At 42.9% G+C, this 121896-nt stretch overlaps 1 protein-coding gene across 1 annotated transcript; it reads left to right on the top strand.

Moving 5' to 3' along the window:
- The first annotated feature begins 46111 nt into the window (after positions 1 to 46111).
- On the top strand, positions 46112 to 121673 carry ALK (ALK receptor tyrosine kinase). The gene is given in 12 exon segments (XM_030196122.1): positions 46112 to 46191; positions 47200 to 47286; positions 47289 to 47385; positions 73584 to 73674; positions 77695 to 77759; positions 80359 to 80488; positions 91150 to 91247; positions 94221 to 94313; positions 95794 to 95895; positions 100187 to 100321; positions 103904 to 103994; positions 120978 to 121673. Coding segments are annotated over 12 exon segments (1692 nt in total). The 5' UTR covers positions 46112 to 46184.
- The last annotated feature ends 223 nt before the right edge of the window (positions 121674 to 121896 follow it).

Genomic DNA, 121896 nt, shown 5'->3' on the forward strand with positions numbered 1-121896 from the left:
TTTATTTTAGGGTGGGAGGAGGTTAGTGACCACTGGGGGAGTAAGGGGAGGTCATCCCTGATTCCCTCCGGTGGTCATCTGGTCAGTTTGGGTACCTTTTTGTGGCTTGGTCGTAAGAAAAAAAGGACCAAGTAAAGTCATCCAAGTGTTCGTCAGGGATGCCCTTTTTTTCCATTATGGGTCGAGGATGCCCCTGTGTTAGGCACATCAAAGTCCCGCCTTCGCTAAGCCTCTTACATGCCCCCGGGAACTTTGGTCGTCCCCGCGATGGAAAGCAGTTGGGGATGCCCAAAATCGGCTTTCCATTATACCGATTTGGGCGACCCTGTGAGAAGGATGCCCATCTTGTGATTTGTGTCGAATGATGGGCGTCCTTCTCTTTCGAAAATAAGCCTGTTAGTGGAACATTGGCAGGCTTTTAATCGCACTATCACTGATCTCAGGTTTTTTTGTTTTTAAAGTAATGAAAATCTCCCTGAGAGGTAGTGACAGGAGATTTTCATTACTTTAAAAACAAAAAAACAAGAAGATCAAAGATGTATTTTTCATTTAAGATCCTTGATACCTGATGGACTGAATTCAGAGATAGAGTATAATCATTTTTTATAAACTACTGTATTGAGCAGTTTCTTCTTTGTATTGCCATTGCTCTTCTTTTAATAAGTCAAGATGGAACTTTTGAATCAGTGGCGTAGCCAAGGGTGGGCTCGCCCATTTTGGGCTCAGGCCCACCCAGTAATAGCACATCTATGATGTGACTGGCAGGGATTCCCCAAGCCCTAGCAGCCAAAAACTCCCAACAACTGTCTCTCCTGCATACCTTGTAAATAGCAGATCATCACCTGCAGTGAGCAGCGACTGATACATACTGTTCACACAGCCTTTTCTCTGATGTATTCTCGCCTATGCGGAAACAGGAAGTTGCATCAGAGGGAAGGGTGTGGGGCCAACATGAGCAGTGTATATTAATTGCTGCTCGATACCAGTGAAAATCTGTTATTTAAAAAGTATGCTGGGGGGGGGGGCAGGGTGAGAGACCATATGGCATGCAGGTGAGAGAGGGAGAGACCAAATCACTTGCGGAGTACTTCTGCCCACCCATCTTGGGCCCAGGCCCACCCAAACTTGGGTGTCTGGCTACACCCTTGTTTTGAATGCACCTTTTTTGCAATTACATTTTTTTGTGATGTACAGTTTGCCTTTTTATGGGGTCCAACTCTGGTGCTTTCATTAAAGGATTCTGATCCTTTTACAGAGGCTGGGTGTGGTTTGTGTCATCCTCTACTCCTGCTGTTTCCTCTCTTCCACCCCCATAAACATCCATGTTGGGTCTTCAAGTATCCTGATCCCTCACTTCTACCCCGGCACCCCCAGACATCCAAGTGGGCCCCCAGGCCCATGATTCCTCCCCATCCCTCCCAACAACATTTATGGCCTCCAAATCCTACCTTTTCTATTTCTCTTATGATCTACATTAATGTGAGCCTTTGGGTCTGAAATGTATCCCACCAGCACACTCAAGTCTGCATTGGCAAGATTCATCCCTCCCACCCTTCCTTTGCAGACACTGATGCTGAATTCAAAATTGTGCTGCCCAGTAGACCTTCACAGTGCATGAGCAGTTTGTACCACACTTTGTGTATTTGTATAAGGCGTGTAATCAAATCAAATAAATAAATAGAATCTACTACTGGAAGGAAACAGAGGAAAGGCTTACCATGGCATTATATACCCTAATGTGTTAGACAGGCCCCTTTTCATTCAGCAAGAAGTAGACTTCTCACTGTGTTGACAATGTTGTCACAGTTTCTAGCACCCTTATAGTGACTGTGAAAGATACTGCTGTGATTGTAGAACAGATATAATGACTTATGGCAGCCCTACAGCCTTTTTGTTTGGCTTGAGCCAACATGATAATAAGGGCAAGCACTGAACAGGTTGACTGAATGTCTGATGAATGATGTCCTGAAAAATGATGTTTTTGTCCTCTAGCAGTACACCTCTCTGAAACAGCTAAAGCCTTTTCATTCTTGAGCCTAATTCTTAGAGCAGCAGCCGGAAAACCAGAGTTCAAGTCCTGCTAATGCTCCTTCTGACCTTAGGCAAGTCACTTCAGCCTCTATCTTCTTTAGTTATGGTTTATTAAAACTTGAAATATGCTCAACTTACACAGATCTAAGTGATTTATACTAAAAATAAATAAATGCAGTGTAAAAGAACTCTATTAAATTTGATAGGAAAGCCTAAAAAACACTCATGAAAGAAATCAATCTCTCAAAAAAAAACAAAAACATATTCATTTTGTTCGGCAGGAATGCTAATGTATCTTCTCACCTTCATTTACCTCAGTGGTAAATGCTTGTTTTTTTAAAAAATTGTAATTAAAATCTTAAATTTTTAAAACTTTGCTTCAGCTCTAATTTCCTTTGGAAGAGTATTCCAAAAAAACGATGCCAACAAAAAAAAAACACGTTTTGGGCCTCTTTTACTAAACCGCATGGCAAATGCGGCTCAGCCTATTCAAAATGAATGGGCTGTGGCGCATTTGTCACACTGAGAATCACTAGAGCCGTTCATTAAAAGAGACCCTTTATTACGAGTTGACTTCCATCTTACCCTTGATAATCAAGGCAAAACCAATCTGTTGTCTTGTAGTGATCGTAACACCCTTGAGAGTGTGTATGGTATAATTAAAGAATATAAATAGTTACAAGCTTAAGGTTTCATTTACTAATCTGTATTAAAGTTTTAATTAATGTGAGTTATGTACTTAGGGTCCTATTTACTAACCAAGTTAGGTGGGTTTTAAGGTGCATTAATAGTTAAAGAGGAGCTCAAAAACGAATTAATGTGTCACATTTTTCAATTATCATCAACTAACAGATAAAACTTCAAATGCAGAATTGTATCTTTTGCTGCAATAACTGTTTTCTATTGGTATTTAGTCTTTAATTGGTTTGTGTCTTTTCTACATAACCAGTCATTTAGAGTTCTCTTCGGTTCTACCCAATCTGATTTATACTACTACTACTACTACTACTACTATTTAGCATTTCTATAGCGCTACAAGGCATACGCAGCGCTGCACAAACATAGAAGAAAGACAGTCCCTGCTCAAAGAGCTTACAATCTAATAGACAAAAAATAAATAAAGTAAGCAAATCAAATCAATTAATGTGAACGGGAAGGAAGAGAGGAGGGTAGGTGGAGGCGAGTGGTTACAAGTGGTTACGAGTCAAAAGCAATGTTAAAGAGGTGGGCTTTCAGTCTAGATTTAAAGGTGGCCAAGGATGGGGCAAGACGTAGGGGCTCAGGAAGTTTATTCCAGGCGTAGGGTGCAGCGAGACAGAAGGCGCAAAGTCTGGAGTTGGCAGTAGTGGAGAAGGGAACAGATAAGAAGGATTTATCCATGGAGCGGAGTGCACGGGAAGGGGTGTAGGGAAGGACGAGTGTGGAGAGATACTGGGGAGCAGCAGAGTGAATACATTTATAGGTTAGTAGAAGAAGTTTGAACAGGATGCGAAAACGGATAGGGAGCCAGTGAAGGGTCTTGAGGAGAGGGGTAGTATGAGTAAAGCGACCCTGGCGGAAGATGAGACGGGCAGCAGAGTTTTGAACCGACTGGAGAGGGGAGAGGTGACTAAGTGGGAGGCCAGCAAGAAGCAGATTGCAGTAGTCTAAACGAGAGGTGACAAGGGTGTGGATGAGGGTTTTGGTAGAGTGCTCGGAAAGAAAGGGGCGGATTTTACGGATGTTGTAAAGAAAGAAACGACAGGTCTTGGCGGTCTGCTGGATATGAGCAGAGAAGGAGAGAGAAGAGTCAAAGATGACCCCAAGGTTTCGAGCTGAGGAGACAGGGAGAATGAGAGAGCCATCAACAGAAATAGAAAACGGGGGGAGCGGAATTCCACAGGGCTCGATACTTTCTCCCCTTCTGTTTAATATCTTTTTAAGCCCTTTAGCTACACTGATATCACGAATCAGCCTAAGCACTTTAATGCTAATGACATTTTGATTTTTCATCACGCATCCAACATTAGACCTAATCTGTTCCTTCTCCAAAAATGTCTGGGTAAAGCAGCATTTTGGTTACATGAACATCATATGTTTCTCAATCTACAGAAAACCACTGCATATTGGCTTACGGTTTAAGCCTCTCCTGCTTCTCTTTGTTTGGTTCCTCATTTCAGCCAGTCAATCAATTTTAATATTCTCGATTCTAAGTTGAATTTTTCTGCTCAATTTTCCACTGTAGTACGTGCTGGTTTTTTTACTCTCTGTTAGATCAGTACAGAGTTTTAAAAAAATTACAAACTTTGTTGAATACGGCAGTGTGAATTCTTTGCCATGTTCAATGGAGGGACCATGCCTCTCCTTTACTTCATAGGCTGCACTGGTTACCGGTAGAATATAAGATTCAGTTTAACTTACTTTCTTTGACACATTGTCACCGTCAAAAGAGATGAACTGACCAACGATAACAAAATTAAAAAGTTCCAACCTAATGCTGTTTTAAACAGACAGCAAGTGATTAAAATCAAGATCAGGTACCACATCATACGTTATGCTTATGAGTTTATCTTGTTGGGCAGACTGGAAGGACCCTACAGGTCTTTATCTGCCATCATCTACTATGTTACTATGTTGTGCTAATAAACATAAACATAGTATGGTGTTCAAGCGCATACCCACTCCTTTGGTCCGATCCCTCAAGCACATAGCCACCCTCCCCCAATCTGATCTCCTATCATAGATCCCCCTTAGCAGACTCCTTCAACACAGACCTTGACCCTTCCTATACCCCCTGACCCCCAGGACTTACCTGTGGGTCTCCCTAGTAGTCTACTGTCCAGTCAGGAGCAGGCCCCTTTCACTTCCACCCCAGGTTTGTGACAGGCTCATAATGGCACTGATAATCCCTATTACTAGTCTCAGATGGGGGCTCTGCTTTGGGAGGGGGGTCTTTGAGAAGGGAATCGGACTACAGGGTAAGTATATACTGGGAGGGAGAGTTATGTGCTGGAGAGGAGAACCAGATCGGGGATCTTGATTCAGGGGAGGGGGGGCAAACAAAGCTTGGACTAAATAGTATGAGTAATCACAGTACATTTATTTATGAGGCAACTACATTATAAATGCTCCAGTGACGTGGAAATAGGGTTCTTTTACTAAGCAGTGGTAAAAAATGGCCTTAGTACACCCTTACATGGGTCTTTCCCACACATTAAGGCCATTTTTACTGCCGCCAGAAGAATGGCCAATTTTTCTATATTTCAAATTAATGGCATGTGCTAATTTTGCCATTAGGGGAAAGGGAAGGGAAATGGGACTTGATATACCGTCTTTCTGAGGTTTCTTGCAACTACATTCAAAGCAGTTTACATATATTCAGGTGCTTATTTTGTATCAGGAGCAATGGAGGGTTAAGTGACTTGCCCAGAGTCACAAGGAGCTGCAGTGGGAATTGACCCCAGTTCCCCAGAATCAGAGTCCGCTGCACTAACCACTAGGCTACTCCTCCACTAGCAACATTCTATGTAGAAGCCTGCCCTTGCAGATCAGCAATGCAGTCGCGCAGGCTTCTGTTTCTGTGAGTCTGACGTCCTGCACATACGTGCAGGAAGTCAGACTCACAGAAACAGAAGCCTGCGCAGCCGCATTGCTGATCTTCAAGGGCAGGCTTCTATATGGAATGTTGCTAATGGAATAGCAACATTAACATTCCATGTAGAATCTCAAATAGTAGCAACAGAATCTCAATAGTAGCAACATTCCATCTAGAATCTCCAATAGTAGCAACACTCCATGTAGAATTTCAAATATGGAAAGGGAAATGGGACTTGATATACCGCCTTTCTGAGGTTTTTGCAACTACATTCAAAGCAATTTACATATATTCAGGTACTTATTTTGTACCAGGGGCAACGGAGGGTTAAGTGACTTGCCCAGAGTCACAAGGAGCTGCAGTGGGAATTAAACTGAGTTCCCCAGGATCAAAGTCCACTGCACTAACCACTAGGCTACTCCTTCACTGCAAAAATTGGTACATGAGCACTTACCGACACCTATTTTGAAGGCAGTAAGAGCTCACGTGCTAATCCTGTGATAATCAGTTAGCACACGGTAATATAAATGTGCTGATTAGCATAGTAACGCCCACTCTCCCTCCCTCAGACATGCCGCCACCCAGAAAAATTAAAACATTTTTGTAGCTTGTGATTTGCACGCTCAGATCCAAAATTTACCACAGGTTGCCTGAGCACATCCCGCGGTAAGCCATGTTAACCAGCAGTAAGCATATGCTAGCACTTACCGCAGTTTAGTAAAAGGACCCCCATAGTATTATGGGGAGGGGGGTTCTTGTTCCTGTTTAGTTAAGAGGATCTTGACGTATGTGTTCGAAAAGATCTCGGATGTACTTCATAGTTATGTGTATTCTTGATCTCAGTAAAGATTATTTCCAAAAAGATGTGAGATAAATCCAAATAAATAATGATATTAATAACTGATATTTCCCAGTTAAGCATGTGCTGGCAAAACAACATGTTAATAGCAGTGTATTCCCTCAGTGATTCCAACTGAAACATTTTAAAAACAGACTGTTGAAAACCAGAAAATACCCAGACCTGTTGCTGGTTACACTTGCCCTTCCCTGATTTGGAAGACTTATCAGAAAGAAGTTTGCATTGTAGAGCATTATGCTTACAACAGGATTGTAGCACTAAAAAGACTCTGAAAACAATTACAAGCTATATTCAGACATAACATTCTTATCTCAGGTGACCTCAGTGACATTTTGCACAAAAAGAAGTGCTTCTTCAAGGTGCCAGGGGTTAGGACACACTCAGTCCTGAAGCTAGAACTGATAGTGGTCAGTAGTCCAAGAGAGAGAGGAAAACAATTCATGGATAATTAAACTATTAAATACAATTACTGAAAAATGCTTCTTAAGGAGTTTGAAGATCATATTTCAAAACATTTAGAAAGATAAATTAATTGTGAAATCCTTATATTTAAAGCTTACAGTACAATGTATGATAATATGGCAAATTTCCAAACCAATTGAAATTGTATTTCTGCTCACAGGACAGCCCCGTTATACGAAGGGTGTGTGCTGGAGAGACAAATGAGATTGAAGAGGAAATTCAAGTTAATGGGAGTGTGACTGAATGGGCTGGAGGAGGAGGTGGTGGTGGAGGAGCTACATATGTATTTAAGGTAAGAAAGCGGGATGACTGCGCTCTGCATGTGTGTCATTTCCTGAATTCTGGGACTCTGGAATGTTTAGCAACAAGGAAGCAGGGCAGTACCCAAATATTCACCATAGTTATACCCTTCTTTTAAACTATGGAGAAATGAACTTAAAACTTTGAGGGGCGTTGGAGTCGATATTCAGCCCATTGTCATAAGCGGCAGGTAAGCTGCTTCCAGCCACGGGCTGACCTTACCCAAGTATTCAATGCTAGGCTAAGCACGGCTCCCCACACTGAATATCTGGGTATGACTAACCAGCTAAGTTACCGCTGTGCCCTAACTCTGTCCCCAGCCCTCCCCTAACCAATGCAAAACAAAAATGAGGACATTCTCAGGCTTATTTTCGAAAGGTCGCCAGCGATCTCCTGATCCCGGCCAAATCAGTATTATCGAAAGCAGATTTTGGCCGGCTTCAACTGCTGTTTCGTCGCAGCGCCAGCCAACCTTCAAGGAGGCGTGTTGGTAGGGTAGTGAAGGCGGGACGGGGGCGTGGGTACGAGATGGCCGGCTTCGCCTTATAATAGAAAAAAAGAGGCCGGCTCGAACAAGCATTTCGCTGGCCGGACTTGGTCCATTTATTTTTAGGACCAAGTCTGAAAAAAGTGCCCCAACTGACCAGATGGCCAACGGAGGGAAGCGGGGATCACCTCCCCTCACTCCCCCAGTGGTCACCAACCCCCTCCCACCCAAAAAATAAAAAATAAAAAAATTTTTGCCAGCCTGTATGCCAGCCTGAAATGTCATACCCAGCTCCTTGACAGCAGTATGCAGGTCCCTGGAGCTGTTTTTAGTGGGTGCAGTGCACTTCAGGCAGGTGGACCCAGGCCCATCCCCCCTATCTGTTCCACTTGTGGTGGTTAATGTAGAGCCCTCCCAAACCCCCCAAAACCCACTGTACCCACATGTAGGTGCCCCCCTTCACCCCTTAGGGCTATGGTAATGGTGTGGTGAGTGGGTTTTGGGGGGGATTTGGGGGGCTCAGCACACAAGGTAAGGGTGCTATGCACCTGGAAGCTATTTTTGTTTTTGTTTTTTGACTTTTTAAGTGCCCCCTAGGGTGCCCGGTTGGTGTCCTGGCATGTGAGGGGGGCCAGTGCACTACAAATGCTGACTCCTCCTACGGCCAAATGCCTTGCATTTTGCCGGGTTTGAGATGGCCGGGCCCAGTTTCCATTATGGCTGAAAAACAAAGCCGGCCATCTCATGTAAACCCGGCGAGCGATTTGGCCGGTGCCAAGCATATTTCGAAAATACACTTGGCTCCGCCCGCTTACGGCACCGGCCCCGAAGATGGCCGGCCATCGATTTGGCCGGCGCCATTCGATTATGCCCCTCTCTAATGCCTTTGTATCGCTCCATGGTGCGACCGCACCTTGAATATTGTGTCACCACATCTCAAAAAAGATATAGTGGAATTAAAAAAGGTACAGAGAAGGGCAGCAAAAATGATAAAGCGGATGGGACAACTGCCCTTTGAGGAAAGGCAAAAGTGGCTACGACTCTTCAGCTTGGAGAAAAGACGGCTGAGGGGAGATATGATAGATGTCTATAAAACAGTGAGTGGAGTGCAATGAATAGACATGAATCACTTGTTTACTCTTTCCAAAAATACTAGGACTAAGGGGCACACAATGAAGCTACAAAGTAGTAAATTTAAAACGAATCGGAGAAAATATTTCTTCACTCAACGTGTAATTAAACTCTGGAATCCATTGCCAGAGAACGTAGTGAAAGTAGTTAGCTTAGCAGGGTTTAAAAAAGGTTTGGGTGGCTTCCTAAAGCAAAAGTTCATAGACCATTATTCAAATGGACTTGGGGAAAATTCACTGCTTATTGCTAGAATAAGCAGCATAAAATGTATTGTACTTTTTTGGGATCTTGCCAGGTACTTGTGACCTGGATTGGCGAGTTTTGGAAACAGGATGCTGGGCTCGATGGACCTTTAGTCTGTCCCACTATGGCAATACTTGTGTACTTATGACTGTTGACCTGAAAGTTAGCCAGGTGCTGGTGCCCAGTTAACTCACTGCATAGTGGACCAAAAATCACCACTAAGCTAAGTTGCCACTCCACCTAACTCTGCCCCCAGTCCACCCCCTAACCTATCCGGTTAGGAAATGGCCAGTTAGATGTGAGATTCAGTAGCACTAACTGATTAACTGCCACTGAATATTGGATGTTGGCTCACTCAGTGGCGTTTAACCAGGCAGGAGAGGCTCCTGCCTGGATACACCTTTTCGAATATTGACCCCATAGTGTTCATGTGAAAACCAAGTTCTCACTTTGATCCAGGGATAATTATTTCCTTCTGGATGACTACTTCACCCGTGTTAGATACTCTTGTGTTCAGCAGTAGATATTATAGTGGCTCAGTGACAACACTGTGCACTGTCCTATAACCGGCCGATATTCAGCCTGTGGGAGGCAGGCCGGCTAAGTGCCGTGACCAGCTCTGAGCCGGATATTCAATGCCGGGCTGTTTCCGAAGGAATATCTGGATTTTTTTTTTTTTTTGGCCAGCGTAACCAGCCAAGTTAATATTCAGCGCTGACCGGTTAAGTTTATAGTGGCCAAAGATAGGACTTCTATTTAGGCGGTCTGATTTGGCCGCTAAATTTAGCTGGCGAGTGCTGAATATTCACTGCTAGCCGGTTATATGGCACGATATAGCTGGTTAGCCGCTATGCACTAAGCACTAATATTCAGTGGAGATAACCGGCTATCCCATTCTGAATATTAGTGCTTAGCCGGCTAAATGCTATTTAATCGGCCAGGAGCTGTTCCTTTCTGGTTAAATAGCGCTGAATATCGGCTGGTATGAGATCAGAGTTTTATCCCAAACCCATCTTATGCCCCTCGGGCCATTTGGAGCTGGAGTTGCTGTAGGGGCAGTATTCACAGTATTCCCCTTTTCTTCTGTTCCTTACCTGACATTAGTGCTTGATTCTTATGACATGAATGACTTCCAGCCTCCCCTGAAAGCCACGTAGTCTTATGCTGTATTTCTAAGTGGGACCGATTATTTTTCCGTGGCTCACATGCTTTTTACAATGCAAACATTCTACCAAGCATTGATCTTCCAGAGCACCAAAGTGCCTCAAAGCATCTGAATTTTTTCTTGAACCCCTCATCCCTATATACTTAGCTGGTCCTATAATATCCTTTGATGTCACTGGGGCATTGATGGTTAGTATGTCAGAAGATACCAGTGTGCTGCTAATTTGACCAGTACTATGGCTAGCAGTTTCATGTGCAGGAGTAGGAGTCTCCTCCTCATCAGATACCTGGCAGCTAATAATCTCCTCAGGTACCACAGCTGAGATATCACCAGAACTTTCCATTTCTTCTTAAGAAGATAAGAATAGCCATACTGGGTCAGACCAGTGGTCCATCTATAGCCCAGTATCCTGCTTCCAACAGTGGCCAGCCCAGGTCACAAGTACCTGGCAGGAACCCAGATAGTATCAACATTCCATGCTACGTTTCTCAGAGTAAGCAGTGGCTTCCATGTCTGATTTTATATAACACAGCCATAGACTGTGTAACTAAGAAAAGAGAGTGTTCCACTGGCTTTGGCTGCTGCTGTTCTTGTACTCCTCTACTACTGCCCAGCTGAACCTTCAACCTTCTTCCAACCTCTCCATTGGAAAACATATGGTTACTTCTCTTTTTGGTGTCATCTCATACAGCCATAGTTTGCCTTCCCTCCTTTTCTCACCCTCTCTCATCTGTACATATCCTCCCTCTTTAAAAGGACACGATTATGTTCAAGATAAGGATAGGAAAAAGAATCTCTCCCTTTACACCCACACTGAGTGGATTGCTTCACTGCCTGCCCCAGACTAATGCTGGGCTAGCAAAACTGGGCATTGCCATTGGCTTAAGACCACAGTAAGAAAGAGACAAGTCACAAGCAGACATACCAAATCACATGCATTTGGCATGTGGCATACGCTTTCAGCCCCATTCTCCAGATCACGTGCTAAAACCCTCCTCTCAGACATTTCAGGGAGGGCCCCCTTAGGGCCGTTGAGACGGTGGGTAAAATTCTCCAGGCCCAGCCTCCAAGTGGGGGCCTGGCACCGTCAAGCTTCTTCTTTCCTGACTGCCTCCCTACTTCCAGGTCTGTCTCTCTCCTGCTCCTGTGTGCCGGGACCCAGATGACTGTATTAATGCAGTAACCCAGGTGACTCTGGTTATCATGTTAATGCAATCATCCGGGTCCCGGCACACAGAAGCAAGAGATGAAAGACCGAAGGAGGAGCAGTCAGGCACAGGAAGGTAAAGGGGCAAGCAGCCCAAATGTGGGGAGCGGCCCGAGTGGAGGGGGCACAGCAACCTAGGTGGGGGGTCGGTCAGCCATCCTGCCCTGGGCCCAGCTATGTCTCTTGGCAGCCCTGGGCCCCCTAAAAGAAACCCCTCCCTTCCAGACCCTACCGCAAAAGCTAGCCAACCTCCTACTACCCCCCCCCCCCCCACCTCAGACCTACCTGAATGATGCCCTGGTGGTCTAGGGTAAGGCAGGCAGCAGCAACCCCAGCCAATGCTGACCGTTCTGGCTCTGTAGTTCAAAATGATGACAGCAACCTCTTGCAAGACTACCATGAGAGTTCACAGCCACCACTTTGAACTGTGGAGCTGGCACGGCTTACCTTAGATCACCAGGGCATTGTTCAGGTAAATCTGGGGGAGGGACAGGGTTCTCCACTTGTGTAAAGCATCAGAGAAGGAGGGAGTGAGGAGCAATGAATGGAACAAGTCAGGCAGTGCTGTTGGAGGGCAGGTGCATGCTAGTGATGGAGTGAGAGAGAGGATGAAAATGGCAAGCTGAGGAGGGGGTGCCACAGGAGACGTATGTATGGATGGGAGAAGGAGGGCAAGCCAGGGGTGGTAGGGGTGAAACATGTGAGTGCAGTACCATGGCTGAATTTTGGGATTCCGCAGGGAGGGGAGGAGGTGGTTGTGGGTGTATGTATGTGTCGAAGGACAGAGGGAGACAGAGAGCAGGAGAGATGTATTGGTGGAGGGGAGGGTCATTGGCAGGGACCCTCCATTATCCTCATGCTGGGGGGAGCTTTGGGAAGAGGGTGGAACAAGGAAATTTAATAGACAGGAGACAAAGTGAGCCTATCTGGTCCACTGTAAGAGCTGAAGCCAGTAAGCGGAGCTTGCCGGCAGTAGATGGAGCTTGCCGTGGTTTTAGTACAACCAAAACAATAGCAAAAGCTTATTAGAAATCAGGGACTGCCTATGCGGGATAGGCAGTGCCTTAAAAGGTGGAAGACAAAAGATTTTTTTTTACTTATTGAACAGGTTTTTAATTTATTTGAAAGCTTCCCATATCTAGATATAAATATCATGAAATAACAATTGAATATCAGTACAACAGCTTCAAAAATGTTTGTAGCTGGTAGAAACAGCAATTATGAACGCTGTAGTTTGTGCTCATTTTTCTTGACTGTTCTTCTATACAATACAGATGGCCAGATTTCAGTGAGGATATCCTGTTTCCTGATGGGTTCATCTTAACTGTTGTTGTAATCTGCCTTGGGAAGCCTGGTGTTGTAAAGATGTTGGAATATATTGAAATTAAACTCTCCTTTCATTGGGGCACATGAAATCACATCTTCATCTGTTTTGTAGAAGTTTACCTTTTAGATACTCAAATGGATTATTCTGTTTTGAACATATTTCATGGACAAGTGGTTTTATAAGTCAAAATAAAAATAAATATTTTGTTTCATGCAGATCTCTTTTGTTTAAACATAACTAAATGGGCTATAAGCCTCTAATGCAGTCCATTGGTTTTCTTATATTTTGTTCTTGTGATGACTTATACTGTGCCAAAACTGAAAACTCCTTTGGTTGATAATAAAAGGAACTCATTGTGAACACTATCCACCCTAAAAGGTTGTTTTCAGGCTGTATATGAGGAATTGTGATACCGAATAAATAAGTGTATGTTTATGTTCTTAGTCAGGCATCCAAAGGTTATATAATCCTTTCAAGATAGCCAGTTAATAATTTAACTTATTAGTGGAACATAACCACAGAGGCATGGTATGGTTGCATTTTCAATATGGTAATTCTAGGGCCCATCTAAGGAACAGGTTATTTTGAGTTAGCCTTCACTGGACACCAAACTTGCTTGCATTGTGCCATTACCATCCAGCTGGATATACAGTGTCTTAAAAGGTGGAGGATAAAGGACTTTTTTTTTTTACATTTATATCCCGCATTATCCCAAGCAAACTTGGCTTCAATATGGCTTACTTTTGAAAATACAGTGAGACAAAATAATAGGATTCAGTTATACCATGGGAGCAAGTACATGGATATATCTGAAACATTTAACAAAGATGAGATTACTAGAATTCCAAACAGCAGATATACAGATCAGCAGGACCCAAAGCAGTCCAAAACAAGTAAAGTTAAAAAAAAAACCACAAACAGCAACACAGTTTATGCCTAATTGTTCAATCACCCTTAGGATTCACCTTTGGGTTTAAAAAGCAAAACTATGTGCATGTAAGGACTGGATAAATGAATTAAAACGAAGTTTACAGCAAAGGCCCTTAATATATAATACGTGGTATCAATAATAAACAATGATGAAATATTCACATAGCAAGCAGCCTGAGCCAACAGATTTATTTTCTATTGAACATAATTAGCTTTGTATGAACTTGGTTAGAACCCAACCAAAACCAGGATCTTTGTTTCTACCAAAGCCGAATCTGCAATGGAAATGAAATGCACAGCACACCGCTTGGAAAATGCTGCCTCGTGTCCTTTAGCAGGAGTCTTAAAGAGTCCCAGTCCAACTAACAGAATCCCAAATAAAGAGACTACAATTGCGCTCAGAATTCCTGAGTTTCACTATGGTTGCGTGCAAAATGTAAATGATAACCAACTTGAAAGTTGAACTGATAATAACCTGGAAGAAAGGAATAAATAATCCTATCTATTCTTTGCAGAGGTATTAAGAAGGAGGAGAACTGTATTTAACCCCTACCACCCCTATGATAGGTCTTGGGAGTAAGGAAGGTACAGCCTTTTTTGATTTACAAGAAGGTGATATAGTTGATAAACTTCATAAATATATTTGGCATGCAGTTGCAAGTTGTCTTTGTTGAAGCCTTTGCTACACCAGTCTGTTTGAATAACTTTACGAATGTTAGTTAAGAGCAGCTCATTTCTTGCCTCAGGCAGCAGATTGTCTTGGACCACCCCTAATGATACAGGATGAGTTTTGGGGTTCCTCATAGTCGTTTTCAGGTTTTGACAACATGAAATGACATGAGCTATATCTTTGAGATATCTTATATCATTGCAAAGGACAGCCCAGCCCTACCACGTGTTAGTGGCCCAATGCCGCTCAGGAAAAACAATAGCACCTACTTTGAGCTGGTATTATCTTTCCTAGTACAACGCAGCTTGCAAAGTTCAACACAAGCTGTATTATTCGGTTTACATAATAATGAAGTGTTTTTGCATGTTTTACATCTCATTATTATGTAGCCAGCAGTACTTTATTGAACTTGCATTATGATAAAATAATATATGATTTTGGCATTTACTGCCAGATTCTACATAGCGCACCTAGAGAGCCATGCCAAACTCCAGGTGTATTCTATAACAATGTGCATTACTTAATTTGTCTTAAAAAGTTAATCAGCATTGATAACAGCACTTAAAAGGCAATAATGAGGACTAATAGGCAATAATTAGAATTTACGTGTACAAGTTGCTAAGCGCATTCTGTAATGAACTTCGCCTAAATCTTAATGCGTGCAGTTCAAAAGGGGATGTGACTATGGGTGAGGAAATGGGAATTTCATGGGTGTTCCAAAATTTACACATGAAGTTATAGAATATGGCTCAGCACAGGGATTTACGCCACGTTTTCACTGGTGTAAGTGGAGACATGTAGTTTTTGGTGGTGGGATATCAACTAAGCATATTTTATATACCATACCTAAATCTACTTATAGAATATGCTTAAGTGGAAATGTTTACTGTGTGGATTTTTTAGGCAGCTTATATAGAATCTGACCCATAGCGTGCTTTAAGGAGCAAAAATCTATTTACATTATTCCCTTAATGTACATTAGTAACTACCTCCCTTGTTGATAAAAATGAGGTATCATATCCAATGAGCTTTCTTTACATAGCATGAACCAAGCCCTCCGTGCTGATCATTTATTTCATGTCTGCTATATTAGCTGATACTCAGTGAGACATATCTTAGTAAGGGAGACTCCTACTTGGATAAAGAGTGTCTGATCAGACCATATCCAGATTTTCAGCAGCACTTACCCAAATAGTGCTGGTGAATATCAAGACAGACCACCACAGTACAATCCAGTTAATGCCTTGGTGGTCAGAGGGCAAAGCTGAGGCAGAAGTTATCTTGATACTGCCAATATTCAATGCTGGTGCCCAGGTAACTAGCCAGGCAAGAAGGACTGCATATAGGGCCAGATTCTATACATGAAAATTTGGTGCCAATAAAATTCGGCGCTCAGTGCTGTTCTATAAAGGGTGCTTTGGGATGAACACTCTTTATAGAATAGTGTTGAGTGCCAAAATTGGCACTCAGCTTTGGGCATGAGGACTTATGCCAGCTGAAACCTGGTGTAAATCCTGGCATGTAAATCAGGTGCAGAGCCTCATTATTCTGAAACACTGTGAGCATGCCCCCTTTTGAGTTGCACTCGATCCAATTTAGGCACCCATTGTTACAGAATAATGTGTAGCCAGATCGGTACCCAAATCATAATTAAATTATTGGAGCCCATTAATTATTTTGAGTGCTGATCTATGATCCTTGCCCAAATTTGGGCACCTCTTTATAGAATCTGGGGGTATAATGCTGTCCTAACTATGTCCAGTTAGTTATCCAGGTATAGGACTGAACATTGGCCATTTCTAGATAAATTCCAGACACAGCCAGTACCAAGGAGGTTTTATGTCAGGAGACAGCATGAGCCTATGTGGACCATATTATGTGCTGAAGCCAGTGGGAAGAGCTTGCCATCATATTGTGTGACCCTAAATATTCACAGACGCTATTGAAAACAATAGCAAACTTGTGAGATTTATGACTGCCTATGTGTGTGAGGTTTTTTTTTTTAATTTTACAGCTTTTTATTTATTTGAAAGCTTCCCATTCATAACCCAACGTGTTTTTTTTAACCTCTGAGAGGTCCTGAGGCGTGAGCCACTGTCCACGGGAGGCTCAATTGTTGTAGGAGGTAGCTTTAAGAAAGGCCCCGGCTTTTTTACCCCCAGAGGTTTTAAAAAAAACCCTCAGGTTATATATGGGAAGCTTTCGAATAAATAAAAAAGGTGTCAAATAAAAAAAAAAAAGCACACACACGTGGAGGGGCATAATCGAACAGAAACGCCTATCTCCATGGGCGTTTATCTCCGAGAACGGGTCCGTGAAGGGGCGGACCGAATCGTATTTTCGAAAAAACATGGACGTTTATCTTTTTTTGAGCTGGGCGTTTTTGTTTTTCAGCGATCATGGAAACCGAAAACGCCCAGTTCAAAAACGAATAACTCCAAGACATTTATTCGTGGGAGGGGCCAGGATTCGTACTGCACCGGTCCACCTCACATGCCAAGTCACCAACCGGGCACCCTAGGGGGCACTTTTACAAAAAAAAAAAAAAGGTAAAACAGCTCCCAGGTGCATAGCACCCTTCCCTTGGGTGTTGAGCCCCCCAAATCCCCCTCAAAACCCACTGCCCACAAGTCTACACCATTACTATAGCCCTAAGGGGTGAAGGGGGGCACCTACACGTGGGTACAGTGGGTTTGGGGGGCGGTTTGGAGGGCTCCCATTTACCAGCACAAGTGTAACAGGTGGGGGGGGGATGGGACTGGGTCCACCTGCCTGAAGTCCACTGCACCCCCTAATAACTGCTCCAGTGACCTGCATACTGCTGCCAGGGAGGTGGGTATGACATTTGAGGGTGAAAATAAAAAGTTGTGAAACGGCATATTTTGTGGTGGGAGGGGGTTTGTGACCACTGGGGGAGTCAGGGGAGTCAGGGGAGGTCATCCCCGATTCCCTCCAGTGGTCATCTGGTCATTTAGGGCACTTTTTGGGGCCTTATTCGTGGAAAAACAGGGTCCAGGAAAAGTGCCCTAAATTCTCGCTAAAAATGCATATTTTTTTTCCATTATCGGCGAAAGGCGCCCATCTCTGATCGGCAGATAACCACGCCCCAGTTCCGCCTTCACCACGCCTTCGACACGCCCCCATCAATGTTGTCCGCATCCGCGACGGAGTGCAGTTGAAAACGTCCAAATTCGGCTTTTGATTATACCGCTTTATTCGTTTTTGGGAGATAAACGTCTATCTCCCGATTTGGGTCACAATATAGGCGTTTTTCTCTTTCGATTATAAGCAGGATAGACAGTCATAAACCTCACAAGTTTTCTATTGTTTTCATTAACACCTGTGAATGTCTGGGGTCACACAATATGGCTGCTCAAGGGAGATAGCTTCAACTTTTTGATGTCATGCCATCTCCTGTCATAAAACCTTCTTGGCCAGTATATGTCTAAGGATTGGTATTGAAAGTCTGGATCTAATCCAGCCTGCAGCGCCCATCATTCAAAAAAAAAAAACACTGACTGCTACAGGCTGAGTATCAACCCCTCTTTATTAAAGTCAATAGTATACAAATAATATCTATATTTGATTGGCATATCTTATGAATGCTATATTAAGGATGTCAATTTTCTTGGTGTAGGTGAGTATCGACACTCTACAGCTCATATTTCTTCTCATGATGGCATATTTGTAGTCATCAGAATCTTCTGTTTAAATCTTCTCTGCAAGGGTAATTCTCAAAAATTAAATCTTGACATCAGCCATTATTTTGGCATCAGGCAAACAATTGTAAGCAGTACAAAATGCCTTCAGATTTAACATATGTAACTACTCCAGTTAACTTTGTGAAACATTATTTCAACAACAAAACAATGCAGACATTTTCGCCTGCACCATGGCAGGCTCAGGAAATCTAAGACTTCTGCATTCAATACTTTCAAGGCCATTAATTGTTCTACCCTCGCAGATTCATGTTTGTGATGATTAATGTCTTCCCATTAAGCAAAACACAAATATAAGTTTACAAGAGACAGCCTACACCTCACCAAACAACACAGATAAAATCTTGACATTGTAATCTATAATGATATGTCAGAGCTAACAATTATCTTAAAATCACTGATATCACCAATAAAATATTACCCTCATTAAATTTTTAATTTGAAACCAAGTATATATCTTAAAACAGATAAAATTTTAAAAAATTGGAAAAGGTGCTCAATTTAGAACTGAAGTTAAGCAATCAAAAAAATACTGAATAATATTCAATTTATCCCACAAATGAAGACAATTTTCAAATCTTTCCAACAGTATATGCAGGCTCATAGAATCAGCATGCATATACTCTCCCTTTGAGAACTGCCCAAGGAGAAAGTACCTGCACATATGTGTACCTCCTTTAATGCTATACTTTTCCCAGCTGAAGTGCATTTGAAAATATAGGGCCCTATTTACTAAGCTTCGCTAGCATTTTTAGTGCATGCACAAAATTAGCACTCGCTAACTGTATAGGTGTCAATAGGAATATTGTGGGCACCTACACAGTTAGCATGCACTAATAGCACACGCTAAAAACGCTAACACGCCTCTAACGCGGCTTAGTAAACAGGGCCCCATAAAGTGCACGTATTGGGGCAATCTCCATTCTGACCTGTTCATTAGATACATTTGGGTGCAAATTCCATAACACATGTACGTTTAGATGCATACAGGGTGGGAATGGCTTTAACAGTTGTCCTTGCTATTAAATAAATCAAAATAAGGAAGAAAAAGAATATACAGATGAAAATCAACCCATAAAAAGTTTTAGCAATATATAATTTAAGTGCAAACATAACAATATAAGTTGGCCTATGCTCCCTTCCTTAAGAGAAAAGCAACCAGTCACCATTAAAGAAGAAATGAAACATAGCATAAGCACATGTACCCCCTAATTCTATACAACCGGGCAAAAATCGGGCACACAATTTAGGTACGTGCCCAATTGTGCATGCAATTTAATTGAATAACAAGTTAATTAGCACCAATAATTGGCCTTTTCACAAGCAATTATTGGCACTAATTAAATTTAATTGGCATTTGCGCATAATCTGAAAAGGAAGTGTAGAAATGGGAGGGGAATGGACGTAATGGAGGGTGTTCCTAAAATTCATGCACATTGTTATAGAATAACAGGGATATGTGCTTAATGTAGGCATGTACATTTGCATCATGTTTCGGTTGGTGCTAATGGCCATGCCTAAAGCTAGGCGTGATTCCCAGGCGTATGCGCTATTCTATCAACCACTCTTAACTTTAAGCGCAGCATGTCCTGCCTAGACTCTGCCCATGTGTATGGCCACCTACAAAATATGCACAGTGTAGCATACACACATATTTACAGAATACAGAACTTAGATGGAATTTTGTCATATTTGTGTGTAAGTGCACATATACACACATATATGCCATTATTCTAAATATTTATGCCTGTAACTGATGTGTAAATGTTAGCACCTGCTTTATTTAATTACTCCCTTTATGACAACCACACTTCCTATAAGAGGCAATAAAAGCAACTAGACCTAGGAAGAAACCAAAATTAGTCAATTTCCATCACCACAATAATAAAAAGTTGTTGGTTTCTTGTATGGTGGTGTATCATATAACCTTCTGGATGGTTAACTGCTTGTAGAGTCTTTGACCGTTGGTACAGCTGCATTCCAAGAGCGGTGCAAGTGTGTTTGTTTAATAAACACAGGCTTTTGGTCCATCCTTATTTCTCTATTTGTTCAAATTATTAGATGGAAAATGGAGAACCTGTTCCATTGCTCATTGCAGCAGGAGGTGGAGGGAGAGCTTACAGGGCCAAAAAAACCACCCCATTGTCAGAGAGACTGGAAATTGATTTCTCTGTTCCAGGACTGAATGGGAAATCAGGAGCCGCAGGTACGGAAGATTTGATAATCTCCCAATAGCTGAAATGGGACTTGAACAGGGTGGGATTCAAAAAGCACTTTCAGATGAGACAACCTGGTCTGGGTTCAAGTTGAACCGCCTCCAAATCAAGGGAGTCTGAGTTGACTTGAATATCTGAACTACAGCCTATTCGTCCCCTACATGACGTAAATAAACTTTGGCTTCACCTAGTTTCCCAAATCTTACTACTAATGCTAGGACTTAGGATCCTGTTTTGCTATGAACAGACACACAGTGCTGTACACATTCATATAAGAGACAGTCCTTTCTCTAAGGAGCTTATAATCTAAACAAGAAACAGAGATAAAACAAATAAGAGACTTCAAGAAATGCATAAGTGTCTGTACTCTTTTTGTACCTGTAGCTCATTATAAAGGATAGTTTAGAAATATCTAGACATGTAAATAACAGCATATACACATCTAGCATTTTGGGGGCACTCTGGATTGGAGTCAGCACATGACTGGTCAAGTGCCGATATACAGCAGTCAATCAGCCTTGTTAACCGTGTAAATGGAATTGCATAGAAGTCAGTCCTATCTTTATGTGGTTCACCATAGCCGGTTCAGTGCTGGATATTTCACTTAACTGGCTTTGTTTTTGCCAGCTCTGTAAACATGGAAATTCAATGCCACAACCTGGACCCGGCCCTTTCCAGGAATAACTCCAGAAATGGTCAGCAAAACACTGATCGCTGACAGCTGAATATTGGGCCCCTAAATTTTATATATATATATATATATATATATATATATATATATATATATATATATATATATATATACATATTGCATTTGTATCCCACATTTTCCCACCTCTTTGCAGGCCCAATGTGGCTCAGTGTCGTGTAGATATCTACATCCCATTTTCAGTGGTAAACCACATCTAATTAAGAAACGTCTATATTGGTTTTGCACCTGCTAAGAGTCATTGGTAATTACAAGCTCCCAGGATAGACCTGCGGTCTACATGGAGGAACAGATGCAAAGAGCAACAGAGCTCCCCTCCACCCTTCCTTGGACCCAACCTACTCTCTCCTGCACCCTTTGAGAAGAGCCATAACCCCAGAACCGCACAGCAGAGCCCCCCCCCCCCCACCACCACCACCAAGAGCTATATCTTCCCAACATCCCACACACACACACAAGCAAATTGGGATCACTCCTGCCCTCCACCAGACATCTGTAAAATGGGCATTCACATTTTAGAGAGATTGTGCAATATACACTTTCTGAGTTTTTTTAAAAGTGATGATGAGTTGATAAACTTCAGTTGCATGGGAACTATATATGTATTGGGTGGGTAAAGCTTCATATTAATGGAGATTTTTGTTATACAGTGGTATATACATTCCCCAAATAGTTATGGTTTATTCGATTGTCTAAGGGGAATACATTATTCTTTGGGGTATGAGTTGTATTACATATGTTCCAAGTTACTAAACAGCCTGGAAGTTGGGCAGATGTGTATGATGGGAGTGTTGGATGCTAAGATTATTCTGATATTGTGGAGCACTGATAGTGTTAAAAATGTGAAAAATAAAGTTTACAAAATAAGTAAATAGCCTGTTTACGGTCAATGACAAGGTGGTATTTGAATTTATATTCTAGGCTCAGAGTGTTGTAACCATTACATGATATGTCTTCCATTTATCCCTACATACACATCAGATTAGTCATTTGAAGAAACAGCATCCACAATGACATGAGTTATCAAAGCATTCAGCATCACTGGATAAGCAGGCAGTTAAGAAAAATTTCTGTTTCTTTCCTTTCGAGCAATTGATAATTGGAAAGGCATCATTCATTTGACATTGTAGAGGCATTTGAGAATGATTCCTCTGCATTCATAGATTTTACATGCAATGTGTGTTTTCTTGTTCTTAACCCAGAGAATTTTTTTGTTTTGTTTTTTGCTGCAGGTGGTGGAGGGGGCTGGCATGATAACACTTCCTACCAGTGGTCAGGAAAATCCTTGCTGGAGGGTTCCATTGGAGGAGAATCCTGCCCCCAGGCCACGAAGAAGTGGGGATGGGAGACAAGAGGGGGTTTCGGAGGGGGTGGAGGGGGGTGCTCCTCAGGTGGAGGAGGCGGAGGATACATAGGTAAACATGTTTCCTGTCTGAAGTAACAGTTATCCTCCTCTAGTTTTAATGAACTTTGGCAGTTCTTGCTAACCACATGCCACTGTTAACCATGATTCCATTGTGGTAGCTAATCTGTTTAGCATCAGTCCAGATATCTTGAGTCTTGAATGGTGTAATAGTCATCCAAAAGTCTTACTTCAAGCAAATCCAGAGGATCTCAAAATGTGTTAAATTAATGTCCACTATTGGTCAAGGTGAAGGTATTATCCATCCTGTGCTTTCATAGTATTCAGGGGTCCTTTTACTAAGGTGCACCGAAAAAATGGCCTGCACTGTTGTAGGCGTGTGTATTGGATGCGAGCAGGTCCATTTTTCAGCACGCCTGCAAAAAAGGCCTTTTTTTGGCTGAAAATGGACATACAGCAAAATAAAAATTGACACGCATCCATTTTGGGCCTGAGACCTTACCGTCACCTATTGACTTAGCGGAAAGGTCTCACGCGTTAACCAAGCGGTAATCATCAGCATACATACACTGCCGATTACTGCACGGTTAGCACCACGTGGTAGAAAATAAAAAATATTTTCTGCCGCGCTTATCGGACGCACATAAAAAAATGGAATTACTGCCTGGGGCACATGGTAGCTGGGTGGTAGTTCCAAATTGAAGCGTGTTGGATGTGCGTAGGGCACCTACGCGCCTTAGTAAAGGGCTCCTCAATTAATAATGTATTGTTGGAACTCCTAGAAGTTGGCTAATGAGAGACCACATTTTTTTCATTTTTATAATTTTTATCTAATAGTTGTTAATCAAAAGAATGCATGCAAGACTACTCTAATAAAATTTAGAGGTTTTTGTAGAACACTGTAAATAAATAGCACAAAGTAATAATTTCATGCTATATAACAGAGAGAACCAATAGATGTACGAAAAAGATACTAACTCATTCTTGGTCATCTCATCAGATACAGATGAGCATAATGGGCTAACTGTAAAAATAATTGTTGCACAGTTTGGTAACATTAAAGACCAACAACAATCATTTAATGCTGCAGTCCATCTTCAACCAACGATTCTGGAGATTATACAATTGTACATATTATACAGTAGAAAATTAGGGTTACTAATTACCATTGAGATGTTTGATTGGTATTGATGCATTAATGCACTAGAGGTGGTCAACACCTTTTCAGGAAGGGTCACTGTGTATGTTCCTACTGATCAGACTAACCCAGACTGGATCTTCAGTTGCAATTTGTAATCATATTAGCTGCCATTTTCTTCAGCTCCTTTGGGTTTCTGGTACATAATTGTGTGGGAGAGAGTACACCATGATTTCTGACCATGATGTGTGAGTTATAAAGCAAAATAGTGCTACCACGGAGGATCATTTTTGAAGCAATTTAGTTGAATTAAAATGGATTAGCACACCCAAATTACCCTGTCTACAAAATGCCTTCCAAAACCTTTCACTCATTTTACCAGATTACAAGAGAGCAGTCCCGAGGGCCATTTTAGGTCACTGGAGGAAAATAATATTCATTACTTCTACCACATTGTGAATAAATTCATACTTACTCAACTTTATTCACATATCAAAATAATGATAAGTACATTGGTGTAATTTATATCAACATGTGGAATTTGGATGTATGGACAACTGGGGAGGTCACAGCAATTATCTCAACATAACAGATGGTTTTGTTTGTATTATTTGAACAAATGTATATATCTGGATTTTATAATTAGTGTTATTTTGATATGTGAATAAAGAAAATTGAATAAGCATGAATTTAGTCACAATGTAGTAGAAGTAATATTTATGAGGACAGATTACAAATTAGACATCCCATGTATGTAATCATGAATATTCATTAGGGATATCCTGAAAACCCAACTGGCTCATGGTCCCTCAGGACAGGTTTGAGAAGTGCTTGCATATATGCTATTTTTGAAAATACATGTGCTACATAACCCCTCTTCCACCCACAAAAAATAATAGGTTCTCTTTGAAAATTAGCTTAAAGTATGCATGCTAAAACCATTCATGCACTTTAGACTTAATTTCACAAAGTTTTCTCTTACATAAAGCTGGTTTTACACACACAGAAAAGGCCTTTTGTGAAATTCCATGACCAACTATGCTTTCCGTTGTGGAGCCAGCCAAACTTCAAGGGGGCATTTTGGTAGGGTAGCGAAGACAGGACGGGGGCGTGCTTTGAGATGGCTGGCTTCGCTCGATAATGGAAAAAAGAAAGCCGGCCTTGACGAGCATTTCGCCGGCTTCACTTGGTCCCTTTTTTTTCAGGACCAAGCTTCAAAAAGGTGCCCCAACTGACCAAATGACCACCAGAGGGAATCGGGGATGACCTCCCCTTACTCCCCCCAGTGGTCACTAACTCCCTCCCACCCAAAAAAAATATATATATTTTTTGCCAGCCTCTATGCCAGCCTCAAATGTCATACCAAGCTCCCTGACAGCAGTATGCAGGTCCCTGGAGCAGTATTTAGTGGGTGCAGTGCACTTCAGGCAGGTGGACCCAGGCCCGTGCCCCCCTTCACCCCTAAGGGCTATGGTAATGGTATACAATTGTGGGGGTGGGTTTTGGGGGGATTTAGGGCAGGGGTGTAGCCAGACAACAGATTTTGAGTGGGCCTAGGCAAGAAGTGGGTGGGCACCAAGTGTTTCCCCCCTTCACCACCACCCAACAAATATCTCAGCTGGCAGAAAAACGCTTCTTTCCATCTTGGCAGTCTGCAGCAGGCATGTACTGAAAACTGAGCATGTGCAGCTGCCAGTATCGTGGAGAGTAGCATGGAGAGTACAGTTAACATCAGGGGGAAGTCTTCAGCTGCAGGAGCTTGGCATCCTCACCAGCTACCACTAAACATATGCTATTGTTGGGTGGGCCTGAAGCCTACGTGGGTGGGCCCTGGCCCATCCAGGCCCACCTGTGGCTACGCCATTGATTTGGGGGGCTCAGCACCCAAGGTAAGGGAGGTATGCATCTGGGAGCAATTTTTGAAGTCCACTGCAGTGCCCCCTAGGGTGCACGGTTGGTGTCCTGGCATGTGAGGGGGACCAGTGCACTACAAATGCTGGTCCCTCCCATGACCAAATGCCTTGGATTTGGCCAGGTTTGAGATCGCCGGCCTCGGTTTCCATTATCGGCGAAAACCGATGCTGGCCATCTCAAACCCGGCCATCTCTGACATTTGGCCGGCCCCAACCATATTATTGAAATGAAAGATGGCCGGCCATCATTTTCGATAATACGGTTCAGGACTGCTCTTTGCAGCGCCGGCCATCTATTTGGCCGGCACCGTTCGATTATGCCCCTCCATGTTGCTTTGATAGAATAGGCTTAAAAGTGCCCTTTCTAATGGGCTGTTTGAAAATTGCCCCCACAATAGATATTTACCTCTTGAATTCTTTTCTATAGCCCCTTGAATTCTTTCCTATAGCTTGTAATTTCTGCAGAGAAAGTTTTCAGTCCAAAGGTAGAGCTGGAATTGTCATGATCTTTTTTGAAATGAGCAATTGGGTACTATGAATGAAAGAACAATGCAGGCAAAGAATCACAGCAGGTAAAAGTAGATGCTGACTGAAGACGAATTCACCACTGGAGATATAATTCAATAGCCTTTTATTGATGAAAATAAAAAAAAGACCAGACACGGGCCGTGTTTTGACTCATACAAGCACCTACATCAGGGTCAAACAATGAGTTCTAAAGTCGTTGCAAGTGTTTGTCCACTCGCTTTCAGTGCTCAGATTTATTTAAGTTCTACAGTTTTGTACAGGCGCTGAGCCGAGGTCCTACGCCTCCATCTAGAACTTATTGTTTGAACCCTGATGTAGGCGCTTGTATGTGCCGAAACATGGCCCATGTCAGGTCTTTTCTTTATTTCATCAATAAAAGACTGTTGGACTATATCTCCAGTGTGAATTCGTCTTCAGTCAGCATCTACTTTTGCCTGCTGCAATTAGGTACTATACCTCTTAACCCCAAAGCAGTGATGGGATAATACTGAGGAAACTATAACATTGATTGAAATAAATGAAAATCACTAACTGGCGATTGCTGAGCTTATGCTTGGTTTGGGTTACAAAATCAGCACAAAAAAAAGAAAATTTGCATTTTATTGTTTGTCGATGGCTGCAGTTGTCAAAAGGTTGTGTTGGAATCTATTCAGTGATTTTGACCAGTAGACCATATCAACACTGTTAACACAGGGAGACAATTCTGTCACACAGACACTAACATTTACATGTCTATTAAATGCACAAATATTTAGAATAATGGCATATATGTATATATTTGAGCACATAGAAAAATTGCAAAATTCCACCTAGCTACTGTTCTGCAACTACCCACTTAACTTTCATAGCGTGTATATGTAAGGGGGGGGAATACCCAGAAGCAGAGTCTGGGCAGGACTCACACTTATGCATCTAACTTATATTTCTGTAAGCTATGCGTGTATATGCGGCATTTAAGTGCAAACACTTACACCAGCTCTGTGGCTGGCATAAGTGATCACATCTGTTATACGTTTTGCCCCATCCTTGGCCACCTTTAAATCTAGACTGAAAGCCCACCTCTTTAACATTGCTTTTGACTCGTAACCACTTGTAACCACTCGCCTCCACCTACCCTCCTCTCTTCCTTCCCGTTCACATTAATTGATTTGATTTGCTTACTTTATTTATTTTTTGTCTATTAGATTGTAAGCTCTTTGAGCAGGGACTGTCTTTCTTCTATGTTTGTGCAGCGTTGCGTATGCCTTGTAGCGCTATAGAAATGCTAAATAGTAGTAGTAGTAGGTACACAGGTATTCTGTAAAGGAATGAAGGTGCTTACGTTCCTTTATAAAATGATATCTTGTTATAGAGTTGCCCTTAGTGGAGCTGATATTCACACCATGGGATTTAGCCAGGCTGCCTCCCACAGTCGTCGTAAACCCAGAAATTCAATGCTGGGCCATATCCGGCGATCGGCATTGAATTTCTGGGGTTTGTTTTTGGGGTGGGGGTGCTCTGCACATAGTTGGTTAAGCTGATATTCATCAACTAATTGGCTAAGTTATAGTGGCCAAAGATACACCTGCTATTTATGCGGGTCTACCTGGCCGCTAAACTTAGCCGGCCAGCCAATGAATATTGGTGCTAATCAGCTATATCGCATGATATAGCCAGTGAATGGGCTAGCTGCTAAGCACTAATATTCAGCCAAGATAGCCGGCTATCTCACACTGAACATTAGCGTTTAGCTGGCTTTAGGCTATTTAACTGGCCAGGAGCTATTCCTGGCCGGTTAAATAGCGCTGAACTTCAGTTGGAGTATGTCTATTAAATCCCAAAATCTTAAAAAAGAACAGCATGCACAGAAGTTGGTTGCAAATGTCCTTATTTTTTAAATTGGGGTATTCATAATATTCTCAGATTTCTAGAGCAAGAAATTAAGTCCATATAAAGATAGATGGGAATTTTTGACTTTGAAAAGTTAATGTTTCTTAAACCCTAGGCAGGTTTATTTGGCTCACTGGAGACTGGTTTGTATGAAGTTCAGAGTCTCAAAGATTGCAAAGATGGCTGGAAGGCTAACCCCACATATGTTTCAAAAATGAACATTTCCTACTAGTTACTGCAAAAAAAAATAAAATCCCTCATCATTTGATCATCTCAGTAAGGGGGGAATTTTTGAAGCTGCATTAAGGCTTTATATCACATAACTTGCCCCTTAGTGCAACTTAAATGGAATTAATACAGCTTATCCTGCCAAACGTAACGATATATAAGTCACCATGGGTTACATAGTAATGAGATACATAATATGTAAATGCATGCAAAGCAGATTATTACTATGTAAATTCAAAAACATGACTTGCAGTGAACACTGGTACTCACCACAAGTCACATAATGGCCCTTAAATTACAGTAAAATAACCCCAGCTTTTAGTTGGGGATTATTTTACCGCCCAGGAGCAAAGGACTCCCAAGCCAAGGTCCAATGTTTCTAGGCCATCTCTTAAAGGAGCAGCACCTGTAGTAATAGTCCTCTGTGTGGGACTCCATCAAGGTCCCCTCTAATAGTGCTCTCAATACATACCCCCCCCCCCCCCAGGTGTGCTGTCTACCTTGAAGTGCAACCCGAAGCTCAGAAAGATCCCCACACCCCCCATGACCTTCCCTCATGTGTACTTTAAAACATTCATAGTGGTCTAGAGGTGCAGGCAGGCAGTAACTCCAATTTGGCGCCCGTTGGGCATGCATAGGCGTCTACACAGCTTAGTAAAAGGGGCCCCAAAATAGCTTGGAGTAATGGCCAATCTCAATCAAACTGAAGGTTTCAGGGTCAATAATTGATTTCTCCTGATTCTGCTTACAGTAGCTGCTTTCTGTTGTTCCTATTGAATTACATTTTCTTAAGGTATGTTCCCATTTTGCCTTAGGTGGCAGTGCTGCAGAGGACAATGACCCAGAAATGGATGGAATGGATGGTGTGTCCTTCCTTAGTCAAGCCGGCATTTTGTACACACCACCACTGCAAGGTACATGTAACACTCCAACCTCCCATTCAAGTTCAGGACAAAATGTGAGTCAATAGGAGAGCAGTATAATTGATTATTTTTATCAATGTTTCTTAAACCTATCCTTGGGACACACACACCCTGCAAGTTAGATTTCCAGAATATGCACCAATGAATGTGAATTAGATATATTTGCATAAAATGGAGACAGGGGATGCAAACTTATCTTGTGCATATTCATTGTGGGTATCTTAAAAATCAGATTGGTTTTGTGTGTCCCAAGGACTGGGTAAAGAACCTCTGGCCTAAATTCTCATGTCTTGTTTTTCATCCAGCACATGTAGCACTAGTAATAATTGTGCATAGGTCATATGCACAATTATTACCTCTCTACCCTCATCTCCCCTTACGTTCCTACCCGTAACCTCCGCTCACAGGACAAATCCCTCCTCTCAGTACCCTTCTCCACCACCGCCAACTCCAGGCTCCGCCCTTTCTGCCTCGCCTCACCCTATGCTTGGAATAAACTCCCTGAGCCCATACGCCAAGCCCCCTTCCTGCCCATCTTCAAATCCTTGCTCAAAGCCCACCTCTTCAATGTCGCTTTCGGCTCCTAACCATTGTACCTCTATCCAGGAAATCTAGACTGCCCCAATTTGATTGACTGCACTTTTTTGTCCTTTAGATTGTAAGCTCCTTTGAGCAGGGACTGTCCTTCTTTGTTAGATTGTACAGCGCTGCGTAACCCTGGTAGCGCTTTAGAAATGTTAAATAGTAGTAGTGGTAGTAGTATATGGTTTGGTATCCATGTCGATGGTAGAATAACTCCTTTATATAGCAACTCCTTGCCAGATATAATCATAGCTCTATAAAATAATTCTTGCCCAACTAGAGATGATATCGTTTTTAAAATTAATCCAACTCTTTCTCAAGGAATCAGTCAGAGATCTCACTTTACATCCTCCTCTGTCCAGACAGAAAGTAGAGGAAGCAGAGAGATTGCTTAGGGCAGCGCTTTCTAAACTTGTCCTGGGGACCCTACAGCCAGTCAGGTTTTCAGGATATCCAAAATGAATATGCATTAGATACATTTACATATTCTTGAGTCCTCAATACAGGAAATATGTCAACCATATACTTGTAGATATCTGGAAAATCTGACTGGCTGTGAGATCCTTGAGACAGATTTTGGAAATCCTGGCCTAGGACTTCATTGCCTTTCTTTCTTCTGGATTGTTTTATTGTGAGTGGCTTGGTGAAAAGAGGTCAACCTTTTAAACAGTACTTTTTCTCTATCAGAAAAGGCACTGGTACTCGCATGCAGGGTCATCCTTAAGGGGAATGGTGACCACTTAGAGACCCGCCCCATGATAATCATGCCCCCACAATCAGTCACAGAGTCTATGAAAAGGCAGCACTGCAAATATTACACCAGTCATCAGAACACATCTCTTTCTGGGAAAAGAGAACAAGTTGGAAACTATGGGGTAAATATTCAGCCATCAGCCAACAATAGTTTTTTTGGCCACAGCTAGCTTTATGCCTAGATATCCAATGATGAGCCATGTCCAGGCACCAGCAGTGAATATCCAGTTACGTGTGGCCAGCTATTCCTTATCTGGAGAATGTAGTGTTATAGAAGTGACAAGCAGTAGTAGTAGTAGCAACAGCAGTAGTAGTAGTAGCAGCAGCAGTAGCATCAGTATTAGTAGTAGTGGCAGTAGTAGTAGTAGCAGCAGTAGTAGTAGCAGTAGTAGTAGCAACAACAGCAGTAGTAGTAGCAGTAGTAGTAGTAGACATTCACCAAGGGAATGTTCTGTATTCTGGAGAATTGCCCATGACCATTCTTTAGGAGATGGACTCTTCATGGCTTGTATATAAGAACATAAGAATAGCCATAGTAGGTCACACCAATGATCCACCTAGCCCAGTATCCTGCTTCCAGCAGTGGCCAATCCAGGTCACAAGTACCTGGCAGAAACCCAGTTAGTAGCGCCATTCCATGCTACCAATTCCAAGTGAAGTAGTGTCCATCTCAATAACAGACTATGGACGTTTCCTCCAGAAACGTGTCCAAACCTTTTTTAAACCCAGATACGCTATCCGCCATTACCACATCCTCTGGCAATGAGTTCCAAAGCTTACTTATTCTTTGAGTGAAAAAATATTTCCTCCTATTTGTTTTAAAAGTATTCCCATGCAATTTCATTGCATGTCTCCTGGTCTTTGTACACCCTCATGTCTCATCCCCCTCCCCCATGATCTCAATGAAATGACCTGCAAACCATGGTCCATAACCGGAGTACATTTGAGGGACCAAAGTAGCAACTGATCTCTGGTCAAGAGATTCATGAGTCATGATCAGCTGTTCAGTAATTTTGCATTAAGCCACTTGTTAATTCTTGTAAACTCCATGTATCATGTGTAAAGTAATGGCTGATGTTAATGAAATGCGAATGAGGTTCACATTTCTGCACATAGTAAAGAACAGGTGTAAATGCATACAATAATGAAAAATTTAATTAGATATCTCTGTATTGCGCTTTGCATGTTTTAACATGCATACCTTTTCACTATATACTGATGGTTGATGAACTATTCTGCTTGGTTAGTTCCTATCATTCATTAGCATAAATAGATTTTGTGCTAACACTAACAATCCTGTTTATACATGTTAACCATTTGCAATAGATAATGTAGGAGGCGTGTTAGTGCCCTGGCCCCTAGGTGACCTATTACCAATCTCCTAGCAAGGGGCTCTCATTTCAAAATAATTGTGCATCACAATTGAATGTGTTAACCACTGTCACAAAAGTTTTCCAATATCTTCTGAATGAAAGGATGAGAGAAATACTGTAGAAAAGAAGTAAGAATTTGAATGAAAGACAAATGTGAGTAAGGACTGTATGCCAGGAGTGAAACTCAATCCACCTGATGAACAGTCCAGAGCATTCCTGGCTCCATGGATGTAGCATCAACAAAAGGAGCATCTCAAAATTCTTGTTTTTCTGCTACATAGCAGCAGAAAAATCTTTGGTGCACCATTAATTTTTGTAGTCACCCTACGCCTGTGCCTGGCTACACACTATGTACTTGTTTCTAGGATATTCCTTTTGGGGTTTTTACTTTTTAACTCTTCAATTTAGTGATAGAGAGCCACGGGGAAGTGGAGATTAAACTGCAGCCAAATTGCAGTCATTGTGAACTGGAGGAGTGCCATGTTGACACAAAAACGCATGAAGTTGTTTGCCTTTGCGGTCATGGGACAACGCTGGCTGCTGATGGTGTGTCCTGCCTAGGTAAGGGTCTATGAGGGTGACCTGGGTGTGCACGGTTTGGAATCAGGATATTGAAACTTTTTCCTTGATGTCCTACTGTAGGTGCTTTGGAAGTGACTAGATATCCTTCCTATCCTGCTGTTCTAGAGATATCAGCATTGTATGGAGGTCAGATAAGATCTCAATAAAGTGTTTGTTCTATATGATTAAAAAAAATGCATGCTGCATTTCAACACATTCATTTTTTTTCTTTATTTGCTATTATTTGACACAAAATAAATGCATGATTTAAAGTTAAGAAAAAACATAGCTTTGTATCTCTCTGAGAAAGAATAAAATCAAACAAATGAAACATTTCTGGAAGAATTATTCTACATTCAGGGACAATTTGAGGACAACAATTTTTTCCTCTAAATTCTAGTACAGTGATACCTAGACAGTTTCACTATGGAACATGAGGTTGTTGGGTTGGGGGGGAGGGGGTGAGTAGGGGCAGCGAAAGAACTTGCCTCTGGGGAAATGTTTCAAATAATTTTTTTTAAATTTTATTTTACAAAACAATCACTAATGTAAACGTCATAGGTGCTTTATGGTAACTTTGGAAATGCTTATATGCAATGCAGGGTAATTTAACATTTTAGTCAACTAAAAAGTCTAACTGTCTGAATACCAACCAAATTATGAAAGAGGGGAGCAGAATGGTATTGCATCCTTTTTGAAAGCCCATGTACAGTGGGGGAAATAAGTATTTGATCCCTTGCTGATTTTGTAAGTTTGCCCACTGACAAAGACATGAGCAGCCCATAATTGAAGGGTAGGTTATTGGTAACAGTGAGAGATAGCACATCACAAATTAAATCCGGAAAATCACATTGTGGAAAGTATATGAATTTATTTGCATTCTGCAGAGGGAAATAAGTATTTGATCCCCCACCAACCAGTAAGAGATCTGGCCCCTATAGACCAGGTAGATGCTCCAAATCAACTCGTTACCTGCATGACAGACAGCTGTCGGCAATGGTCACCTGTATGAAAGACACCTGTCCACAGACTCAGTGAATCAGTCAGACTCTAACCTCTACAAAATGGCCAAGAGCAAGGAGCTGTCTAAGGATGTCAGGGACAAGATCATACACCTGCACAAGGCTGGAATGGGCTACAAAACCATCAGTAAGACGCTGGGCGAGAAGGAGACAACTGTTGGTGCCATAGTAAGAAAATGGAAGAAGTACAAAATGACTGTCAATCGACAAAGATCTGGGGCTCCACGCAAAATCTCACCTCGTGGGGTATCCTTGATCATGAGGAAGGTTAGAAATCAGCCTACAACTACAAGGGGGGAACTTGTCAATGATCTCAAGGCAGCTGGGACCACTGTCACCACGAAAACCATTGGTAACACATTACGACATAACGGATTGCAATCCTGCAGTGCCCGCAAGGTCCCCCTGCTCCGGAAGGCACATGTGACGGCCCGTCTGAAGTTTGCCAGTGAACACCTGGATGATGCCGAGAGTGATTGGGAGAAGGTGCTGTGGTCAGATGAGACAAAAATTGAGCTCTTTGGCATGAACTCAACTCGCCGTGTTTGGAGGAAGAGAAATGCTGCCTATGACCCAAAGAACACCGTCCCCACTGTCAAGCATGGAGGTGGAAATGTTATGTTTTGGGGGTGGTTTTCTCTGCTAAGGGCACAGGACTACTTCACCGCATCAATGGGAGAATGGATGGGGCCATGTACCGTACAATTCTGAGTGACAACCTCCTTCCCTCCGCCAGGGCCTTAAAAATGGGTCGTGGCTGGGTCTTCCAGCACGACAATGACCCAAAACATACAGCCAAGGCAACAAAGGAGTGGCTCAGGAAGAAGCACATTAGGGTCATGGAGTGGCCTAGCCAGTCACCAGACCTTAATCCCATTGAAAACTTATGGAGGGAGCTGAAGCTGCGAGTTGCCAAGCGACAGCCCAGAACTCTTAATGATTTAGAGATGATCTGCAAAGAGGAGTGGACCAAAATTCCTCCTGACATGTGTGGCAAACCTCATCATCAACTACAGAAGACGTCTGACCGCTGTGCTTGCCAACAAGGGTTTTGCCACCAAGTATTAGGTCTTGTTTGCCAGAGGGATTAAATACTTATTTCCCTCTGCAGAATGCAAATAAATTCATATACTTTCCACATGTGATTTTCCGGATTTAATTTGTGATGTGCTATCTCTCACTGTTACCAATAACCTACCCTTCAATTATGGGCTGCTCATGTCTTTGTCAGTGGGCAAACTTACAAAATCAGCAAGGGATCAAATACTTATTTCCCCCACTGTATGTATTCTATTTTTTTCCCTTCAGGAAAACCTCCTTTTAAAGCAGCTAAAAGTACACATTGCTATGAAGACATACATAATTTAAAATTACCGTTTATTTTTGCTCACACCTTTTTTAGCAGCAGCTCAAGGTGAGTGGCATGCAGGTACACAAAGGGGCTTATTTTCAAAGCATTTAGACTTACAAAGTTCCATAGGTTACTATTGAACTTTGTAATTCTAAGTGCTTTGAAAATACGCCTCCACGTATTTCCCTGTCCCTGTAGGGCCCACAATCTAATTTTGTACCTGAGGCGATGGAGGATTAAGTGACTTACCCAAGGAGCAAAAGTGGGATTCAATTCAAACCAGGCAGCTTTGACCGACAAGGCCAGTACACTCACCACCAGGCTACGTCTCCACTCTGATAAAGCCATGCAGATCCATGGGATGACCTTGGTAAAAGACAAAAAATGAGCTATAACAACTAAAACGCTTTATAACAACAGCCTGGCACTTTATGTATGCATCATGTAAAACTTTGCATTGCATAAGGGCCCTACTTGGGTGTGAATGAGGGTGATTTTTCCCTGGCCCCTCAATCTTCATGGTACCCTGACTCCAGCAGGCAATGTTCCACCATATAACAGGAGGTATAAGAGAGGGCCTCTTAACTGCCCTGTCTCTTCTGGCCAGCCCCATTGGTATGTGAAACATGCAATTTACTAGGGTTCCACACTTCCAGATGTCAGATGGAAGCCAGTAGAGGAGATAGCAATGGGTAAGAAGTACTAACTGCTCCTTGTTGCCTACTAGTGGAAAGGAGAGAGAAGGTCATGGGAGGGAAAAAAATGAGAGGAAAGAAGAATTGATGGGTGTAGGTATTGGTGGGGGTGGGGGGGAAGAGGCACCAGGGGATGTGGGAAAGGACAGAAAAACATGATTTATTTGGAGAGAAGGAAAGAGATTCACTTGTGTTGCATGCAGAGTGAACATAGTAACATAGTAAATGATAGCAGATGAAGACCTATATGGTCCATCCAGTCTGCCTAACAAGGTGGCCAGAATTGTACCTGTCTCGGTGCAGGGTGCACTCTTCTGTGCCCCATTTAAAATGTATTTATTATTAGGATTTATTTGCTGCCTTTTGAAGGAGTTCACTCAAGGCGGTGTACAGTAAGAATAGATCAAACATGAGCAATACGCAATTACAGCAGTAAAAATATTCGAAAACAATACAAAGTATGGCATGGTATACTACTTGCAATGACAACACAATACGTAATAGAACATTATAATTGGTAGTGAAGGGTAAGGCAAAGTTGTAACATATAGATGGGTAAGAAAGTAGGATGAATTAGAAAGTAAGGTGACTGATTTGAAGAAAGTTGCACATGGAGGAGTGGATAAACATGTCCTGCTGCAGTATGTGCAACCCGAGTCACTCCTTGTGTGTGTGAGACTAACAAGTTAGTTACTTCTTCCATTAAAGGCTTGGTTGAAGAGCCAAGCTTTCACCTGTTTCCTGAAGTAGAGATAGTCTTGTGTTAAGCGGAGCCTTTCAGGCAATGCATTCCAGAATGTGGGGGCTACTCCAGAGAAGGCTCGCTTGTGGGTATCACATCGTGTAATGTCTTTTGGAGAGGGTGTAGTTAGTGAAAGTCCTTGGGAGGACCTTAGTGTCCTTGGTGGTGTGTGGATGATCATCCTATTCTTTAGATATTCAGGGCCATTTCCTTTCAGGGCCTTGAAGATCAGACATAGAGTTTTAAATTTAGCCCTGTATTGTACTAGTAGCCAATGAAGTCTTTGCAAAAATGGAGTGATGTGGTCACGTCGCTTGCAACCTTCTAGAGTCTTGCTGCTGCATTCTGAATCAACTGGAGTTGGTGCAGGCCCTTTGTAGTCAGATCATTGTATAGTGCATTGCAGTAATCCATTTACATTTTGCTTTCATTCCATCCTCTTTCTATATAGGAAGCCTTTGTATTTATCCAATGAGGTTTTGAATTCTGTCACTACCTCACCCAGGAGGGTATTCCAGACATCCAGCACTCTTTCCATGAAAAAGTATTTCTTGATGTTACTCCTACGTCTATCTCCCTGTAAACTCAATACTTGTCCTCTAGTTCTACCATTTCCCCATCTCTGAAAAAGATTTGTTTGTATATTGATACTATATTAAAGGGCCCTGCATCCACTTTGGATCAAGCCTGCATATGGGCCATCTGCAAGGGTGATCGTTCCTGTGAAACTCTTTCAGCTTTGCTACCTTTTAACATACTTTTTCCCTCCCTCCTCTGTCCTATCAATTATTGTACTTCTTCCCCTTCCCTAATAGTCATGTCTGTGGTTTTTGACCTTGTTGCTTATTCTCCACTATTTTTAGATTGTAAGCCACCCTGAAGGTCCCCCAACAGGGCGGGATAGAAATACTATAATAAACTTGAAACTTGTACAACCTGATGTAAAGCAGTGCTAATTCAGTTATCAGCACTTGCTAACCAGATAAATTCAGAGACACTGTCTGGAGAGTGCTGCTGAATATCATTACAGACCACCTTGACATCATCTGGATAGCTTCAGGGTGATCCATGGATAGAGTTGGGGCGGAGTCAACAATTATTTGGATAGCAATGATATTCAGCGCTGCTATTTGGATAATGCCAGCACTGACTGCTGAATCTAGATATTTAGTGTCAGCTAGTAGCTGGATACTGATATTGAATATCTGGATTTTATTTAAACACTGTAGCTGCAGAGTTTAAATATTCACTGGATAATTTCTATTTAAATGAATAATATTCTAAGGTGACAGTAATAGACCATCCTGGTGTATTGTTTAGTTGTGATACTATATCCTTTAAAAAGATGAGACAGTTTAATAAATGGAAACCATTTTTTATTATAAATTGCCAGCCATGTACTTTCTACAGAAACATCTTCCTATTGGACCTGCTGAAACCCAGTGAAATTCTCTGTATCCTAAACTGCCATTTGATTGAGCCCAATGGGAAAGCAAAGAGCAATTAATATGTGAAAAATGCAGGATTAAAAAAAAATCTAGAGGTTATTTTTAGTACTGATGCCATTCTGTTGCCTTTTTTCCCATTACTGATTAAACATGCAGAGACAGAGTTATGGCCATGCAGATTTTAAACTGCACTACTCTGTGGAACTCTTGTATTAACAGAGCAAATAGTTTGCCTCTTATTCGTAGATAGAGTGCATTCTACTGGAAGTGACTCACTAACCCCCCCCCCCCCCCACCCCTTTTACAAAGCAGCGCAGCAATGCTGATACAGCCCATTCAATAGCGACCCACAGATCAATCCAGAGATGGTGAGTTATGTCCTCTACCAGCAGGTGGAGATAGAGAGAACCTCAGAGATTTACTATATGTGGACAGACACAACCACCTCCAACCTCAGTATTTTCTCTGTCTCAGCAGGTGGATGGACAGCTCCAGCTCTGGTTCGATCCCCTAGCCTGTCCTCAGGCTTAGTTGAGATTGGGGTTTTGAGAACAGCTTGGTGCATCTCTTGGGGTACACTTGGTGGTGCCAGGTCCCTCCCCAACCCCCCCACACCTGCCCAACTCTGTGGATGTCTTGGGGCCAATGATCTCTCTGAAGAATAACTGAAATCCCTCCTGCCTCAAAAAAAAAAATGTTTTTCTACAGTAGGGCGTCTTTGGGCTCTTTGTATTCTGAATCTGCTGACCAGCTCAGCCTCACTGCCTTTGTTTTCTCCCACTGCCTGCTCAGTTTGCCGCTTCTTGCATTGTATGGACTCTCAGCTGGCTGTGTTTGGGTCCATGGGGATTGCAGCGTATAGCGGGGTACTCTTAGGCAATGGTTCTTTGTCTTGAGTTGCGCCAGGCACGTGCTTGCAGCGCCATCTTGCAGCTACCTCGTGGTGCACTGTTCTCGGCTTTGTCTCAGCGCGGCTGCCAGTTGGGTCGGCATGCTGCAGGTCACTTTGGGGGTGTTTCCCTTTCTCGGTTTCTCAGTCGCAGAGGGCTAGGCAGATTGCGGCTGTAGCCGGCTCACCTTTCCTGCACTTTCAGGTTTCGCGCTCTGACTGAGGCATTCACAGTTCTTGAGCCTTTTTCTCTGGCTCTACCTGTAGATGGTACTTTTCAGTGCTGCAACAGGAAGTCCTTAGTGGAGCGCATGATCTAGTGCGGGAGGTAATGGTGCTGGGGCTGCATGATAACAGTTATCATAATATGATCAGATTTGATATTAGCGTTTGAGTAACTATACACAGGAAATCCAATATGTTAGCATTTAACTTTCAATAGGATACTATGATAAAATGAGAAGAACGGTGAAAAAAAACTTAGAGGAGTGGCTGCGAGGGTCAAAAATTTACATCAGGCATGGATACTGTTCAAAAATACCATCCTGAAAGCCCAGGCCAAATATATTACGTGTATTAAAAAAGGAGGAAGGAAAACCAAACAACAGCTGGCATGGTTAAAAAGTGAGATGAAGGGAGCTAATAGAGCTAAAAGAAAAGCCTTCAGAAAATGGAAAAAGGAACCGACTAAAAATAATAAGAAACAGCATAAGGAATGTCAAGTCAAATACAAAGCTCTGATAAGGAAGGCAAAGAGGAACTTTGAAAAAAAAGATTGCATTGGAGGCAAAAACACATAGAAATTTTTTTTTAGGTATATTAAAAGCAGGAAGCTGGCAAAAGAATCAGTTGGGCCACTAGATTACTAAGGGGTAAAAGGGGCAATCAGGGAAGACAGAGCCATAGCAGAAAGATTAAATGAATTCTTTGCTTTGGTCTTCATCGTGGAAGATTTGGGAGAGATACCAGTGCCAGAAATGGTATTCAAAGCTGACAAGTTGGAGAAACTGAATGAAATCTCTATAAACCTGGAGGATGTAATGGGGCAATTTGACAAACTGAAGAGTAGCAAATCTCCTGGACCAGATGGTATTCATCCCAGAGTACTGATAGATTTGAAAAATGAACTATTGATCTTTAAAATCAAGTGTGGTACCGGAAGATTGGAGGGTAGCCAATGTAACGTCAATTTTTACAAAAAGGCTCCAGAGGAGATCCGGGAAATTATAGACCAGTGAGCCTGACGTTGGTGCCAGGCAAAATGGTAGAGACTATTATAAAGAATAAAATTACAGAGCATATTCAAAAGCATAGATTAATGAGACAAAGCCAACATGGATTTAGTGAAGGGAAAGCTTGCTTCACCAATCTGTTACATTTCTTTGAAGGGGTGAACAAACATGTGGATAAAGGTGAACTGGTTGATATTGTGTATCTGGATTTTCAAAAGGCATTTGACAAAGTACCTCATGAAAGAGTCCAGAGGAATTTGGAGGGTCATGGGAAAGGAGGTAGTGTCCTATTGTGGATTAAGAACTGGTTAAAAGACAGAAAACAGAGTAGGGTAAAATGGTCAGTATTCTCAATGGAGAAGGGTAGATAGTGGAGTTCCCCAAGGGCTGTGCTGGGACAGCTGCTCTTTAACATATTTATAAATGATCCAGAGATGGGAGCAGAGCCGTGCCTAGGGTCTCTGGCGCCCCCCTGCAGACTATCAGTTGGCGCCACCCCCCTGCAGACTGTCAGTTGGCGGCGACGCCCCTCCCCCTCCCCCCCCCCCTTGAAAATGATCGCTCACCACTTGCCACACTGACAGGAATTGTCAGCAATATTCTTAGAAACAAATTGCTATACATTGCAAAATAAGATAGCAGATGTAAATTCTCAAAGTGGACATATCCCAAACACTAAAATGAAAATAAAATGATTTTTTTCTACCTTTGTTGTCTGGTGACTTTCTTTTTCTGATCATGCTGACCCAGTATCTGATTCTGCTCCTATCTGTCCTCTTAACTCCGTTTCCAGGGATTCACTTCCATTTATTTCTTTCCTTTCCTCCTTGTCTTCTTCATTTCTGGTCCTCAGCTTCTGCCTATTTTCTTCATCCATGTGCAGTTTTTCTCCTCTCTTCCTTTTCCCTCATTTCATCTCCTTCATCTCTTTTCCCTCCCCTCTATGTCCAGCAATTTCTCCTCTCTCCCTGAGCCCTGCCCTCCCATCCATGCTCCTCTGTCCCCTGCCCCCTCCATTAATCCCTATCCAGCAATTCCCCTCTCTCCCTGAGCCCTGCCCTCCCATCCATGCTCCTCTGTCCCCTCCATTCATCCCTAATTCCCTATCCAGCAATTCCCCTCTATCCCTGAGCCCTGCCCCTCCCATCCATGCTCCTCTGTCACCCTCCATTAATCCCTATCCAGCAATTCCCCTCTCTCCCTTCCATGACCCCCCCTCGCATCCATGCTCCTCTCTCCCCTGTCCTCCCGCTCCCATGTCCCAGTTGGCCTGGCCCGCCCTCTTCTCCCCCCCCCTTCGCATCCATGCTCCTCTCTCCCCTGCCCTTCCGCTCCCATTGTTCAACTGCCCGCCCTCTTCTGTCCCCCCAACATCCCTTTTCTTTTTTTCTTTTTAAATTTACCTCCGTGGCGGTCCAGCAGTGCAGCGTCAGTGATGGAGGTGGTGCTCCTGACGTCTCTAGCCTTCCTTTCGCTGTGTTCCGCCTTCTTCTGACGTCATTTCCTTGACATCAGAAGAAGGCGGAACACAGCAAAGGGAAGGCTAGAGATGTCGGGAGCGCCGCCTCCTTCACTGACGCTGCGCTGCTGGACCGCCATGGAGGTAAATTTAAAAAGAAAAAAAAGAAAAGGGATGTTGGGGGGGAGAGAAGAGGGCGGGCAGTTGAACAATGGGAGCGGGAGGGCGAGCATGGTGCGGCGGTGCCCCCCAGAGGGGGGCGCCCCCCTGCTATGCTTACCCCGCTTACCGTGTTGGCACAGCCCTGGATGGGAGTAACTACTGAGGTAATTACATTTGCTGATGACACAAAGTTATTCAAAGTTGTTAAATCGCAAGAGGATTATGAAAAATTACAAGAGGACATTACCAGACTAGGAGACTGGGTGTCTAAATGGCAGATGACGTCTAATGTGAGCAAGTGCAAAGAGATGCATGTGGGAAAGAGGAACCCGAATTATAGCTACATCATGCAAGGTTCCACGTTAGGAGTCACTGACCCAGAAAGGGATCTAGGCATTGTCATTGATGATACATTGAAACCCTCTGTACAGTGTGCTGCAGCAGCTAAGAAAGCAAATAGAATGTTAGGTATTATTAGGAAAGGAATGGAAAACAAAAATGAGGACATTATAATGCCTTTGTATCACTCCATGGTGCGACTGCACCTCGAATATTGTGTTCAATTCTGGTCACCGCATCTCAAAAAAATATATAGTGGAATTTAAAAAGGTACAGAGAAGGGTGACAAAAATGATAAATGGGATGGGACGACTTCCCTATGAGGAAAGGCTGAACAACTTGGAGAAAAGGCAGCTGAGGGAAGATATGATAGATGTCTATAAAATAATGAGTGGAGTGGAACGGGTAGACGTGAATCGTTTGTTTACTTTTTCAAAAAATACTAGGACTAGGGGGCATGCGATGAAGCTACAATGTAGTAAATTTAAAACAAATCAGAGAAAAGTTTTCTTCACTCATCATGTAATTAAACTCTGGAATTCATTTGCAGAGAATGTGGTACAGGCGGTTAGCTTAGCACAGTTTAAAAAAGGTTTGGACATCTTCCTACAGGAAAGGTCCATAGACCATTATTAAAATGGACTTGGGGAAAGTCCACTGCTTATTTCTAGGATAAGCAGCATAAAATGTATTGTACTTTTTTGGGATCTTGCCAAGTACTTGTGATCTGGATTGGCCACTGTTGGAAACAGGATGCTAGGCTTGATGTACCTTTGGTCTGTCTCAGTATGGCAATACTTATGTACTTATGTAAGTGTGTTCCAGTGTATGTTCCATCCAGATCTGGTCTAAATTGCTTCACCTACTCTTGTCATGGGTTTAGGAAGTTATTTCCCGAAATGCCTCGTTCTCAAGTTTAGGCTAAATACAAGTCAGGTGACTTATGAGGTTTTTCTGTGGCCTTCTCATCCTCTGCTTAAGCTAATGTGGCTGTGCTGGCCCAGACTAAGGTCTCACTAGCCCAGCGTTCTGTTCTGTAGCTGACTATCAGCAGGCCTGTAGGTCTAGGTAAACCAAGAGGTTTCAGTGGATCCTTCCTTAAGGGCTAGCTGACCCACTATCGGATGGCATTCTGATAAATTCTTTACCCCATCCCCTTCAGCAAGGGCACTGTAAGCCTTTCTAGATCATAAGGCTTAATGCTTTTATCACCTGCTGTACTCTCAGTTGCAGTTATTGTGTCTGGGAGCTCAGCAAGGTGACTAGCGAGCTTTGTTTTCCCTACTTGCTCCTATGGTTGGTGGGGATTCCAGGACTGGGATCTCCTGGCTGACAGGGTGCAGCTATTGCCATTCCACATTCCCAAGTCCATGGTAGTCCGGGGCATGTTTGCAGTTTTTGGTCCACATCTGTGGCCAGTTGTTTCCTTCCAAGACTGTCTAGTAGCAGAACTCTTAGGAGTCCCATTCAAAGTTCATCTGGACAGGGAAGATGCGCCCTGCGCCTCGAGTTCTGCCATTAGTCCGGCTTTCGCTAGCTCATACCAGGGTATGCAGCTAGGAGTGGACACTTCCTTTTCCCTGGTAGCAATTGGGACCATGAAGACGGGTCTTTTGGGAATGCTGGTGCTGAATACACTGAGCCTTCCCTTCTCAGACCTGGGTCAGTCTCTGGATGAGGACCCTTGCTCAGTTTTGTGGGAGTCGCAAGGTGGCGGGACCTGCTCCACTTTGGACACCACCCAATATATTGAGCATAACATAGTTTCTAGTGGTTGAGTCTTGCTCCATCTCTGGACATCGTGCTTCGTTTCAGCTTTTGGTATAGAGCCTTGTTCCATTACTGGATGTTGAGTCTTCTTCCTGCTTGGTAGTCTTCTGGTGACGTGGGCTTGCTCCGTCTCTGGAGGTCTAGCTTTGCTACAGCAAGGGGGAGTCTAGTCTTACTCCATCTCTGGAGGGTGGGTCTTGCTCAGCCTCCAGACATTGACCATCGTTCAGCCCCTGGTCGCCGAACATTGTTCCATCCCTGGATGTCGAGCCTTGTTCCACCTCTGGAAGTCAAGTGTTCCTCCTTCTTTGGAGGTCTAGCCTGGCTCCATCTCCCGGAGCCTGGTCTAGCTCCAGTTCTGGAAGTCTGGTATTGTTAAGGCACAGGGGGGGGTTCTACCTTATTCCGTCTCCGAAGGGCGAATCCTAACCAGTCTCCAGACGTCGACCTTTGCTCAGTATCTGGACGTCCAGCCTTGCTCCGTCTCTGAGCATCAAGCCTTGCTCCTTCTCCGAGCATGAGCCTTGCCCCATCTGCAGGCATCGAGCCTTGCTCCATCTCTGGACATTGAGACTTTCTCCGTCTCCAGACAGCGAACTTTGAATCCATCTCCGGACATCAAGCTGTGGCTCTGTCTCCGGATGTTGAGCCTTATTATGTCTCTCAGTGTTGAGCCTTGCCTGCCTACGGCTTTGCCCATAGAGCTTGGCCTTCCTAGGGTTTGTTTTTAACTACAGCAGTCCTAGCCCTGGCTACGTCCGGAAAGGGGAGGGAACTTGCCCAGCCTCAGTCCCATCCATGGAGTTCTTTCTAGCTCCCGTTCCATCCGTGGAGTCTTCCCTCCTTCTAGTTTTCTGCTTTGACTTTGCTGTGGTGTCAGCCATCGAGCGTTTGCCTGACTCTGGTTTTGACCATCAGGCTTTTGCCTAGCTCCACCTCTAGCAGTCGTGATGGGCCTTGCTGGGAATTAGATCCTTCAGTTTGGCCTTCCGCCAACCTTGGTACTGGAAGCCTTCATTCTGACATTAGCCGTTGAGCTGTGTCTGGTTCCATCTTCGGCCATAGGGTCTTCCCTGACTGCACAGTATGCGGCTGTAGTGAGTGTTTCCTCCCCTGTCTCTGGCTGCATGGCCAGCTGTTGGGAATCACTTCCCTGGTTCCGGTTCTGCCAACGTGTCCACCCTGGGAGGTTCACTCCGTCCATCTGCTGTCCTTTGCTTGGATGTGGTATGCCATGTTGGCGGACTTTACAGTAGCTTGCTGGGGAGGCCTGGCTCAGGCTCTTGTAGGGGATGCAGCTGCAGTGCTGAATTCTGGCCCTGCATGTTGCCTAATGGGGTGGACAGTGAGGTCTTGTCTGTCTCAGGAGTCTTTTCCTCTCCCGAGGGCGGTTCTAGACCTGAGTGTTTTCTGGTGCTCCTGATGGCTTCTCAGTCATGGATTAGGATTCAGGCTTCCTAGGGGGAGCTCTGTTCTATTTAGGGCTGCTCTTTCAAGCTCTTCATGCCGGGCTGTCTGCTCAGGCCTCGCTCTTCTCTCACATTCTTAGAGATCTTTGAGGAACTTTCCTTGTGTGCCACCATGGCGAATGGATACATTCCATGGCCTGGCAACTTTGCTTTGGCACCTTTGCTGTGGGGTCTGGTCCTGTGCGTCTTTCCTATGCCAGTGGTGGTTTATTGTGTATGGTATGTGGGGGATTTGTGAGGATCTCTTGGCCACGGAAGTTGCTTCCTGCGATTGGTTTACAGCTAGCCTGACCAGTGGGTCTCTGGCCGCAGTACTCTCCTTCTCATGACCCTGTTCTGGTTTGGGTATACGTATATCCACTGTTCCTGGTGCTTTCAGGATGCACATGTCCTTCTTCAGGTCTGGTCAAATATCTGTTGCTCTTCCTTCCCAGGGTCGGTCCTTTCTTCTAATAGCTCTGGGGCATTCAGGGATGGCCACTGAATTTTTTGCCTCCTGAGTTAGCTCCTGTCGTTGTTGATCTGGACTATCAGACCATGGGGTGCCTGTCTTCAGGGGTTGGAGTGTCCCACCCTGGTTGTGGACTTCTTTGATACATTCCACTCATCTCTGGATTGATCTGTGGGACTCTATGGAAGGTAAAATTATTCCTTACCTGATCATTTTCTTTCCATTAGTCCCAACAGATCAATCCAGAGGCCCATCCTTGGTTTAATTTGCGAGGTTCTTTTTCTTTCCGGTTGTTTCAGTTCTTCAAAAATTAAATTAAATTAAAAACAAAACAATCAGCATCAACAACAACCAAAAACGCGAGGTCAACCTATAAGCTACAGTTTATCACTGCAGATGTCTTCCTCCTGCAGGAGCAGTGAAAGAGGAGCCTAACTGAGGCTTTTTAGAGGCAAGAGAGGATTTTTAATGCTGGATTTATTCTTCTTCTTCTTCCATTGCTTTGATATTGACAATACTGAGGTTGAGGTGGCTGTGCATGTCCACATATAGCAAACCTCTGAGGTTCTCTCTATCTCCACCTGCTGTTAGAGGGACATAACCCACTTGTCTCTGGATTGATCTATTGGGACTAATGGAAAGAAAATGATCAGGTAAGGACTAATTTTACCTTCATTTTAAATGGGCTGTGTCGACATTACCGCACCAGCAGCCACTAGCATGGGTTGTAAAAGGGGAGGGTGAGGGTAAATGTGTAAGTATTTTTTTTCTTATTTTTTCCTCCAGGTAACCAAGTGGCCAGCATTCCAGAGTCTCATCTCCCTCTTTTCTGTGATCTTGTCCGTGGTAACCTCAGCACTTGTGGCAGCCCTTATCCTGACCTTTTCGGGGATTATGTTTGGTAAGTGTTGGAATATGATAGGAGGCACTGCAGCATGCAGACCTGTGCATTGGACTGAAGTGCACTGCAAGCATTGAGTTATCTAAATGTATCATATTTTCCAGGGATACAAGCTAACTAGTGCACCTTAAAAATGTACCCCCCTGTTTACTAAGCTGCATGGCTTAGTAAACGGGGGGGGGGGGGGGGCGTAATGTATGTTAAATCAATTTAACACCCATTAATCTGTGAATTAATGCATTAAAGTGAATTAGCCTGGATTAAAAATTTTATTCAAATAAATTTGGAACAACTGAAAAGTAGCCAAAAATCTGGAAAAAACTAAAACAAATCTAAAATGAACAAACATGTTCCCTAGGTATTTTCATTTTTCATTTTGTCAAATGCTGCAAAGATTATTCAGTTACGTATATAGCACATAAAAATAAAATGCTTGAAAGAAATCATAATGAATTAGTACTCACTTTGATTTATCTAACTCAGCACCAGAGCACTATCCTGTCATTGTCTTAAGCATTTTGTTTCCTTTCCCTTAATAACTGCATTCTGGGTCACCCACCCAACTACCCAGGTCAGTATTCAAAAGCACATACCCAGATAACAACACCCGCTATCCGGAATAAATGCTGCCAACTATGATATTTAGCAGCACTAATCCGATTAGTGCCGCTGAATAGTGCATCAGCACTATTCGGAACATAGGCGGGAGGCAGGGTGGTCCTGGAACTTAGCAGACTGAATAGCCCATTATCCGGATATCTAGAAACTTAGAACAGCTAAAAAGCTGTCCTAAGTTACCTGGATAAGTTTCCAGATAGGAAACTGAACACCTGCCACTATCTGGATAGTTACATCGCTGACCATCTTTTCCAGATATCCCAGTACCAGCTACTATCTGGATAGAGGTGATGAGTATCCGGAATGTTTTTTGACCACTGCAGCGGTGTTTTAAAGAAGGATCCATGGTGGCTGAACATTGACCTCACTGTTTCCATATTCCGTATGTAGTGTACCGCCGGAAGCATCAGGAGTTACAGACCATGCAGATGGAACTACAGAGCCCTGACTACAAACTGAGCAAGCTGCGGACCTCCACCTTATGACTGACTACAACCCCAATTACTGCTTTGCAGGCAAAGTGACTTCCATTGGTGATCTCAAAGAAGTGCCCCGCAAAAACATCTCTCTTATCAGGTAAATTATTGTCTTAGCCCCTACCGACCCTGTACAAACAAGTGAATTTATTGCTGTGACAATAGCTGATGTTCTTCGATGGGAAAACAGGAAACAGCCTATCTCCTTCAGCAGAGAGCTGAGAGGGTTAGCTCACAATAGGTCACCTTAAATGAAAGGCAAGAAGGCACCAATTTGTAACCTAGTGTATAAAGACGTATAGTGCCTTTCCAGCTTATAATTGAACGAGGGGAAACGCCTATATTGCGACCCAAATCAGGAGATGGGCGTTCTTTCTCCCGTGGGCGCCCAAAATCGGTATAATCGAAAGCCGATTTTGGGCGTTTCCAACTGCAATCCGTCGTGGAAACGGGTAAAGTTGATGGGGGCATGTTGGAGGCATGGGAAGGCGGAACTGGGGCGTGGTAATGCGGCCGAGGAGAGATGGGCGTCTTTAGCTGATAATCGAAAAAAAAGGCGTTTTTACCGCAATTTTGGGTCACTTTTTTTTACCCTTTTTTTTCATGAACAGGTCCCAAAAAAGTGCCCCAACTGACCAGATGACCACTGGAGGGAAGCGGGATGACCTCCCCGGAACTCCCCCAGTGGTCACTAACCCCCTCCCACCAAAAAAACCCCACTTTAAAAACTTTTTTTTCCAGCCCTCTATGCCAGCCTCAAATGCCGTACCCACCTCCATGACAGCAGAATGTGTTCTATCCTGTGACAGCCTTTCCCTGATTCTGATGTGGCTCTCGGGTGAGGTGTGACACCTGTTCTGTTAAAAGCACTGCAGAGTCACATCAGCAATGCATTGTGGTGGGTGTAGGATATTGGGCTCCGTGATTCCACTAGCTTGGGCAAATGCTCACGATGTTGGTAGTTGGTAGGCTCTACTCCCATGGTGCTTTTTCCCCCTGCTTACTGGGTCAGAGTGTGCCCTGTTTTGTTTTGGTAGTCCATAAGGTAGTGGCCATTTTTGTAAGCCAGTTTTAGATCCCTTTCACTTGTTAGCCACGTTACAGAACTTAGTTCTTGCCTTGAATGTGGCTGAAAGAGGGCATTGTACACCATTCTGCCAGCTCTGACCTACTGCTCATCTCAGTACCAGGGAGACTCGTTGCCAGTGAGGCACAACCTCTGATCTGCAGTTAACTGTGAGTAAGCATGCTTATTCCAATAAAGGACATTTTTCGGAGAGATTAGTCTTCAGGTGTCAACTGGTGTGCCAATGTTATATAGCAGCAAACAAGTCCTAGAGGCCTGCGTGTATGCATGTCCCTGGAGCACTTTTAGTGGGTACCGCAGTGCACTTCAGCCAGGTGGACCCAGGCCCATCCCCCCTACCTGTCACACTTGTGCTGGTAAATGGGAGATCTGCAAAACCCACTGTACCCACATGTAGGTGCCCCCTTCACCCCTAAGAGCTATGGTAGTGTTGTACATTTGTGGGTAGTAGGTTTTGGGGAGGGGGATGGGGGCTCAGCACCCGTGGTAAGGGAGCTATGCATGTGGGAGCGTTGTCTGAAGTCCACCGCACTGACCTCTAGGGTGCCCAATTGGTGTCCTGGCATGTCAGGGGGGGCGAGTGTACTACGAATCGTGGCCCCTCCCACAACCAAATGGCTCAGATTAGGACGTTTTTGAGCTGGGCGTTTTTAGTTTCCATTATCGCTAAAAAAACACAAACGCCCAGCTGAAAAACGTCCATTTTTTTAAATACGGTCTGTCCCGCCTCTTCACGTACCCGTTTTCGGACATAGACCCCATGGAGATAGGCGTTCGCGTTCGATTATTCCCCTCCACGTGTTTTAAAATTACTCCACCAAACCTAATGAAATCACAGTTAAAGAAGCTGTGGGTATTTCTGTCTGCTTGAAAGCTGTGTAAATATTCGCATATAAAATACATGTGAATGCACACATTTTATAAACAACATGCATTAAGCCACAGCTCTGTGTAAATTCTACTCCCTGAACATGCCTACATCTGAGTTATTTAAACGTGCATGCATTCTTGTCACCGTGTAAACTTTACAAATGTTCCCCATGGAGTAATTTTATGGAGCCTATAAAATATAGTACATGTGCAAAAAAAAAATCTTATAAATTTACCCCATTAGAGATCATGAATAGTTGATGTCCTAGGATAATCTATCCCTTAATATGTCAAAAAACAGAAATGTTGCCAGTGACCATGAACCAACAGCGTCTTTTCCAGCCGAGGTTGTAATATCTATGTTGTGATTCCTGTATTTCTGTTGTAAAAAAATTGGGTGTATTGGATGATACTACACTGTCCTTTTCCTCTCAGATACGTTCTGTGGTAAAAAGGTAACATAAGTACATAAGTAATGCCACATTGGGAAAAGACCAAGGGTCCATTGAGCCCAGCATCCTGCCACAACAGCAGCCAATCCAGGTCAAGGGCACCTGGCAAGCTTCCCAAACGTACAAACAGTCTATACATGTTATTCCTGGAATTGTGGATTTTTCCCATTTAGTAGTGGTTTATGGATGTGTCCTTAGGAAATTGTCTAACCCCTTTTTAAACTCTGCCAAGCTAACTGCCTTCACCACGTTCTCCAGCAACAAATTCCAGAGTTTAAATTATGCGTTGGGTGAAGAAACATTTTCTCCGATTGTTTTAAATTTACTACACTGTAGTTCATCGCGTGCCCCCTAGTCCTAGTATTTTTGGAAAGCGTGAGCAGGACGCTTCACATCCACCTGTTCCACTCCACTCATTATTTTATATACCTCTAGTCATGTCTCCCCTCAGCCGTCTCTTCTCCAGCTGAAAAGTCCTAGCCTCCTTAGTCTTTCTTCATAGGGAAGTTGTCCCATCCCGCTATCATTTTAGTCACCCTTCGCTGCACCTTTTCCAATTCTACTACATCTTTCTTGAGATACGGTGACCAGAACTGACACAATACTCAAGGTGCGGTCGCAGCATGGAGCGATACAACGGCATTATAACATCCTCACACCTGTTTTCCATACCTTTCCTAATAATACCCAACATTCTATTCGCTTTCCTAGCCGCAGCAGCACACTGAGCAGAAGGTTTCAGTGTATTATCGACGACGACACCCAGATCCCTTTCTTTGTCCGTAACTCCTAACGTGGAACCTTGCATGACGTAGCTATAATTCGGGTTCTTTTTTCCCACATGCATCACCTTGTACTTGCTCACATTAAACATCATCTGCCATTTAGCCGCCCCGTCTCCCAGTCTCATGAGGTCCTTCTGCAATTTTTCACAATCCTGTCGCTTACTTAGCAAATGACACCTGTTTATATCGCAGAATGACTTTTGTAGGGTGTTGCAGAGTTTGATTTTGACTGGTCTGGACTACTGTAGTATTTGTTATGTGGGACTGCCTGCTGTATTTATACAGGCATTGCAGGTAGTGCTGAATTTGACAGTACGTTTGTTATGTGGACTGTCAAAATACAAACATGCTACTCCCTGTTATCAGAAATTAAACTGGTTACCCATGCAAGATAGAATAAATACAAGTTGCTGATAGTGGTTCATTATTGTGTGCATCATGATTCATCCCAGTATTTATCAGACTGTCTTCATCTATATTGCCTGAAGCGGGTGCTTCAATCGGACAATACTTGTTATGTTTGAGTTTTTCACCACTCTGGATAAGGGCAGTATAGAAATGGTAATAAATGAAATGAAAAATAATATGGGTAGATTGAAAATACAATTTATGTATGGATCATCTGCTAGAAGCTCTGATCACCTTCTTGCATTATCACTCAACACCCAGAACCTGATAGAAAGAGAGTGAGAAAAACCAGTCTTGCGTCCTGGCAGTTGGCAACCATGTGCATACTGTATTATGAACTTTTGTTGCTTAATTCACCTGCAAAAGGCCATAGAAGCATTTGTTGGAAACTCCAACAACTTCACTGCATCATACTGAACCACCTGTAAGTCCTAAACCCTAGTAACATATTGCCATAGGTGGACACCAAAGGATGTTGCTCCTTTGCATTCTCCTTCTTGGCTGATAAGTGCATGTTTGGTAATATCATTGTAGGTGTATAGGTGAATTTCAATATTATGTCATCAGTCATAGAATATATTATTTGTAGTATGCACAGTAACTGAGTATGCTGTGAAGGTAATCTGGGGAAGAAGCCATATTGGGCTAAAGATGGTCATCACCCAATTTTCTAGACTGGTGTCTCTGATTAAGGGAGGTTTGGATTCCTGTGTGAAAAGATGTGAATCAAAGTTTGATTGGTTAATGATCGGCTATTACAGTTTCATTTATTCTTTGTTATTTATTAGATTGTGTAAGGGACTTACTTTTCCCAGCCCTGGTTTGACTTATGTTTTATTATATACTAGTAAAAGAGGCCGGTTTCTGAGCAAATGAAACGGGCGCTAGCAAGGTTTTCGTCGGCAACACCCCCCCCCCCCCGCCAACCCCTTCGTTGTGGCATTGCTCCGCCCTCAACGTCATGACATTTGACGCGAGGGCGGGGCCCGTAGCGATTTCCCACCCCCCGCCTCCCTCCCCTCCCTCCCTTCCTGCCACCCCTTCGTTGTTCTGCCCTTGCTCCGCCCTCGAGGGCGGGGCCCCGTAGCGATTTCCCACCCACACCCCCACCTCCCTGCCTCCTCCCTGCCAACCCATTCGTTGTTCTGCCATTGCTCCACCCTCGAGGGCGGGGCCCGGAGCGATTTTGGTGGCTTCACCACCACGAACCTTCAAACCTTTTTGAGGGAAGTCAGGGCTTGGCTTCACTGACGTCACTGTCTTCAGAACGTTGAGGGTGAGTTTATATATAGATAATTTTTTCTTTTTGTATATCAGACCAAAACGTAAAGAGGATGCATGCTACTTGTTTATCAGTTTTATCCATAACAATTATACAATCATTAACTTTAGAACCTTTTGAATATCTGGCATTTATCAGTAGAACTTTCTTTCAATTTATAGATCTCCAACTTCTTAGATTCAAAAGCTGGAAGTATTAGCCAGTTGGATATTAGATAAAATGTTATTTTATTGTCCTTTAATTTTGTTGGTGGACTTTAATATCCATAAGTACATAAGTAATGCCATACTGGGAAAAGACCAAGGGTCCATCGAGCCCAGCATCCTGTCCACGACAGCGGCCGATCCAGGCCAAGGGCACCTGGCAAGCTTCCCAAACGTACAAACATTCTATACATGTTATTCCTGGAATTTTGGAGTTTTCCAAGTCCGTTTAGTAGCGGTTTATGGACTTGTCCTTTAGGAAACCGTCCAACCCCTTTTTAAACTCTGCTAAGCTAACCGCCTTCACCACTTTCTCCGGCAACGAATTCCAGAGTTTAATTACACAGTGGGTGAAGAAAAATTTCTCTCCGATTTGTTTTAAATTTACTACACTGTAGTTTCATCGCATGCCCCCTAGTCCTAGTATTTTTGGAAAGCGTGAACAGACGCTTCACATCACCTGTTCCACTCCACTCATTATTTTATATACCTCTATCATGTCTCCCTCAGCCGTCTCTCTTCTACAAGCTGTATAGCCTAGCCTCCTTAGTCTTTCTTCATAGGGAAGTCGTCCCATACCCGCTATCATTTTAGTCGCCCTTCGCTGCACCTTTTCCAATTCTACTATATCTTTCTTGAATAGTTCTGTGATGAATTTTGCTGACCAACCTAACTATATAGGATTAATCCAGACAATTGAACGTCATGGTCAGATCATTTTGTGGTCCATAATTTAGGGGTGTATTATCAATGTGGGTTACTGTTAAGATGGGTTATTTTATCACAAGTCACATTTTATGCAATGAGACCTAGTTATTAATAATTCAGGTTCACTGTAATATAACACATCTTAATGGTAGCCCATGTTGATAACTTCCCCCCTTAAGATCTTTTGACCAAAACTGTATTGGTGGAAAGTTAAAACAAAACTCACTAGAGTATGAGTCCTGTTGGTGTAAATCTAAGGGCCCCGTTTACTAAGGTCATTAGTGTTTTTAGCACGTACTAACCATGTAGACATCCTTAGGAATATTATGGGTATCTACACAATTACTGCACGCTAAAACTAGTGCGGCTTAGTAAACAGGGGCCCCAAGTCTGTATAGAATTGACACTGATGTAATATTCATAGAAAAATATTGCAGCGCTGAGATTGGAAGCAAAGAAGGCATGTCAACTGGCACTTGCTGTGAATCTGTCACAGGGGGGGGTGCGGCCACCAGTGGCATACAGTAACCCTTTATGGGACAAAGTACGGGATCAGGTACTGAAAGGCAAGAGATATTCACAGCTTTTTACTGGGAACCTACACCCCTGTTATAAGTGTGGAAAACTATACAGGCTCATTTTCAAAGCACGTAGCCTCCCAAAGTTCATAGAACCTATGGAACTTAGCCTCCCAAAGTGCTTTGAAAATATGCCTCATGCATAGGACCTTATAAGTTGAGCCAGTTCTTACGAGGGGATGGGACCAAAATGCCATTGGAAGAGCTGTGGGAACAGTATCAATTAGAAGCTAATGACAAGTATTACTATTGTTAGATTCAACACTATTTGGTGGGGAAACAGCAGCGGGAGGACTTGAGGAGTCTGCCTCTCCTATTGAAGATTTTGGGGAAAATTAAATGGAATGTTGGGGGGGGGAGGGGAGCTCTTGGGGTCCTCTACATTGTGTATACGACGCAGGGATAAGGGAGAGGAATTTCCAGAGAAAGTGGAAGTAGGATTTGAGAGCACATATTTCGGCAGAATAATGAAAGATTATTTTTAAAACACTAAGACGTCTGAATCCTGCCCAACTGAAGAATTAGAATATAAGATTTTAGTACCAGATATATTTTACTCCCTAAACAACTTCTACAATAGCTCAACAAAGGAGAGGGGCACTATTGGAGGGGTTGTTAGGGGGAAGTTAGATTTTACCATTTATGGTGGGACTGTTTTGAGAGCCAAAAGTTTTAGGACATGATAGGGGAGCTCATCAGAGAAACTACTAGGTAACATCTTGATATGCATCCATAAAATGTGTTTTTTAAATGCCTGGGACCAGGGAAAGGAAATCTAAAGCAGAGAGGCTAGTATGATTCTCTCTCGTAGCAGCAAGAAAACAGTGTTGCAAGAAATTGGAAAATGTCTGGTATGTCAGGTAAAGATGAAGTCCTGCGGAAATTATGGGACTGTGAAGGAGTCTATAGGACGCTGCCCCTCTTCCTTAATAGCACTCTCTTACAATGTCAGAGCTACCTTAAAACCCATAGTTCCACCCAAGGGGGAAGTGACGAGGGAGGGGTGGAGCCAAGAGGACAATGGTCCAGGAAGTATATAAGCTGAGGTCATAGCTAGGTTAAGGAGGCCCAGAGGGAAGCAGCGACACAGCAATGCGCAACTGCATTTGCCTCCACCAGCTACATGTGAACTGCAACTACTACAGTCAGGTAGGCCAAGTTCAACTTGGACCCTTGCAATTTTGGACTTTGACTCAAGTATCTACTTGAGACTATATTGGTAACTCTGGGGAACCAAGCCAGAGACAAGTACAGTGTATTGTCATGCTGAGAAACAGTAATGTACATTGTGGCCCTTCAGGAGCAGGCCACTGGAGAGCCTTGCTACATTTAAGAACCTTTTGTGCTTTACATTTAAATAACATTTTTTGTGTTTATTTTCCTCCTCCTACCTGTCAATGGAACAGGATCCCTACTGTTGCAGGAATTGATGCATGAATTACCCCTATTGTTAGCAGAACTTGTGGTACTTCAGGAGTCAAACAGCACACACCAGAATGAGGGAGAAATCTTCTTTATTTGCCAGCAAACAAAGTAGGACATCAGCATTAAGTCTCTTCTTCTCTTTCTCAGCTCTCTGTGTCTTTGTGGCTTCTGTCTCAGCTCCTTCTCTTTTTCTGCTGTCTGTCTTCCTTCAGCTCTCCTTCTTCTGTCTGTTCCTTCTGACGTAAGCTGCTTCTACTCCCACTTATATACCGTTCTATCTCCCTCCTAGCCCCCCTTACTCTCCAGATGGTAAAGAATAGATTAATTACCTTGTCTCAACCAATCATCTTTATACATATGTTCAAAATATCAGTTACATAGGTTCCAGACATATCCTAAACTGACCTATGACCTGGGGCCTCTCACACTAGACATTGTGGCTCCCATCTCTTACATTTTTATTATGATTAATTTCTCAGCTATAGCTTAAACTGAGTTCATTTAGGGGCTAAGGGACATTCTCATATTCCTAGTCAACTTCATACTAACTGCTAACTGAACTCTGGCATTCATTAAGGGGTCAAGGGCCAGTCTTACTTAATAGCATACAGATATAGTCTGTTATTACTTTCAGGACCATTCCTATACTTAGCTAATCAATCAAGGAGAAGAGAGTTGACTTTTCTGACCTCTTTCACTTATTAGCTTCACACACTGAACTAGCTAGGACTGTGGCTAAGTCAAACCATATGCTGACCTTTTCACTGCAGTCCTACTCAGAACGTAAGGCAAAGAGTTGAACAAACATTAGATTTAAAAAGGTATTCTACATATTAACTACACAGAATAAACATATTCTAAAATAAGCATCCTTATAAGACATATTCTAAAATACACAGAATCAGTATTCCTTATAACAAAATCTACATATCAAGAATATCTAGAATTATTTAACCAGCTTTAAACTACAGTATGTCTGGCTCATGCCTTGTTCATAATAGTATACAGATGTATGTGCTAGCATTAGCAATCCATCCTCACAAGGTGTCAAAGAAGTTTCTGTCTCTGACCTTTTTACCTTTAGCTTAGCCAAAAGCTAGACTTTCTAAGGTAATTAATCCAGCTGGCATTCCTTCACTTGCAGGGTGAAAAAAGTTGATTCAAACACCAAGCTTTTAAACCCCAGATTTTTAACAGAATTAACACTTAATATAATTTCTTATATATGTATAATTATGCCCCATGCTGTCTCACTAACTCATACTTGTATAAACTGTATTTCCTTTCACCTGCAACCGCTGTGTAGGTGCTGTCCTTACCTGGGCTCTGGGCCCACCCTTCTTCACTTTACCACAGAGACATTTACAGAATGGGCTATTTGTTTGCTTACAGACTAGAAAAGATAGCTGTGCAGCCAGAAAGTTTGGAACCCTTCACTAATGATGGGAAGTCAGTAATGTTGGTGTGCACAAACTGCTAGGATAGATTGAATATGCCCGCATTTTTGGATGCAGTTGCCAACTCACCTGGATGAGGGGAGAGAGGACGTCGGTGAGTGGGAGGTAATTTCTAATTCCTAGTTAAAAAATTGGGGGGGACACTTGAGATTACAAGTTATGGCTCGTGTCTATACAAGATGCCACTTTGCTTTCTTGAGTTGTATACTTTATTCAATACGATGGCACGATTCCTTGACCTCCTCATGATGTGTATACGATATTTTTCAAATACTTTAAATTTAAAAAACAGCAACCCAGAGTTACTGCAAATCTCATAATTATCAGGAGCCTTAAGCAGATTCTGCTGATACATGTGAAGAATTAAAAATGTAAAGGAATAAAATAAATACAAGCCAATATTCAGCCTATGGCAGTCAGCGTTTTTATAAACGCTGCTCATGGGCTGATTTAGATGCAGATTTTCAGATATCTGGCGCTTCAGCAGCTGTTGGAAGTTATGTACCTGGTACTGCCAATATTCATGCTGATACCTGGATATAGGATAGGACTGGGATTTATGTGTCCTACTTACCTGGAGAACTTTGTCCCACCCATGGGCCACTCCAGCACTTCCAGATAATGCTGCAGCAGTCTGTGCAGATATTCAGAGGCGCTCTCTGATTAAAAGGGAAAGGGGATAGGATTTGATATACTGTAGTTGCAATTAAAGCAGTTTACATATTATAAATAGGTACTTATTTGTACCTGGGGCAATGGGAGATTAAGGGATTCTTTTATGTAGGCTTGCTGGCATTTTTAGCACATGTTAAAAATAGGCACGTACTGAACGTTAAAGATCAATGTATTCTTATGGGGCGTCTTTAGCATTTAGCGCATACCTATTGTTAATGTGCACTAAAAATGCCAGCTCGCCTAAGTTAAAGACCCCCTAAGTGACTAGCCCAGAGTCACAGGTTGCTGCAGTGGGAGTCTTACTGGCTCAAACCAGCTAAGGCTGACTGTGGCTAGCTTGCTAGAAGACTGGATTAGGGGGTTTAGAATGGGGAGAAATGGTGGGGAAGAGGATGAGGGTTGAGAGAGAGAAGGAGATTAGTGAGACAATGGTGAAAAGATGACTTCCTATGGGGAGATTTGATAGGTGACTGGTTAGAGGGGGGAGGACAGAGAAAGGGGAGACTGCTAGGGACAGGTGGGAGGATTAGAGAGATTGGGTGAAGGTAAGGAGGAGGACTGAGGGAAAGGGAGGAGCACTAACACATATTTTACATAGAACATTTTCAGGAGAGTTCTATAACTGGGTGAGTGCAGTTATGCATGTCATTCATGTGTCAGTGGTGCCCAGTGTACTTTTTCTAGCGAAAAAGGGTGCTGGTTCTCAAATGACAGGCCAGCCTTCAGGGGTGGGGTGATCACTGAGGGACCCACCCCACAATAGCCAGGCCCCCTGCAACCAGTCACAGAATCTATCACAAGGCAGAATTGGCGTGTAGGGCCTGAGCTCTTGCAATTAAAACTTGGGGACCATGGGTCAATTTTAGAAGACAATGGAAAAGGTTGCCGGTATTTAGTACCCCAGTACCCCCTCAAAAAAAGCCCTGTGGTGCCTTAATTGGCACTTTAAAAAATGGAAGCAGTACAAAGAAAAGCTACGAGGATGGTATGGGAGTTGCGTTCCAAGACGTATGAAGAGAGACTTGCTGACATGAACATGTATACTCTGGAGGAAAGGAGGTACAGGGGTGATATGATACAGATGTCAAATATTTGAAAGGTATTAATCCGCAAACGAATCTTTTCCAGAGTGGGAAGGCGGTAGAACGAGAGGACATGAAATGAGATTGAAGAGGGCAGACTCAGGAAAGATGTCAGGAAGTATTTCTTCACAGAGAGGGTGGTGAGCGCTTGGAATGCCCTCCCGCGGGAGGTGGTGGACATGAAAACGGTAATGGAATTCAAACATGCGTGGGATAGGCATAAGGAATCCTGTGCAGAAGGAATGGATCCACAGAAGCTTAGCTGAAATTGGGTGGCGGGGGGAAGAGGGGTTGGTGGTTGAGAGGCTAGGATAGGGGAGGGCAGACTTATACGGGGTCTGTGCCAGAGCCGGTGATGGGAGGCAGGACTGGTGGTTGGGAGGCGGGAAATACTGCTGGACAGACTTATACGGTCTGTGCCCTGAAAAAGACAGGTACAAATCAAGGTAAGGTATACACATATGAGTTTATCGTGGGCAGACTAGATGGACTGTGCAGGTATTTTTCTGCCGTCATCTACTATGTTACTATCCAGCTTATAATCGAAAGTAATCGCCGGCTATTTCCCGACACAAATCGGGATATGGCCGGCGATTTCGCAAAAGCGGCAAAAAGCATATATTCGAAAGCTACATTTGTGATAGCTTCGCCGCTTTCCCGTCGCCTCGCCGGTGAAAGTTCTAAGGGGCGTGTTGGCGGCGAAGCGAAGGCGGGACATGGGCAGGCTTGGGCGTGGCTACCAGATGGCCGGCTTTCGCGGATAATGGAAAAATAAAACCCGGCGATAAGCAGTATTTCGCCGGGTTACCTGGTCCTTTTATTTTCACGACCAAGCCTCAAAAAGGTGCCCCAACTGACCAGATGACCACCCGAGGGAATGGGGGATGACCTCCCCTTACTCCCCCAGTGGTCGCCAACCCCCTCCCACACTAAAATTATTAAAATACAAACCTTTTTTGCCAGCCTGTATGCCAGCCTCAAATGTCATACCCAGCACCCAGACAGCAGTATGCAGGTCCCTGGAACAGTTGTTGTTGGTTGGAGTGGACTGCAGAAAGGCAGAGCCAGGCCCATCCCCCCCCCCCCCCACCTGTTCCACTTGTGGTGGGTAATGTTGAGCCCTCCCAAACCCCCCAAAACCCACTGTACCCACATGTAGGTGCCCCCCTTCAGCCCTTAGGGCTAGGGTAATGGTGCACACTTGTGGGCAGTGGGTTTCGGGGGGGATTTGGGGGACTCAGCACACAAGGGAAGGGTGCTATGCACCTGGAAGCTAATTTGGTTGTTTATAAAAGATGTTTGAAGTGCCCCCTAGGGTGCCCGGTTGGTGTCCTGGCATGTGAGGGGGACCATTGCACTACAAATGCTGGCTCCTCCCACGGCCAAATGCCTTGGATTTCGCCAGGTTTGAGATCGCCGGCAGTTTTTTCCATTATTGCGGAAAATCAAAAGTGGCGATCTCAAACCCGGCGAAATCCAAGGCATTTCGCCGGCCCACACCGTATTATCGAAAAAAAAGATGGCTGGCCATCTTTTTTGAAAATACGTTTCCGGCCAGCTGTTGCGCCGCCGCCAAAATAGATCGCCGGCGATCTATTTTGCCGGCGACGTTCGATTATTCCCCTCCACGTTACTATGTTACTTACGCATACAAGTGCATACAGAATACTATCAGTTATGTGCTTTGCATGGTCCATGTAAGTGCCCCAACTTATGTCAGCCTTTGACCTGGTGTAAGTGGTCATGCCTAAAGTTTGCCGTGCCTTAGCATCTTTACACTAGTATTCCATAACAGCCTAGGCACACCCAGATGCCATTATAAAATTGGTGCTCAACATGCACCATTGTGACATGTAAACTGAAGCACCAAATTATAGACTTGCCCCCAGAGATCAGAATTGAGACATCCAGGTTGGGACATGCTGAGTTCCAGTGATGTTCTAGAAAAGGATCAGTCGTGTAGAGCTTTTTCTAAAATATATGCAGGCATAGGAGCCAACGTTTCAAAATGATTGGGGGTGCTAAGCCCAGTGGAAATAACTCCTCCCTGGACACATTCAATGAATATTCCCTATATTGAGGGTGCTCAAGCACCCACAGCACCCACAGAGTCGGCTCCTATGTATGCAGGAGTGTATTTGTATTTGCTGGCAGATGCAGTGGGAGCATCCATTGTGCAAATACACATTTTGAAAAAAATGAACAGCACAGATCTGGCAGCGTCCATGTGGAGGTCTTGGCAGTTACACTCTGAAGTGGCCATTTTGCATATTCCATGTGTAGGTGCTGACACATCCACATGTAGTTGCTTCATTTTACAAATCTACATATGTATGTTTATAGTTTATGGTTTATTCTGTATTTGCTATATCGCCTTTAGTAAAACAACAAAAAAAATCTCTTCATAAAGACAGTTAATAAATTCAATAAATTATGCAAATTAAGGAAAGGAATGCCATGGTCAGATAAGATAACGCAAAAAAATATATACTCTAAAAAGAATATCCATAAATTACTATCAATCAAGAAAGAGTAAACAAAATCACAAATTCACATTTTCAGCAGCAGCTGAGGTGTTGGAGACATCATCAGCCTGCACTGCAGGGTCTATGCTTAGTCATAACTGATTAGTTTGCATCCTACCAGCCTCCGTAGAGCACGTTCCCAACTGCAGAGCTTTCAACTTTGTGACATCACCTTACCCACTACAATTCAAATTTTCAACAACAGCTCAGGTGTCGCTGCTGGAGTTAGGGAAGTGCCCTAATTTACCCAGATAGCAGAAATATTCAGTCTGCTAAACAGGTAAGTGCCCAGATAAAGTTAGGACAGCAAAAAGTTTGCTCTACCTTTATCTGGATACCAAACAGAATATCACCAGTACCTGGATAAATTCCAGCAGCCAGCCATAACCCAGATATTCAAAGTTGGTGCCTGGATTAGACCTGGTATTGAATAACTGGGTCAAATTCATTCCTTGGCAGTCAGCACCCAATTCACTGACCGCCATAAGCTCAATATCAGAGGAAGAGAATGTTTGTAAGATATAATCTTCCAACATAACTTGGATAAAAATAAGAAAAACTAGTAAAACAATTTTGGGGAAAAAAAAGAATAAGTATTTGAGCTGTACTGGTATTGCAGAATAGTTAGAGAGGATTTGTCAAGAGGATTACATACTTACCTGAAAAAGTTCAGTATAGTAAAGTCTCAATTATCCGACCTAAACAGGACCGACCCATTGTCAGATAAATGAAAAGTTGGCTAATACAGAAAACAATGTGAATTGTTTTGTCTGCAGTTCCTATGCGCTGATTGGCTGAAGGTCTGGTTGCTTCTCATGTACAGTACTGCTGGGGGCAGGTTCTTCTGATTGGCTACACTGGTGAACACTGAGGTTAAAGGACAGTAAAGATGTAGAAGAAACCATCTGAATTTATTTTGAATATATCCCTGACACAGTGATAGCAAAACGAGATGCCCTTGTTGAGTATGCTTGTTGCACCGGTTGGAGATACCCTGGGATTTTGTGGAGCCATGAGATAAGTTTGGGGTTGTTTTTGTAGCTGGATGCACTGTTCAGACTTTATCCCAGAGGTTTTATAGTCTGGTTGTTTTTGTTATATTCTCTACTATGGGACTGTTCTCTGTCTTGTCTACAGTCCCAGCTTGTGGAGCTTTTTTTATGCCTTTGAGCTTTTTTGTTCATATACATAGAGGTAATATTTTCAAAGCACTTAGACTTCAAAGTTACGTGGAGGTGCATTTTCGAACTGGGACGACCTTCTCTAAGGGTGCCCAACTCTAAGGATGGTGCCGCGAAAGGGCGGGCAACACGTATTATCGAAACAAGATGGACGTCCATCTTTTGTTTTGATAATACGGTCGGGGACGCCCAAATCTTGACATTTAGGTCGACCTTAGAGATGGTCGTCCTCGGTTTTTGGCGATAATGGAAACCAAAGACGTCTATCTCAAAAACATCCAAATCCAAGCCAGGGGCGTAGCCAGACAGCAGATTTTGGGTGGGCCTAGGCAAGAAGTGGGTGGGCACCAAATGTTCTCTCCCCCACCCCACATCAAAAAAATATCTCAGCTGGTGGGAAAATGCTTCTCTCCAGTCTCCACCTTGGTAGTCTGCAGCAGGCATGCACTGAAAACTGAGCATGCGAAGGTGCCAGTATTGTGGAGAGCAGCATTTTCATTACCATGTGCTACTGTTCGATGGGCCTGAGGCCCACCTGTGGCTATGCCACTGATCCAAGCCCTTTGGTCATGGGAGGAGCCAGCATTTCTAGTGCACTGGCCCCCCTCACATGCCAGGACACCAACTGGACACCCTAGGGGGCACTGCAGTGGACTTCAGAAATTGCTCCCAGGTGCATAGCTCCCTTACCTTGGGTGCTGAGCCCCCCAACCCCCCCCCCCCCCACACACACACACACACAAACACACACAGGTCTGCCTGCCTGAAGTACACTGCACCCACAACAACTGCTCCAGGGACCTGTATACTGCTGCGATGGACCTGAGTATGGCATTTGAGGCTGGCAAAAAAGTATTTTTAAACTTGTTTTTTATGGTGGGAGGGGGTTAGTGACCACTGAGGGAGTAAGGGGAGGTCATCCCCGATTCCCTCCAGTGGTCATCTGGTCAGTTAGGGCACCTTTTTGAGGCTTGGTCATGAAAAAAATGGACCAAGTAAAGTCGGCTAAATGCTCGTCAGGGACGCCCTTCTTTTTTCTATTATCGGCCGAGGACGACCATCTCCTAATCACGCCCCAGTCCCGCCTTTGCTACCCTGTCGACATGCCCCCGTGAGCTTTGGTCATCGAGGGTGTCAACAAATCGGCTTTCAATTATGCCAATTTGGACGACCTTGCGAGGACGCCCATCTCCCGATTTGTGTCGAAAGATGGGCGTCCTTCTCTTTCGAAAATAAGCGTGATAGTAGTCTATGGAACTTTGTAAGTCTAAGTGCTTTGAAAATGATCCCCATAGTGTTTTGGGATTGCCTATGATAGATGCTGGCTGTAGCCCTATGTTAGGAGCTGGATACTCTGTGTTGGGGTGTTTAGCTCTGAGGTGCCTGAACACTTAACTGGAGCTGTGTGTGGGGGCTGACAGTCTTTGAGTTATCATGCTATATCAGTGTGGATTTTTTCTTAACTTTTATTTATTGTCCTGCACCCTCTGGGAAGATTTATTCGTGTCATTTGAAACATACCATCTGTCCATTCTGCAACTTTTGAGATGACCAGGTGCTGTGCGTTTTTTCGTACTGCACCTTCCCATTGGAATGATCTTCTGGAGCTGTCTTACCCCAAATTTTGTTCAGCTTTGAAAACCCATTTACTCATTAATGCTTTTGGTTATCTGCCGGCAGATGATGGTGTTGCACCTAGAATACATGAAACCTGTTTTCTCCTTTTCAATATCTTTATTTCTTTCTCTTTTCTGTTTTCTCCTTCCTGAGATATATTTGCACTCCTCTCTGTTCTTTTCTATTGCTTTAGTTTGATTCTACACCATCTTGTTATGCTGTGTGGGAAGGGCAGTATATCAAAGTCCTAAATAAAACATAACCCATATTTATTTAACAATTTTATAACCTACCTAATCACCGCTAGGTCATGGCAAGGTACAATAAACATACATAAGTCATAAAACAAATACAAAAGCCAATTCAAATTAGACATAAGTAAAACTGTACTAAACTGCTTGTTGTTCTGACCTACAATCCTTTCTTTTGAGGACACTAGGCGCAGCACTTTTTGATTACTGCATCATGGAGTAGGACCAGTTACCAATGACATTCAGGGCTGTGAGGAGATGCCTCAGCATTTAAAAGAGCTCTTAAGTGTCAATGTGTTTAGGGCAGTATATGGAACAGGTACTTGTGTAGATCTTGACTGTTGGTTTTCTTGGATCTTTTCTCGATGGGGCTCTTAGTTGTATACAGTATATGTATTTGTAGTTTTGCATATTGTTTGTTTGTATTTTTGTTTTTGATTATGTATGTTGTATTGCACCTCACCTTGGGTAAAAGTGGGATATAAATAATAAACCTAATGATGAAAAAACTTCAATAACTAGACACCACAGCGGTGGTCAACAAATGTCCTCTAAGCACCTTCTAAAAGTGCCAATACACTCATTGAATGAAGCTCATAGGGCAAGGCATTCCACAAGGAAGATGCAAAAAAAGAAAATGCATGAACCCAAGTAATCTATTTGCTACCCAAAGCCAAAGAGGGGATCATTTACGTGTTTTGGAAACATTGGCGCATTGGTCTGGTAGAGATATAAGCACAGACCAGGGAAGAGATGCAGAGGATAAATTACAAGCTTCTTTACACATCAAAAGTACATAAGTACATAAGTACATAAGTAATGCCATACTGGGAAAAGACCAAGGGTCCATCGAGCCCAGCATCCTGTCCACGACAGCGGCCAATCCAGGCCAAGGGCACCTGGCAAGCTTCCCAAACGTACAAACATTCTATACATGTTATTCCTGGAATTTTGGAGTTTTCCAAGTCCGTTTAGTAGTAATACCTTGAGTTTAACATGGGCCTCAATAGGAAGCCAGTGAAATTGTACGAACAATGGAATTATGTGAGACTATGTAGGTTGCCACAGTAATAAACAAGCAACTGTATTTTGCACTATTTGCGGCAACTGCAATATAGAGGCAGGCAAACCTTGATAAATTACATTACAATACTCCCAATAAAGGTGTAATTAAAGCTTGAAATAGTGTGCAAAATTCAGATCAGCAAGTACAACCCGTAGTCTCTGAACCACCTCATTTTATAAGAAACAGACCACATACCCTAGTACATGAGCTTGCAAAGACAGCTGCAAATCGAGAAGAATACCTAAATAGTGATCTTCTTATTTTAGTCAAGCAGTCATCATCTATTTTCAGCATTGAGAGTGCTGTAATATAAAGATCATGAAAAACAACAATAACCTCTATTTTAGTGTAATTAACTGCAAGTCCATGCTGCCTCAGCCAGTTGGATACACCCATAAAGCATTCCACCACCACAGTTGACCAAATACCATGCTAGGGTCAAAAAAGCACATACACCATTATATCAACCACATAAAAATGGTCATAAACTGCACAGGAATGAAGCAAAACTCATAACAGCTGTAAGTAAATATTAAATAACAGGGCAGAGAGTGCAGATCCTTGTGGGACTCCCCTCCCCCAACTTGTACCATGAAGAAGTAGAATATCCTTTACTATGTTATGTATGTTATCCTACTTGGACTTGTTGCTCTTGATCAGTCAAATATGATTGAAACCATATTTGGTGGTGGACTTTGGTCCTGGGGAACTGAGGAACTGAGTTTGATTCCCGGCACAGGCAGCTCCTTCTGACTCTGGGCAAATCACTTAACCCTCCATTGCCCCATGTAAGCCGCATTGAGCCTGCCATGAGTGGGAAAGCGCGGGGTACAAATGTAACAAAAAAAAAACCCACCACAGGAACATGTCATGGTCTAAAGGTTCAAAGGCAGCAAAGATAAAGACTTGCCATTAGAGCAGGAATGGGCAACCTTTATACACAGAAAGCTGCATGAATGTCAGTTCTATCCCTAGCAGGCCACAACGTTACGTAATGTTGCGACTGGAAATGCGCAGAGGCTCCAAGACCTTCGATGATAATGAATAAGTAAAACCTTTACTAAAAACAATGGAAACAAACTGATAGAGTGCCTATTTTAAAAAGTTTTGCGAAATACAGTATTTAAAAGTGCCAAAACTCTGGTTAGTGATTTTTCTGTGTATGCTTCCCATGGTCCTCTCAGGCCACATAAAATTCAGTGGCAGGCTGCTTTGGCATGCAGGCTGCAGGTTGACCACACACATGGATTGAGTCTTAACACCATGCTATTTTCCAGAACCCATTGTAGTTAATGGTAAAGAGGAAAGTTTGTTTATTTATATATTCATATAGCCATCATGTTGGCATATGTAAAATGATAAAACTGCATATAACATCTATTTGCACATCAATGAAGTGGTAAAATGAACACAGGAAGGGGAAAACAGGGTTCAGAACATTGCAGAAAATGAGAGAAGATCAGAACGTCAGTCTAAGCCAAAGTAAAAATAGCAAAAAAGCCAGGGTTTTTAGGGCTGTTTGAACTTTTCACAGATCTGTAGGGAGTAAGTTCCAAAGGCCATGGCATGGGAATAATCCTGCCTCATCTTTCTAACGGGGAGGGGTGGAATAACCAATCAATTACTGTTTGATGACTCAAGAAAACATGAAGCTGGTAAAGGGTTAAGCAGTGAGGATAAATAAAGGGGCAGTTCATTATATATGCTTTATGTGTGATTAATAGTATGTGATGCTGGTATTCTGCTCTGAATAGGTAACCAGTGTTGTTTGAGTAGGAATGGAATGACATGATTGTATCTATGTGCATTGTAAAATCAGTTTAAACTGCAGTGTTCTGAATAAGGGTATAGACGTTTTAAGGAATAAAACGAAGATCTGTTGCAAAGACATATTCAAGTTATGGTAATATAATAAGCGTATTAGAGTTTTCATCAAGGCCCTTGTCAAAAGGTGGATTTAGGTACCTGATCTTCCAAAGAACAAAGCAAATTTTAGACTAGACAGGAGATGTGGGATCCAAAAGAGACTGAATTGTCAGATAGAGGGAAAAGGAGTGGATGTAGTATTACGAGCAACTTCAAAAGTGCAACAGGGAAGACAGGAGCAGAGCTATTTAAGAACTACACCCTTTATTCCTGGCTCTTCAGGCATGCCAGCAGAAGAGTATTTTATTTATTTATTTATTTATTTATTTATTTATTTATTTATTTATTTTATTTGATGCATTTGTATCCCACATTTTGCCTATTGCAGGCCTCATGTGGCTTACAGAGTACCATGATGGCGAACGCCAATTCCGGTGTCAGAATACAGAGTAGTATAATCAATTACGTTGAAAGCAAAACAGAGGTTGAGTTTGATCAGGAGCACATCTTCCTAGAATCCATGTGACAGATGATATCATTGAATGGAGCAGATTCAGGACTGTGTCCCTCTCAAAAACTTTACTATTTGGGGTGAAATTTATTGGTAGAATCCCATAATTTGAGCAGTTCAGAGAGTTAGTGAGTTTTGCTAGGAAAGGTAGGTTAGCAATGGTGAAGAGAGGTCAAGTCCTGTTTTTTTAAGTTGTGGTCTAATCACAGAATGTTTCCATTTAATGAGATCCAGGAATACAGACAAGAATATGGTAGAACATTTTTTTAGCAGCCAAAAGGGCTCCATCATGGATGGAGACGGAAGGAAACACAGTGAAGAAATGAGAGAGAGAGTACTGCACCTACAGGAGAGAGTAGGTGGGGTTTGGGGGCTAAGCATGGAGGGGGAGAGGAGAAGGTGGAAATTAAATCTTGTGTTATGAAGGGAGGGATTCTGAAGTGTGACTTCCTTATCCAACATATACAAAGCAGAGCTTTCTGGAGAGAAACTGAGTAAAGATAACTGTATTTTCTCTATAACAAAGATGATTAACAATGCCAAACAGTTGTTTAGGATTATTCTCTAAGCCCTGATTTTGCTTAGAGATATAGGAACTCTTTGTTTTCTTTAGGAGGGATTTATATATATATATATATATATATATATATATATATACTGGAGAGATTTGCATCTCAGGACGGTGAAGGAGGATCTCATTTTCATCTAGCCATGTTCCACCTTTCTCAGGTTCCTCCTGTGGTTTCTCAATTCTGTAGTAATCCATGGGCTGTGTTTATGATGACAGAGTGGACTGCATCAGAGGGGCAAGACTATTTAGTGCATATTCTAATTGTAGTGTAAAAGCAGTAACCCTGTCATCTAAGGATAGCTGAGGGAAATCAGGTAAGATTGATAGACATTGCTGGGAAAAGTGCTTCTTGTCAAGCCTTTGATAATTACATTTTAGGGTGGACTGAGCTGAAAACTTTGTGGAATGCACAGACCAAGAATAGCCAAATCAGACTAGAACGTGATTAGATCAGGAGACTGGAATGGAGGGAGACTAACGCAAGGTGGCAAGATTATGGCAATGCCCAGCTTGATGAGTTGGGATGATAGAGAACTTGAAACCCCCCCCAGATTTTGTCAGTAAGTTTAGGAACTCTTGAGTTGAGATGAGATGAAAGGAAGGGGCATCTACATGAACATTAAAGTCCCTTAGCAATAGCAGTGGACCAGGGTGTAAGGCAGGAGTGTCCAACCTCAATCCTCGAGAGTTGCGCAGTCCAGTCGGGTTTTCAGGATTTTCCCAATGAATATGCATGAGATCTATTTGCATGCACTGCCTCCATTGTATGCAGATAGATCTCATGCATATTCATTGAAGAAATTCTGACCTGGCGAGGACTGAGGTTGGACATCTCTGGTGTAGGGCAAAATCTGCGATCAGAGAGCTTAAGTCAACAAAAGAGGCTGATGTCAGTGCGGGTGCATGGGAGATAAGTAGACAGTGATGGAGAAAGGGGTTTGTAGCTGCTGGTCAATGTGATACTCCAATTGAACCAGTACTAGCCATTCAATCAATTTTGCTAAAAGAGACATATTCCAGATGGGCCAATAAGAAGCGGGAGAGAGGACATCTAAAGTGGAGCCTTTCAAAACCAGGTAAACACTAGCCCAGTTTAGGGACAATGGTATCTCACCTGAGGTAAGGAACAGATGAATAATGTGGACCAAGATGTCCACCATCCAAATAATCTTTATCTAGCTAGTGCAAATTTTTTGGATAGGCAGCCTATGAATGAGTTCAAATAAATAATTTATTTCATAAGGATAAAAATACCCTTCACTGATTATCATTCATCCCCTCTGAAAGTTAAATATCATGGTCAGCACTGGGTCCAAACGCTGACTGCAGCATTTAAAGCGAAAGAGATAACTATCCAGATAATGGTGGCAGGTTGTGGCTTACTGGGACCTTCAACACCAATACCCAAGCAGTGGCCACTGATGAATACCTGTGTATATGTTTAAATGGCATGGCCCATGTTTAAAAGAAGCACTGACCACGGAATTTTAATATTGACCTTGTTCTTCTTAGCTGCCATTGCATTTGAATAGTCCTTGAAAAGTAGCACTTTGGTTCCTTCATACCTGATTTCATGGCATTTCCTATGTCTATATTGCTTGAGTAGGAGTGGAGTAACATGATTGTATTGACGAAGGTAAAGAGAATAGTCAGCAGGACAGATTGGGCTGTATGTAAGGGGGTTTCCTTGAAATAGCATCAGCGAAACATGGCACATGTCGGATTAGAGTGCCCCCCCTGCCAAAACTCGATAAGAAGATTTAACTAAGATGAGAACCTGTTTTGGATAATTTCCTGATATAAATGTTTATTATAAAAAATAGAAAAACAGGAAGATAACAAGAACCGATGAATTAGTGAGTACATAAATCTCGGGGAAGAAAGCCAAAATACTTTGAGTGGCAATGCAGAGGTTCATATATTGGTTATATCAAATGTATAAACAGTGCTTATTTTATGGATGAAAATACATTTGATATACTTCATTAGCCATTATATTGTGTTGTAGATTATAAAAGCTTCATGTAAAACATTTAATATAAGATCTATTACTGTTCTTGGGCACGTTGTTACTTGTGCTTCCCAAGCCAATATCTGTAAGCAACCATTTTTTTCAATTACTAATAGAAAATGATTAGTTATGTCTATGATGCTCAAGTTCCACATGAAACAAGCATAAACAATTTGAGCTTTACAGTGATACATTTAAATTTGCAGACATAAGCTAAAGCACAGTCTTCAGGCTCCAAAGTATGCCTCACAACATCGATCTATGGAAACAAAATTGATATCAGTGATGAAGAAACCACATTTTTTGATAAAATTATTTTATGCTAAAAAATAAGAATGCCAAGATATTAAACAACCATGGAGCTCATTTTTGAAAGAGAAAAATGTTCAAAAAATGTCATAAAGCAGCATTTGGATGTTTTTCTTCTCAAAACATCCAAATCAGTATTTTTGAAACCTATTTTGCAGGCGTTTATCTATGCAATTCATCTGCAGTGCCCAAATCACAAGGAGGTATGTTGGGACATTTCAGGGATGGGATGAGGGCAGGCTTAGGGCATGCCTGACACTTGGACGTTTTACAGCCTTTATGGAACAAACCAAAAACGTCCAGGGTGAAAATCTAAACGCTTTGGTCTAGACCTTTTTTAGAACGAATAAGGCAAAATACGGTGCCCTAAATGACCAGATGACCACTGGAGGAAATCAAGAATGACCCCCCCCCCCCTCTTACTCAGTGGTCACTGACCCCCTCCCACCCCCCCAAAATGAGAATAAAAATATTACTTACCAGCCTCTATGACAGCCTCAGATGTTATAACCAGGTCTATTAGAGCAGCATGCAGATCCCTGGAGTAGTCTAGTGGTCAGTGCAGTGCACTTTATACAGGTGGACCCAGGCTCATATCTCCCCCTACCTGTTACACTTGTGATGGAAACTGTGAGCCCTCCAAAACTCACTATAAACCCACTGTACCCACATATAGGTGCCCCCTTCATCCAAAAGGGCTATTGTAGTGGTGTTACAGTTGGAGGTAGTGGGTTGTGGGTGGATTTTGAAGGGCTCAGCAAACAATATAAGAGAGCAACGGTGAGATGTGTACCTGGGAGCATTGATATGAAGTCCACAGTAGTGCCCCCTAGCATGCCCCATTGCTCTCCTGGGATGTCTACTAAAAATGCTGGCCCCTCCTACATCCGAATGACTTGATTTTCTATGTTTTTCACTTGTACTTTTTTTATGTCGTGAAGAGATTGATGCACACACCACAAAAACGTGTTACAAATGGTAATTTTGAAAAAGAATACTTAGACATTTTGCATTTTTGAAAATGGTCATGTTTTCTATTTGGATTTGGGGTGTTTAGCACAAAATGTCCAAAGTTCAGCTTGGACATCATATCGAAAATGCCCCTCCATATTTTGGAATTTATTAAAGGAGACCTGAGAATGAAAACTGAGTTTGAAGACTAGAGCGTTCATAGTCCTAATTAAAAATGTAAATTACTGTCAGGTAATCTCTCTGGAAAAATTTTCCATGAAGGGCTTTATAAAATTATCCACTTTGCTTTCTGAGATTTTCTACTATGATTTCCATTATTTACATTTTGTTTACTTGTTCATTTGCCTGATCCTCAGCCAATAAATGTGTGCTTTTCTGTTTCATCAGACTGTTTCCTAATATCAACTAGTGCTCTGTTAAGTGTGTCTATTTTCTGATATGTTTTGTAAAACTTGACTTCTACTCCAGTAGCAACTCCCTTGATCACCTTAAACACAAGCCCCCTGATATTCAGCGTTGTTTAACCAGTCGGCAATGGCTGCTGATCTTTTAAATAGCTTTTAACCGGCTAACTGCCGATAGGAGCTTAACTGGTTGACGCTGAATATCAACTTAACCAGTTAAGTTCCGGCTGCCAAAAGTGAAACCAGAAACTCAATGCTGATCGCCAGATATGTGCCAAGTTAAAAAGTAATTACTCTGGTTTGTTTAAATTGCATCACCTGACCTTTGTTGGTCTTTGAAAAGGTATCATGATCTACAAAGATTCCAGTAATTCTCTTGAGAGGAGACAGAATTTCAGCTATTATTTTTACATTCCTTCAGAAAGCAGACTTTCAAAAGATTCACCCCAAAACATTTACAACTGGTTGTGTTGCCATTCACACAGTTGTGGACCTGGAGAATAGTTTTGAGCATATAAATGAATTTGCTTTGTGAAGTTACAATCATAATGACATTAGACATACAATAGAAATAGAGCCCTAGTCACTATACAGTGACATAGGATCTGAAGTGCTTTACCAGAATTTGTTACAGCTATATGCAGATAAGGTTTTGCCTGCCTAGGTGAGTCTTGGTAGTTTCTGCAAAATCCATTCCATATAATAGTTCACTCCTTAGAGTTCAAACCGATACTAATACCAGAAGAGCCATGCATTTGGGCATAATGGGCTGGATTCAGTAAATGGTGCTCAAAATTTGGCACCAGAAAAATTTGGCGCTAAGCATGATTCTAAAAAAGGAGCATGCCCTTTATAGAAACCGATTTCTGACCCTAACTTTAGGCGCCAGACTTATGCCTGCTGAAACCTGATGTAAATGATGGCACCCAAGTTAGGCATGAAGCTGTGTTCTATAAATATTGTTCAGAACTTTTCGAAATGCCCTGATGTGCCCATGGCCATGCCCCCTTTTGAGTTATGCGCTATTAGAGTTAGGTACCATGCTGTATAGAATAGTGTGCAACCAAATGCATATACAAATTTTAACACCAATAATTGCCAATTAACACAAAGAATTGGTTTTTAGCACCCAATTATTGATAGTTAAGGTTTAAGGGCTTATTACTGAATTAATTTGAGCAGGCAAATCTGGGTGCCATATATAGGGACAGACTTAAGGATCTCAATGTGTATACTTTGAAAGAAAGGTGGGAGAGGAGAGATATGATAGTCATTTAAATACCTATGTAGCATAAATGCAATGGAGGCGATTAAAAGGAAGCTCTGGAATAAAGGGGCATAGAATGAGGGTGAAAAAGGATAGACAGAAGGAATCTGAGAAAATACTTTTTCATGAAAAGGGTGGTGAATTTGTGGAACAGCCTCCTGGTGGACTTAGTAGAGTTGAAAACTAACTGAATTTAAGAATGCTTGGGACACGTACATAAGATTTTTAGGGGAGAGGAATAAGTAGTTCATGGCCATGGATGGGCAGACTAGATAGACCATATAGTCTTTGTCTGCCTTCATTTTTCTATATTTCTAAGAAATTGGAGAAGAGTTGTAAAACTAAAAAGTCCGGGATGAGTGAAAATACAACAGCACAGGCAAGCATGAATAGACAAATCACTCAAGATGGAGGCAGACTAGCTGTTGTTCCATCCATCAGTGTCACATTTATTGGTTCCCATTTAACACTGTGCTACAACTTTTTTTTTTTTTACCACTGCCCAAGTACAAGGAGAAAAGCCATAAAACTGAGTTCTGCTTTATAACCCATCAAGATTGCAAAGGCTAGCTAAACCAAGTTCCCACATACTGCAGTTAACAAGCACCCAAAAGCAGTCCCTGCAGGCTTTTTAGGACAAAAGACAGCACTCCAAGGAGTGGGAGCAGCCTTAATTAGATGGATTCACTTCCATTTTGCTGAACCATAAAGTAACAAGTTTATTTTTAAATTCAGGGGTCTTGGCCATGGAGCATTTGGCGAAGTGTATGAAGGTCAAGTGTCAGCAAGCCCAAATGACCTCAATCCCTTAAAAGTGGCTGTGAAAGTAAGTATTGGTAACTGACTAAGGTAATACCATTACACCAAGGCCTCAATTTAATTTATTTTTTCATATGTACTGTTCCCGAAAGCACGGCCTCCTAAATAAATTACAGTGGCATAAAGATAATGTTAAACTAATTATGGTAAATATGATGAACTTATCTGTTCAACAAAGGAATTCTACCATCAGGTCGCTATGGGATTAAGTTTTACTCAATAAGGCTTTTCAATGCTGGAACTGTGATATTGAACAAGACAACTACAAGAGAGCAGCCAATACACTAAGCAGCAAAGGGAAAGGATCAGAAAGATACTTTTCAGCATCAATATTGCTACTCTGATGACAAAAACAAGAAAACAAAAATTTCACAGAAAACAAATTCTCTTCTTCAGAGATTTTATTACCTTTATTTGCCCCCTAATTGTATAACTTTACAGGGAAATTCTGTAAACGGTTCCTTAGAAGTATGTCCCCCTTTTACACATCATTGGTGCCAATAATCAGCAGTGAAGCATGTATATGCACTATAAATACTGCCTAAGTGCAAGGGGGTGTACAAGTGGGTGGAGCATGCATGGACCATGGATGTGTTGCCAGACAGTGCACACAACTTATACCGGCCAATATTCAGCTCTATCTAACCTACCAGAAATGGCTCCTGGACGGTTAAATAGCACTTAACCAGCTAAACGCTAATATTAACTTGGCTGGTTACGTTTCAGCAGGCCAAAAAACACCCCCGGATATTCACCAGTCACCAGAAGTGGCCTGGCATTGAATATCCGGGCTCACCGCCAATCGCGGCACTCATTAGGCTTGCCTGTCGTGGGCTGGATATTGGCCGAATACTAATATTTGTGAACAATGATTTGGTGCACCTAGGCACAACCAGGGGCGTAGCCAAACTTCGGCGGCCATGACTTGTCATAAATGATCACGCCTAACTTTAAGCATGCCAAAGCAGGTTTATGCTAGTATTGTGGCACCTACTTCTTGGCTCCAAATTATAGAATTGCCCCATTAGGGCCTAACTGTAAGTGCCATTTGTGTGTTAATATTATAAAATGCTAGCACTTACGCACATAAATGTCACATTCACGCACATAAATGCTATGTGCGTGCACAGCGGTATTCTATAATGTGAGTGCAGAAGTCGCATACCCTCTAATTCTATAAAAGTCACCAAAAATTGTATGCACAAATTTGGGCGTGCTCGTAATTTGCACAGGTAATTTGATTGAATATTGACTAATTAGTGCCAATAATTGGCCTTTTAAGAGGCAATTATTGTCACCAATTAGATTTAATTGGAATTTACGTGCGTAAATTAAGGCGCAGGATCCGCACCTAAAGTTTATGGGCGATCTGAAAAAGGGGGTGCAGAAATGGGAGAGTCACAGGCATAATGGAGCCTTCCTAAAATTAACATGCACACCCAATGTAAGTGCATACATTTGCAGCATGTTTCAGTTGGTGCAAATGGCCACACCTAAAGTTAGGCACAATTCCCAGGCACAAGCGCTATTCTATAAACTGTGCCTGACTTTCAGCGCAGCTTGTAGAATACAGTTTTTTTTGGCACTGCTTTTTTTGGGGTGCCATTTATAGAATCTAGCCCATAGCACATAATTGCAAGGGGACATTCTCAGGGGAGGCGCATGGATGGGGCATTGGCGTGTCAATCAATTGCACGCTTAGGGTATGGAATACTGTCACTTATATGCTAAAGTACCGCATTTAGGCATGTGCGTTTACACCTGTCATAGACATGGCATAAATGGGCATGCTTAAATGTTAAACAAAAAGTGAGGGAGAGAATCCAACAAATATATCTGAAGTACACGCAAAAGGATTCTCTTGTAGATTGGATTCTGAGCAGTATTGAAAAATAAGGACGAAGAAAAAGCCTCAAGAAGCTCTTGGCTAGAAAAAGTCATAACAGCAGGACTGCTTCATCATTGGCAAAAAAAAACCTCCTTACAAAGTGACAGCTTATAAAATAATCTTTAAGTAGTACTTACCTGTGTGGTCATTCCTTTCTCCAAAAAACAGACCGAGACCAACGGTGGCCAGCGTTTCATCTTACTGCATCAGGGTCTAATGGCCAGGATTCTGTGAAAAAAATGGAAACATCAGCACAGAATACAACAATTTCACGTCACTACACATTCATACAAGTACTCAAACTGGTCACGTGGAACTCCGTTTCTCACTCGACAGCAATAGGAAGACTGCGCTGGAAGAAAATGGCGACCCTTTTAAAGGGATTGACATCAGACGCCCAGAGAACACCTACCAATGAAAAAATGTCTGACATCAACCCCTTTAAAAGGGTACTTGTATGAATGCGTAGTGACATGTGAAATCGTTGTATTCTGTGCATGCTTAAATTTTGCCATGAAAATGCTGACTTACATTAGTATTCTATGATGGAATCTGGGCATCCAGATATGGTTATAGAATTCACGCTCATCACATCTAAATATTGTTCCTCTCCACCCCCTTAATGCATCAAACACCCTCCCCCTGAGATATCTCCAGTACCCCTCAGCCCCAAAGGTGCCTATCGAAAGGGTGGCAGGAGTGATCTCTGCTTGCTGCTCCCCTGGCAGTTCCACCTTGAAAAATGGTGCTGCCTGGCTTGTAGTACCTGAACCCTGCAATACATTGTATTGGAGCAACATAAATGTAACCCATATTCTGCTCTAGGGCTAAACAGGGACTACTTCTTTCACATAGCTGAAGTAACTCTTTGATGAAAAACAAGAAGTATGAGTGTAACTTCCCTTTTACCAACCTTAGTGTTGAGTCTTCTGTCTCCAGATCTCATTAGATCTGAAGATACTCCTTACACCTGGGTGCATAAAAATTCCTCCTTTGAACCTCAGCACCCTCCTAGGATATGATAGTGAGCTACAGGAACTGAATAACCACTAAACCTGCCATAGTTCTGAAATCCACTGCAGACCCCACATAATGTGGCTCAATATAATGTGGAATTGCTTCTAAGCCTGGTAAAGGGTTGGACCCAGTATTTTTTGTTGTTGTTGTTGTTGTTGTTATTACATATTACTCTGTAAACTCAATATAATGCAGGTTCACTTACAATGTGTTAAAATATCATGCATTATATGGGTTCTACAGCATACCATGTTTATACTGTGAGGTCCATGTCCTAAATGGTGTTAAAAGTGGCGTGGGATTTAACACTGGTTTTGCACTGAGTATTAATAGCTGATGCACAATATAATGATATACAGAATCCACTAGCATCGACATGGTCATAATAAAAGACAGCATGCACATGGTAATGCAAATGTTAGTAAGCCATAAAAGGATTAGTTAGCTCAGAAAAACCTGCTGCCCAAAACAAGCGCAACCTTCCTGCTTTGCCATTTGGGTCAGAGTATCTTTGGCACTATTTTGAATTTTATTGCTGCAACCAACGGGACAGAAACCAGCAAATCTCTGCTGGCAAAGACTCGGGGTGGGGGCTGAGAAATTCTATCAAAAACGTAAGGAAATTCTGGAAGATCTGAGCAAAAGAAGCTACTATGACTGAAGAAGGGGGTCTAAAGGTTATGCTTGTATTGGGGGAGGGATCTGAAGGGGATTTTATGGTGACACCAAGGCTGGTGGTTGTCTTCCAGGGGGGTGTTGGAGGTCCAGAATACAGTCATCGTTAGTAGGGGATGAGTGGAGGGGGCTTCAATGGTCATGTGACAGGGAAAGATTCAGCGGCCACCAGCAGGAATGTTAACATGTTCCGGTATTAACAATAGATACATTATGTAGCATTAATCTCCACTGAGATGACTGGCGTAATATTTTTTTACAAAACAGCTCATTTGCATCTGCATTACATCAACTCCATGGCGCTCCGCGCAAATAACATGCATTTCACATGTGCTAATTTGCATCCTCAGTATAGCTGTGCATCAAAAGGATGTTCTGGAGATGTATGTGTACAAAGCAGAGAGACAGACTGCTAAACCACACGATTTTTCCTACCTATCTTTCCAGACCTTGCCAGAAGTATGCTCTGAACAAGATGAGCTGGACTTCCTCATGGAAGCTCTTATCATCAGGTACTGTACCAGAGAGAAACAGACTGTTCCTGCATAGGAGCACTTAGCCATTGCTGCTTAAATGAATGAGTGTGTACAGAAGAACCCCATTAAGCTACCTTGTGAATGCCATAAAATAGTGACTCGAATATATACATTAAAAAATCCCAGAACAAAACTACCGGTAATGTAATACCAAAATATAATAAAAAACTGGAGTACAAAAAAAAACTGTGGTAGAACCTATATGTATATCTAGTTCAATCTGGCTCAATATATTATTTAAAGTGTAACATTTCCCTTCTGTGTTTACTTATCTTATCTCTGAGAATTCCCTCTTTCACTTAAAAGAATGTAGGGATCATATTTTTGTCTCTTACTATGGCAGCATGATAAGACAAGTAATGGTAATGTGGATAGTGGAGGGGAAAACAATTAAAGCAGATCCAGTAATGTAAAAAGGACGGAAACTTGTTTGATGGGGGTGCAAGGCAGCAACAACATCCACATGTTCTGTCAAGTGCATGAGCACCAGAGATTCCATTACTTTAGCAAGAAAGAGGAGATTGGACACTGGGAAGTAGTTGGCAACATTCCCCACCGATGAGTGGAGTTCATTTTGCTTGGGGCAAACCACAGCAGATTTCCAAAGAGAAGGGAATTTCCCCAAAGCAAAGCTCGCAGATATAGCAGTAATGACCCAGGAATAAAAGGAAGGGAGGTCTAGTCAATGATCAGGGGTCATGGGGGGCAGTAGCAGAGCTAATGGTTTTAATATCTCAAGAAATGGAGTGTAATGATGGAGGGTCAAAAAAGAAAGCAACTGTGTACCAGACAGGAGAGGCAGTCACCAGGAGTCAAACCAGAAAGCTCTATTAATGGAGGAAGGGGAAGGCATTCCTATACAAGCAGTTTCTACTTTCTGAGAAAGTTGCTAGAGTGGAGGATATGGGTGTTGCAGCAGAAGGGATCGTCGGGGAGGGCTGTATAAGATTTTACTATACTGTAGAGGACCTTTGGATTTGATGCTCGTTCTATACATTGGGAATAATATTTTCTCTTTGTGGCATATATTTGCCATTTATAAGTATAGGCCAACTGCTTGTAAGCCAGCAGTAGAGAGGGGGGTCTTATGCTTCCTCCAGACATGATCACGATAATGCAGTTGGGAATGAGTCATTCTGAGTTCAGCAGAATATCAGCTTTTACCCTTAGAAGGAGCAACAGAAGGAAGAATCCGCAATTGAGCTACAACATCTACTCCAGTTCGGAGGGTTACTCCGGATATCAGCATCAACTTAGCTTTAACATTTTATTAACCTTGTTATAGATGAATGAAATTACTTTTTCCAACTTCTCCCCACCATCTCCACCTCTGCCAAACAGAAGTAAAGCAATCTCAGAATAGAAAGAGATAGCATATTAGATATTATTGGACTCATTTTCAAAATTGAAAAACGTCTAAAAAGTGGCTTAAAGCAGCATTTGGACATTTTTCTCACAAAAACGTCCAAAACAGTATTTTTAAAACCTATTTTTAGACATTTTTCTATGAAGTCTGTCAGAAGTGCGCCCAAATCTCAAGGGGGCATGTCAGGGGCGTGTTCAGGCCGGGACTTGGGTATTCCTACGTCTTAGACATGTTTCAGCCGTAATGGAACAAAACAAAAACGTCCAGGACTAAAACTTAGACATTTTGAGCTAGACCTGTTTTTATAACAAATAAGGCACAAAAAGGTGCCGTAAATACCCAGATGACCACTGGAGGGAATCAGGGATGACCTCCCCTTATTCCCCCAGTGGTCACTAACCCCCTCCCACCCCCAAAAATGTGATTAAAAATATTACTTGCCAATCTCTATGCCAGCCTCAGATGTTATACTCAGGTCCATTAGAACAGCATGCAGGTCCCTGCAGTAATCTAGTGGTGGGTGCAGTGCACTGCAGACAGGTGGACCCAGGCTCCTACCTCCCCCTACCTGTTACACTTGTGGACGAAACTGTAAGCCCTCCAAAACTCACCAGAAACCCACTGTACCCACATATAGATGCCCCCTTCACCCTAAGGGCTATAGTAGTGGTGTACAGTTGGGGGTAGTGGGTTTTGGGAGGCTCAGCAGACAAGGTAAGGGAGCAATGGTGAGATGTGTACCTGGGAGCATTTTATTAAGTCCACGGCAGTGCCCCCTAGGGTGCCCTATTGCTTTCCTGGGATGTCAGGGGGACCAGTCCACTAAAAATGCTGGCTCCTCCTACAGCCCAATGGCTTGAATTTGTGAGTTTTGCACTTGGACTTTTTTTTTTTTTTCGAAAATGGACCAAAAAACAAAACATCCAAATCATAAAACCTTGTTCAAAACGGTATTTTTGAAAAGAAAAGGTAGACGTTTTTCTTTTTTGAAAATGGCCTTCTTTTTTGCAAAACGTCGTATCAAAAATGCCCCTCCATGTCATATATGGATGTTTGTGACATGATTCCCTTTGTCAGAGAAAGTAAGCCTCCTCAAATCTTTCTCCAAAGAAGAGACGTAAAGGAATCTAATGTTTGAAATTACCCCTCCAGTAAAGCAGAGCATTATTGTCATTTTAACGCAAGTTCTTCTGTCCTCTGTCTCTACAGCAAATTCAACCACCAGAATATTGTGCGTTGCATTGGTGTAAGCTTGCAGACCCTGCCTCGCTTTATCCTGCTGGAACTGATGGCTGGAGGGGACCTGAAATCCTTCCTTAGGGAGACACGGCCTAGACTGGTAAGATGGATTCCTACAAGGGCACTACACTCTGGGATCATTTCATTTTATCTTTTGCATGCTAAGGAGGCAGTTCTATAAAAGGGTGCTAACATTTAGGTGCCATATTTGTGCGGGCAGTGAGCACATTCTATAAGAAAACTTATAAGTATGATTTTAGTATAATCGCGTAAACTGGCTATTCTGTGCCAGCCTGCATATTTATGCCAGGTCTATGGTTGACATAAGTGAGTATGCCTAATGAAGCATTTACATATGTAACTTTCAGTATTCTATGAGCCTATGTAAATCTCAACCCTGCCTATTGCATGCCCATGTGGAATGCAATACACAGCGAATCCAAGAATAAGTTCTCAGTATGAATATCTTTATTGAAATATCACCCAACATGGCCCACGTTTCATCCACACTAGGGCTGCTTCAGTATTAAAACTACTAAAAAATACTTTTATACCACAATAACCATATTAGTTCTATGTGGTTTACAAATATTAAGAAACCAGGCATACCATACAGTACAAGTAAGAGAGCGCAAAACATGTCACGCTCTCAAATAGAGCATTCTCTGAGAAAGTAGTGTGTGATGTGCAACACTGCACTGGAGAGCTTTGCCACGTTCTGTTTGAGAATGTGATACTTCAATAAAGATATTCATATTGAGAACTTTTTCTTGGATTCACCATCCAGCTTATAATCGAAAGAGAAAAACACCTATATTTCGACCCAAATCGTGAGATGGGCGTTTTTCTCGCAAAGGTGCCCAAATCGGTATAATCGAAAGCCAATTTTGGGTGTTTCCAACTGCACTCTGTCGCGGAAACGAATAAAGTTGATGGGGCGTATCGGAGGCGTGGTGGAGGCGGGACTGGGGCGTGATTATCAGCCGAGGAGAGATGGGCGTCTTTAGCTGTTAATTGAAATAAAAAGGCATTTTGACCGCGATTTTGGGTCACTTTTTTGGACCCTTTTTTTTCACGAACAAGTCCCAAAAAAGTGCCCCAACTGCCCAGATGACCACTGGAAGGAATCGGGGATGACCTCCCCGGACTCCCCCAGTGGTCACTAACGCCCTCCCACCAAAACAAAACCCACTTTACAAACTTTTTTTCCAGCCTCTATGCCAGCCTCAAATGCCGTACCCACCTCCATGACAACAGAATGTGTTTGATCCTGTCACAGCCTTTCCCTGGGTCAGATGTGGCTCTCGGGTGCAGTACAGGGTCACATCAGCATTGCATTGTGGTGAGTGTAGGGTATTGGGCTCCGTGATTTCATTAGCTTGTGTTACAGTCTCATGATGTTGGTAGTTGGTAGGCTCTTCTCCCATGGTGCTTTTCCCCCTGTCTACTGGGTCAGAGTGTGCCCTGTTGTGTTTCCGGTAGTCCATGAGGTAGTGGCCATTTTTGTAAGCCAGTTTTAGATCCCTTCCATGTGTTAGCCACATTAGAGAACTTAGTTCTTACCTTGAATGTGGCTGAAAGAGGGCATTGTACAACATTCTGCTAGTCTGACCTGCTAATCTCACTACCAGGGAGACTTGTTGCCAGTGGTGGGGCACAACTTCTGATATGCAGTTAACTGTGAGTAAGCGTGCTTATTCCAATAAAGGACGTTTTCGGAGAGATTAGTCTTCAGGTGTAAACTGGTGTGCCAATGTTATACAGCAGTAACAAGTCCTAGAGGCCTGCGTGTATGCAGGTCCCTGGAGCACTTTTAGTGGGTACCGCAGTGCACTTCAGCCAGGTGGACCCAGGCCCATCCCCCCCACCTATAACACTTATGCTGGTAAATGGGAGGCCTCCAAAACCCACTGTACCCACATGTAGGTGCCCCATTCACCCCTAAGAGCTATGGTAGTGTTGTACATTTGTGGGTAGTGGGTTTTGGGGGAGGGGGTTGGGAGCTCAGCACCTGTGGTAAGGGAGCTATGCATGTGGGAGCTTTTTCTGAAGTCCACGGCACTGACCTAGGGTGCCCAGTTGGTGTCCTGGCATATCAGGGGGGTGAGTGTACTACGAATCGTGGCCCCTCCCACGACCAAATGGCTCGGATTAGGACGTTTTTGAGCTGGGCGTTTTTAGTTTCCATTATCGCTAAAAAAACCAAACGCCCAGCTCAAAAACGTCCATTTTTTCGAAAATACGGTTCGGCTCGCCCCTTCACGGACCCGTTCTCGGAGATAAACGCCCATGGAGATAGGCGTTTCCGTTCGATTATGCCCCTCCATGTATTGCATCTACTTTTGGTGTGGATCTGAAGACCCTCTCTGTTCTTTGTATACCCATATGGAATGCCCCAACAATTACTCACTAAGCCAGTGGTTCCCACACCCACCCTGGAGGCACCCCAACCAGTCAGGTTTTCAGGATACGACAATGAATATTCACGAGAGAGATTTGTATGCACTGCTTCAACTGCATGCAAATCTCTTCATGATCATTCATTGTGGAGATACTGAAAACCTGATTGGCTGGGGTGCCTCAGGACCAGCTTTGGGAACCACAGCACTAAGCAATTTTAGCATGTGATTATAGAATAATGGTTAGGCCCACTTCGGCCATTTACACACGGAAGTATACATGGAAATAGTCTATAAATTTAAGTACACAAATGTCCCCAAATTCTATAAAAGTTGCCAAAAATTGTGCACTCAATTTAATTGAATAATGAGCTAATTAGTGACAATAATTGGCTTTTTAATAAGCAATTATTGTCACTAATTAGACTTAATTGGAACACAGGATCCGCACCTAAATTTTATGCATGAGTAAAAAAAAAAGGGGGGTGCGGAAATGGGAGGGTCATGCGGAATGGGGATGTGCCTAGCATTTACGCGTATTATTATGTAATACGGGGATACGCACCCAATTTAGACATGTACATTTACACCACGTTTTAGTTAGTGCAAATAGCCGTGCCTAAAGTTAAGTGTGAGCTTTAAGTGCAGCTTATAAAATAATGCTTTTTCGGTGCCATATATAGAATTCACCCCATGGTGCTTAAGTTTAGGTACCTCTCTTATACAGTTGCTTGCATGTGCCACCTTGACAGCTTGCAGGTATATATGCACAAATTTGTCTGTGCAATTTCACAGTATAAGAGCCCTTTTTCGTGTGCAAAATAGGCTTTAGAAATTTATTTGCATTAAGGGCCAGATTCAAGAAAGAGCGCCAAACTTTAGACACCGGGATGATGCATGCTAAGAAACATAGAAACATGATGGCAAATAAGGGCCAAATCATTCCTCAAACTACTCAGATGCATCAAAAACACCTTACCTAGCACCTTGCATCTAAATTACCTACCTTAGCTTATTATCGACTGTATCTAAGATCATGTAATAACTGCATCATAACAACACTCTGTAAGCCACATTGTGCCTGCAAAAAGGTGGGATAATGTGGGGTACAAATGCAATAAATAAATAAAATAATAATAATTCAGTGTGCCCATCCTGAATAACCACTAACTCCTCCTTTTCCTATGAGATCCCACGTGCCTGACCCACCCAGAAATTTATGAAAATGATATGAACTAAACATCTCAACGGTTTATACTTTCTAGTACTCACTTTTCACATGGAATTCATTTGTATGTTTGATTTTCATCATTGCAAAAATGACTCATCATTTTTTTTCCATTTTTAGTGTTTTGGTTTTCAGGTTTTTATCATTGTCCAGTGTTTGATTCAGAGCTATAAACTGACCTTGCAACAAATATGTAGCATGATAAATATTCTTTGCAAACTTGATATAATGTCCAGGACTAAAACTTAGACATTTTGAAGTAGACATGTTTTTATTACGAATAAGGCATAAAAAGGTGCCCTAAATAACCAGATGACCACTGGAGGGAATCAGGAATGGCCTCCCCTTATTCCCCCAGTGGTCACTAACCCACTCCCACCCCCCAAATGACAAACATTACTTACCAATCTTTATGCCAGTCTCAGATGTAATAGTCAGGTCCATTAGAACAGCATGTAGGTCCCTGGAGTAATCTAGTGTTGGGTGCAGTGCACTGCAGACAGTTGGACCCAGGCTCCTTCCTCCCCCTACCTGTTACACTTGTGGAGGAAACTGTGAGCCCTCCAAAACTCACCAGCAACCCACTGTACCCACATATAGGTGCCCCCTTCACCCGTAAGGGCTATGGTAGTGGTGTACAGTTGAGGGTAGTGGGTTTTGGGTGTGTTTTGGGAGGCTCAGCACACAAGGTAAGGGAACAATGGTGAGAAGTGTACCTGGGAGCATTTTATGAAGTCCACTGCAGTGTCTCCTAGGGTGCCCTATTGATGTCAGGGGGACCAGTGTACTAAAAACGCTGGTTCCTCCTACATCCCAATGGCTTGATTTTGTGTGTTTTGCACTTGGATGTTTGTTTGTTTTTTCAAAAATGGACCAATAAAAAAAATGTACAAATCACAAAATGTCCAAAACACCAAGCGTCCATTGTATTTTCGAAAAAAAAGATAGATGTTTTTCTTTTTCGAAAATGACCTTCTTCCCTATTCGCATTTTGGATGTTTTTTTGCAAAATGTCCAAAGTCGGACTTAGACGTCATATCGAAAATGCCCCTCCACGTGCACGCATACACCTGTAGAAAATTCTATATATGGTGCCAAATGTTAGAGGCTAACCTCACGCAAACTTTTCACAGCAAAAAAAGCGCTCTACTAGTGAAAGGTTCGAAATGGGGTAGAAACGGCAGATCCGATTTTTTAAAAAGGTTCCAGTGGAGATCCGGGAAATTATAGACCAGTGAGTCTGACGTTGGTGCAGGGCAAAATGGTAGAGACTATTATTAAGAACAAAATTACAGAGCATATTCAAAAGCATGGATTAATGAGACAAAGCCAACATGGATTTAATGAAGGGAAATCTTGCCTCACCAATCTACTACATTTCTTTGAAGGGGTGAACAAATGTGGATAAAGGTGAGCCGGTTGATATTGTGTATCTGGATTTTCAGAAGGCGTTTGACAAATTACCTCATGAAAGACTCCAGAGGAAATTGGAGAGTCATGGGATAGGAGGCAGTATTCTATGGTGGATTAAAAACTGGTTAAAAAAAGAAAACAGAGAATAGGGTTAAATGGTCAGTATTCTCAATGGAGAAGGGTAGTTAGTGGGGTTCCCCAGGGCTCTGTGCTGGGACCACTGCTTTTTAACATATTTATAAATGACCTAGAGATGAGAGTAACTAGTGAGGTAATTAAATTTGCTGATGACACAAAGTTATTCAAAGTCGTTAAATCGCGGGATTATTGTGAAAAATTGCAAGAGGACCTTACGAGATTAGGAGACTGGGCGTCTAACTGGCAGATGACGCTTAATGTGAGCAAGTGCAAAGTGATGCATGTGAGAAAGAGGAACCCGAATTATAGCTACGTGATGCAAGGTTCCATGTTAGGAGTCACAGACCAAGAAAGGGATCTAGGTGTCGTCGTTGATGATACGTTGAAACCTTCTGCTCAGTGTGCTGCTGCGGCTAAGAAAGCAAATAGAATGTTAGGTATTATTAGGAAAGGAATGGAAAACAAAAATGAGGATGTTCCAATGCCTTTGTATCGCTCCATGGTGCGGCCGCACCTTGAGTATTGTGTTCAATTCTGGTCGCCGCATCTCAAAAAAGATATAGTGGAATTAGAAAAGGTGCAGAGAAGGGCGACGAAAATAATAAAAGGGATGGGACGACTTCCCTATTTGGAAAGGCTAAAGTAGCTAGGGCTCTTCAGCTTGGAGAAAAGGCGGCTAAGGGGAGATATGATAGAGGTCTATAAAATAATGAGTGGAGTTGAACGGGTAGATGTGAAGCGTCTGTTCATGCCTTCCAAAAATACTAGGACTAGGGGGCATGCGATGAAGCTAAAATGTAGTAACTTTTAAACGAATTGAAGAAAAGTTTTCTTCACTCAACATGTAATTAAACTCTGGAATTTGTTGCCAGAGAATGTGGTAAAGGTGGTTAGCTTAGCGGAGTTTTAAAAAGGTTTAGACAGCTTCCTAAAGGAAAAGTCCATAGACCATTATTAAATGGACTTGGGGAAAATCCACTATTTCTGGGATAAGCAGTATAAAATGTTTTGTACATTTTTGGGATCTTGCTGGGTATTTGTGACCTGGATTGTCCACTGTTGGAAACAGGATGCTGGGCTCGATGGACCTTTGGTCTTTCCCAGTATGGCAATACTTATGTACTTATGTGAAAAAAGCACACATGCTCATTTATAGATTAGTGCCTAAGTGTCTCTGTGTAGATCTGCAAAGAGGGCGTGGCCATGTGAAGGGCAAGGGTGGGCCAGTTGCGTTTCCTTAAAATGTGCGCAGTATTATCGGAGTCAGGAGATTCTCACCCAACTTGAATGCAAGGATTTACACCTGGTTTCAATTGGTTTAAGTCCTCGCTTCCAAAGTTGAGTGTGAACCCAATGTTACTCGCTATTCTATAAAAGGACAGCCATTATAGAATACCGTTCAGTGCTGATTTTTTCTATGCTGAATTTTGAGCACCATGTATAGAATTTTCCCCATGTGCATATTCAGCATTTGCAACAGAGTGGACACCCCGGAGGGAGTGGAAAACATGAAAAAAGATCTGAAGAAGCTGGAAAAATGGTCTAACGTTTGGCAATTAAAATTCAATGCGAAGAAATGCAAAGTGATGCACTTAGGGAGTAGAAATCCAAGGGAGGCGTATGTGTTAGGTGGGGAGAGCCTGATAGACACGGACGGGGAGAGGGATCTTGGGGTGATAGTATCTGAGGACCTGAAGGCGATGAAACAGTGTGACAAGGCGGTGGCCGTAGCGAGAAGGTTGCTAGGCTGTATAGAGAGAGGTGTGACCAGCAGAAGAAAGGAGGTTTTAATGCCCCTGTATAAGAAGTTGGTGAGGCCCCACCTGGAGTATTGTGTTCAGTTTTGGAGGCCGTACCTTGCGAAGGATGTTAAAAAAATGGAAGCGGTGCAAAGAAAAGCTACGAGGATGGTATGGGAGTTGCGTTCCAAGACGTATGAAGAGAGACTTGCTGACCTGAACATGTATACTCTGGAGGAAAGGAGGAACAGGGGTGATATGATACAGACGTTCAAATATTTGAAAGGTATTAATCCGCAAACAAATCTTTTCCGGAGATGGGACGGCGGTAGAACGAGAGGACATGAAATGAGATTGAAGGGGGGCAGACTCAGGAAAGATGTCAGGAAGTATTTCTTCACAGAGAGGGTGGTGAACGCTTGGAATGCCCTCCCGCGGGAGGTGGTGGAGATGAAAACAGTAACGGAATTCAAACATGCGTGGGACAGGCATAAAGGAATCCTGTGCAGAAGGAATGGATCCACAGAAGCTTAGCTGAAATTGGGTGGCGGGGGGAAGAGGGGTTGGTGGTTGAGAGGCTAGGATGGGGGAGGGCAGACTTATACGGGGTCTGTGCCGGAGCCGGTGATGGGAGGCGGGACTAGTGGTTGGGAGGCGGGAAATACTGCTGGACAGACTTATACGGTCTGTGCCCTGAAAAAGACAGATACAAATCAAGGTAAGGTATACACATATGAGTTTATCGTGGGCAGACTAGATGGACCGTGCAAGTCTTTTTCTGCCGTCATCTACTATGTTACTATGTAAATGTTAGTGCCTTATTTATCAACTCAATTCAATACTTGGCTAAGACTTACAAGTAAGCTTACTCCACAAAGTTAGTGTAGGTCTTAGGGGCCCTTTTACTAAGGCGCATAGGCGCCTACATGCATCCAACGCAAGTCAGTTTAGAACTACAACCTGGCTACCGCATGACCCGGGCGATAATTCCATTTTTTATGCGCATCCAATACGTGCGACAGAAAATATTTTTAATTTTCTACCGCATGGCGCTAACTGGCGGTAATAAGCAGCGTATGCACACTGACAATTACTGCCCGGTTAACGCATGAGACCTTACCGCTAAGTCAGTGAGTGGCGGTAAGGTCTCAGGCCCAAAATGGACGTGCCAATTTTTATTTTGCCGCACATCCATTTTTGGCAAAAAAGTTAAGTAGCTGCTAAAAAGTCATTTACAGTTGAAGTTAAGTTCTTTGAAAGAGATAATCACAAAAATAAAATAAACATTTTTGAATATATGGGATGTTTATATGACTGGTGATAGATAAACTCAGTTCCATGTTTATTTGAATCACATGACTGAGCATCTGAAGCCTCTCTCTCCTTTTTAAAAATAGTTGAATAGAAATCACTTACATCTAACTTTGTGGAGTGCCTTATTATAAAATTACCCCCAAACTTCAGTGGAGAAATGATCTCTTTTTGAGTTATGTTATTATGGTAAAAGCTCTGTATATTCCATCTGCAGAAGCCTGGAGAAGGAGGATGCACTGGCAGTGTCAGAGCTGTGTGATATCTAGTTGTTCTCCAGGTCAGAAAATCTAAGCACAAGGCAACAATATTCTCCTCTGCCTTGTGCCTCTCCCCCAGCACACCCTGTGCATCAAACTAATTATCTCTAACACATACCTTTCAGCAGGCAGAGATGACTTTGGAGACTTTGATGCCCCTGTTGCTGGGACTGAGTCACCTCACAATAACTACTACACCTTATCAGCCGCCACCTTCAATTTGTCGAAGGAGTGATAGCTATTACATGGCACAGTGAATCCTCACAATTCCTGGAGGCTCCTGAGCTGTCTCATGCTCTTACGTGAATTTGGTCTTTCAGCTGCTTCATTTGGAAGAATTACTCTAATAAATTGTCCTTGGCAGAAAAGCGAAATAGTGTGTGGGGAGTACAGATGTATATGTAGAATCTGCTGTGCAAAGTACTGACTCATAGCATATGGATCCCCACTATTCATGGCAATAAACCAAGTTATGAAGACAGTTTGCAGCATTTCTGCCTCTTTTGCCTTTCCTGCTAGTACCATCCCCTCCTGCACAGCATGAAAAGAGTGAGCTGCCACTGTCTCAGTATTTGCTACAGGGTATTAGGAAGGGCAAGATTTCCATGAGGTCTTCCCCAATACAGCAGGATTGGCTGTTATTTCTTTCAAAGGCTGAGGTAGAGGAAAAACAGGGTCCCACAGCTATTCTGCAGCTGGACATATTTTGAGGTTTACCAAGAAAAGTTGTCTTTCTCTATGGACGGCAATCCAGTTCTTTTATTGTATGCTAAGAAATGGGTTTCATTGATTGGCCAGACTAATCAATACAATACAATAACAATTTATATTCCGCTACATACCATTGATGGATCCGTGTGGATTACAATAATTAAAAGATACTAGGAAGCTCTAGGAAGTCACCTCGTATTTAAACAAGTAGTAAAAACTACTAAATTGATACCTTATGCATATAACTATAAATATAATCCAAACAAGTGGGTTTTTAACAGTTTACAAAAACATAAATAATTATGAATTAACCTTAACTCCAATGGCAATGAATTCCAGCATTGTGCCCAAATATAAGCAAAACCCATAGCATGGATCAATTTATGTCTAATTTCTTTGGGCGTAGGAAACTGCAATAAACTTTGGTCTTGCAAACCTAAGAGATTGACCCGATTTCCCCAGCATAAGGATATCTATCAGTTAATCAGGAACAAACCCATAAAATACCTTGTTTACTCGAGTACATAATTTGAACCAGCAACCAGTCTCCAATGGAAGTCAAAACATGATATGACCTGTGCTTACCGAAAATCAATTTTGCTGCCTCATTCTGCAAAATCTGTAAACGGAGTATAAAAATTTACAATAATCAAACTGAGACAGCACAAGCGCATGGACTAAAACTTGAAAATGTTCCTGAGTAATCACTATCTGCACCTCCTAAGACTACACCTAAAAGATCCATGGGGTCGATATTCAAAGCGATTTAACCAGGAAGGTAGTGCTGCTGAAAATCACCACTAACCGACCATCCTAAATCCGGGCAGGAGAGAGGTGCTACAGGGGCTAGAGCTGCAATGGTCAGGAACAATTGTGCATCACTTCTGCTGTATGGATCCCTAGACCCATTGTTCCCCCTAAGCTGAGTGGGAGTCCTCCACCTGCAGTCCTGCCAGTGGGTGGTGCTGTTTCACTATCACATTTTCAATAGTGAGGGATAGGCAAGCTCTGCAGGACTCCAGGGAGCCTGCCTGTCTGTAGCAATTGAAAACACAATATTGAAGCACCACAGCACCACTCTCAGCTGGCAGCAATGCAGTTGAAGGACTTCCACTCAGCTTAGAGGGAATGGTGCCTAGACCACCTGGGATCTTAAAGGTAGGCCCAGGGTGGCCTACAGGGGTGGGAGAGGAATCTTGAGGGATCTCATTTTCTTCTGAGGGAAGAGGAAATCATACACAGAGAGAAAGGGAAGGGGTACCAGAATGGGGAGGGGGAGATTTTCGTTTCCTTTTGTAAACAGAGGTATTTTTTGTGGGTCCAGTTGAATATTGGCCGGGACCCACATAAGATTCAGCAGCCAGCACATGCCCCCCCCCCCCCCCCCCCCAGATATTCAATGCTAGTGCCTGGATATAGACTGTTATACATGTTAGCTTTCTAATAGGAGATGAAGAGGAAGGAGGAAAGAAAGATGTCTGGCACAGAACTGTGTCTTGAATTCTGTATCGTAACCATGAGGACGAATTGCATGACTGCACCAGCATTCTTGTTTCCTACAGAACCACCCCTCCCCCCTAGGCATGCTGGACTTGCTGAACATAGCTCGTGACATTGCATATGGTTGCCAGTATCTGGAAGAAAACCACTTTATTCACAGGTGAGTTCATGCTTCCTCATTAGGCTGCCTTGGCTAAAATATTTTTTCATTTATTAAAGCTGTAATCAACATGCATACTTGGAAACTTTACGCATGAACATTTCACCTGCTCTCAAGCAAGGGAACATGTCTACACCTGCATTCGAGGCACAATTTCAGCCACAGACACTAGTATTTAATAAAGGCAAATAGGCACATATATTCTTTATCAAATAGCAGCTAAGTAGGCATCTATTTGGCCTCTTCACCTAGGCACCCTGTTATAAAATTACCATTTGATGTGGTCAAGAACACACTCCAATAAAATTGTTCATTTAGCAAAATGTAAATGCGTTATCTTGACTTGCAATAGTTGCAGTAATAAATATGTTGAGCTGGCGCTAGAACGGCATAAGGGGGAAGTCCTTGAAACAGCCGGGAGGCGAAACATGCATGTCGGACATTTTTGAGCCCCCAGTCCGTACATATTTAAGAAGTACTTTAAAGAAGTTTGTATAATGAATTGAAGCCTATGAAGAAGTTAGTGCTGCTTTTAATTGCCATAAGTTATTGTTGGACAATTAGCACTACTGAGGCAAGCGTTAAAAATTGAGTACAAAATTGTGTATGTGAGATTGGAAGAGCGAAGATGGAGTGTTGAGAAAAGTAATAGTGGGGACTGAGATATAGAAAGGTTGAATGCGTTATCTGAGCCATGTGCTTAAGCCAGTGGTTCCCAAACCTGGTCCTGGAGGTACCCCTGCCAGTCAGGTTTTCAAGATATCCACAATGAATATTCATGAGATATATTTGTACACAGTGGAGACAGTGCATGCAAATCTCTCTCTTGAATATTCATTGTGGATATCCTGAAAACCTGACTGGCTGGGGTACCTCCAGGACCAGGTTTGGGAACCACTGGCTTAAGCATTGGTTTTGCTTCCTTTTGAAAATGGAAGTTCAGGGCTAGCCAGAGACTGACCATGGTCTACGCCTCAGGTATCCAACCTCGGTCCTCACTCAGCCGTGTTTTCTACACGAGATCTATTTGCGTACATGGAGGCTGTGCATTTAAATACATCTCATGCATATTTCTGAAAACCCAATTGAGTTGCGGACCTCAAGGACAAAGGTTGGACACCCTGATATACAATAACACATTGCACCAGGAAATAAAATAAACCAGACACACTAGAAGGATCTCACACATTCTGTATTCCATGCAACCCATTGTCTAATCTAGGAGCCACTTTAGACCAGTACTACTGCTACTATTAATTTCTATAGTGCCGCTAGATGTACACAGGCTGTACACAAACATGTAAGAGGCAGTCCCTGCTTGACAGAGCTTACAAGCTGTTCAAGACAGGCAAGCAGAACAAAGAATAGATTAGGGCAGTGGTTCTCAAACTGTGTGCCGTGGCACCCCAGGGCACTGCAGTGATCTCGCAGGGGTGCTGCGGCATATTTTCTTCACTTCCCTCCCACCCCCACCCAAGCCGCTGCTGCTGCTGCTCATACAAGGTTGTCCTTAATAGGGAACTAACCTTCTTGATCTGGGTTACAGGGTGATTTGTTATGCTGTGGCTTCAGCTGTCAGTAGCAGTCTAACCACGGTGCACAGTTTGGAAACTGCTGCGTTAGACTGCTAGTGAGAGCTGGAGCCACAGCATAACAAACCACCTTGCACCCCGAAACAAGAAGGTTAGTTCCCTACTAAGATGGGGGGAGGACACTTTTAAGCTTGTTTTGCTGCTGCTGGTCTGGAGAAGCAGCAGGGGAGTGTGTGGGGGGTATAGAGAAGGCAGACACTAGATTGTTGGGGAAAAACAGGGAATTTAGGCTGAATTGAAGAGGAGAGAGAAAGAGGGCAGAAGCTGGGTGGAAGGGGGAAAGGGGACAGAGTCTGGATGGAGGAGGGAGAGAAGGTGGGCAGACGTTGGATGGAAGGGGGGAGAGAAGGTGAGCAGAAGTTGGGTGGAAGGGGAGAGAAGGTGAGCAGAAGCTCGATGGAGGAGGGAGAGAAGGTGGACAAGAAGCTGGATGGAAGGGGGAGAGAAGGTGGGCAGAAGCTGGATGCAGAAGAGAGGGTGGGACAGAAGCTGGATGCAGAAGGGAGAGGAGGTGGGTAGAAGCTGCATGGAAGGTAGGACTCAATACCATCGGCGGCAGCAATGGGGGGGGGGGGGGGGGGGAGAGAAGACTAAAAAGGAAGTGTGTAGCCTAGAGGTGCCTTGACCCAAGAAACTTTGGGAACTAATGGATTAGGGGGAGTTTCATTTATTTTGGGAATGATTAAAACTACATGGCTATTGAACAGGTGAATAAGGTTTAGGAGTTAAAAGCAGCCTCAAAATGGTGGATGTGTGCCTTGATTGGATTAGGGCTAGGACAGAACATGAGACAGCAACTCGGGAAATCTGTTCCATTCATGAGGACAAGTTTGATTTTAATTTTATGCACGTCAACTGCTCTGAAAGCCTCCTGAAGGGAAGTATATCAAATGCTAATAAATTTTAAACCTGACAACCAATAAATTCCTTCTTTACTTTCAGTTCTGTGTATCCCAACTTCTAATGAACCTTTTATCATTCTTTGTAAACAATGTGTTCATAGCTTACTGCTTCCAGTTTTTCAATTCCCTTCCAGCTTTTGTCCTGGAGTCTGCAGAATGGCCCATTATGCACTAATGCAACTCCAGTGAAATACAGGATGGGAATATCCAGGTTTCCAAAGGACCATGATAGGTCCTAAAACTTTCCTCACCAGGCTTCTCTTGCCCTGTGGCCCAGCCAGGCTGTGATAATGGCAATACCAAACCCCACTGCAGGGGAATTTCTTTTTTTCTAAGGTAATAATACTCATTTCACTTTAGCAGAAGTCGTAGAGGAAGTGTGGAATTAAGTAATAATAAAGCATATGAAATGAACAAAAAGCAAAACATTTCTTGCTGTGTATTTGCAAAAAAAAAAAAGATAAGTGTCTCTCTTTCAGGGATATTGCAGCCAGGAACTGCCTCCTTACATGCCAGGGGCCTGGAAGAGTGGCCAAAATTGGAGATTTTGGTATGGCCCGGGATATCTACAGGTAAGAAAATGGTGATGTGCTTTAAAGTGTCCTTTCAAGGGGGCAATTTCTAAATCCCCCAGGTCATTTGCTGACTGCCAGTATTTTGTACCAGTGGCATAGGCTCTGGTGGGCCCGGATATTGAGGAGCCCACTCACTTTGGGCTCAGTCCCACCTGAAGATATCAAGCATCTGTCCCCTTCCTGCCCAGCCCCTAGCCAACAATCTAGATTCACAGTCTCCCAACCAACCCCTCATCCCCCCAACAGGTACTTGCTTCAGAGGGAAGGCTCTGAAACCAGCACAAGCAGCTTGTGTGATTCGCTGCTTGACCTCAAGAAGTGAAGAGAAGTTATAAAAGTTATACCATGCCTGATTGCCAGTGGGGAAGGGGAGGGAGACATGTTAGATTATCAGTGGGGTGAGGAGTGGAAGAGAGAAGGAGAAATGCCAAACCACAGGCAATGAGGGAGCGGTAGAGGTTGGGAGGTGGAGATAAAATTCAGTGCCACCCATTTTAGGTTCAGGCCTACCTAAAATTGATCATCTGACTACGCCACTTCTTTGCACCTGAGGATTTGCAAGCTAATTTTCAAAGCTTATTGTCCATTTGAAAATTTGATCTAGTGTGTGTGTTGGTGGGGGTGGGGGGTGCTAGGTGGACTTTGCCCCTGATTTTCACACGGTGCAGATTTCAGCATGCCCTCACTCAATGGCAGATGCAGAAAATGTCCTGCATGGTTACCATCAGTCTAACACAGTTTTACTGTGGAATAGCAATGCAGAAAGGGTTTCAGCGAGGGTGTTAACTCATGTGGAAACCCTGACTGCTATGCCTGGTACAGTGTAGAAGGGTTGGTTGAAAGGATTGGGTGTCTATTGACACCCTCTCTATCTCCCAACCCGACTACACTTCCTTGAAAACCTTACATGAGCCCCTCTAAAGGTTTAGTAGCCCCCCCCCCCTCGCCTCCCAGACAACCCAACCTCCCCTACCTACAGTTCAAAACATTCTTCTGATAGTCTAGTGGCCCCCTCCCTCTCCCTCTCTGACCTGACCCCCCACCCACACTTCAAATATTTTCTCTGGTAGTCTATTGCTCCCCCCTCCCCCTACGATAGGACAACCTTTTCCTCCTATCCCAGCTGACCCTGTCACTGCCTCCTCTAGTTTAAACAGCTGGTCCTTACAGGTGAATAAGTAGAGAGAAAACTCGAGAGCAACTGAGGTCTGTAGCACTGCATCAGGTAATAAACTGGGCAGACTAAATGAGCCTTACGCTCCTTATCTGCCATTAGATTCTGTTTCTATGGTATCTGAACTGTTTATGAAATCACTCCCAAAATGTGCATGTCAGGTGGTTACTGCGCACTTTGTGAACTTTAAGTTCTTTCCAAATGAGTGAGCTCCTTCCTCTTCTCCCATAGTGAGTTCAGATCATTTAGAAACCATTTCATCTCTCTCTACAATGTATATAAAATGTATTTGTTTTTCCCCAGGGCAAGCTATTACAGAAAAGGCGGGTGTGCGATGCTCCCAGTCAAGTGGATGCCTCCTGAGGCCTTCATGGAAGGGATCTTTACCTCTAAAACAGACACATGGTACATCTTTTTCACATATATATTACCTACTCCAAGCTGCAGAATAAATGTTATGTGGCTGATATTTTGTCCATGGCAGTCAGTGTTTTTTAAGCCACAGACAGCTGCAGGCAAATTTAACCCCATATATTCAGTGTCAAGCCATGTCTGGGCAATGGTATTGAATATCTGGGGTGAGGCAACAACCTAGAAGTTATATGGGAGCTGGCCGATACTTAGTGAGACCTCACCATGAGTACTGTGTTCAGTTCTGGTCACCATATCTCAAAAAAGCTATAGCGGAATTAGAAAAGGTGCAAAGGAGAATGACCAAAATGATAAAGAGGACGGAACCTCCTCTAATATGAGGAAAGGCTAAAGAGGTTAGGGCTCTTCAGCTTGGAAAAGAGATGGCTCACGGGAGATAGGCTATAGAATCTTGAGTGGTGTAGAACGAGTAGAAAGTAAATCGATTTTTTTTACTCTTTCAAAAAGTACAGACTAGGGGATACTCAATGAAGTTACATGGAATTACTTTAAAAATAAATAGGAGGAAATATTCTTTCACTCAATGAATAGTTAAGCTCTGCGGTACCAGTGGTTAGCATATCTGGGTTTAAAAACAGTTTGCACAATCCAAAAAGATCTCTCACGCATACTCAAAGTGAAAAAGTGTTCTATTTAACATCAAAAACTGTAGCAAAAAACTCTTCAAAGCGACAATATAACAGTCCATACAGTATTGCTGCATGGATTTTTAAAGCGTCAAGTGCTAGAATTTGTATCACAGAAAAAGCAATGTTGCTTGCACTGCTTAAAACAATCCATCGACTGGGCCCGTTTTGCTGCAGTTATCAGCTTCATCAGGGTCTTGAGGATCATACCACAGGCAGCAATCTAAAAACAGAAAATATCCAAAAGTCACCAAGAAAATCACACTGATAATAAAACTATAGAAAAATAGGAGCACTTACTCTGAGGTTCTTGTATATAGAGCGGAGAGAAATCGAACTCAGTGGTGCTGACATCAGATGCCAATAATGGCTCTTTAAAAACCCATGCAATAAACATAACGATAAATTACAAAGAATAATTCTACTAAATACACAATAACGGTATTCTGGCAATCCCCCCACCCACAATGATCAAAGGCATCCCACAGATTTACAAACCACCAACTTGAAACAAAACATGAAAAAGCGCCAACCTATTCTTGAATATGTCAATTGATTACAAGCGCTGTTAATACAATTCTGCCATCTAGTGTCACTACTTAAAATAACAATGGACAAATGAAAAAGCAACCAAGTCCATAAACAGAATACTAAACCAGAGAATCCTGCAGGATATTAAAGAAATACAGCCCAATCAATTTCATGGTTCCAGTGTACTTAATCTGGTAATCCACCGTGTTTCACGACACTGGAGTCTTTGTAGATGATTTCTTCCACAATTCCAGGATGGTTCATAGTCTATGACAAAACATCTTCAATCTAAAAATTTATGAAACTAGTCCATGCAACCAATGCTCCACAAGAGGAGCATTACTTCTGCATATTTTCATATTTTATTTATAGCCTAAAAAACGGACTTTCAGACTACGACTCGCCATGCCCACATATAGCTTTTCACATAGATGGCAACATAAACCACAAAATCATTCTTATATGTGGTAAAATGCTGTAGTTCGTAAACCTTGCCATCTGTCGGATTTTTAAACTCCTTAATTTGTAACATCACTTCACACACGCTACATTGCATGCATTTAAAATGTCCCTTTACTGTGTTTTTAGAAGTACACGCTGACCCAACATCTGCTGGACATAAGATTTCTTTCTCACGCAAAAGCTATTCTCAAATCCATATCAGCAAAAACAGGATGGAGTTTAATGATCTCCCAATTGTTTCTCACTATATTGGCAACCTCAGAACTCCTAGAGCTGAAGTTTAAAACACAAGTTTGTACATCTATATCACATATCGAATCTTCCTTTGGCTACAGAGGAAAATCTCTATTATAGAACACTTAACCCTCCATTGCCCCTGGTACAAAATAAGTACCTGAATATATGTAAACCGCTTTGAATGTAGTTGCAAAAACCTCAGAAAGGCGGTATATCAAGTCCCATTTCCCTTTCCCTTCGTATGTTGACTTCAAGACTTTCTTAGGATAACCTCTTTGTTTCAATGTTTTCATCAAGGTAGCACTCTGTTGTTTAAAATCTACTATAGAAGAGCAATTTCTTATAGTTCTAAGGAATTGTGATAAGGTAAGCTGACTGTTAGACATTTAGGATGGCAACTTTCATAAGACAGTAAAGTATTCCTATCCATAGGTTAGTTAAACACTGGTTGCAAAGCCAGTCTCCTCATGTAATTTTCCTCTTACCAAAGAAGCTCGCAGAACTCTAGGTTTAATCATATAAAGATCTTTATTTGAAAATCAATCCTACATGCAGGGAGATCACCGACATAAGGAAAACTCAGTTAGCAATCTGACTATACTGATTCAGTATACCCTTTAAATAGCCAAGAATACTGTTATGTTGACAATCACCAAGTGCTATAGTTCTGGTTAACAAATAACACAAGAAGAAAGAAAATATAATGATTCCTTTCCTAGCCCTTCCAGCTACTTTTTAGATAAGGCACATACACCTCCTTCATTCTCTCAGTTAATTAAAGCATTCCAAACTTCTGAGATGATTTAGGCCTGCGTCTTTGCTAATAACTAGTTAATTATAAGCATGACATATTTTTGACCTTTCTTCTCAGTGATTATATTCTGCATTAAGGTCTGATAAAATTCTATTTTCCTACAGCATGTAAACTCTATAGCACAGTACACTGATTATACTTACTTTGCTTTGGACTGCCCCAGTGCTACCCAGGCAGTGCAGCGAGTCAGAACTGATATTCAACAGCACTGCCTAGTTAAGTGCAGCTGAATATCAGTGATTGACTCACTCAGCATGATTTAAGTGGGCAGGACCTTCTCCTGCCCACTTAAACCCATGAAGAATATTGACCCCTATACGTCTAAAGAGGCACAAGTCTGTCAAAGCCAGAAATGAAAGATATACAAAATATGACCAGGTCTTTCCAGAAAAAAATAACATCTCATGCACCTCAGCTGACTTGAAGCCAGTTCTTTCAAGCTGTGTATCCATGTATCTGGACACAAAAGGCAATATAAAATGTACTGTAGTAAGAAAAGTATTTTCCCATTTCAATGAAACGGGAAAATGTTTATTAGATAAGACCTACCTGCTATTTGGAGAGCTGGCTTTGCTCACAGGATATAGTAATACTGTGCTTAATACCTACTGTAGATTCAGGGGATTCAGGCTAAGCCATTTTGAAATCAATATGTTAATGTATGAGTTGGATAAAAGCAATGCTAAAAGTGACTTACTATACTGGAGTGGAGAAGTGGCCTAATGATTAGTGCAGCAGGTTGTGGACCTGGGGAACAGGGTTTGATTCTAGCTCCTGCCTGACAGTCAGTGGTGGGTTGAGATCTTAGAGAACCAGGTTCAATTCCCTCTGCAGCTCCATGTGACCCTTGTCAAGTCATTTTGTCCTACATTGCCCCAGGTACATATAACTGAGATTGTGAGTCCATTAGGAGACAGTGCAAAGTACCTATATTGAAATTGTAAAACCACATAGTTGCCTCAGGGTATATCAAGCACTAAAATAAAAAAAAGTATAAAGGCTTAAGTGAAAGAGTAGCTTAATGATCAGAGCAGTGGGCTGATGGAAGCCAGGATTCAAATCCCACTGTGGCTCCTTGTGACCTTGGGCAAGTCACATAACATTCCATTGCTACAGGTACAAACTTAGACAGGAGACAGGGATGGGAACATACCTACGCTATGTAAATGTAATTCACCATGAGCTAGAAGTGAAAAAGCTACACCCAAAATCCCATTCTATCCCCTCTCTTTTGTCACTACTAGTTTGTTTATTTAGTAGGATTTGGCTCAAACCCTTTTCATTTGTACCTCAAGGCAAGTTACATTCAGGTACAGTACAACAGTTTCATTCCAGAAACTGTTCTGAATTCCATTATTAGCTGCTCGTATGGTTGGTAAACAATAGTCAAATTTATGTAGGAGTAAAGCCAGTGGAGTCCTCCAAGACCTGACCAATCTGTTCCCCATGGGTTAGGCAGTACGTAGATTCTATGACCAACCCCAAGTCATATGAGTTACTTGACATCCTTCTGCAGAAATGTACAGAAGCTCAGTCTGAAAGCATGTGGTCCAGAGTGTCATCAGCAGTTCATTCTTTTTCTTCCTGCATTCAGGTCCTTTGGTGTGCTGCTCTGGGAGATATTCTCTCTTGGGTACATGCCTTACCCCACTAAAAGTAACCAAGAAGTCTTAGAGTTTGTAACAAGTGGAGGAAGAATGGATCCACCCAAGAACTGCCCCGGGCCAGTGTACGTATGAAAATTTAGTTTTCAGCTATTGAGCTCAGAAGGACTGTTACTTGTTACTGAGGCATCAAATCTCTGCCTGGAAAGTGACAAGAATATATGATTCAGGAGTAAATTTTCAGTGTTATTTAGCTTCCCAGCTATAGAATTAGGAGGTTAAGGGGCTCATTTTCAAAACAGAATTTTGTGTGCCAAAAATCCAAATTGCTATTTTCAAAACCCATTTTTAAGATGGTTTTCTATTCAGTTTGTATGCAGTGTGTCCAAATCATAAGGGAGCGTGTTGGGGAAAGGATTTGGGAGTTCCCAAAACTTGGATGTTTTTCTGCCATAATGGAACAAAACAAAAACATCTGGGGCTAAAATTTAGATTGTTTGGTCTAGACCTGTTTCAATTATGACTAAGTCACAAAAAGGTGCCCTAGAAAACCAAATGACCACTGGAGGCATTAAGGCATTACCCTCCCCCCTTACTCCCCCAGTGGTCACTGACCCCTCCCCTTTCCCCAAAGATGTGAAAGAAACAGTACATACCAGTCTCTATGACAGCTTTAGATGTTATGGCCAGTCCTATTAGAGTAATAAGCAATCCCTGGAGTAGCTTAGTGGTCAGTGCAGTACACTATAGAGAAGGGGACCCAAGCCCATATCCCATGCTAAGTGTTACACTTGTGATGGAAAGTATGAGCCCTCCAAAACCCACCAGAAACCTACTGTACCCAGATATAGGTGACACCTGCAGACATAAGGGCTATTGTAGTGGTGTACAGTTGGGTACAGTAGGTTTTTGGTGGGTTTTGGAGTGCTCGCTATACAATATAAGTAGGTAACAGCGAGATGTGTACCCAGGACCTATTATGTGAAGTCCACTGCAGTGCCCCCTAGGGTGCCCCACTGCTTTGCTGGGATGTCTGTGTGGCCAATCTACTAAGAATGCTGGACCTCAAACATCCCAATAGCATGTTTTTGTGCGTTTTTCCCTTGAAAAAAAAATTTTTTTTTTTTTCGAAAATGGTCATAAAAGATAGACGCACTGAGCACAAGAACTTCTAGCAAATGGCCGTTTTCAAAACAAAAAGTTGAAATTATTTCTGGTTTGAAAATGGCCATGTTCACTACTTGATTTTTGAATGTTTTCCGCAAAACGTCCAGCATCAGATTTAGACATCATATCGAAAATGCCCCTCCACACCTACACGTTAGGAGTTACGGATCAAGAAAGGGATCTGGGTGTCGTCGTCGATGATACGCTGAAACCTTCTGCTCAGTGTGCTGCTGCGGCTAGGAAAGCGAATAGAATGTTGGGTGTTATTAGGAAGGGTATGGAGTCCAGGTGTGCGGATGTTATAATGCCGTTGTATCGCTCCATGGTGCGACCGCACCTGGAGTATTGTGTTCAGTACTGGTCTCCGTATCTCAAAAAAGATATAGTAGAATTGGAAAAGGTACAGCGAAGGGCGACGAAAATGATAGTGGGGATGGGACGACTTTCCTATGAAGAGAGGCTGAGAAGGCTAGGGCTTTTCAGCTTGGAGAAGAGACGGCTGAGGGGAGATATGATAGAAGTGTATAAAATAATGAGTGGAATGGATCGGGTGGATGTGAAGCGACTGTTCACGCTATCCAAAAATACTAGGGCTAGAGGGCATGAGTTGAAGCTACAGTGTGGTAAATTTAAAACGAATCGGAGAAAATTTTTCTTCACCCAATGTGTAATTAGACTCTGGAATTCATTGCCGGAGAACGTGGTACGGGCGGTTAGCTTGACGGAGTTTAAAAAGGGGTTAGATAGATTCCTAAAGGACAAGTCCATAGACCGCTATTAAATGGACTTGGAAAAATTCCGCATTTTTAGGTATAACTTGTCTGGAATGTTTTTACGTTTGGGGAGCGTGCCAGGTGCCCTTGACCTGGATTGGCCACTGTCGGTGACAGGATGCTGGGCTAGATGGACCTTTGGTCTTTCCCAGTATGGCACTACTTATGTACTTATGTACTTATGTACTTATGTACTTTGAAAAATTGTTGCTCCTGAGTAACTTTAATTTTACCAAGTGACTATATTTCTGATTGGTTCCATGGGCACGATAAGGTCAGAGGTATTAGTAACAGAGCAAATTCTAGCTAACCTTCAGTACTAGTCAACTAAGTTATCCCTGTGCGCACGGATAACAGACTTTAATTGAACTGGCTAACTTTAGAAGGATAAAAGTAGGAGCCAAACTACAGATAGCCTGCTAACTGTAGGAAGTTTCTAAACCACAAACTAGTCAGCTATTTTGTGTGCTGATAATCCTCCTAAAATTAGCCAGCCATAACACAGCCCAATTTGGTCTTATAAATTCAGGAACTTCTTTGGTGAACGATAGGCACTCAGGGGGCGATATTCAGACTGCATCAGGGAGCCTGGCTAGCTCCCGCAATCAGCCTGGATATTCAATGCCAGGCTGTTTCAGGTGGCCAGCGTTGAATATCTGGTTTATTTTTAGCTTGTTTAAAGTTAGCTGGTTAAGTTAATATTCACAGATAGATGGTTAACTTTAAACCGGCTAAAGATATACCAGCTATTTAAGTGGCCTAATATGGCCGCTTACAATAGCTGAATATGAATTGAATATTCGGGGATAGCCAGTTATATTGCAGGATATAGCCAGTTATTTCCTCGGCGTTAACTGGAAATATTCAGCGGGGGATAATTTGCCATTCCTGGCTGGTTAAATAGTTTTGAATATTGGGAGGGGGGGTCACTGCATAAGGACCTTCCATTTTACATCACTGTGGGGCCAAAATGTATGCAGCCAGTGGGGTGAGATTAGGAGTGCGCCAGAATAGCATTATAAGTTATGGAGAAAGCCATTCTCCATCTAACTTAAGGATCCTTTTACTAAGCCGCGTAAGCGTCTACGCGTACCCAACGTGTGCCAAAATGGGCATACTACTGTGTGGCTCTTGTGGTAATTTCATTTTTGGTGTGCATCTGAAAAATATGTTTTATTTTCGGACGCACGTAACGGACGCACGCAAGTCATTACCGCCCGGATTCTTTACCGCTAGGTCAATGGCTGGCGGTAAGGTCTCAGACCCAAAATGGATGCGCGGCAATTTTGATTTTGCCGCATGTCCATTTTTGGCAAAAAAAAGGCTTTTTTCACAGGCGTGCTGAAAAATGGATTGCCGCATGCCCAAAACCCACGCCTACACTACCGCAAGCCATTTTTCAGCGTGCTTTGTAAAAGGTCACCTTATATGGCTAACTCTGGCTAAAAATATGACAGCTATAACTATGAAATGGATAAACTGTCCATTTACACTTACATGTGTATATTCAGCTGACCAACTTATGCATTTCAGTCTGCTGAATATTTGAATAGCTTTAATCAAATAACTTATTCACTATGCCATGGCTGTCTCACAATATCTACCTCAGAATTTTTAAATTAAAAAACAAATTCTGTATTTATTTGATGTTTTTCAAATATTTTTTAAATTTAATTTTCACATTTTCACCTCTTTAGTTTTGAAAAGGAAACCAGGCATTCTGGGGAAACAATTTATGAAAATACATCTATCACTATTTGTTTTTAGGTATCGTATCATGACACAGTGCTGGCAGCACCAGCCGGAGGACAGACCTCATTTTGCCATTATACTGGAGCGGCTTGAGTACTGCACTCAGGTACAGTATTCACTTATTGAATTATTATATTCTAATCTCAGAGTGTGATCATATCTGAAGGTGTCAAAGAAGCAAAGTAAGGTGATTATTATTATTATTATTATTACCAGTAAAAAAGGCCCGTTTCTGCCTGAAATGAAACGGGCGCTAGCAAGGGTTCCCCCCTCCCTGCGTTGCTGTCTCCCTCTCTCTCCTCCGAGTCCCACGCCCTCCTTTCCTGTCCTCCGAGTTCCAGGCCGTCCTCCCTCCCCTCTCCCACTCCCCTGTAACTCACCAGTTTGTCCATAAGTGTCGTGGTGTTCTGCATGGCCCTGCGGTCGTCCGCCGCCTACTTGTGGTGCTCCAGTGCGTTTGTGGTGTCTGTCATTTGTTTTTGTTGTAGTGGTAGAGAGTGTGTGTGTGTGTGTGAATGTTTGTTGGGGGGGTGTGGATGGTGAAATGTGAGGGAGTGGCAAGGGGGTTTGAAGGGAGGGGTCTGAGTTCCTGTGGTGATGGGTTGAAAGTGAGGGATTGCTGAGGTTATGTTTTTGGTGTGTGTAAAATTGTTTGTTTGTTTTGTGCTACACAGTGTGTCTGTGTGTGTGAATGTTTGGGGGTGGGGTGGGGGATTGGGAAGTGTGAGGGAGTGGCTGTGGGCTTGGAGGGGGGTCAGGGGCTTGGAGGGGTCCAAATGAAAGAGCTGTAGATGGACAAAGAATAAAGAACAGGTTTGGTTGCTTTATTTTGAGTGTGTAGAAATGATGGCTGGGCGGGAGAGTGGAAACAGAGATCATCCAAATTGCCTTCCTTCCTTTCAGGGAGCTAAATAGGCTCACGGCGTGTTGAATGGGCAGTGAGGGCTTGGAGGGGGTTCAGGGGTTTTGAGGGGGGTCAGCATTGGTTGGGGGCAGGGGCGGGCCCTCACAGCGCCTTTCACATGCGTGTGAAGGCGCTGCAGCAGAGGCAACAGCTGATCGTTTCCATTCGGCCCTCCCTCCTTCCCTCCGTGTCCCACAGGGAGGGAAGGAGGGAGGGTCGAAGGTAAACGATCAGCTGTTGCGTCCTGCAGGGCCTTGACACAGAGGTCAGTGGCGTTGTGAGGAGCCAGCCGGCGTTCCGGTGGCAGACGGAGAGGGGGTGAGTGGAGGGGGGGGATTGGCACTGATGACGACGATGACCGCGATTATGGCTGTGCAATTCGTTGAGGGGTGGTGGGAGGGTAGCTGGGCTTTTGGAATCCCATTCCTGGAACGTTCGGCGAAAGCGAATGAGCAGAGACGGCACTGCAGGCAGCCAGCAGCCATTTTCACAGTGGTGCTCCCCCCTCCTCGGCCGGAAAGAGGATCAGCAGAGATGGCACCGCAGGCAGGCAGCAGCGTTGTGTGGCAGTTGGGAACGGTCGTGTCGGGCGCCATTGTTGTTTCGTGGTGGGCGCAGTGAGGTGATTGTGAGGCAGGGGGAGGAGTCCCCTTTCCGTTCTACGCGTAGAGGTCGTCGAAATGGCTGTGGCGTCATGAGGTTGAACGCGAGGGCGTGACAGACAAACAGAGGCTTCGCCACCATGAAGTTACGCACCCTTCACGGACGTGGCTGGAGCTAGGGGCCTCAATAGAACGTTGCGGTAGCGAATTATGTCCGGAAGGGGCGTGGCTGGGGGAGTGGCTGAGGGTGGGTGTCTGAGTGAGAGTGAGTGGTGCTGACAGGCTAGAACAGTACAGGGCTTCACTGTTTTCCTGCCACACTGTGAGCTTCAGAATTGGAGGTGAGAATTATTAATATAGATTATTACATTTGTATCCCACATTATCCCAATTCCCACCTTTTTGCAGGCTCAATGTGGCTTACAATTCATCATGGATACTGGAAATAGAAAAGAAAGTACATTTGGATTTACAGCAAGTTTTGAGTACATGATGGTGAAATACATAATATTGGGAATAGAAAAGAGTATACATTTGTTTTAGCAGAAGTTTTGGTTACATGATGGTGAAATACATGATACATGATGGTGGCCAGAGCCATAGAAATGCCAATGGAAATGAAAAAAGATGATAAATAGGGCTGCATCTCCATTAATATTTTTAATTGCGATTAATCATTGTATTAGACCCTGCCCCCTCCCCTACTGGGCCCAACATCACTTGTCTTTCTTTCTCTGTTCCCCCACTCCCCTGCATACCTTCCAAGTTTCTTCCTCCTCCAGAGGTTCCTTCTGACCCGTCCTGCCCCCCTCTGATGCAATTTCCTGTCTCCTCAGAGGCAGGCAGGATGAGTTAGAGGGAGCCTCCGGAGCAGGAGGCAGGCAGCATATAGATATTGCTGTGCTGCCGTTACTGTCTAAGGAACTGGAAAAGTACAGGGGAGCTGGCAATGGAGGGAAATGCAGGGTGATGTCGATTTATTTTATTAACTACGATTAATTTTTTTTATTGCAACTAATGCATAGCGGGTCAATTGCAGTGATTAACATTTACCCCTAATGATAATACAGTGCACTCCATTTAAGTGCACGTCGGATAAGTGCATGCTCTATTTAACTGCATGCCGTACTTCGGTCCCATTTTTGGCACCATCAATTTCTATGGGGACAAACTTTGGTTTAGCGCACCACTGATAAGTGCAAGATTCGCTTATATGCATGGTTTAAGACCGCTCCTCTGCAGGAAAGACTCCACATAAGCACGCACACGGAATATGGAACCCGATGGCGCGTGACAAAGGGGCGGTAAATTTGAAATCTCGTTGGTTAACTGCCACAGGCAGAATAAGCAAAAGAATGTTGTTAGAGTGTACACTGGAGTCGTCGTCGTCGCGCAACTGTAAGACTTTAACACTGGCTGAACGAATAGACGTTCTTAAAAAAATAGAAAACAAACAAAGTCAAGTATCTATTCCTAAAGATTATGGTGTCAATACCAGTCAAATTGCACGTATCTTGAAGCAGACAGACCACTTTCTGGAAGACTGGCAAAACAATACAAATCCACACCGGAAACTAAAATGGCCAGGAAAAGCTGAGGAGGTAGAAGATGCTCTTCTTCAGTGGTTTTCTCAAGTCAAGAGCAGTTTCCTGTCAGTAGTCCACTGCTTATGGAGAAAGCTAATCAGCTAGCTGAAAGTCTTGGACTAACTGAATTCAAAACCACAGTTGGATGTTTGGAAAGATGGAAGGAGAGGAACAACATAAAATTCAAGAAACGGCATGGTGAAAAACAAGACTTTGGTGCTGAAAATTGGGTTGTTTCAGTTCTTCCTACCATCTTAAACAAGTTTGCACCTTGTGACATTTTCAATGCTGACGAAAACGGACTCTACTGGTGAGCGATTCCTGATGGAACACTTGCATTCAAAGAAGCCGAAACTACAGGAAGTAAAACGTCGAAGTACCGTCTGACAATCCTCCTTTGCTGCAATATGGATGGGAGTGAGAAGTTGAAACCACTCGTCATTGGAAAGAGCAAACAGCCCCGTTGCTTCAAGAATGTTAAGTTACTTCCTGTGTCATACAAGGCTAACGCAAATTCATGGATGACTGGGGAAATTTGGAAGCAATGGCTAAAGAAGTTAGACACTAGAATGCGGGCACAAAAGCGTCAGATTTTGTTGCTTTGTGATAATTGTGCTGCACACAGTGATGATGTCAGGCTGTCTAATGTCAAGATGGTCTTCCTTCCACCAAACACTACCTCTCTGATCCAACCTATGGATCAGGGCATAATAGCCAATTTCAAACAACATTATTGGGCTCTTGTGCTACGTCATCTGATGAGCGTTATGGATGACCAGACTGGCAAGGATAAACATGCTGTTGAACTATCTCATAATCTATCACTGTTGGATTCCCTACCTTTGCAGAAAGAAGCCTGGAATCATGTTACACAGGCAACCATTGTGAACTGCTACAAGCGGGCAAGCTTTGTTAGGGATGTGGAGAGGGACGAAACAGATGCAGCTGTTGCAAACGCGTCAGATGAACAGGCTATTGACATCCCAGCCAGTGTTACTGAAGAGGAGTTTCATCACTACGTAGCTGTTGATTACGATCTACAAACAGCTGACGACAGCACTGATGTCCAGATATGCGCTTACATGCAGGCAACGGCTGATGATGAAACAGATGATGAAATGAGCAGTAAGGCACATGCTGACGAAATTCAACAACCTCCTGCCACTTTTGCAAGAGCGCTGGAGAGTCTCAACACCGTACGGGCCTATCTGGAGGCCACTGGATGTCAGTGCTATGACAGTTTTTACTGTCTGGCAGACGTAGTCTATGGAACTCACAGACACAAGAGTGTACAGAGGACTATAACTGATTACTTCAAGTAAGCCTAACATCAGTTAACGGAGACTGTATACTGTACGTATAATAAACAGTACTGTACATATGTTTATCAGATGTCAAGCTTCTTTTTGGGTCACAACGGTTAAGTGCACGCTCCGGTTAACTGCATGAATTTCTTTGGTCCCAGACCCTTGCACTTAAGCAGATTGCACTGTACCTCTGTACCTTATCTAGAGTACTGTATCTAGTTCTGAAAGGCAGGACAGTGGCAGTCCATAGAAGGACCATAGCAATGACCAGAATATGCACCTGAAGGAATTAAAATCAGTTTACCCTGGAGAGAGCTGGGAAAGGGAGCTCTAGAACAATAGATCGGTCTACCCCCCCACCCCCACCCCCACCCCGGCTTCGTATTATGAAGAGTAACTGTTTTTCACAGGAAGGGTGGTGAATGTATGAATTAGCATCCCAGTTGAGATGGTGGAGGCAGCAACAGTAATAGAACTGAGGAAACACTGAGATAAGCACAGCTGGTCCTTAATTGTGAAGAAGTGAAGGTAAAGCCATAGAGTGGCTGCAACCTGTAGCATTGCACTAGGAATTAAATTGGCCAGCCTAGATAGGCCTTATGGATCGTATCTGTCATTAGATTCTATCAGGCTGATATTTTAAATTATTTAACTGGGCAGGAGAGGCTCCAACCCAGTTAAATCACACTGGCCAGGTGATCCTCAGATTTTCAGTGGCATATACCAGATATTAGCACTGAAAATCCGGGGAGACCACTTCAGCATTATCTGGTAGTGCCAGGGTGGTTCAGGGCAGAGTCTGAGCCTGAGCACACCAGGTTTTACCCAGTTAGCAGTGATTTTCACCTCCACCTCTCCTTCCCTTAGTCCATTCTCTCAACCCTCCAACCCCTGCATTTTCTTCCTTTTCTGAAATCACTGAAAAGGAAACTACACATCTTCTTTCCTCCTCGAAACTAACTACCTGTTCCTCTGATCCTATTCCCACCCATCAACTTAACACTATCTCTCCTACTGTCATCCCGTTTATCTGTCATATCCTCAATCTATCACTGTCCAGTGCGACTGTTCCTGATGCCTTCAAACATGCCGTAGTCACACCACTCCTTAAAAAGCCTTCATTGGACCCTACCTGTCCTTCCAACTATCGCCCCATCTCCTTCCTCCCTTTCCTATCCAAGATACTTGAACATGCTGTTCACCACCGTTGCCTTGACTTTATTTCATCTCAAGCTATTCTTGATCCACTTCAATCTGGCTTTCGCCCTCTTCATTCAACTGAAACAACGCTTGCTAAAGTCTCCAATGATCTGTTCCTAGCCAGATCTGTCCTGGGACCTCTCCTCTTCTCCATCTATACTTCTTCCCTTGGTACTCTGATCTCATCCCATGGTTTTCAGTATCATCTTTACGCTGATGACTCCCAGATCTACCTCTCCACACCAGAAATCTCAGCAGGAATCCAGGCCAAAGTATCAGCCTGCCTGTCTGATATTGTTCAAAATTCTGCTGCACGACTAATATTCTGCCAGGGTCGTTATGCTCATATTAGCCCTCTCCTCAAGTCACTTCACTGGCTTCCTATCCGTTTCCGCATACAGTTCAAACTCCTCTTATTGACCTATAAGTGCATTCACTCTGCAGCTCCTCAGTACCTCTCCACTCTCATCTCTCCCTACATTCCTCCCTGGGAACTCCGTTCATTGGGTAAATCTCTCTTATCTGGACCCTTCTCCTCCACTGCTAACTCCAGACTCCGTTCCTTTTATCTTGCTGCACCATATGCCTGGAATAGACTTCCTGAGCCGGTACGTCAAGCTCCATCTCTGACTGTCTTCAAATCTAAGCTAAAAGTCCACCTTTTTCATGCTGCTTTTAACTCCTAACCCTTGTTCGCTTATTCAGAACCCTTATTTTATCATCCTCACTTTAATATTCCCTTATCTCTTGTTTGTCCTGTTTGTCTGTCCTAATTAGTTTGTAAGCTCTGTCGAGCAGGGACTGTCTCTTCATGTTCAAGTGTACAGCGCTGCGTACGACTAGTAGCACTATAGAAATGATAAGTAGTAGTAGTAATTTTCAGAATACTAACCAGATAGCCTTCAAAAAGGCTGTTCTAACTTTATCCAGCCAGTTATCTGGGCACCAGTCTAGATATCAGCCAGCACCTGGATAACTTCCAGTGGCCAGATATTCAATGCTGATGCTGGGATTTTAGGCCTGGCATTGACTATCCAGGTCATATTCTACCCATGGCCATCAGAACCTTTAGGATCGCTGACTACTGTGGGCTGAATATCAGCTCGTATGTTTCTATGTTTTCTGGGCTGTTTGGAGGAAATAACTATCTCTAATTCCTAAATGCTTCTCCTCCACCACCAGCTCCAGACTTCATTCCTTCCATGTTGCTGCTCCTTACGCCTGGAACAGATTTCCTGAGTCGGTATGCCATGCTCCGTCTCTGGCCCTATTCAAATCAAGGCTGAAAGCCCACCTTTCTAAGTCTGTACTTAATTCATAGTCATAACCTCCTACTCACCTGTTCAATAGCCATGTTGCTTTAATCATTCCCATAATAAATGTAACTGCTGTCCTGTTTGTCTGGCTTGAATAGATTGTAAACTCTGTTGAGCAGTGACTGTCTCTTATGTGTTTGTGTACAGCACTGTATATGTCTAGTAGCATTATAAACATGATAAGTAGTTGTAGTACTCGTAATAGTTATTGGCAGACACCTGCAAAATATTTTCGGATGCCCCAACATTTTCCCCCTTCAAGTCAACTTTGTCTCTCACCACAAACACTCTCTACTTCTCTCCCCGCCCCCCCACCTCCCCCGACTTTCTCTTGTTCCCTCACACCAGGTTCTCTCTCTCTCTCTCTCTTTCTCTCTTTCTCTCTCCCCCCCCCCCCCCTCCCCCCATCCCACCATTCTCTTCCCCCCTTCTCTTCTCCTACATCCCACATGTGTTTTCTCTTGTTGGTGGGGTAGACAGCTGCACCATTTCCAACCTCAGACATATATAGATCATGGTACACATTCTCTTGGGCTATGAGGCAGTTGAATGGTAAATGTATGAGAGAATTTTATATACTTTTGCTTCAGTTTTAAATATGAGTGAAGTTAAAATGTATATGTAGTGATCATCCTAAGGTTTGATCTTTTGGAGCAGAATTTGAGACACCTGAGATGGAGAAACCTGAGGTATTATGTGGTGCATTTGTGATTCATTTAATATATGAAATGAATGTTTTCTAGCTGCACACAAACACCCTGCCATCACAGGATGATAACTCTGGCAGGGTTTACAGACATATTTAATCCAGTTTCTCTTCTTTCTATGATCATTTATATGCAAACTACCATGAGCAATTCTAAGCTCTGAAGCAAATCTCGTTTGGCCAAAGAAATATGTGCTGTCTGATAATGTAACTAATAATAAATTCCAAAACAAATCCAGTATTCAAAAATTCAGGGCAAGATTTTATCCTGCAGATTCTTGAAGTGTTTTGTACTGGTTGACATGCAGTAATGGACAGGCAATGTTTGTTAGTCTTTCAGAGAACACAGTGTACTGTAATTGCCGTTATTACAAAAATCAACAGGAAACTCTGGAGTGCTTAATATTTAGTGTTTTTTGATTATTCACAATTAAAGCATAATAAATCCTTTTAATGGTTCTAAAAACCAGCAGGTTCCATTAAGCTCATGCCTCCACTGTTCCTTTATGGACTGGAAAAGTCTAAAAAATATTTAGGAGCCTGCAATATTCTCTAGGTTTTTTTTGGGGGGTGGGGGAATTGAGGGGGAAGGGGAGGATTGATCTAAAAAGTCCTGTGCTCATAAAGATTGCAATTTCAACATTTATCTATAATTGTAGATATGAACTGTATAACACTAAGAAGATGATGTACTAAAGAAGGATAAAGTTTTTATTGTTGATAAAAAGTAAGCATTAGAATGATATGAAGCCTGTGCACTAACTATGCAAAAAAGTGTGCTAAATGTGTGTGTTAAGAACGATTTTAATAGAATTGTAGTAATGATATACATTGGAGCTCATTTTCGAAAGAAAACAAACATTTTAAAAGCGGTATAAACCGGCAGATGGACTTTTTTCTTGCCAAAACGTCCAAATTGGTATTTTCGAAACCCATTTCCAGATGTTTTTTCTATAGTGTTTGTCTGCAGTGCATCCAGATATCAAGGGTGGGATTTGGGTAATCCTAAGACTTGGACATTTTTCAGCCATAATGGAACAAAACAAAAACGTCCAGGACTAAACTAAAATGTTTTGATCTACGCCTGTTTTAATAATGACTAAGACACAAAAAGTGCCCTAAACAACCAGATGACTACTGGAGGAATAAAGAAATGACCCTCTCCTTACTCCCCCATTGGTCACTGACCCCCTCCTTACTCCACCAGTGGTCACTGACCCCCTCTCATCTTCCAAAGATGTGAAAGAAACTGTGCATACCAGTCTCTATGATAGCCTCAGATGTTATGGCCAGTCCTTTTAGAGCAGCAAGCAGGTCCCTGTAGTAGCCTAGTGGTCGGTGCAGTGCACTGTGGAGAAGGGAGCTGTGGTGGAAAGTGTGAGCCCTCCAAAACGCACCAAAAACCTACTGTACCTACATATAGGTGACCACTGCAGCCATTGTAGTGGTGTATAGTTGGGTGCAGTAGGTTTTGGGTGGATTGTGGAGGGCTCCTCATACAATATAAGGGAGCAATGCTGAGATGTGTACCTGGGAGCTTTTAGGTGAAGTCCACTGCAGTGCCCCCTGGGATGTTTGTGTGGCCAGTTGACTAAGAATACTGGCTCCTCCTATATCACAATGGCTTGATTTCGTACGTTTTTCACTTGGGCTTTTTTTTTTCAAAAATGGTTGAAAAGATAAACATACTGAGTACAGCAACATCTAGAAAAAAGCCATTTTTGAAACAAAATCCAAAATGGTCATGTTTTCTATTCGATTTCTGGACATTTTGAGCAAAACGCCCAAAGTTGGATTTAGACGCCATACCGAAAATGCCCCTCATTGTGTACATTTACTATAAAACGTTCATCAAGCATAGCTCACTGTTAATGATTATGATTTATTTGCTATACCACTTATTTATTTTATTTATGTATTGGGATTTATTTACCACTTTTTGAAGGAATTCACTCAAGGCAGGGTCAGTTAGAATAGATCAAACATGAGCAATAGGCAATTACAGCAGTAAAAATATTCAAATAACGATACAAAGGATGGCATAGTATACATTTAATTCGGGAGCAGGTCTGAGTAGTATACAATATATTAAAACAATTTCTTTGTGCTCTGCTTTGGATAAAAGTGGATTATAAATTGAAATAAATGAAATGAAAAAATTTCAAAGGTAGAAAAGAACTCCATTAAAACAGGAAGGATACAATCACAGCATGCAAAATAAGGAGATGGTGTCTGCATATGCCTTCCGTTCCAAACTCCAGCATTATTCACTGCAAAACTAAAAATCAACAATTAAAAACAAGGGAGAACAAATGAGTTTTAAGGTTAGAACTGAATTTCTTTGTATGATAACTTCACTCGTAGTGCCAAAGGTAAATTGTTCAAATATGACAGAGCTAAAAAAAAAAAAGAAAGAAAGCACTATGCCAAGTGAATTCACAAGATGAAGTAGGTAATATCAGTCTGTGATCGTTCAATGATCGAAGAACCTGAGCTGGAACATAAGGGATGGTAAGTGTGGCTAAATAGTTAGGAAGACTGGAACAAATAACTTTAAATGTTAATATCAGTATTTTAAATTGAATGCATGTAGCAACAGGAAGCCAATGTAATTGACAAAGCAAGGGAGAAGCATGATCTCGACGCTTTGCATTACAAAGCAAGTGTGCAACAGTATTTTGTAGATAATGTAATCTCTTAAGTTTAAACTGGGTAACACCAGCATAAATGGCACTGCAATAATCAAATTTCAATTCCATGAAAGCATGATAATAAATAAGAAGACTATCACTCTCCAAAAAAGACCAAAGTCTAGGCAATGCAGAGAAGTCTGACTGGAGATTTGTTGAGGTTTGTGTCAATAATCACACCAAGATACCCAAAAGACTCTGCCACAAGAGTTGGTTTACCAAAAAGGACAGGAACTGTTGTAGGGACTTGAACATTTTTTGTAATCCAGCATGTAGTAGTTTTGCCTGAATTCAATATTAGATGATGATACTTAAGTCAAATGGCAACTTCATTCAGATAAGCTTGCACCGGATTCAGGTCTATAGCAGCGTTGTTCATGTAGTGTACAAGGAGAATATCGTCCTAAAAAGGCCTTCATTTTTTTTTTAAATTCTAACTGGCCTTCTGGGTAGTTTACAACAAAATCCATCAGAGATAGGAAAAGGAAGTACAATATAAATAAGTCATGCAAAGAATAAAAAAAAGATGACTCAAACAAATCATAAATAACCTGGGGGGCATGCTTGATTTAAATAGGACAGATCCCTGTCTGTCAACCAAGTTCTACTAAACAGATTATATCAAATGCATTCTGAGTAATCACATCTTTAAAAAAATAATGCTTACCCCCAAGTGACCGTACATTAAGTAAATGTACTCGCAGGTTCATTAGAGAACCATGAGAGCTAGACCGCACAGTAGTATCAGTATACTAGAGAGAGAGGCTGCAGCGTCCGAAACTGGGGTTTAGAGAATGACCTAAGAGGTGCAGGGTAATGCGTGCAATGTATAGGAATACAAGACGTAGCTACCAGTACCATAAAAAAGAAAAAATTAAAAGAAACTAATGCAGCTACCGGACATGGCCTTCAACATAGTGCGTGCATGGAGGAACGCACTAAACAGCACGTCTTGTACTTTTGAGGAGCCTTGACTCAGTACCCTTAAGCCACAGGGACTTTGGCCTGAGACCCCCAAGCCAGAACCATCTGATCTAGGAACCCAGGGGGATGTTGAGCTCTTAGTAGAGCAGTGACCTTGAAGCCCGCCACATCCCTTTTAATAAAACATCTCTGGTGGCTCCAGGGTCACATTCATGCCCCCTCCCACATGATCCTTTATCCCTTTTTGCTACAGAGGCAGAGCCTGCTCATTTGATCATCCATAAGGCCAAGCACCTCTCTGACATGTATCTGTCTGATCTGGACAGCAGCCTGCGCGATGAGCTGATTTTGCTGAGAGCATTCGTCGCCGGGTGTCATGAACAGGAGTCAGATGGCAATCTGCCATAGAAACTGATGGATATTTTGCTGAAATATTGGTTACAGTTTACTTTCCCTAACATCTATATAGCTGTGAAACTGATTGTAACCTTAGTGGTGACAAATGTGAGGGACAGTGGTCATTCTGACCTATGGGACAGATCAGGGGCGTAGCCAGTCCTTACGGTGGGAGGGGGCCAGAGCCCAAGGTTGGGGGCACATTTTGAGTGCCACCCCCCTACCGCCTCGCCCCCACCACCTTGCCTCGCCTCCTCGCCCCTCACCTCACCGCTTCCCCTCGCAAACAAATGCCCCCACCAGTCGAAGCCTTCTTCAGCGCAGCTGCGTTTGCTGTTCAGCTCTTCTTTCTTCTTGCTCCTCCTGTGCATGCTGACGCTCCTTTATGTGAAACTGAGAAGGAGCATCAGCGTGCACAAGACAGGAGCAAGAAGAAAGAAGAGCAGGGCAGCGAATGCAGCTGTGCCGGAGACCGGCGCTGAAGAAGGCTTTGGCTGGGGGACCCCCACCAGCCAAACCAGGGGCCCGGATGAAATTTGTGGGGGCCCAGGCCCCTGTGGCCCCCCATAGCTACGCCCCTGGTACAGATCAAATAAATGAGCTGCATGCAAGGATGAAACAGGAATGACTGAATTCACTTTCACACATGTCAATTGAAAGTGAACTTACTAAAACAGTTAGACTTTGATGATGCGGTGGATGAGTTTTCATAAGAAAAGCCTGGCAAAAGCCTCTGTGAAGATACTGTACTGTAGGCCCTATGTCTACGTGAGCAATAAGTCTCCTATTAATCTGTTAGACAGCTAGATTCTTGATGTTATACACATATTTGTTTAACTTTAAAACACAACTGGATGTTATGCACGTACTTGTAGAACTTTAAAATAGTTGCATGCACATTGTATTCCTTGATGGAAAGAAAAACTATGTACTTCGCAGTTGTGGCTGGAAAGGGGGAGGGGGTCCGATGTGCTAGTTGGCCCATCGGCCCACAAACCTGTGATCCATCCCTGACTATCCACAAACTAGCCAGTTTCAGCACAAGCGCTTAGAGGGGATATTTGGTAGCTCTGCCCAATTAAATGCTGCTGCATATCCCTGGATGGTACTGGACAAGTGTTTTTAATTGGGAGTTAGGTGCCCTGACTTATAAAATAGCTCGCAGCCAGATGGTGCACAAAATTTAATAAATGCCAATTTACATCAATAGCTAGCTGTTGGCACCCAATTATTGATGGTTAACCAATTAATTTGAATACACATCTCAGCAGCGTGCCCAAATTTGGCCACTACATATAGAGTGTGTGGACATGTACATTCAGGATTTACTGAATGGGTGCACCTATGCATGTAAATGATATCACTAAGTTTCATTTATGCGCATAGGTGCTAGGCACTATTCTGTTCTATTTATTTATTAGGATTTACAGCCTTTTTGAAGGAATTCACTCAAAGCGGTGTACAGCAAGAATAAGTCAAACACAAACTGGGCACAGAGAACCTTGGCACTCTCCTTTCATTCCAAAAACATACACTACATATACCCACACTTGACAAGCTATCCGAGAAGAAGAATGGAATTTATTATGGCCGCAGCATTCTATAACTTACATCAGCAAAGACATTCACAATAATGAGCAAATTACATAGATGGATACAGTTTACAGTAACAACCAATTAAATACCTGACTCGATCTTCTACTTAGAGCATTTTGGGCAAGGAGTCTAGCGGCTGTCTCCCTATTCTGGCATACCCCTGGGATAAAGTCTGGGCTGGCACCAAATAAGCTCTCGTTAGCCTTGGTACTATCGTTGAAACTGCAGCTGATCCACAGCCACTTGGCCACTGTGATAGTGCCCCCTCCCTGACCACCATGACTATACGTTCGCAACCAAATGCTCATAGCGAGGTGGATACTGTGCAGTACCCTTATGCTGTGCCGCCTCGTGTACATCCTTGTAAAGCCGCATGCTGCACAGGCCCGCCAACCACCCATGCCACAGCAGGACAACCCTGGGCACCCAAGTAGTCAAGAGTTGCTGTTGGTCATGGAGCCATCTTTGCCTACTCTCACCCCATAAGGCTATTAAAATGGCATCTACACAGCGGCCACATCGTTGCACCGGTGCATGCATGCACCACCCAGAGTAGTCCCCACTCCAAGCACACATCCAAGCCTGCTTCTTTCCATCAAATTCACAACCTTACATAGGTGACACCGCTGCCACTCTGCTATCCTTCCCCCCCCCCCCCCCCCAACAAGCTGGGCCATGGCTACATCGTCATCTAGTGCTCGATGGTCCACAGTCATCACAGGGCAGCTAGCCCCCTCTCCTGCACAGAACTACACCACCCAAAAGGTGGGCCCATTTTGTCTTGCCTTTCACAGTACCTGCCGAGCCCCACCCCATGAGCGTCCTTCCCGTCATGGCCAGCAACTCCCGGAACCCATCTGCCTCCCCAGGCAGGAATCTGCAGGGAGGGAAACACCCGGAAGCCTCCAGGTCTGCACTGAAGCTGCCAACCCAGGGTGCAGCAGAGTATGGACACCGGAACCACAAATGCCACCAGCATCGCACTATCAGCCGCCCGCAGTCCCCAGCGTGCGCCCATGGCACAAGAGCTGTTCTCTCCCTGGGCCCAAAGCAGCAGCAGCAGCACATTGGTGCTTAGCTACAATTGGGTGGCGGAGCAGGTGGGGGGAAGAGGGGTTGGTGGTTGGGAGGCGAGGATAGGGGAGGGCAGACTTTTATACGGTCTGTGCCAGAGCCGGTGATGGAAGGCGGGACAGGTGGTTGGGAGGCAGGAAAAACTGCTGGGCAGACTTATACGGTCTGTGCCCTGAGAAACACAGGTACAAATCAAGGTAAGGTATACACATGAGTTTATCTTGGGCAGACTGGATGGACCGTGCAGGTCTTTTTCTGCCGTCATCTACTATGTTACTATGTTACTATGTTGTGAACTTCTGTTAGCTAGGGTAGGAGTGGATAAACATGTCCTGCTATAGTATGTGCAGCCAGTGTCATTCCGTGTGTGAGCCTGTGTCGCCTAGCGCAGAACTGCAAGGAGGCATTAATGTGGGAGGGTTATGGGTGTGTCACCTACCAATATACATCACTTGTAGAATACTATCAGTTGTGTGCCTGTCATTGACATAGTGTGACTTCGCCTACTATTAGTGGATATACGCTACTATTCTATAACCGGCATTGGTGTACCCCAAAACCATTATAGAATTGGTGATAAACGCACTCCTTGGTAGCGCCTAACAGTAAGTGCTACTTTACCAAACTGCCACCAGTGTGTTTCCTGTTTTTGAATTTTTAGATAGGTTGAATACTTATCATAATAGGTACAGTTTACAATGGAACATCACGGAGAGTAATTTCTTTTTTCTGGACGTGAAGATAATGAACAGAGAAGATTCATTCATTCTGATGGCATTTAGGAAACAAACAGGAACACATTTTTGTATTTCCCTTGTTGTCATCCTGAATCCTTTAAAACAAAGCCTTCCTTTTTCTCAGTTTCTTCAAAAGCCGTGGATGATGGGATTTGGTGAGCACCAGAGTTGAAGGTGCTTTAAAGAAGTTCTGAAACGTTTTCCTTCCTGATATAAAAAGTTTACTGTTAAATCACAGGTGACAAGTGCGTACTCCAGTATAGTGCCTAATATCGAGGCACCAAGTTATACGAATGCCTCCTTAATTAGCATTGTATGATAATTTTATAAAGTCATTGTTGTTTGTATGTGACCTCTTATAAAATACCAATTGGTGTAGAATCACACAGTTTGACATGATGGCGTGTACTTTAGCAGTAGGCGTGTACCAGGTGGAGTTTGGGTGGAGCAAGGGAAGAATTTGTAAGTATGCATATCGATTAAAAAATACACTAATTTACACATATACTTGAATAATCTAATTGCAGACATTTACACCAGCTGAAGAGCAGCTGTACATGTCTGTGCCTACAAGGTAGGCATGATTTCTGCTACTTATGTTTAATAAAAACACATAGATGTCTACATATCTTTATAAAATAGCACCTAAGTAAGTGTCAACTTGCCCTCTTAAACCAGATGTCTTCTGATATAATTACCTTCCACATGACTATGTCCTTTTTAAAAGAAAATTTAAAACAAGTGGAAGATCAATAATCTTTTTAAAATCCACCCAACCCAGCCATCCTGATCCCTTCTCTTCCCAGATTTCTCTCCCTCCCAGTTGTCTCATCCTCATTCTATTCAGTCTTTGCTGACTCCTATTCTTTCCCTGATACTCTTTCTCTCTCCCTCTCCTCATCTTCCCCACCAATATCCTTTCTCCTTCTACCCTTTTCCTTTCCTTCAACACCTTCCTCCCTATTCAAGATTTTGTCACCCTATTTCTTCCCTTCACTCACATCCCTATTCTGGATCTCTCTCTCTCTCTCTCTTTCTCTCTGCTTTGCCCATCCCAGATTTTGTGTGCACTCCTTGTATTCACTGGAAAACTCTACCATCTACCCCTCTCTTCTGCTCCTGATTCCAACTGCAGCTTCTCCTCCCCTCAGACTCTTTCTGTACCATCCAATCCTATGATTGATCTTCTCTCCCATCCACCCACATCCTATGTCCTCCACCCAGTATCTGAGTTCCTTCTTTCCTCTTTCTCAGTTACTGAGTTTCCACTCCTCCTTTCTCAGGCACTCAGTAACAAAGATCCTGCTTTCCTGTTCCCACTCACAGCTAATTTATTACTCTTCCCCTTCCCTCATTCACTGAGTCTCCAGCCTTTTTATATACCCAAAATTTCTGATGTTCTGCGTACAAAAAAATGTGATCCCCTTTTCTTCCTCCAAAAATATCTGAGTCCCCACTCAGTTTCTCTACATTCCCACTTACTTCAGGTTTCCAACCATCAGAACCTTTCTCATGCATTTCTTGAGTTCCTCCTAAACTAGTGGATCTGTCTCCTCCTGATACCCTAGTAAGAGGAGAGACAAGAAATATGAGAGACATTCAGATACAAAGAAATAAACAATGCACAAGGAGTAAAACTTTTTCAGAGGAGGAATGTTCAAGAACAAGAGGTCCAGGAATGAAACTCCAAAAGGGTAGAATCAGGAGTAACGTTAGGAAATATTTCTTCACAGAAATGGTGATCTATAGAATAGTGTTCCAGTGAAGCTAGTGGAGAAAAAAAACAATAGCAGGATTCAAAAAAGAATACCTAGTTGCAAAAAAGAGAATTAACCAAGAGATTAACCAAGGTCTATGACATTCCATAAGGATTTAAATTGAGCAGACTAGATTGTCTTTATCCACCATCTTTTCCCTGTTTCTATGTCCATTCATTGAAGGAACCACCTGTACCTGACTAAGAATTGTGCTTGTGTGCATGTTTAACTTACAAATGGATAATTGGGATTTATTATGATTTATTAGTGTTGATTCATTACTTTATCTTTCAGGATCCAGATGTAATCAATTCAGCTCTGCCTATAGACTATGGTCCTTCAGTAGAGGACAAAGAAAAAGTTCCTATGCGCCCGGAAGACCCTAATGGAATTCCACCACTGTTAGTCATGCCTGATCAAGAAACAAAGGCCAGAGGACAGTCCTTAATATCTCCACGTGCTTCACTGTCTCCCAGTTGTGAAGAACAGCTTCCAGTGAAAACCACAGTAACTGACCCTCTGTCAGATACAAGTGCTGGGTCAGTGGAGGAAGGGGGACATTTGAACTTGGCATATACTCAGCCAGACCCACACAGTGAGCCCCACAAAAGTACAAGAAACAAACCTACCAATCTCTGGAATCCAACCTATGGATCCTGGTTTGCAGAAAGACCAACTGTAAAGCATGATTGTCTACCAGAGAAACATCAGGCTGAGGAAGAGGCTCTGGGAAATGAGGATAAGCGTAGTGTTCAACATGTTGTGACTGCCAGGCTGCCAGGATCCTCTCTACTATTAGAGCCATCGTCACTAACTTCAAATGTTCAGGAAGTGCCTCTGTTCAAGCTCCGCCGCTTCCCTTGTGGGAACATCAATTACGGCTATCAACAAAGAGGGTTACCTTTAGATCCCTCAGTTCCATCTTGTTCTAATGATTATCAAGACTATGTTCTTAGAAATAAGGGCACTGTAATCCAGCAGGACCCCTAAAGCCTGCATCACTCTTAATTTGCTCTTTGGGACCAGAACTCTTCTCCGCTGAAGACTACATCAGTATTAGAAAGGAAACCAAACAAAGCTAACTTTTTCATTACGTGCCAACTTGCTCTGAAATGACACATTTCAGGTTGTATGTTTAAGCGGGTTAACTAGTCCTGGGGCTTGTGAACTTCTGTCATTTGAGTGCCACATGTAAGCCTTGTTTCCAGGAGAA

This window comes from Microcaecilia unicolor, chromosome 3 (genome assembly GCF_901765095.1).
Source record: "Microcaecilia unicolor chromosome 3, aMicUni1.1, whole genome shotgun sequence".
Taxonomy (NCBI): domain Eukaryota; kingdom Metazoa; phylum Chordata; class Amphibia; order Gymnophiona; family Siphonopidae; genus Microcaecilia; species Microcaecilia unicolor.